The sequence below is a fragment of the Lampetra fluviatilis genome, chromosome 3 (assembly GCF_964198595.1).
Source record: "Lampetra fluviatilis chromosome 3, kcLamFluv1.1, whole genome shotgun sequence".
In the NCBI taxonomy this organism is placed as follows: domain Eukaryota; kingdom Metazoa; phylum Chordata; class Hyperoartia; order Petromyzontiformes; family Petromyzontidae; genus Lampetra; species Lampetra fluviatilis.
The window spans coordinates 29,433,012-29,577,190 of NC_136277.1; the positions used below are offsets into that span (position 1 = coordinate 29,433,012).

Genomic DNA, 144,179 nt, shown 5'->3' on the forward strand with positions numbered 1-144,179 from the left:
AAGCACTGGACCACTATCACACACGTAATTAAAAACACAAGATAATAACAATGTGACAAACTGTAAAATTCAGTACAAATATTTTTTTCTCATATTGGTCACTGGTGCTGCCTAATGTATGTTGAATTTCTTTCGCACCGTATGTAGCCAACAGTGTTAATCGGAGGTGTGGGGGAAGGACAACAAACTAAACACAAAAATCACTTATTAATAAATGAGTTTTCAATCGAGCTTTAAGAGGAGTAGCCATAGAAAATATGCAGGGCCGTCGATGGTGGTGTGCGGGGCCTGGGGCAAATCACACTGTGGGCCCCCCGACGCCTTCAAACTAAACCGGAAATATAACACCCGACCACCGTGATGTCGAAGCGTGCCCCCCCCCCCCAAAGCGCAGGGCCTGGGGCGATCGCCCCGATTCGCCGTACCCTGGCACGACTCTAATAACATGCTACCATGAGAGATGGTGATGGCCTGGGAAGATCATCATCCAGAAGTGGAATAATTATGGCCAATGATATATTCTGCTTGTGTGTAGGAGTAGCGGCCCATATCGTTTGGATGTTACTTTATTAGGCAATTTGTGAACGAATTTTGTAAATAGTTTGTGCTGACAGGCCGTAATAAATTCAAACTCTCATTCGCTTTTAACATCTAATAATTGATCGGATGCTTTAAACGTGAAGATAACGCACATTACATTTGATGTCACCATAATGCGACCGGAAAATGGAAATTTGCAATATGTATTTTATAAATACAGTAAGCCTTTAAATAATATGATGGGGCGGTAGTTGTAATCTGTGAAAGGTAAACAAACCTGTGGCCATGACAGAACAAACAGCAACCGCCTCGGGTGCCTCTATGTATGACTCTTTATTGCGTGCGCGTGTGTGTTTGTCCCCTAATATTTGCCTCCAATTTCGAGTTGTCTGGGAGGTGACACTTTGCAAAGTTTACAGAGAAATGTATCTAGGCGCCACTGTGGGTGCATGTATGCCTGTTAGTGTGTGTGTGTGTTTGCAGTGGGGAGCGGTAGTGTAGTGGTTAGCGCTACGAACCTGGCGTCCCGAGTTCGATTCCTGCTCACGGCCATCAACACCAGTAACGATTATCTGAACCTGTCCAGGGCCTCCCCTAGGTCGACTCGGCCTCAAATGAGTACCTGGTGTGGTGTGTAAACATTGCCACTTGGCAAACAAAGGCGTTGCGGCCTTCATACGTGCTTGTCGCTCACAGCACTTGCCCCAAAAGTATGTTGAGGCTATAAGGGGGAAGTTGGGGAGCGAAAGTGTAGTGGTTGGTTGGCACGTTGTCCTACGATCCCAGGCAGATCGTGTCCGATTGCCGGTCCTGACAATGCGACTGGTTGACAAAGTTCGGCCGGGCCTGTTTCTGGCCACACTACCGTTGTGTGTCTTTGCGGTCTTTACCAAATGTGCTCGCTCACACACGGCACTTGCCCCCAACGGTCTATGAAGGCCACACGGGGGATCTTTGTCTTTGTGTGCGCACGTACACTCTGAGTCAATGCGTGTTCGTGCGCATCGATTGCGTGAGTGCGTGTGTGTGAACACGAGCGTCACTCTCAATTTGGGGTAAACAAGGAACAACGCTCCAAACTTTACCCCGTGGTGTCGAGCAAAGTGAGAGACCAGCGTCGCACGTGATTCGAATTACACAGTGGCCTGAACTATTTAGGCTTCGAGTGGGAAGCTGTTCGGTTGGTGGGAACACTGTTTGGCTTTTGATTATGAAAGAGACGTGGTGCCTGCTGCAATAAAAGGGGAGGGGAGGGCGTGTGTTTGTGCTCGCGCAAAAAAGAAGCACTCAAAATGTGCACGACATTTTTGCCCCTAGCGCCACTTAAATATAGCGCCGATGGCAGAGTATAGTAATTGTCAGTCACACACTTATAATTTGAAGAATACGTCATGGCTATACGACGGCGAATTAACATTGTACAATAACAATTAACGCAAAAAAACACGTTTTGCTGCGCCGACTTTTTTTGGTGGGGGGGGGGGATAAAACATTCACAACAAGATCTGATGTAGCATCTGGAGCAACCCTTATTTTATTATTCATTTTCGTTATCATTACTATGGACAAAAACACCACAATTGGAACACGTCTCACTGTCACGGCGAACAAAGTCAAATATCAAAGCATGCGTGCATCGCCTTTCATGTGAAAGAAAGATCCAAGCTCCACCCGCGCCGTCCCGGTGAATTAATGTTTACCAATCGGGTGTAGCCGACACGCAAAATCAAACAAATACATATTTGCGACTGCTTGTCAACAGGCACGCAAACTGTCGCGAAACCTTGTCCGTGGGACTACGAACGCGTTTCCTTGTTTGAACTGGAGCCGCCTAGAATGTTCCTGCCTGGCTGCTGTGACTCCCTTTTCCCATGATCGCACCGTGTGGATTTATCACCTCCACGTTAACTAACAAACACCTCCCCTCCCCACCCCACTCCACTCGCTCTCTCTCTCTCTCTCCATTGGGCATGTTCTCAACAGATACCTCCTCCCCCACCCCTTATATTGCATTCATAGATCGTTGAAGGCAAATGGTGTTGGGCAAATGGTGTTGGCGATCACCTATTAAGAATGTGCACTGTGCGCGACTGGAGTTGTTTGGCCGGAAACACGCCCGGCAGATGTTGTTCAACAGTGCCGATGTTTACACACAGTCATTTAAAACGATTTCTTTTTTTTTTACCAGGTAAGGCCCACTGACCTATATAGGTATTTTTCAGAAGCGACCTGGCCGCAAACGATAGCTCATCGAAGTGGCTTATCACGTGGAAATGTATAGCAGCCAAATACTCGAAGCGCATGTTGATTCTAAATGTGGCGTGATAAAACCTGGAGGACCCGGAGAAAAAACCACGCTACCACGGGGAGAACAAGCGAACTCCACATATACAGGTGTCAGGGTCTGGATCGAACTCACGACCTCCTGTGTACCAGGCGAGGTAGTGAACATCTCCTAGCCACCGTGGCGCCCCTATGGTTGAGTTGACCTCGGGGAGCCACATGACACGTTCTGACATCATCCGCCCACTTATGTTGGACATGGCAGGGAATCAAGCTCAGGTAACCCAGTTTGTAGAGCAGTGCTCTAACTACTGTTCCACCGCTCTCCCTATATACACACACACGACTACCCGAGCTTCCAAACCACCATTAATAATGCTTGTCTTTAAACAAAGCGAGCAGCTAGGATATCTGAAGGTGTCACATTACTAAATAAGCCCTGCAAAATAACACCACGAACTGTCTATAGCTCTTATTACTCGGCATCATAAAGATTATGAGCTTGTGAACATTAACTACAGCGCAATAAGTGTTGCAACAACCCCCCACCAAATCCCCCCCCCCTCCCATCACACCTGCCCCTTCTCGGCTCATGACAGCAACTTACTGCACTCCATCCACGATCTCCCCCCCCCTCCCGCCGCTGCCAGCCATCCCCACTTTCAATTCCTGGAAAACTGGACAGCAGCGCGCAACACGCTGCCCACCGACTTTGCACCCCGCGGACTCCACAGAAAGACACCGATTGCTGTTCCTTTGTCTGGCGAAATGTAAACAGCCAGCCGCGTCGGACCCAACAACGAGGGCGTTTGAAAGCTGAGCCCACAAATTGGAGGGGGGCGGGGGGCTCTGGAGTGCGACACGTGCGGTGGTGAGCAGTCACCTGCTCGGGGTTTTCAACACTCGTGCTTCCTCTCCTGGGCCACGTTCACAACTGCTCAGGCCGATTTCGTTAAAGTCTGCGAAGCTGTTAAAAGTTCTCGTTGCGGAGTCTCTGCCGCTGCTGTTGCTGCATGGTCGGGGCTGGGTGTCAGTGTTACTCACGGCTCAGCTGCTGGTGATCCGAGGCGTTTATGAGTGCAGTGTTCCGGCCTTCTCTCCCAGCACAATTGGTTCTTGCAGCGGAGGTTTTCGTGGTTGTGCTGAACAGACAAATCTCGGCGCGTGCTTTCAGCGTGTGCCGCTCGTTGTTCGGCACGATAGCCAAAACGTTTCTCCGGGCACGTGGAGCGAAACGTCGGACAACACGCGGCACGACCCGAAAACACATCAGAGAGATGCAATTAATGCGGCGTACACCTCCCACGCAGCAGCCCAACGTGTCTGGTTTCAAGCAGCTGGCATGAACAGGCAGGGCCAGAACGCACGTCCAGACAGACGAGCGAATGGAGTGGACGAACAGGTTTTCCCGTGGAATTCTACCGGGTATCAAAAACGGAATTACGTACGGAGTATACATTAAGTATTGGTTTCCTTTAAGCCATTCGTCCACACCTGGTAAGCGAGTGCGGGTAATGTGGACACATTTGAACCAAACCGATCACACAAAGCTTAAGCATAAGCCTGTAAGAGTAAGGTTTATGGATGACAAATATAGCTATTTTCTAGGCAGATTGACCAAACAAGCAGGCAATGTTGGCACCTGGTAATTAAGTATGTGCTGTTATTGGCTACGGAGCTGTGGCACGGTGGTTATCACGCTGCGCTATTAACGGGGTTACTCGAGTTATATTCCTGGCCACAGCTGATTGATATCTGAACCAGTCTTCGGCCTACAATCAATCCCCTTCAACAACAACACACGCTAACCAGCCTGGCGAGAAATGGTTAAATAACCCGCACGGCCAAAACAGTGTGAGGAGGCTTTCATCCAACAGTGCGTTGACAAAGGCACGTAAAACAATGTGCTATATGGCTAAACACTTTACATACTTGAATTTGCTCCCATGGCCCTCCTATGAGACCGGATAAAAGAATCCGTTAAAAAGCCCTTCGTCTTCTTCACAGCGGTCGATGCACAGTTTGTTTGCGTATTCTTTAATCTCAGTTGCTTTTTTTTCATATCGATGTGTTGTGTTGATTTATTTTTCAACGTGCACGAACTTTGATGAACTGCTTATAAACATCAAAAGGAAAACTAGTAACAAAGGATACATGGGAAATCATTTACATTCACTAGAACGTCAGCGGCTTTGTGGCAGCATTATTCTAGCTCCTGCGGAGGGATGCTCAGCACTTCGCTCTTCTCTACCCCAGCCCAATGTGTGTAAATGCTACTGACCCTATTGCATGTAGGGTGTGTAGACATATTTGGAAACCTGTTAGATCAACATTTTACCCCCACATCTGGGGGGGCGGGGGGGGTGTCCCACTTTCTATAACTTTTTGATTCAGGCCTTCTGATGGGCAAACGGACAAACGGAACACCGGGATTGTATAATAGAAGCTGGCACTTGGGCAACAGTGCTCGCATATTGGATGAGCAATATCCGAGGTGGTGGCTATGCACGAGGCCTGTAATCCAGCACTGTGGCGGCGAGGGTTGGCGGATCACACAAATGTCGTGAAACTCCCTTCCCAGGGGCGTCGAGGTGCCTTATTCTGGCTCGCCAGGAGAAGGCATCCATACGGGGGTAGCTTGTTGCCCTCGCGCGCGCGGGTTTACTTTGGGTGTTCCGATTTCCACCCTTCTTGTAGAATCAGTCGTTGATTGGCTGAAAAAAATCTTAAAATAAAAATAGAAACTCAATGCAGTATCCCACTGAAAAAGTCCTACGACTCAGTGTGGCCCTCCTGTGTAAAGAAGTAGATTATTTCGATGTAAAGGTTTCGTGACTGCAGGGATTCATCTTCTTGGTTCTTTCGGTAAAGTCACGTAGAAGGGAAATAATAAAATAATACAAATAAAACATAATAAAATACAATTGTCACGACGTTTCGGCCACAACGCAAGCAGCCGTCCTCAGGTGAAGAACAGGTCTGTCGGGAAAGACAGCGTCTTTTTTTATCAGCCCCCAGACGTTCACTTATATGACAAATACACCGTAGGTGCATAGTTCTCTGTACGACAGACTGTGTGTATGTAACCTTGTCATAACACCATCTGAGGGTGACAATAAACAAACTCTCACACTTTTGTTGTTGTAAATTATGAGAAACCCATCACACTGAGAAGTGCATGCAGGCTAAAATACTACACAAAGTTAATTTCTTGACAGCAAGCGGCCCCATTGTGACCTTAAAAGTCACATGACATCACCATACGGCATCATGTAGAGAGCTGCCCCGAAATAACGTTTTGTTGTATTACCATTAAAACTATGTCCTGTAAATGATTATTATTATTAAGTTGTTGATGATGAAATATAGGCTTTGAAGAAATTTCGTTGCGAAATTTAAACGAAAAATTGATATAATTGCAGTTAACGCGGCCTTTATCAGAAGGCAGGCGATTTATTTACATCATTGCGAATGATTTACACATTCTACTGCCCAATTTCATTCACGTTCAATACGAAATGGCAAGAGTGTGACCGCATAAAGGCGGCGGAAAACAGGGGGGGTTAAAATACATAGTTGCAAGAGCCCGCGCTGTGCAGAAATGTCCTTTGGCTTGGCAGTGACAGTGACGTGGTGCTGTTGAGTGGCACGGCCGTTTGGCCCCAGTGACACATGGTATCGGTAAACGATCATTAAGCAGCGAGAGTTAAAAGAGCCCACAATCATCCAAGATATGCAGCAGGCAAAACAAGCAGGCGCCCCCACAGATAGATAACAGCCGTTTTTCACATGGTATGTGGTCACCTTTGATTCTTTATTACCAAGGCACAAAGTGTACTCTGAGTACACAAGCACGCACGCACATCTACAAAAATCCCCCGTGTAGCCTTAACAGACTGTTGGGGCAAGAGCTCTTAGCGAGCACCTATAATGGCCGACACAACACACGAAGGGGTGGGTGGCAAACACCACGCCCGGCCGCCTTCGTCTCCCTAGTGGAGATGTTTGCACATCGCACCAGGTACTCATTTGAGGCTGAGTCGACCTAGGTAAGGTCCAGGACCGGTTCAGATAATCGCCACTGGAGTTGGCCGTGAGTGGGATTCGAACTCGGGTCGCTGGGTTCGTAGCGCAGCACGCTCGCCATGACACTACTGCTCCTCACACACACGAAGACGTACACATGAACATTTCTTGTATTTAACCATGTATTATAACGAATATATAATATTAACAAGGCAGAGGCTGTCTGGAGAACCTTCTCCCAAATGTTCTTAATGACTTCCAGAGGTGGCTGTTTGGGTGCTGGACATTTGACAGCATTCGAGGAATCTTAAATATTCCTTGGTTAAGCTGAAGCATCTCATGGTGAACCACAGCTTTTAAGTAAACCAGTATTTTGCATTCCTTATTTGCCAGATGTATCCCAATTGTGGTATCAGCGTTGTAATGAAAAAAATATTAATTCGGAACACTCTCAGGTCAGTGAGTTTGGGAATGAGATATTGCAGAACGATAGTTCCGATATCTGTTCTGATGACTTCTTATCGATATTAAGGGATAATACTTGTCCACGTGCACCGCTACAAAAAGTAATGTTTGCCACGTGACAACCACATCTGATGCAGTATTTTAAATTCTCAGGGCTGTATTTAAAAGTTCAGGGTGCCAGGTGGCGAGATGTTACCTACCTCGCCTGGGATATAGGTTCAAACCCAACCCTGACGCCTGTATATTTGAAGTTTGCGGTGTCTCTCTCCCCATGGTCGTGTGGATTTTCTCCGGGTCCTCCGGGTTTTCCCTCCACATTTCGAGAAATGCGTTCTTGAGCATTTGCCTGCCATACATTTCCACATGATAAGCCACTTTATTGGTCTATCATTTGTGACCAGATCGCTTTTGAAAAAGAGTTATATATCTCAGAGGTAGAATTAAAAAAATAATCCTGTAGTTTATAGTTTTAACATGATGGGACATCGGTCATCGATGTTAGACCATCAATTCACGACACTTTTGAACCGATGTAATCATGGGTGGCTGCCCGGAATCAATTCTAGGATCTTAGCGCGATGACATTTGAGCTTCCTGGCCACTTCCTGTAAAGGTTTTTTTATATTAAAAAAATATAAATAATTATTTACGTAGGCCCTATTAATTATCTCGTGTTTAACACACACTGCCATCGTGGGAACTTTTGTTTACTTTCTAGTTATCCCTTCCCTCTTTGTAAAACAGTTCATAGGCATATCTTTGAAATTAATATTTTAAAAAGCTAGTCGTGCGAGAATGTTTTGTTTTTCATGAAGGGCAACTTAAAATTATTTGTCGCAGTTCAGTGCCACAATCACATCAGTAAGCCGTAGCAAGATGCAAATACACGCGTGCAGAATCACGGCTAAACATTGCCAAGCAAGGTTCGTGTGCAACACAGAGTCGTTTATAACCTGTTCGGGGCTGTTCACACGAATGCAAAAGTCCACTTTACAAAGCGAGTTCATTCAACAAGCAGCTGTTATCAAGTTTGTTATTTTAATGCATGTTTTTAAACTGTCGTGACGTTAGCAGCACCGACATTTGATTGCCACCCTCGACAATAAAGCTGAACGCAGGCGACGGCAGTGGGCAATTACAGCACGGAGTAAAACAGCGGTCAACGATGCACTTTATCTCCGCTGTCCACCTTGACCCGGGCAGATAGTAATAAAGCGAACTGCTGCCACCTTGTAAAAAGTGGCGGCCATTCTGAAGGGGCAGCAATCAGTGCTGATGGCGGGCTAAACCAGCAACACCTTGGAATAACCGGCCGTAAAGATTATTGTTAACCCCTGTGGGCATTTGAAGCCGCCCATTTAAAAGGGCGCATGAATAACTCAACTATCGAGAGGGGGGAGGGGGGAGGTTGCAAACAACAGCAGCTTCATCGCTTGAGTAAACAGCGGCTCGGGGACAGGCGTCGTCGTCAATGGCGAGAGGAAGGGATGGGAAAGGAGAAACACGCGATCTCCCCGCACCATTAACCGTGTTATTATTTTACAAGGGGGCCGGGCATTGCATTCGTGGCTCAGCCAAATAGCCACGTGACCTGTACCGCATGTACCTTGTGGTACGTGACGAACTTTAACATCATGGGACTTCAACGAGACAAATTCATCATAAAATAATGATAACCACGCATCTCTTTCGTTAGTCCACTCGTGGACGATGCACGCCTCGTGGGTGTTGTTTGACCGGACTTCAACACGCTGGTCACCATCGTGCGTTTGGTTGGTGAAGGGGAAATGGACAGGGCTGCCCGGAACTGGTCCAGATTATTATCGTTCGTCACCGCTGTTCGCAGCCGCGGCCTGGAATCCAACTCGGGTTGTTGTGTGGCCACGTTTCTCACCGCACCGACCGCTCGGCCACCCCAGAGGCAATTTAACATCGTGCGCGTGTTCGACATTGGTGGCCTACGTAGAACGCACGATGGCATCCACGCGCTCGGTGGCTCGCACGCGCCGTTTCGGCACGAATCAGAGGTCGCAATCGGGTACCCGATACCCGTACCCTACCCGATACCCGGCTACCCGTACCCGGCCGGGTACGGGTACCGGTTTGCGACCCTGGTGCGGCCGGGTACGGGTACGGGTAGGCCGTGAGTCACTGGTGAGTAACCGTTTGTCACTCATTTCGGGTAGGGTGCGGGTACGGGTAGGGAACGAGTACCCGGGTAGTACCCATTTGTGACCCTGGTGCGGCCGGGTACGGGTACGGGTAAGGAATCAAAACCCGTTTGCGACCTCTGGCACGAATGCTCTCCTGTGCCGCGGAGGAAAACGCGACGCGCCGTGTCAAAGAAAAACAACGTTCGCTGAACGGGGCCTTTTGTTGTTGTTGTTGTTCTTGTTTTGAAAACGTGTCAAGTATTCGGTGTGAGCTAACGGCTTGGCCTGCTGGCCGGCTGTGATGCGCGGAGACGCGTGGGGATAACAATTATCGAAGGGTGTGAATGTAATCAATCTCTAGGTTCCGTGTATTGCCTCAGCGTCTGCGCCTCAAGCTGCAGCTCCAATTTGAATTTATATAGCGTCTAAATGAAACCGCATCTCAAGACGTTTTACAAAATTGGTGGGGTGTACGGGGGGGGGGGTCATTATGGGTAAGAAGGTGGTGGCGGTGGGGGGGATGGTGGCGGTGGCTGTGCAGGGAAATGGGGAGAGAGAAACTCCGCGGGGCAGCTCAATGGGCCTTCGAAGCAGTCGTTTGTCGTGAACCGGGAAGCAGCGATTGTCGTGGGGAGGCCCCATCCAGTGGCGTCCTGGTGTTTTACAGCCGTCACGGGGCACGCCTGGTGAGCCGTCAATGGTCTAAATCTGCGGCACGCCGATGGGACCCGAGCAGTATTGAGACGAGAGCGCAAACCGCAGATTGCATCTCTCATAGCACACGGATCGTTGTGGGTAGGAGAGGGCAACGCATAGAAAAACACGAATTATTGTACCGTACCTCTATGCTCCCCACGTCTGTGCTCCCTGCCTTCATCAACCAGCACTGAACAGCGTGTTCAAGTATGGCCAAATAACTCCAAATAACTCCCTGTGAATCCGTACGCTGTGCGAGGAAGCCCTTTAATCAGCTGTCAAATTCATCCACGCCAATGGACAATTACGAATGTGTGACGCTGCGACTCCAGTCACCGATCTCAAACTAGGCACCACAGAGTAACACCACTGCCCGCTTCGGTAATTCACTGCCAGGTGTTTTTCACATCGGCACCAGGCTCAATGGCCAACCTCGGCACGAACATATAAGCTCCGCTTGATCTATTGCCCACCCAACGTATGTACGTTGAACTTCTTTCGCATCGTACGCAGCCAACAAATTAAATACAAACAGCAGTTTCTAAAAGATATGACTTTTCAATCTAGATTTAAAAGTGCATAGCTCCCAGTGGCTTCCTCGGACACAAGAAGATTCCCTGATATCCAACAACACTGTCACCACCCCGCACTCTCTCCCCCACAATCCCACACCTCTGACCTTCCCGCCCCGTGCTCCCTTTTCACACACACCGCAAAGTTTCCACAACTCGCCCTCCCCTCTGCATTAAGGAGATGCTCTTGAAACACGTTTGACTTCATAATGAACGTCAACTGTTAAATATTTAAGAGTCACGGTTTTATAATTGTATGCTAAAAAGGGGTGATTATGATCGTACAATGGGATGTGTGTGTGTGTGTGTTGCTGTAAAAGCGTTAGGAGTGCACTCTGGTGGCTGTGTCTCAATTCCCCCCCCCCCCCCGGGTTCTGTCTTCATGCAGCAGCTTTCAGGAGGCTGTTTTTGAGCGATTGAACCTCAAACGTGGTGCTAATTATGACTAATTCCTGTTTTCCCTGCATCCATTTGAATTCTTAAAATATTCAGATCCCTGGAGTGTTTGGTAAAAGCTGCATGCTCGAGGCTAATTATGTTGTCATAGTGTCAGGAATAATACAAAACCCACCTGTTCTTTGATCACGGGGTTGACATTTCGTACACCGTATTCTGTTTCCTACTGCTTTCTTGTCGTCCCTTTTGTCAAAGTGCAAGTGATATACAGTAATAATAAACCCCTTACACGACATCACCCACGCTCATTGAGCACGGGAAAGCACGTGACAAGCGAAAGGCACTGACAGAGATAACTTCATCATCGTCAGTCACGATGAAGGCCTCCACAAGCCATCACCATCTCTCACGATCCTGTGATGCAATGTTCCACCTAGCACAGTCGCAACAGCTGATTTCATCGTTCCATCTTCTCGGTTAATGCCCTCTTGGATACGGTCCATTCCTTGCCGTGCCGGATTAAGCTAGTGCGGGGCCTGTAGCATATGTTATAAAGGGGCCCTAAATTAAAAAAAACTGAAGTTTTTAAAACATAATTTTTTTATTTACATAGTAAAGTCATTTTAGTTTTTCATTTGCTATACAGTCAGATAATACGACAAATCGCTAACCTTAAACACACAGTCGTTTATAAAAGTTGAAGGCACTATTGTACTATAGTAATAGAGCAAGTGCAGAATCACTGAACCGGAATTGATAGCTTGAAAGAATTGAGCGCGGGGCACTTGAAAGTGCAGGGCCCGTAGCATATGTAGCTACTTGTGCTACTAGGATTCCTCGGCTGCCAATCCATCGTTATTCTTGACCATCAACGACCATCAACGACCATCAACGACCATCAACGGCCATCGCTTCCAGCGACGTGTCTCACAAAGAAATATAACCTATACTCATTGCAATTCAACTGTCGGGCCTTCACCAAGACTGAAGGAACAGGGAAAATAATACTTGCTATGCAATTTCAAATCGGACATTGTTTTCACATTCATAAAGTTTCTGCATTCCAAGTGGCAATATTGCTCTTGAGTCTGATGTGTTGTTGCCAGCACTGCCCCTACAACTGTTGATTGGATGCAGGCTAAAGTTTGTCAGCTTACTGTGCCGAGATGCTTCCTCAATGTACCACTGATGGGCCATGTCATCATCACCATTGTCACCGCACCATTGCCACTGCTGCATTTTAGCCAGAACTGTCCGGGTCAATGACCTAAAACATACTTCCACGTTATGTACAGCACATCCAGTGTACCTCTCACTGTCATGTGCCATCTACTCCAGTCTACCAGCGACCTGGAAAATATTGTGTGAGAAACTAAGCCCTGATCACATCTCATTCCCCGAAGACCAGCCACAAGCTTGTTCAATCTGTTCTCATGCTGTCATTTCAGTTACGTACCATACATACTGTGATTGATCTGCTGCATGTAGCCTAGATTCACTTGTCATGTAAATTATTTTACCTATGGGTTTTTTTTTGCCAGTATCCGAAATAATGAAAAAAATTCTAGGGTTTGCCCTTTCTGGCAATAAAACAGGTGTTAAGGTGGTCAAACATCAAACAGATATCTTTTACAAGGTGAACAGATACTGGCAAAAATATCCTATAGATACGACTGCTCGACCCCTGCTATCTGTTCTGATACTTGCATCGTCTTTGTACCGTTCGCCTCTTCGTGTTCTTTGGTCTGACACTGGTGGTGAGACACGGCCATAAAGAAGGCTGTCTCTGGTGTTGGCCAATCAGTTTCAAAAACATTGCTTTTATTATAATCAGAGCATGTTTGCTTGCATGTTTTGGCACAATTATGTGTGGTTAATGCAGACTTAATTACCAAGAAGGGGAAAACCCTATGCAAATAATTTTATTTGCATTGCACGTGAAAAGTATGGAATTTTACCCTTGCGGTTTTGTTGAAATTTGCAATCTCTAGCTATTTTAGAGAGAGGAAAATAAGTTATATTTAGCACTTGGGTAGAGCTCTGATACAGAGTGATTACCACATTAAACTATGAACCCGAACATCTCAGTTAAATTCCTGGTCACAGTTGACATCCATGGTGATCAGTATCTGTAGTGGTCCTGGCCACAACTCCCTTTCCTTCGCAAACCCACACTGACCTGCGCAGTGAAGAATGGTTAAACAACCCCTATGAGCTACACAGCGTGGGCAGACTTTCATCCAGCAGTGGATGTACATTTTTAATATACAAAGGGTTTGTACATTATACACGTACACATTTATAAAGTGGAATGTGCTTGATTGCATTTTCTCTTTTGGTATCTAAATATGAGTATGCAGGCGTTCTTTGAGTTGGATAAAAAAAAACGATCTGTGCTCAGATATACAGGGTAATACATTTAAAGATACTCCCACTGCTCTAAAACGACCCTATTAACTTTCTTCTCAAAAGGTGCTTGGCAATTGTAAAAGGCTCAATATCTTGCAGGACAAAGTGTTTTCAAAAACATGTAATAAGTGCATTGAGACTGGTGGTGGGAGACACGGAGAGACGCTGAAATCTCGAATTACTCCCTGCTATGAGCGTTTCCCTTCTTTACTCCTATTTACGTATTTTTACTTCTCCACTTTTAGTGGTGTATATATATATAAAATCGCAAATCTGTCTGTCTGTCCGTCTGTCTGTCTGTGTGTGTGTCTGTCTGTGTGTGTGTCTGTCTGTGTGTCGCCGGACCATACGCAGTTTCATTGGACGGCGGTTGCCCCTGGCAACGGGTAGCGACGCATTCGCTGCGGGGTGGACGCCATTTTTAATTTCCGTTAAAAATATGTGCACGCATTAACACGCGACTCTGAGGTAAATTCATCAAAGTTTCACGTCCTCTTCACTCCCCCCCCCCACCACAATGTGTGCAATTACTATTATAGGGTCGGTAGATAATAAAATTATAGCGATTAGACAGTATTATTGTAGCGCGGGGGGGGGGGGTAACGGCCCCTGTACCCAGCCTCAGCCGGGTGGGCAATTTAGGCGAGGCCGGAGGCTCTGCACGGTACTAGGCCTCGACACCCCACCACACTATAGGCCGTACATATTACTGCACAGCGGCCCAGGAGATCGTGGCTGGGGGGGGGGGGGGCAGGGGTAGCAGCCCATCTGTGTATATATGTAAGGTTATTAAGAAATATATTTTTCACCCGGGCAACGCCGGGTACTTATGCTAGTGTATCTATAAACGGATCAACACCGCGTAACCGTGTGGTCTCTCCAGTAATTTCCAGGGAGGGAAACTGAGATGAGCACTCGGACTGAAGTGAGAGCTAATTCTACTTACCCTGTTATCGTGTAGCACACATCATGCCGACAAACAAAAAACAAAGACAAAGATCCCCCGTATAGCTTTGCCATAATGTTGGGGCAAGTGCTGTTTACGAGCACCCATGAAGTCCGGCCAGCACGGCACACGAGGGCTTGGGTGATCAGCACCACGCCTGGCCGCCTTTGTCTCCCTCGTGGCGATGTTTACACATCGCACCGGGTTCTCATTTGATGATGAGTCGACCTAGGGGAGTCCCAGGACCGGTTCAGATAATCGTCACTGGTGTTGGCCGTGAGCGGGGGAATCGAACTCGGGTCGTGGGGTTCGTAGCGCAGCGCGCTCGCCGCTACACTACTGCTCCCCACATAGGGAAATTTAATAAAATGTTTACTTGCAACAAGGCTGTGTGTGTATAGGTACTCTGTATACCAAGAGTTTATTCACTAAGTACTCCCTGCCACCCCCATCTCTCGAGATTAGATGACATGTCACGATTCAAGGCCACAATCCAATGAAAGATTTACCATTATACATTTTCATATTGTGGTGAATGGTAACGTCTGAATGGCTGCAGTGGTGACATGAAGTGCTTATAACACACCCATATAACGTTGATTCTGATACGAAGCAACGTACTTATGACGATCTGAAGAATAATTAGCGTTCGATAAAGCAGTGCATCGTACCACCCGCACTCTATAATATGCTGTACAATCGTCAGACGTTTGCGATTCCCACTGAGAGCTGGCAGCCAAGGAAAGGAGCGCATTCGAGAGGAAGCCACTCCGCCAAGGAGATGGAGCGACGAAAGCAACTCGTGTGCTGGTGTTCGGTGGATTATTCCATTCCAGGATAGTGGGAGATAGTGGCAGCTTTGGGAGGACATCATCCAGCAGTCGATCAACCATGATGGCGATGATGAATGTGTGTAATAAGTTACAATCTTAGTGGGCTACAAGCAGTTCGTGACGTCGCGGCACAAGATCCGGCTGTAAATAGAGCAATAGGGCACAAGGTCTTCGTGACCAGAGATGCCCCTTGGATGGTGAGGTCCATTATCATTGGTTATGCAACCGTTTGTCAATCCACTGCTGGATGAAAACCTCTCAGGGCGGTCTCAGCCATGGGGGTTATTTTTTTTTATCAGACCTCACAACCCTTGGTTTTTTCGAGTTGGTAAAGGGAGCAGGGGCTCAGGACCGATTCAGATATCACTCACCATTGATCTCAACCGTGACCGGGAATTGAACTTATCAGGTAAAGTGCATAGTGCAGTGTGCTAACCACTACGCCGCTGCTTCCTCCACTCAATACCATTATTACCATAATGAATGTCTTTATCTAACCAATTCCAACTTGGGAGTAGATTTCGCGAGTTGGGTTTTTGTTGTTTTTGCTGTTGCCGATTTGGGTAACTTGTGTAAACGCACCCATTACTTTCGTGGATCTATAGGGTGATAGAGAAAGGGTCATTGTGGTGGTTAAGATCACAGTGTTAATCAGGGTCGATGCGATATCTTGTTTTATGGAAGCGGGTGTGAACAATTTAACTTGTGTTTCACGTGTGCCTGTTCTTCGGGGGGGAAAAAAGGCCCCATTTAACAAAGAGCATGACAACACATGAACAAATGGCTGAGCAATTCATCGTGATCATAACAAGAAGAAAAAGAAGAAGAAAAAAAAGTCTCGCAGTAAACATCACGAAAATTAAACGCTCAATAAAGTGAAGCGGAATGTGCACATTGTTTTTTTGGAAATCATTCACCTGAACGACCGAAAAGCGCAAATGCTGTAAAATTAAGCACAGAGTCAAGGTGCGCATGAAAGCAAACAAAACGACAGTAAAAAAAGAAAAAGCCAGGCAGATCACTGGACTTTGGCAATCTTTGTGGTTCGTTTGCGCTGTGCAAACACAGTAAAAACGCAAACTAAATAAAACAAAAGAACACGGCATAAAACCCAACGGCTCCTTCCATCTTCCACGTCGCCGTTACCCCTTATCCCCCAGAACGCCCAATTCTCTGTACGCGACGGGTAAAGGTGCAGCCCTGCAATTGCGCACTCACGACCACTGCCAGCGTGTCATTGCTCGCTCACGCCACCAGTCACCGCAGCGGGAATTCGGGCCTTTCTCTCCCACGTCGACCTGTCCATCGACTAACTGCAGTGGGTGAACAGAGGTGGCGGCGGGAGGGAAGGAGTTGAGGGGGGAGGGGAATTGAATAAACTTGCTTTATTGTTTCCACCTGCTGTATTGTTTCTCGCACATCCGATTAGCACGATTGACTACGCACGGTGCGAAAGAAGCTCAATATACATACGAACAACTGCCGCGCCGGAAGATCAAATTTAAGTGATTGACCTCTGGATGGAAAGTCCAGTGTGCTAACCATTACACCACGGCAGGATCCCCCCCCCCATGATGCCATCCGCTCACTGTAAAACGGGCTGTATAGTTGTGAGGTTTTTTGGTTTTATATGTTACGAGCCGTATAGGTGAGTCATCCACGTCCCTGTTTACAAGAAAGTGGATACAGCTCTCTGAACACCGATGAGAAGCTTCTTCAAACCGGCGGGTGTCAGCATTTCAGGCGGCGTTTGGCTTCGGTTCAGGCAATAAAAAAAACGACTCGAAAGTGCCAAGCATCGGCCAACGTAAACAGATGAATCGCTTACGTTAATCACGGGCGACACACGCATGGAAATCACGAGTATGCGCATAAACTGCGGATGAGAAATCGTGTGAATGCATTTACACTGCAATCTCACTCCACCGTCTCAATGCTGGCTTCAAAACAGAGCTCAGACACGGGTGGTGGCGCCAAGCACAAGCAAAAGGTAGGGCCCCGTGTCGCTCAAGGGGGGCGATAGTCATGAAAAAATATGGATGCTGCAAAAATCGACCCAAATTCAGATCATAAAAAAAATGTCATCCGTAATTCTAATAACATCGGCAGCCGAAGCTGTCCAGGACTGAGCCGTGGAAAACATTGAATTCTGAATAACACTTAAAAAATTAATGTGCTTGTTATTAATCCCTTGGCTTAATGATTTCACACACCTGTGACGTTACGTAGCCGGTAAATAATATACCGCATCTGAAAATGTATTCTGCTTCGGGCACACAATCTCCTGAAACCACCATTGTGCAGAGATTCACACGGTTCTGTAACAACGCACGTGAAATCCGGTAGGGCCGGATTGATCTGCGGACCTGGTTGAGTGACGTTTCCACGAAAAGTCAACACACGGCGTTAAATAAACAGCTGATTAAATAGACCCCGAGCGAGCGATGATGAGGCTTCAGAAAGGGGCAACATGTGGCTGGCTTACAGCAGAACCACATCTGCCATCTAGTGTGCGCGGAGGGGAAGGCTGTTCGGGTTTGGAAAGGGGAACTTGATCGAGACAAGTGACAAATCGACTGCGCCCCGAGAAGAAGAGAGTGTACTCATTGTCTACCACCCGCTCTGATATATGGTTTATAAACATGGTCGTGAACATCAAAAGGCAAACACAAAGTGAATTGCACAGCGACGCACGGAGGAGAGATGTAAGTTGGAATTACATATTGATACATACAGAAAGAGGAATGTGAATTAAATAGCATACGCAGGTTGAGGACGTAACTTAACACATTTAAGAAAAAGCAAGTGATCAGGACACGTCGCTGAAAGTGATGAAGGCCGTTGTAGTGGCAGCCAAAAAGGTAGAAAATGCGCCAGAGTAAATGCCCACCAGAGTTGGAGTGATGGAATGATCAGCTCATGTGCACGTAGGTTATTGGTGGACTGTTGAATTTCGGGACCATGAGAGATGGCATAAAGAGCTTTGGTTGGCCTTCATCCAGCAGTGGATTGATCATGGCTGCTAACGCTGAAGGAGGCAGCAAGCAATTCCATTGTCAATCTTGATTTGAAGCTTTCGTGACTGCAGGAATCCATAAATTCCATTGTCAGTTGTGCAAAGGTTGTGCAAAGTCGGGTAAGGCTGTGTTCGGCAAGCCATCTCCCACTGCACGCACGGTGACACTGGAGGTGTCCATGTGTCAGTTTGACAGTGCTGGGATGCAGCCGGTTGGTGTCGCTATCGAGTGTACAGGTGATGCAATTGTGCCGTGGCAACATGGGCTAGGAGGGAGTCCAGACACTGGACTACAAATATTTATAAGAATTCAAATTTATAATGCGCATTCCATCCTATTATCCCAATGCGCAATGCATGAAAAGCAGTAAACAAAAACAGAACCAGGGCAACCGACCAAACTAAAGAGGGAAGGCCACTTTAAAGAGATGGGGTTTCAAAGCACTCAATATATATCTACAGACTCTGATTGCCTGATTTCAAGTGACAATGTGTTCCATAGCTTGGGTGCCATGCTAACAAAAGCCCGATCACCAAAAGAGCGCAACTTAGACCTGGGAGTGCTGAGCAGTTGGATACCAGAATATCTTAAGGACCTTGATTGAATATATACATGTATTAGTTCCTGCAAGTAATGTGGGGTGAGCCCTTTTAAAGTCGTATCGGTTAATTGCAGTATCTTAAAATCCACTCGGAATTTGACCGGAAGCCAATGAAGAGATAAGAGTCACGTAGGTAAAAAATGAAAATTAATAAAAGTAAAATGAAAATAAAATAAAAATCACGTTTCGGAGGCAACACAAGATTCCGTCTTCAGGTGGAACCGTCACAGCACGATAGCAGTATCAAGTGAGAGAAATTCCAAGGAAACAGTATTTGTATATATACTGGTTGAGGGTGGGAGGAGCCAAGGTAGGCCCTGAATATTATTTTGTGAGGTTCGGTGCGGCTGAAGCACGCTGTTAGGAATGAGCCTTTGTTGTGTAGACTGGAAAATAATATTCAGGGCCTACCTTGGTTCCTCCCACCCTCAACCAGTATACAGTATATACAAATACTGTTTCCTTGGAATTTCTCTCACTTGATACAGCTATCGTGCTGTGACGGTTCCACCTGAAGACGGAAGCTTGTGTTGCCTCCGAAACGTCGTGATTTTTATTTTATTTTTTATTTTACTTTTCTTAATTTTAATTTTTTACCTACGTCACTTTACCGAAAAAACCTAAGAATATGAATCATTGCAATCACGAAAGCTTCAAATCTAGAAGAGATAAGAGGATTGGTATAATGTGCTCACGTAATTGTGTGCATGGTGTAAGCACTCGAGCAACTGCATTCTGAACAAGCTGGAGTCTTCCAGTACTTTGCTCGGTATCCCAACCATTAAGGCGTTGCAGTAGTTGAGTCGGGATAACACAAACGCATGGACCAGCCTCTCCAAGTCAGCGGGTTACAGGAAGCAATACATTCTGGCAAGATTTCTGGGGTGTAAAAAGGACATTTTAACCACATTAGATATGTGTGCCTTAAAGGATGACTGGTCAAACTGAACACCAAGGTTTCTGACCTTCCATGTGGGACTGACATCCTGACTATCAATCAACAAACGAGGCGAACCAATGTTAGAAAGATGCAGAGGAGAGCCGATGAATATGGCTTCGGTAGTCGGCATTTAGTCGAAAAAAGTTTTGGAACAACCATGAATTCATTACTGTTAATGATGCAGACAGCGCAGAAGAATGCTGTTGTATAGTCTGGTCATAACCGGATATACATTTGAGCATCATCTGCATCGCAATGGTATGAATAAGCCAATATGTTGGGGCAGAATGCCCAATGGTGCCATATAGATGCTAAAAAATGATGGGTCAAGCCAGTGGCGGCTCCTGCAAAATCTCTCAGGGGGGGCAAATGTCTGGATGATTTATAAGGATAAGGTCCACCCATGCAAAGGATAAATTAACAGCTTAAGCATGTAAAGGCAACTTCACTTCTTTAATATTAATGAAAAATTAAGTGACTCTTACAATACATCTTGTTTGTTTCTATACTCACTATTAATACAATCCACTCAAGTTTATTTTATTAAAGATTCCACTAGGTGGCGACAAATAATATTGTTGGATGCAATGTGCTTACGTATGATGACGTAAGCACGTTAGTGCGAGCCCTCCCGGAAGCCATAGAGAATGCATTGCAGCGCCCCCGTTCGAAAAAAAACATCTTTGAATGTAAGTCTATGGGGCCACTCGGGGCAATTCTCAGTCGGAGTGAAATCGCCCAAAAAGAGGCGGTACTCCACAGAACGTGACATGACGCTGATTGGACTATATCCAGAGGCACAGTGACGGCTAGCGTGACTCTGTGGTTGAATGACATTGGTGGTGCGTCGCCCAATCGCCCTAATGAAGAAACCGCCCCTGGGTCAAGCACAGATCCATGCGGAACACCACAGAGAACCTAATTGGTGATTTGAAGCCAGCCTTTGTGAAATTTGGGGGGGGGGGGGCGGGGGGGATGATGAGGCCTCCATTTCATTATTTGCACCAGGGCCCATGCCGATCACGTTGGGGGGAGGGGGTGGGGAGGCCGGTGAAAGGTGAGTTGCTGGGAGGGCTCTGGGGATGGGGAAATGTTGGCAGGGGGATATCAATTGGTGGAATTTGAGTGTTGTGACAGAGCAATTGTCTATTTGCCTCCAGATGCAAAACAAGATACACACCTTAGGCAACACTGAGAACAGCCCTAGAAGAGAATTGCACTGTGGAGTGAGCAATGTCAAGAACCCTGTTATGGAATGTGACCCACAGGACATCCGTGTACACGTAACAAATAATTTGTGAGTTACAATACTTTGATCATTTTTGTCAGTCTAGTAAGGGCTAGCTCGTTCACCTGTGACAATGATGAACTAAGTACGGCCTTTGACCTTCAATTTATACTGGAACACCAGCCCACAGGGGATTATTGTGTCCGTCGTGCAGGGAGGGGAGGGTGAGGAGGAGCTGGGTGGGAAGGGGCTGGTCACCCCGTGGTGCCCTTATAAAACTCAACGTTTAACCTACTCACGCCGGCTTGTGCCCGCCCTCACAGTCGGGCATATTTGCGGAATACACCATGCCGCCGTTGACCCTGGCCATTGACCGAGCAACCCAACGTTCCTACCAGCTCCCTCCGCAGGAATGTGTTTATGTGCAGCTGTTTGTCACGCCACCGCCAGGATTCCCCATGTGGTCAACATCACCTCGTGGTCTTATTGGTGATCTAACCAGCGACCGACTTGGGTTAGGATTGGAGTCAGCGTTTTGTAATGAACAAAGTTAGGACAATATGCATTTATAATCTAAAGGTCGTAGATTACCACATATAAGCCACCTTTCTATATCTGTCCGGATATTACTTAATAAAATGTGTACTTGAATTTAGTTCGTATTTATCTTGAGCTCAACTTGCAGGCTTCTACGATAACCTAGGTAAATTGGCTGTAACCTTTAACCTAAGTAGTCTATGGGTGACAGCATAAATTGGTACCGCTTAAGAAAGTAACACGCTAGCCGTACCTCTGTATTTATATGGCAAAGTAATATATTTTATAACCCTCTCATTTCAAATGGTTATCTCGTAATCCATTGTTTTCGGCCACGTAAGGAAATTGGAACCGCTAAAGTTAGGCCGCCTCAAGTGAAATACTGACATTGTATGTAGTACTAATCACATTCCTGCATTTCCCATAAATATGCTAAATTCCTCTTGATATGCAAATTATTTTGTCGAAGCGCCCTTTCCCCCCCTCCCAACCCAGCTTATATAGATGCTCCAAGCTCGTGTGCTGTTTCATTCAGACGCCGTCTCCCTGACAGACCTGGTTTTCACCTGAGGACGGCTGCTTGCGTTGTGGCCGAAACGTCGTGAGAATTTTTTATTATGTTTTATTTTTATTATTTTATTACTTCCCTTCTACGTGACTTTACCAAAAGAACCAAGAAGAGAAATACTGACAATTTAAAAATTGCCTCCCTTTCTCCCACGACGCCACACCCATGTTGCCGGTGCTGGGTGGCGCGTGGCTAGCCAGCCAAACGTTTTGCAATATAGCACAGTATTCATAATCAACGTTTTTGGGTTTAGATCGCGTTATTTATAAATGTGTCGTAACCCTCCACCACCCGACACGGCCAATCAGTAAAAAAGTGTCACGTTGACAAAAGACAAATAGTTCACTGCTTTAGCCCACCGGTGTGTTGAAGCGTAAAACCACAACAATTTACAATTTGAGTACGACGTTTCGCTGGTAATTGCATCCAGCATCATCGGGCAATTCGCCAGAATGGTGAGGCTCTGCTGTGTCTCCCGTTCTTATATAGAGCAGCAGCAGGGTGACGTCATCATTAACTCATTAACTCATCATAGCACAGTATAATGTGACAATGTCGAATAAAAAAAAAATAACACGGCACAGAAGTAACCCGTTATGACACCAACCATATGCAACATATCATTTTATTTTAACATTTCTAATTTTACAAATACGCACCCCAAAAAAACATCATCAAGCAAGTATAAATAGTGTCAGCCTGTAGCAAATGGCATGTTTTTTTAAGCTTGAAATGGCCTGCACAAAAAGCCAAGCTGACAGAATGGTACATCAAAAAATATCACTATACTCTCTAAAGAAACAATACCGCACCACAGCAAAATATCCATTTCCGCAATCACTAACAGGAGGCAAAAGAGAAAAAAAATACTATGAAATAAAGTTTCTAGCCAACATAACTAGTACCTTGAATAAGAAGCAGTTTCATTGTCCAAGTTCGTTTTTACGAAAATTCACATTAGCTCATGAAAAGTTCGAGCATGATAAGTATGCCAAGTACTTGGCCAGCCAAGTAGCACTTATACATCAGTATCAAAAAATCTGAAAAATAGAGTTGCACACGTACGCACGTACACACACACACACACGAACACACGCGCATGCGTCGGAGAGTCTCGTGTCCCCGTTACGAAACACGCAAGGCAATTTATGATGCTGAATCTACAGCAATGTCCTCTTACTATTTGGCAAGGTGTTGGGTTGTTGGCTGCACTTTGTAGCAAGGAAGCATTTTTAAAATATGATTTTAAAATTTAGGCCTGGACAGAAATATCTCCCGTCTCGTAGTATAAACAAACAGCAATTACGTGTTGTTTTGTTGGTGCTGTCTCTAAAGTGGTTGGACGATTAATGTTCCCCAGTGCAAGGCCACAACTCAGTTTATTTTAATAATTGTAAGGGGACTGCATCAGCTGAATACGTTCAAATGTCGTGCTAATCGCGCCGAATGCCGCTGCGGACTTCACTTACTGAAGCCAACAGAAGGGGAGAGCATCAACAAAAGTGGGGGGTGAAATATCACCAAATCTTAGTCCACGTACACAAACACATGAATCAAAAATACAGACATTTGATGTTAGCTTACGCTGTACATAATGGAATCTTTTTAGACCAATGCATATCACAAACACTCGTAAGTATGTATGCAGTAGACTCTTGATTAACCACGCTTCTTGGTAGGGCTGGGGGGGAGGGGAGTTAAGGCCCTCACAGAAACGTGAAAGATTCAAGAAGGGCCAGAGTTGAAGGGGGAGCACGAGGGAGGGTGGCTGGGAAGATACGTTAACGAGTAGGGATAGTGCAGCAAGGGGACGATCCGACAGTTTCACAAAATCGAGTTCGCCCTGCAGCCACGGTTAAAAAATAAATTAACGGGCACGCGTGTGTGCGCGTGCGAGCGCGGTTTACCGAGAGCCCAGTGAACATACATACTACGTATCCCGTCAATGTGTTTAAGCAGGAACGAAAGAGTAGTGTGCACGTCCATCCTGTGATGGCGTTGTCCTGCGCGGTGGCAGCGCGGGACGTGAACTAACGCGGAATCAACGGAGTGGTTCCTTCGCCTTGTGCATCTTGAGGATGTGCAGGAGGGTCGACTGGATGTCCTCGTCCATTTGGCCCTGCGGTCGCAGAGATCAGTTTAAATGACTACCATTAATTACAATATAATCATTGCTTTGGGGGATTATCATCATCGGCATCATCGTTCGTGATCATCTATCCACTTCTCGATGGAGCGCCCCCCAATACCGTCGGCATCTGACGCGCTCTAGGGATGCCATGTTCCACTTCGCTCATGCGCATGAGCTAATCCCATCAATCCATCTACAATATTATCCAATCGTCCAATTACGAAATATATGCAATATTGCGGTGTGCATTATCCATGGCTTTATGGGCATGCGTAATGCACGTTTGTGATCTAACATTGTGGTGGCAAGGGTTGAGGGATCACACAAATATTGTCAAATTACCAAAAGCCTCTGCGCTGCGAATTGGCCAGGAGATGGCACAAATTTGCGGACCCTTCAGCGTTACCGTTCCCCCTGTATAAGAGCTTGTGTGTATAGCCTTCCACGCTAGATATAATTTTACTCACAGGCTCAAGAACCCTTATGAAAATGTTGAGAGCTTGCTCCGAGTCCCATCGCGCATTGAAACCAAAATCGGCTTAACACGCAAACAGAAACATTTTAACAAGTCTGCGATCAAAATCTTGCTTGAGCAATAATTGGGCGGGGGAGGGGGGGTGGAAAAAGTTTTTTTTAATTGTTTTTATTCCAACTCAATTGGAGCCGAGTACAAATCACCGACTGCGACGCAAGGAGGGGGGGGGGGGGTCGAACAGAAACTCTGTGGACAAAATCCCAGTCTCGGTACTCCAGGAGGGGGGGGGGGGAGAATTGGGCTCAACGCCCCACCCACGTGGGGACCGTGAGCAAGCGCGTGGAAGTTCGTACAGGGAGGGAAGGATGAGGGGAAAGTTAACTAACATACAGGGCCAAAGGGTACGGGAGCGGGGGAGAAATGTCTAGGGATGGGGATGAAAGAGGGGGGGAATGGGGGGGACAAGGTACAGACCTGTACGGCGCAGAGCAGGTGGGTACGGTACACGGACACCACGTCCTTGTGCTGCTTGTCAGCCTCCTGGGGGGGGTGGGGGGCGGGGGGCGGGGGAACCCCAAGAAAAAACATATAAAGTACTATCAGAGTTGCTATAACAACACGAACCGTGATTTTAAAAAATCCTTCAAACAGTGACACCGATAACAAATATCTATCATAAACAGGTCCAACAACAAATCACTGAAAGAAGCGTGCGTTGTTTTGTGAAGTCAGTCGTGTGGATTTTTTTGTTGTTTACAGTCAAGGTGAAACGTAGCGTAAATAATAAATACGTGCGATTCGGCGCAGATCCCATATAAATCTAAGCACCGGCTATGGTTTAATACGGAACAGTGAATTTCACATATGCTGTCAAAAATGACAAAAACACGTTTGAATATTCTCCTCCTATTTCTCTCAAAGCAACACTTTCAAGTCGATTCAACATAACATCAAGGGACGTCCCAAACGCTCCCCTAAAAAAAAAAATCAGAGTCGGATCTCTTTTTAGCGTTCATTATGATGGCGGGAGGCGGGTGGGTGGGTGGGGGGGCGTGTTGGCCAAGGAGGGGGGCGGGTGAAGAGAAAGAAGCGAAGAAACTCACGGTGAGCTGCTGCTGCAGGCGCTTGACCTGGCTCTGCAGGACGTCAAGCTGCTGGCTCGCTCGCTTGTTGCCGCCGACGCCGCCGCCGCCGCCGCCACCACTCGTGGCGTACGGCAGTTGCGACAGGCTGTTGAGAGCCTGCCGCAGGGTCCCCACCTCCTCCTGCAGCTCCGTGAGCTGTGCGCACAAAACAACGGTCGCCAGGATTCATTTATAGAGGTTGGTGGGGACCGGGGGGGGGGGGCTCATTATGTGTCTGTCAAGAGCACTTGAGCCAGTGCTGGGGATGGTGTTTAGTTTGGAATTCGGGCAGTCATTCAAGATTAGTTTCCAAAAAGCACAGCAAGTCGACGCGCCTAAGCCTGGACATCAATGGCAACAAGAAAAACATCATTACGGGGGGGGGGGGGGGGTTCCACCCCTTAATATTACCTTCAAATCCTTTTGTTTCATCAGCGCAGCTGATTTATCCAAACGTTGTTGCAGCTCTTTGATTACCCTGCTGGCCTCGTCCAGCTTCTGCTTAAGGTTCGAGAGGTGTTTTTGCAGGTCCCCTGCCTTGGAGTCTGCCACTTCCCTCTCGTCTTGTGCTCCGTCAGCCTCCGATCGATATCTTGAAAACTCGAGTTGTGATTCCTCATACTTATTTCGCAGTTCCTCCAGCTGCTGCGTCAGCGAAAGAACCTCGGCTTCCAGTTCCAAATGCCTCTCGTCGGACGCCATCCGTTGCTCCATTTTCTCCAGAGACTGAATCTCTTTGTGCTTCTTGTTTAAGGCCTCCAATTGCTCACACAACGCCATGACCTCAGCCTCTTTTTGAAATCTCAATTCTTTAAACGCCTCAACGGACACAGTTTCTTTCTCCATCGTGGCTTTCAACTTTTCAACTTCACCCCTCAACCTCTGAATTTCATTATCCTTCTCCACAATGCCTTTCTCCACATTCGTCGATCCCCGCTCCAACTTTCGCGTCACCTTCTCCAGCTGCTCCTTGGTCCCAACATGCTGCTCCGTCAGCGCCGCGTGCTTCTGCACCCAACCCGCCACCTCCTTCTGCAGCCTCTGCGCGGTCTCCATCACCTCGCCGTGCTTCCCCATCATCTCCGACACCCTCTCGTTGAACGCGCTTTCCAGCTCCACGTACTTTTCAACAGGCACATACTCTGACCCGCATTTCTCAATCAACATATCCATCTCCTTCTTCTGGTTGGCCACAGTCGCCTCCAGGATTTTGGATTTTTCTTCCGCCGCTTTGCACTGTGCATTGAGTTTAACTGCATCATTCCCGAGACCTTTGATCACTTCTTGCAGCGATAGCACCATCTTTTCTTGCTCCGCCATCGGAGCCATCTGCTGCATGAGCTCAGATTGCAGCTTGGCCTCGGCCTCCTGGTGCACGTGCGTCGCTTGGATGCTGTGCTGCAGCGAATCCTCCATGATTTCCATACTCCGCTCCCTCTCCCTCAGCTTTTCATTCACTTCTCCGACAGACACCTCCAGGGCAGAATTTTCGTTCTGCAGCTCGGCAACCTGCCTCTGCATCTCTTTCAGTCGACTTTCCGAAACCTTCACCTCCTCCGTGAGTTTGGCGAGCTGGTTCTGCAGCTCTTTGCCGGCCCTCTCCAACTGGCCGTGCTCGTTCAGCGCTCGGTTCTTCTCCCCGAGCGCCTCCGCCAGCGCCTTGTCGGAATGCTCCTGCGCCTGCATCATCTCTGCGACGCGACCCTGCAGCTGAGCCACGCTCAACTTGGACAGGGCCTGCAGCTCCAAGTGCCGCTGGGGAGAGGTGCTCTGCTGCAGGATCGCGTCCCTGTTGGCCAGTTCCTGCTTCAGCTGTTCCACGTGGCTCTGCGCCGACGACAGATTTCTCTTCGCCTCTGCCAGTTGCGCGTCGGCGCCTTCCAACGAGCCCTGCAGGGACGTCCTGGCCCGCTCCGTCTCGGCGAGGTTCCGCAGGGCGTTTTCCAAGCGACGCTCAAGGTCTTTGGTGGCGGCCACCGCACCGGTGGACTCCTGCTGCAGTCGCGCCAGCTCGTTTTGGGTCACCTCGTTTTTATTCTTCCATGCCAAACGTTCAGATTCTTTCTGGGCTAAAATAGCCTTGAGCTCATCCATTTCCTTGTTATATTCTTCAAATTGTTCTTGTTTACTCCTGAGGTCGCCAATAGTGGTCTGCAGTGAAGTGTGCTCTGTTCGTAACCTACTGAGTTCATTCTGAAATTGATTGTTCTTAGACCTCAGCTCTTCCACGGTATTGCTCATCTCCTTGACGTGTTTCTGCAATGCTGCCCTCACCTTGTCGGCCTCCATGTACTTGTGCTCCGTTTCGCCAAGCTGCTGGTTAATATCATGAATCTCCCTCTGCAGTGACGCCGTTAATTCTTCATGCTTCTGCAAGGGGACCGAGCCCGTGAGCTCAGCCTGAGCACTTCGCAGCATTCCATTTACCCTGCTGACCTCCGCTTGCGATTCTGAATATTTCGCCTCCAGCTCCGGCAGCGCGTACAGTTTTTGCGACCATCTGGCATCCACCTCCTTCTTTTCATCCTCCAGTTCCACGACCCTCCTGGACATTTCCGAAATCTGCCTGCTCAGCATCATGGTTTCCTCCTGAAGCAGAGCCATCTCTTGCTCGTACACGCTCTTCGGCACCATTTCAGACTTGTTGCTCTCCAAATTCTGCGCCTTCAGGCTTATCTCGGTGAGTTTTGTTTCCGACACGGAGCGCTTTTCTGTCACTTCGGCCAATTTCTTCTGCAGATTTTCAATCTGAGATCTATGAGCAACCAGTGCCGTCTCCATGTCTGAATGTTTGGCTACCATCGAAGCCACCGCCTTATTCTTTGCCTCGAGCTCAGAGGCCAGGCTCGACTTGCTGTTCTTGGCCTCGGAAAGCTTATTCGACAAGTCGGCCGCCTCCTTCCTCTTCGCGTCGAGTTCCACTTTGAGTACTGTCTTTACCTTCTCGGACTCGGTAAACTTGTCCGTCATCGTGGACAGCTCCATTCTCTGCTGCTCCACGGTCGCGCTTAGAGCTTTCCTTGCCTTCTCCGCCACGGAATGCCTGGAAGAAATTTCGGCGAGCTGACGATCGAGGTCATCGAGCGTCGCCCGCGTCGCGGCTTTTGCGGCCTCGTGCTCTTGCCGATTCACGCTGCAGCTCCGCAGGCCGGCGAGCTCATGGCGGAGGCCGCCAATCTCGTCCTGAGCCGCGTTGTACTGCTCCGTGAGCCCCGCGAGCCTCTCGCTCGTCTCCTCCAGCGACAGGTTGAACGACGTCTCCAGCTCCTCGTACTGCCGAAGAGGCACCGACTCGGGAAGGGCTCTCTGCGAGTCCTCAAGCAGATTTTGGAGCTCTGTGGCACGTTCCTCGGTCGTCCTGCAAGACGCCCGTGCCGCCAGCAGCTGGCTCTCCAAGTCCCTTATCTGCTGCTCATAAGACACTTTAATCTTGTCAACGAGCCCTTCCGCACCCTTCTGGGAAGAGCGGGAGGAGGCGATCTGATTTTCCATTTCCCGCACCCGTTGCTCGAGGGACCTCTTCATATCGTCAACCTTCTTGTCCGCCTCCTGCCGCAGCGCCTGAGCGAGCGCAAGGCGCTTCTCCAGCTCGGCCACCTTGGCGCCGTACGTGCGCTTCAGCTCCTCCACCAGCTCCTGGTTGACGGCGCGGTTCATCGCCTTCACCTCGGACTGCAGGCGGCTCACGCTGGCCGCCGACGCCTCATACTTGGACGCGACCTCCTTGAGCTGCCGCTCGAGCTCGCCGGTGCGCTTCTGCGCGTGCTGCAGCTGCGCGTCCTTCTCGGCGTCGGCCGCAAACAGCGCCCCGATGCTCCCGGGTCCAGGCCCTGCCGCGCCGCCGCCCAGCGGCAGCGACAGCAGCTGCTGCTGCAGGCGGCGCATCTTGTTGTCGGAGTCCCGCGTCCTCTGCAGCACCTTTTCCAGGTCCTCCTGCAGCTGGCGGATCTGGCGCTCGGAGTCGCGCTTCAGGCCCTCGTACGCGGCTAGCGGCACCGCGCCAGCACCGGGCGACGCGGGGCCCGCGGGGTCGGCGATCTGGCCGCGCAGGTCCGAGAGCTCGAGGCGCGAGTGCTCCAGCTCCGACGCCAAGCTCAGGTGCTGCTGCAGGGGCACGCAGTCCTTGCTCAGGTGAACCAGGTCCGCCTCAGTCCTCTGCACAGACGACAAAGGGAATGGCGGCGGGAGGGAGAAGACCATCAGACCATCGTCAACATTCCGGCAGCAGGTTCTTAAAATATATACATATACTGTGTGACACCTGTGTACATCAATTAAAATATGCGAGGAGGCCGGGTGGCTAAGAGGTCAGGGAGCAGAGCCTGCAATGCTGAGATCCTGGTTCAAATCGAAGCAGCTGCCTGTGATTGAAGCTCGTTTTCAAGTTTAGTGAGTTGCTCGTCTCAGCCCGGGCGCCAATAACTGTACAGAAATAAAGTCGCATGAAACTTAGTTCTGCATTCAAATTGGCTCAATTCCATCTCTGAAAGTTGAAGATATTGGGTTTTACCATCATGCGATGGTCATTATTATTTTTGGAAGAGGACATACCCAATGGGTTAGGTGACTGAGATGGATCTCAGAAGTAGCTCTAGGCTGTTCTCTAGCATAGGGGGGTTGCACTGCTCTGTGAAAGTTGGAATAGACAAACTCAACTATAACTACAATCGTTTTATTTGACCAGGTAAGGTCTACTGAGATATATAGCTCTTTTTCAGTATTGACCTCGCCACAAATGATAGCAAACCAAACGCATGTTTCTAAATGTGGAGGTTAAAACTGGAGGACCCAGAGAAAAATCCACGCGACTCTAGGGAGAACATGCAAACTCCAAATGTACAGCAGCAGGTGTCATGGGTCGGGATCGAACCCACGACCTCTTGTATACCAGGCGAGGTAGTTAACATCTCGCCACCGTGGCGCCCCTCTCGCCACCGTAGAGCCCTGTGAAGAGCTCATCCCTCTCGCGTGAGGAGGATGAGGGGGCTTTCCTCGCGCCCTCCATCTATGGCCGGTGCCCCTGGAGCTCCGTGTGGCTCACCTGTAGGCGTACGTTGAGGTCGCGGTTTCGCAGGCTCAGCATGGTGACCTCGGCGTGCAGCGCCGAGATCAGATTCCGCGCCTTCTCCTCCAGCCCCGCCATCTCCCTTCCCGAATCTTTTACCAAAAATACAAATTCATAAACACGGAAGTTAGTTTCATCCGAAGGTTTTGCGTAATCATCGTCTTCATCATCAGCCATTAAACTAAAGCAAACTATATTTATTTTACTAGGTAAGGCCCAGCGCCACATAGCTATTTTTCAGTGGCAACCTGGCCACAAATGATAGCTCAACGAAGTGGCTTATCACGTGGAAATTTAAAGCAGCCAAATATGGAAGGAAAAACCTGAGGACATGGAGAAAAATCCACGCAACCACTATCTGTCCACTGCTAGATGAAGACCTCTGGCAAGCCATCGACCATGTTTCATTGCCCTGAAATACGACAATCCATCATAAGAGCTGAATTCATCGCTCCATTTCCATGGTGGGTACCATCTCAGGAGTTTTGCCTCCTTTGGCTGCAACTCTGTTATTAGTCTCTACCAACAACTTGTCCTGCCCCCGCCCACTTACTGTTCAAATTGGTCATCGTGATCCCTCCTACTTTCTTGTTTCTGTTCATATACATGTGCGACTGATTAAAAACAATGATAGCCCACTGAGGATTGTACACCCGCACCACGATGGCAAAAACCCATCGATTTTGAAATCTAATATTTACCACCAATAATGCACGCAGTAAACTTTTTTGCCTTAAAAGGCAAAAAAGTATATAATAGGTAAAGGGCCATTGCTTGAAATGTCACCCTTATATATATGTTTTTTCTTTTAAGGCGGTAGTATTATTGACGAATGTGCCGAGTTGTATTTTTAACCATGCTTGTGCACCATTGCTGACGTAGCATCTCTGTATAATTGGTTGACATGGGTAAATGTTGTAGCCATGAGCTCACCGCTGATCATGATGTCCTCTTCATCCTCCCAATCTCTCTTCACTCCGCTGGCGTCGACCTGATCACACGGTGCCAGCACCCAAATCACAACGCAGCTCATAAGTGTTTTTTTTCTGTTACATTTTTATTTACTTAAAATAATATTAATCCTCTCGAGCATCAATTATTACTGAAAGAACCAAAATAAGTCTACATTGTAGACTGCCAGTGCGCTCACTCGGGTTAAGAACCAGGCTACAGTCTGCATTATAGACTGCCAATACAATCACCAAGGTTAAGAACCAGGCAACAGTCTGCATTATGGACTGCCAGTACGCTCACTCGGGTTAAGAACCAGGCTACAGTCTGCATTATAGACTGCCAATACGCTCACCAGCTTAAAACCAGGCTACAGTCTACATTATAGACTGCCAGTACATTCACCAAGGTTAATAACCAGGCTACAGTCTGCATTTTAGATTGCCAGTACACTCACCCAGCTTAATAACCAGGCTACAGTCTACATTATAGACTGCCAGTACACTCACCCAGTTTAATAACCAGGCTACAGTCTACATTATAGACTGCCAGTACACTCACCCAGTTTAATAACCAGGCTACAGTCTACATTATAGACTGCCAGTACATTCACCCAGCTTAATAACCATGCTACAGTCTGCATTATAGACTACCAGTACACTCACCAAGATTAATAACCAGGCTACAGTCTACATTATAGACTGCCAGTATGCTCACCGAGGTTAATAACCAGGCTACAGTCCACATTATAGATTGCCAGTACACTCACTCCGATTAAGAACCAGGCTACAGTCTACATTAGTGTTTTTTTTGTTTTATTATTTTAAGTTTATTATTTTTATTCACTTTATTTATTATAATTTTTCTAACTACGTGACTTTATCTCATAATCTAACTGGATTGTTACTATTCTTAGGTTTTTTCGGTAAAGTCACGTAGGTAAAACATTAAAATTAATAAAAGTAAAATAAAATAAAAATCACGACGTTTCGGAGGCAACACAAGCTTCCGTCTTCAGGTGGAACCGTCACAGCCACGACAGCTGTATCAAGCTGTATCAAGCAGTCACGAAAGCTTCAAATCTAGAATGGATTGTTACTCTGAATGACCGTATACGTAAAGACCTAAGTGGTGGAGCTAAATGGCTGTGTATTATTGCGGAATTAATTTAAATGTCATGACGATTTTTGTAGATTGATCACAGATAATAATAATAATTATAATGATTTCACATTGTAACGTGCTGCCGCACAGTACTCGCTCACTCTCCAAGACAGAGAATGACTCAGGACCACGAGGATGAACCACAGACAAGTGGAAAACACAGCCAGGAGGTGAGCCGGTGCTAACTTCCACCCCCAAGCTCTGTGGTCCTCTATATATTAAGGTGTTATCGATGATGATGATGATGATGACGTTGCTCCAAAGGTTAGTATTGGATACCAGTCGTCAAAGTCTCACCGCTGACGTGTCAACAGCCTTCTTGAGCTTTTTGATTTCTTCAACAATCACCCACATGGCCTCTTCTTTTTCCCCCAGCTTGCTCTTCAACTGAGCGACCTGAAACAGAGAAAAACCCACGTGCTCTTTTCTTCCCGCAAACGTCTGCTGGAAATGCCACGTTTAATCTTACCTTATCTAGATTTATATATGTAGCACCTTATTCCAAGGCGCTATACAGCAACTATAACATTGTACATAAGATGATGGTGGTTGAAATAAAGAGTGGGGTTGTAATTAAAAGTGGCGGTGTAGTTATGGTGCCAGTTTTGAAAACAGGTGGGAGTAGTTAAGAAGAGGTTAAGAGGTTAGGGTAGTGATAGGGGTTGGGGTAGTGATAGGGGTTGGGGTAGTGATAGGGGTTGGGGTAGTGATAGGGGGTTGGGGTAGTGATAGGGGGTTGGGGTAGTGATAGGGGTTGGGGCAGTGATAGGGGTTGCGGTAGTGATAGGGGATGGGGTAGTGATAGGGGTTCGTGGATAGTGATAGGGGTTGGGGTAGTGATAGGGGTTGGGGTAGTGATAGGGGGTTGGGGTAAGCTTGGTCGTAGCTGGGGGGCTGGGGCAGAGAGTAGCAGTAGGAATGGGCTAGGGGAGAAGAGATGCATTATAAGGGAGGAGCGGAAGCAGGTTCGTGAAGATGATTGTTTGTTAATTGGTTTTTTAACCTTCTATCTGGCAACAAAACTGACACCTTTTTACAAGGAGCCATGTTTGCATAGACCGCAATACCTGCAGTCATAATACAAACAAAAGACATAACTCTGATAATGTGCACTGTCCTTGAAGTTGATTGGTCCACACCCGAGACAGCTTTCCTTAGAGCCTAGTCTCACATGGGTTGGACCAGATGACGCCAAAAGGCGCACAACTCAAAGACAATGCACCATCAGAGTATGAGAGCTCGGGGCAAGCATCTACACTATGGGAACCTCATTTGCCAGTAAAAATATGATAATTGGTTTTTTACCCTTCTATCTGGCAACAAAACTGACACCTTTTTACAAGGAGTCATGTTTGCATAGACCGCAATACCTGCAGTCATAATACAAACAAAAGACATAACTCTGATAATGTGCACTGTCCTTGAAGTTGATTGAGAAGGGTAAAAACCAATTATCATATTTTTACTGGCAAATGAGGTTCCCATAGTGTAGATGCTTGCCCCGAGCTCTCATACTCTGATGGTGCATTGTCTTTGAGTTGTGCGCCTTTTGGCGTCATCTGGTCCAACCCATGTGAGACTAGGCTCTAAGGAAAGCTGTCTCGGGTGTGGACCAATCAACTTCAAGGACAGTGCACATTATCAGAGTTATGTCTTTTGTTTGTATTATGACTGCAGGTATTGCGGTCTATGCAAACATGACTCCTTGTAAAAAGGTGTCAGTTTTGTTGCCAGATAGAAGGGTAAAAAACCAATTATCATATTTTTACTGGCAAATGAGGTTCCCATAGTGTAGATGCTTGCCCCGAGCTCTCATACTCTGATGGTGCATTGTCTTTGAGTTGTGCGCCTTTTGGCGTCATCTGGTCCAACCCATGTGAGACTAGGCTCTAAGGAAAGCTGTCTCGGGTGTGGACCAATCAACTTCAAGGACAGTGCACATTATCAGAGTTATGTCTTTTGTTTGTATTATGACTGCAGGTATTGCGGTCTATGCAAACATGACTCCTTGTAAAAAGGTGTCAGTTTTGTTGCCAGATAGAAGGGTAAAAAACCAATTATCATATTTTTACTGGCAAATGAGGTTCCCATAGTGTATGATTGTTTGTATCGCACCATTCAATTAAGGGGTGGGTCTATATTATTTTAAATCATCGTGTGTTAGTGGATCCACGCGTTTCCTTACTTCGTTGTTGAGCTCAGCCTTCCTCTGTTTATCCGCTGCTTGCCTCTGTGTAAATGTGAACAGGAAAACAAGCGCGCCTTAAGCCGTTTGCGCCACTCTACAGATGATTTTCATGGCAACTTCGTCACTAGGCGCACACGTATTGTATCGAGTCATTGATTAACGTCAACTGTTTCGTTCACAACACATGCAACGCATTGGATCGTGTGCGTGAGAATTCATTAATTATAATTCGTTCACATTTTACGTAATGAGTCCACGAAAGTAAACGTTTTATTTTACCAGGTAAGGCCCACTTAGCTATATAGATTTTTTTCACAAGTGACCTGGCCACAAATGATAGCTCAAGTGGCTTATCAACTGGGATTTATAGCAGCCAAATGTGGAAGGAAAAACCGCAGGACCCGGATAAAAATCCACACAACCATCCCCGCCAGAACATGCAAACTCCAAATACACAGGCGCCAGGGTCGGGATCGAACCCACGACCTCGTGTATGCCAGGCGAGATAGTTAACATCTCGCCACCATGGCGTCCAAATGGGCCTGAGGCAGAGGTCGCAAACGGGTTTTAATTCCTTACCCGTACCCGGCCGCACCAGGGTCGCAAACGGCTACCCGTACCCGGCCGGGTACGGGTAGCCGGGTATCGGGTAGGGTACGGGTATCGGGTACCCGGTTGCGACCTCTGGCCCGAGGTTGCATGCACGCGGAGCGCCCACCTCGCGGATCTCCAAGCTGCGGTTGGTGAGCTGCGTCTCGAGCCCGTGCGTCTTGTCCAGCAGTGTGCGGTGCTCCTTGCGGAGCTGAGCCAGTTCCGCCTGCAGAAGGCTGTTGTCGTCGTGCAGGGCCTGATGCACGCCAGCCAAAGCCACGACAGAGACAGACCGCATCGTAGCAGCCGATCGTCAGACCGTTTTCCCAAGCACTTTGAACTATGTATGTTGAACTTCTTTCGCACCGTACGTAGCAAACCATGCTAATCGGAGGTGCAATTTGCAAGGTTATCACGTAACGTTACATATGACGACATGGTTTATGGACATGCTGTATAGCACATGTAGAGAGAGGCCAGAGAGACAGAGTTGGGGGAGGGGGGCCTGATGATAATTACATTTTTATATTTTGTGATGACCCCTTTGTATGTCTTTTACGGTTTTTACAGGATTGCTATTGACCTTTTATCACAATTTCTGTGTGTTTTACCACAGTCACCTTTTGACAAGGGATGGTGAGGGCTCAATGGGCTCTCACCTGGCTTTATATCAATTACACGAATGAACACATTAATTAATAACCTCCTCTCTCACACAGCGCATAATCCAATTGTCCACCACTTCCCTCTCTCCCATGATGATCCACAACATCTTTCCGACACGCTTCCAGGCTGTGTCCAAAACTGAATATTCAGTACACACAGTGTGTGTGTGTGAATAATACTAGTCTAAGTACACAAACGAATGAAAATTGGTGAACCGAAGTTCCCAGCATGTGCAGCGAAACGTCAGACATTGTGCCAAACTTCGATTCAAAGCTTTCGTGACTGCAGGGATTCATCTTCTTGGTTCTTTCGGTAAAGTCACGTAGAAGGGAAATAATAAAATAATACAATTTTAACATAATAAAATAATTCTCACGACGTTTCGGAGGCAACACAAGCTTCCGTCTTCAGGTGGAACCGTCACAGCACGATAGCTGCATCAAGTAAGAGAAATTCCAAGAAAACAGTCCTTCTATATATACTGGTTGACTTTACCGAAAGAACCAAGAAGATCGTGCCAAACAACGTGCAGTACAACCCAACAACACATTGGAGAGCTTTACAGAACTGTGAAAAACCTACGCAGCCATACATGATGAATCTGTTACCTGAAGGGACTGTCGTTCGGCAGCCAGCGGGGTGTAGAAAGCCCCGGACGTGTTCCCCGACATCGGGGAGCTAAAGCTGACGTTTTCGCTGCCGGGTGACGACAAACTGCTGCCGATACTCTGAAAACAACACAAACACACGCAAACCAATTCAGCCCACAAGCTCTTAACATAGAGTGCCCACATCCGGCTTTAAGAGGTTTTTCAAACACTTCTTCCGCTTCACTATTTACATTGTGTTGGGGGTGCAGAGGTGGTCAACACCCTGCGCCACGAACCCTACGGTCTGAGTTTGATTTCCGGCGACAGGCAAACGTCAATGAGCAGTGACATCTGAACCCGTCCCCACCCCCAGGCCTCGTCACCAATCCGCACTGACCAGCATGGTGAAGTATGATTAATGACGGGTGTGATGTGGGGTGGCCTTCATTCATCAGTGGATTGACCAACAGCTGTAAACTATTATTCTCCGTCGTTCTCTCTCTTCTCGTCAGTTGTTAGACTTTGGCTGACGAGGAGGCTGGTCAAATTTCTCCCACCTCTTCCTTTCTCTAGTCATTGTGATTGCTTCCTGTAGGCCTCTGTTTTTCTCTTTTAAGTCCTCCTTCATGCCTTCAATTCACGGTCTGTGTGGATGTCCAATATTATCATTACTAATATAAGATTATTACAGTGTGTGCACTTATTTCTGTCACATGTGTGTATAGATGTAAGTTTAACTTCTTTCGCTCCGTACAAAGCCAACCGCGCTAATCGGAGGTGCGGGGGAAGGACACAATTCTAAACTTAAAAAAGCATTTCTAAAGCAATTCGTTTTCAATCTAGATTTAAAAGCGCATAGCTCCAGCGGCTTCCTGATTTTGGAAGAGTGTTCCAGACGGCCGCAGAAGCGCCTCTGAAAGCGTGTGATGCAATGACCGATTTTGTTCAATGCCCAGCCAAAAGCCACTGCTGCGAGAATGACCGGAATTCGTGTGATGATGGTGTATGCTCCTTGACGAAATCAGCAAGCTATTGTGGTTCATTTGTGGGAAGCATTTTGTGTGTGATGATTGCAACCTTATAATGCATTCATTCGGCGAATGTAAAACTCGAGTGCGGTCCACCCTCTCATGCATTAACCTGGGCTGAACTGAGGGACGGTGGAGGAGCAGGGGCTTTCCGCTTCTTGCCAGGGTCATTCCGGTCCTTCCCTGTGGCCTGCACGGCAGCGGAGGGTTAAACACCACAGCCCGGCACAGACCGCTCGGCTCTACTGGTGATGATGTCGCGCTGCTGTTGTTCGCGATGAGGCGGGGGTGGGCGACGGTCATGGGACTTGAGAATTTGAGATGAAGCCGGATGAGAGGGGAACGACTCACTATTGCCCTCCGACCGTGATTTCAGGTTGCACCGCGCGCTGTATGAACTAGAGTGCGTGGAGTGGAACGTCAGACATCGTGCCCAACAACATGTGGTTCGACCGGAAAACGCATCGGGAGAGCTATACAGAACAGCCTCTAAAAGCTAGCAGAAGCAGGCGTTCTATTATATATGATGCTATTATAACCATTACAATTTTTTTTTTTATCTGTGCTAGAATATGTTTCAATATTACATTGCCTTTACATCAATAATTAAGGTTTATGAGCAGGAATGGTGAAGTCACAAGCGTTTTCTCACCTGCACAGCTTTAACGTTGTACTTCTCCCCTGTTAAAAAAGAAATCAGTATTAAATGACCACCAACTCTACAAGGCAGCTGCATGGGCACTCTGAATACCGATCCCAATGGTGTTGACGTCTTGGCAGTGCAGTACATTGCCAGAACTTCAGCATAATTCAGCTGCAGTCGAGTTTGATTTTCATCATTCACCACCAGAGGGCCCTCTTGGCTCAACATTAGGTTCTTATTTTATTCCAGTGGTTGTTATTCTCCCCAAAACTGGCACCATCTTGAGGGGTAGCTATGCATTATTCAAAATAATAATCTCACAATTTATCAGGAGAGCCTCACTGTTTGTAAGAACTCATTCTGAGGAGCCCTGTTTGGGATAGTTGGCCAATTCTTTCCTTGAGTATTTTTGCATTTAGCAAAAAAACGAATGCTACATGTGAAGAAAAGAACACTAAAACTCAAGCAGACTTCCTGGATTGTTATTCTGACTTTCTCTCCTGATGATACTTGACGACATAGTTTCTAACGAAACGTAACATGTACCTGCTACATTTATTTAGTTTGTGAAAAAAATGTTTTTACTTATCAGTGAACCGAAACAACAACAATAATTGGCACGCTTGCGTGCGCACGACACTTTTAATTTGTCGTGCGGTGTCGGTCGGTCGTTGGAAGGGGTCTGAACGAGAAACATTTTTGCCGGCCGAATCGGGAACCCTGCTTTTGTGAGGACGCACCGGGGTGGTCGTGTGCGGCGGCGGGGACAGCGGGGAAGCCGGCGGCGCCCTGCAGCAGCGCCAGCATGTCCGGGTGCCCCGACAGCTTGGCATGGTGGAGCGCGTCGTGGCCCCGCGAGTCGGTGGCGCGCGTGTCCGCGCCCTTCCGCAGCAGCACCTCGGCGGCGTCGCAGCTCGCGTGCTCGCACGCCACCATCAGCGGGGTCCTGGGCGCACGTGGCAGAAGCCATGTAAATGAAGATTTCCCCCCCCCCCACCTCGTCCCTCTCAGTGTAATGATAATGATAATGACTGATTAACTAACTTACAATTTTTTTTACCAGGTAAGGCCCACTGAGCTATATAGCTCTTTTCAAAAACAATTTAACCACAAATGATAGCTCAACGAAGTAGCTTATCATGTGAACATTTATAGCAGTCAAATACTCTAAACGCATGTTTCTACAGGTGGAGGGAAACACCAGAGAAAAATTACACGCAAACAAGGGGAAAATATTAAAACTCCAAATATACAGGTTTTAGGTTCAGGATTGAACCAACAAACTCTTGTATACCAGGCGAGGTAGTTAACATCTTGCCACCACGGCTTAAGTTTATAGACACAGGGGCAGGGAACATTTTATCCCTACCGAGCGGCGACTATGAATTTAGAATAATATTGATGCACACAACTCAGCATTACCCATTAACGCGAAATATAATGTGCGTGCCAATTGAGTAAATCGCAGAAGTGACCAAGCGCACTAACATTATAAACACAGTATGTTGCCTGGTCGAAAATATTCCTTCCGAGCACACAATAAGTGCAGCTAAGATTCTAACAGTACTGGTTCAGATTCCAGTTGCCGTTGATGCGATCCAGGACTCAGAAATTAACTCAGATTGCTGGGATCATAGCATCGTGCGTTCACCCCTACAACATTGCTCCCCACATATGCAAACGTACGCACACACACACACACGTGTTCGTAAATACAAGATCATCGCACAAGCACACAAACAGGCATAGGTTATTCAATAGTGCAAATTCAGCATTACATTGACTTCAATAAGCTGCCAATTCTGCCTGTCAGACCGATGTGTCAAAGTTCGTCCCACATTACGAAATACCACCATTGTCACTCTCCAGAAAAAATGTGCTAATTAGTCACGCACAAAGACACAGGCAATCCGTTACAGCACAGGAAATTCGTTTTGAATTTTGGACAGCAAAATTGAAGCCAAATGTCCAATTATGACAGCGAGGATAAAGCTCATTTGGTAGAGCAGCAGGGATCTCAATAATAATAACATTGTGAGATCACACTGAAAATATAAAACCTAATCACCGTGATAATTATCCCTGCCTTCCAACATAACAATTACACAGGCCAACATTTCAAGCGCCGACTTATTCTAAGCATTCTCTCTGCTGCTCCGATGAAGAGCCGTTAAAAGTCAAAACGTTAGCTTGCTAAATGTCGTTCCGTCACCATATAGACCGTTCGCAAGAAGGTGAATGGCGGCTTGGTAGTCGGTGGACGAGACTCGAGACAGATTGGCTGGCAAATCAGGCAGCATGCCCCTAGCAGTATGACCACCGCAGAGATGGCACAATGAGAAATCAATCATGCGCGGGAGCAAGATGTATTGCAACATCGTCGCGGGAACACGAAAGATGGTGGCGTCGTGAAGAGGCGGCCTTCATCCAGCAGTGCAAAGGACATGGCTGCTGATTATGTACATTGAACTTTTTTCGCACCGTACATAGCCAACCGTGCTAATCGGAGATGCGGGGGAAGGACAAACCAAACACCAAAAGAAAATACAAAAAGCATGATGATGACGACAGGACAGCATTAATTACGATGATAGAGGGGGACTTTTTTTAATCAATCTGTTCATATGTCACTCTCACAAAGATCCCTTAAGCTTCGGGCAAAGAAGGTCAGGCAGGCCCGCCCGCCCACGCACTTGTTGTGGTTGTCGCGTCCGTTGACCTCGGCGCCGCACTCTATGAGGTGGCTGCACACTTCGGGATGGCACATGCGGGCGGCCAGCGCCAGCGGAGTACAGCCATCCTTTGCAGGGGGGTCGAGAGGGTAGGGTAGAGTTGGGGGGGGGCGCAGAGAGGGTAAACCACCAGTGAGGCCTTTCAACGGAATGTATATATTGTATGTTGAACTTCTTTCTCACCGTACATAGGCAACCGTGCTAAATCGGAGGTGCGGTTAAAAAAATATGCAGTCAATTTTCTCACAACAAATTAAATGTCACGAATGTACTGTGGAAGCAATAAGGTGTATCTATTAATTAGATCTTTTACTGGATAACTGCCTGAATTAAAAAATATATAAACGCCCGAGGTTTCCTTAAGGTGCCCCGCCAAGCAGTGTGACAATGCGTAGATTTGTCGATCGAAATCGGTTGTTAAGTTCAAAAGTTAGTCGGGCACGCGCAAGAACCAGCTACTTTATACGATGCTCTTCATCCACAGATTATACACGTGTGAGATTGAACAAATGGGACAGAAACAAGCGAGAAAGACAGAACAAAGGAGAAAGAAAGAAAACGAGTAAGACAGAACAAAGGAGGGGGGGGGTACAAACGAGGCAGATGACACCACCCATTGTGTCATCTATACTGTACAATCTGGAATGAAAATTCATTTCTTTTCAACTGATATTTGTGTATAGTTTGTTGTCCTTCCCCCGCACCTCCGATTAACACAGTTGGCTGCGTACGGTGAAAAATAAGTTGAACATACATACTTACACAGTGTTCAGATGGTAACAAATTAGACGTACAGAATAGATGATACCATAGAGGCCGACTGTACAGACTACAAATGAGAAGCACAAATGAGATCGTACGAACGAGATATATATATATCAATAACAGCATCAAATGGTGACACTGAATTGTGTCAATTCATCAAAGGGATGAGGAATAAATTGTGAGATTGCCTCGTCCATTCACCAGTGTCGCTAAAGTGCAAGTTACGCACCGAGTTTGTGCCTCATGGAGAGGAAATGGATGCAGTTTAATGAGGCTGATATTGAATACCTACGAGTCGTTCTACGAGCTTTGCATTATTAAAGCGTACAACCTGTTTCAATGTTGCTCAACAGCCACGAGCCATTAAAATGGAATACATCCTTACAATCAATGATGCATGTCAATGTGTGCCTGTCAGGCCGCAAGGGTTATAATTACAATTGTGATAACCTGATAGCCTGACACATCAGGACGCGTCAACGTTGCGTTGCCCGAGTTTATAAAATTCCCAGCCGACAATCGGGAAACGGTGAAGCGATCGTGAAGCAAAAGCTAACACACTTTCGCATTAATATTTCACGTCTTTGACGTCGACCGTAAAACCTCCGTAGGTGCGAAAGCTCGCGTGCAAACGTGTTGAAGTGGATAGCGTGCGCCGCATGGTGAACGTACTGCATCCTGGGAATTAACGGGAGCCTTGTAGTCGCACAGGAGCTGCACAGAGGCAACGTCGCCATGTATGGCTAACGGGGGAAGGCAGAAGCACAACACAAGAGGCGTTATTGGTAACGGCACGTTTCATCCAATCCATCATCTTACGAGCGCATTGCAAAAATCGCACAATATCCTTGCTCGGCGCGCCATGGGTGAACGAAACTGATCGCAGAGTTTTAACCAAGTTCAGCTTCGAGTATGTTGTCCACTCACACATGAGAGTATGGCAATATCGCATGAGAAAAAAACATGCTGCTGCTCAGGAAGTCAAAGGGAATGGTGGCGTAAAGAAATTGGAAAAAAAATACGTGAAGTCCGGCTCTTTGCGCTGCTAATTAAAGTGGTGCAGCTGGAAGCCTTATGAACAGTCAAATTCCCACGCAGCTACTCCTGCCAAACTAGGGCCTGGGGCTGCCATCTGCAGCTTCTGAATGGATTTGAGGCCTCCTGAATAGGTGCACACACACACACTCCCTATTTTCATCCGCTCCACACACCCCTCGCTCGGGCTCTGTTCAAGCTCCCAAACAATTGGGCCGTTCATCGGCATCGCTGAGCAACAGAGGGGCGACGGGCGGGAGGGTGCGCATGGGGCGGGGGGGGGATGGAAGGATTATTGTGCTGTTAATTTGCACAATGGCCACTACGGCTTGTACCCCACCATGGCCACCTCCCCATTAACTCAACCGCAAATCAATTGCGCACAAAGCGGCCAGTCGCCTGTGAACGTGTCCTCGCTACACGCGACACGTAAAACACGTAAGCCGAACGCGGTCAACTAAAAAAAAAATGCTCGCAATCCGGACGACTCAATGTTTGTTTTTTTTGACACCGACATCTCACCCACCGCCTTCCATCTCCATTCAAATTGGTTCCTTTTGCTAATTTGCTAATCTGTGCATCTTTAATTGAATTGTTTTTCCTCTGTGCCCATAAACATCAGTGCTTTTTCAGAGAAAAGGGATTAGTGTTGCTTCTCCGCGGCCAGGAAATGGTGTGGCCACGAACCAAAATGTAAATCCTTTGGATTAGGGCTGGGAGGAGGCTTGCTTCCATAACCCCAGCTGGAGTCAGATAACACGGCATCAACAAGCAGGGTTTATTCTGAGTGAGTGAGTAAAGAGAAATGTTTCGCTCGCCCATAGCGCCACGTGAATGGCCGTGCACAGCCAAAGCTGTGGGGGGGGGGGTGGGGGGGCTTTGGGAAACTGCTCACGGAGCATTCGACACAAATATTCGTAGGTTTTTTCGGTAAAGTCACGTAGGTAAAAAATAGAAATTAATAAAAGTAAAATAAAATAAAAATAAAATACAAAAATTAAAATCACGACGTTTCGGAGGCAACACAAGCTTCCATCTTCAGGTGGAACCGACACAAAGCCCATTCACGCTGCTCACCTGCATAGTGCAGAGCTGTGCGCCCGGCTTGGTCCAAAATGCTTACGGGGCTTTTGTACTGTGGAAACAAGTTAGAAAACTTAAAATTTCGATTTAAAGCTTTCGTGACTGCAGGGATTCATCTTCTTGGTTCTTTCGGTAAAGTCACGTAGAAGAGAAATAATAAAATAAAAAAAATAAAACATAATAATTATTTTATTATGTTTTAAAAATAAAACATAATAAAATAATTATCATGTTTTAAAAATAAAACATAATAAAATAATTATCATGTTTTACTTGTATTATTTTATTATTTCTCTTCTACGTGACTTTACCGAAAGAACCAAGAATAAGTCAGAAAACATCAAGAACGTGTCAGCCAGATCATCCCTTCAGCGGGTATGTGGCGTTCCACACTGGGGGTGGTTTCAAAGGCAGGGGTGGATGGATGGGTGGATGGATGGGTGGGTGGCTGAGTAAGTGAGATGGCGAGCGGGTGAGTTGGGCGACTGGGTGGCAGAGTCAGTGACTAGATGGGCGAGTCAGTGAGATAGTGAGTGGAAGGGTGAGCGAGCGTTGAGAATGTTTTAATTTTATGAGATTTACATTTAAGGGGGAAATATACAAAAAACCAGATAAATATTTGAATACTATTTGTATTTTACCAGTTAAGGCCCACGGAGCGATACGGTTCTTTTTCAGGAGTAATCTGGCCACAAATGATAGCTCAACGAAGTGGCTTATCACGTGGAAATGTATAGCATACATATGTAGAAAACACAGCCGTGTATTCTTACAAGCACCGCACATATGGCACGCTGCCATCTCAAGGGGCAACCGTAACTAAACTCAATAATGCGCTGTGCTCTTTTGTTCATAGTCTAATATATTTTGTACCTATTTTAGTACACACTGGTCCAACCAAAGGAAGATTGCTTATGTATTCTGCACATGGTATCAACTTTGCACTTGACACAGTGCCCTTGCAGTGCACTCGGATACAAAACATATCCGCGCAGAGGCACGAAACAATCCCACAATATTGTCTACCAAAGCAGGAGCGGTCATTATTTGTGTTTTTGTGTTATGGTATAAAACGTATTCTGTGCACGTGTCCGCGTGACTTGGGCGCCCATCGGCGGTTTACAACTGCAACACGTGGTGCTTGCCTGCAGGAGATGCCTCATGCATTGGCTTTGACCATTTTTCGCCGCCAGATGCAATGCGGTGCGACCTGGAAATAAACGCATCATATTACAGGCGGAGGGTTGGAGTTGATTGTTTTCAGTCTTTATTTTATTTTTTAAAACAGAAGCCTTTGTTATATTTTTTTAATTCTATATTTAACATCACAGGGGGATACAAACATGGTGTTAATGGCCAGCACATCGGGCTTGCGATCTTGGAGGAGGTCGTCAGTTCAATTTGATCTCCTGGAGCAGTGTGGGTAAGCCCAGCTCTTCCAAGACATCTCGCCAATGTAGAAGAGTTAGCCAAGATACCCTAGAGAGGGCCTCTCTATGGAGCTCTTTCTTAGTGGAGGCCCTTTCCGCCAGCAGCGGCGTGAGCAAGACATAAGCAGGGCTGCACCTTTACCTTTTAACATTGCTCCCAAAATATATATTAACTTAAACATTGTTCAATGTCGTGACATGTCACAGTTAATGGAAGCGGAGTTAATGTATCAAAGGAATGAAAGAAAACAAAATTTCCTCTCCCATGAGCAACCCCATGCACATTTTCTTTAGTGGGTTGTTTTGAAAACTTGTAACAGATAACAAGTGAACTCAGGATATCGATGGGCAGCAGATTACATAAACAGTGAATTAAGGACGGGAAATCGTTAAAGATTCCATTTGCTGGTATAATACATCTTTACAAGCTTGCCAAACTACACAAAGTGAACTACTTTAATTTTCATCTCCGTCAGAGGGACTGCACACAAGCTCACCAGACCCATCAGTGGCCCCAGCGTCCGCCCCGTTTGACAGAAAGATATCCAGCAATTCATCATAGCCCTTCGCGGCAGCCAAGTGGAAACTACACGCACGCACGCACACATAAAAAAACATTATTATCCATCACCATCAAAACGCTGTCATATACTTCAACTCGGGACACTGAATTTGCAGTTCTCGAGGAGAGGAGCACCAGGAAAGCACACAAATTTCAGACTTGTAGACGTTATACCGCCAACTTACACGTGTTGCGTCGTTCTGGCCAACAGCTAAAAGCGTTACTTTTACATGACCGAGGCCTTCCGAAACACGTTCGTTTGCATCTAGAGTAAAAGTGCCATTAATAACAGTTCATACGTGTTTATTTGCCCACAGGTACATTCATGAAATATTCATGATGATAATTATAGGGGGGCTTCTGATAAACGCTCTACCTCCTCCCTCTTCTGCTCTATTTAAAAAAAACAAAAAATGTCAGGCTTTTAAAGATAGACAACGTCTGCCTTCTCAACCCTGTATTTAGCTCCGGGCTGGTCCTAAGTCTGGCCCCTTCTATTAGGGGGGCCCAAAACGAAGTGACATCGTAAACAGCAGAATGCTCGGTCACAGAGGACGTCGCTTGGATGATAACAAACAACTGTTTGTCGATCTATCGGCTGAAAATCGATTCTTACGCTCGCAGTGTATGGCTTGGTTATCGTGCGACGTGAGAGCGGTTTATTTACGACTCATATGCAAACGCCATCCAATTAGGATAATGGCGCCGACAAGACTGTACAAAGGAGACATAGAAAAATGTGAAACACTACAAAGTAGGCAGTAAATATTCGACAAAAAGGAACCGTTTATTGAATTTAATTGCAACCCCCGCATCGTGACAATGAATAGAATCACTATGAGTAATCTGGCAGGGGGGATATTTACATGCTTCGAAAACTGCAGCATGCAAAGCACAATCGTTCGGATGATTTATGTAGAGAAAACAGGTCAGAGGATAGCAGCAGCATTTGCCTTTGTACTATGATCTGGAAACAGTTAATAAAATGCCCACTGATTATTATAAAAAAAATGTTTAAAAGCCTCGATACAAAACACAGAGAGGTTGTGCAACCATTATGCGAAAGAAAAAAAATACGCTAAGCGGCGAGAAAGAAACCTATTACGTTTATATTGCCAAGTTTGAGTCCACTCAAACGGCCTTTCTCACGAACGGTTATATTTTTCAGGCCCCCCCCCCCCCCCCATTTTTTTCAAGCAACCCAAAATTCCAGAAAGACCACAAATATCAACACCATCAACAGTCAGCACCTGACCCCATCTGTCTGGTGCACACGTACAGTGCGTCAGCGTTCTTTCTCGGAAATGCGCAGACAGTGGGCTCCAACGCCCTAGAAACTTATTCAGCTGAAAGGCTTTCAACGCAAATGTTTTCCCCCAGCCAGTTATACAGTATTTTATTAGCTTTCCTAACCCATCGTACGATTTAAAGTGTAAAACTTCCTTCTGATAAACGTGGATTCCTTCCTGGATTTGAAAGTTCCACGTTGTATAGCACCACGTGTACGTTTTCGCGGTCGTGCTGCACAGCTAGTTCTATGTCATGTTCTTGGTTCTTTCGGTAAAGTCACGTAGTAGGAAAATAATAAAAATAAAACAATAAAATTCTCACGACGTTTCGATTGCAACACAAGCAATCGTCATCAGGTGTGAAAACCACAGCAAGACAATTTTAAAAACTGTATAACTGGCCGGGGGAAAAATTTATAAACATTTCTTGCTGTGGTTTTCACACCTGATGATGATTGCTTGTGTTGCAATCGAAACGTCGTGATAATTGTATTGTTTTACTTGTATTATTTTAGTATTTCCCTTCTACGTGACTTTACCGAAAGAACCAAGAATATGAATCCCTGCAGTCACGAAAGCTTTAAATCGAAATTTAGTTCTACGTCGTGTTTTTTGAGATGTGTACTGCGTATTGTTCAGTATCAAGTGCGACAATTCAGTGTCATGTCCAAACATGCTGGAAACTTTTTTTTTAGGAACTCATATCTGGAGAAAAACGTCAGACATAATTCCAAATAACACAACAAGTTAATTATTATTATGGTTCTTTACCCAGTAAAAGCCACAATGAGTCTCAATGCTATTTTTCAGGAGGGTCCTGCCAAGTTGTTCGCAGGAGGCCAAAAGCAATGGGAAGGAAAATGTTCTGCATTGGTATGTTTCGCCAGTACCACTGATATTGTGCGTTTGTCTCTTTATATATGGCAGGAAACTGGAGAACCCGGAGAAAACCCATGCATAAGAGGGGAAAGAACATACAAACTCAAAACATAGAAAGGCACCCAAGTCAGGAATTGAACCGAGGCTCTTCTTGTGCTACTACTGCGCCATCATGCCGCGGTACAACCTGAAAACACTTTGGCGACCTCATTCGCCGTTGTACCCTCCAAAGGGTAACGTTAGTGGCTCCAGAAAAGTTAGCGCCCTGCCATATTAAGGGCGCCATGGGAGATTGCCCTGCCATTGGGAGGGGACCACCACCAGGAGATGGAACAGAGCTCACTCACGCCGACTGTCCCTCCGCGTCGAGCTTCGTGGAAGAGACACCCTTCTTCTGCAGAGTGGAGGACACGCGCTCGGCGTCCCGGCTGTCCACGGCATGCAAAAGGCGATCGTCGTACTTGTTCCATTCCTAGCGAGGACATGAGGCATGACGAGTGAGCACGGGGCATAGGAACACAACTGTGACGATTCGTTACACGCGTGTCACCGCCCTCCACGGCCTGGGGAAAAAGCCACGTACGGTCATGCAGCGTTCGGAATCCAGGCTAATGTGAGCATTGTATAAAACCGTCAGACGGGAGGCTGGTAGGGCCTGGTTGTCAGCAGACTTGTCACAAATAATATTTTGAAAATATAAAGTGACGAAATACAGGCGCATCTCAAGAAGTTGGGATTCTGCCATATTATAATTATTAGCAGACTGTACTTATAAATTATATATTTTTGTAATATTACTCTTGATTACCCAGGAAAGACTCACAGAGCTTCAACTAATTTTGGAAGGGTCCTGCCAAGTTTTGGCAGTAGGGGGAGAAATGTTGCTTTGTGTGATCCTAATTGAGTAATTTGCAGGTCTTTTTTTTTTAGCAGTGGGATGTTTGGCCAGCACCAGTTACATTAGATGATTTGTTTTTAGCTTTGGGAGGAAAATGCTAAACCTGAAGGAAACCCATGCAGAACACGGGGAGAACATTCAAACTCGACACAAAAAGGCACCAGAGTGAAGAGTCGAACCCAGGACAATCTTGATGTGAGGAACAAGTATTTCCACTGCATCACTCTGACTGACACCCACTTTCAATCCAGAGGTCACCGTTGTTAAATACCCAGTGCGGCAGATAATATCACGGCCAGGTTCCCCCCAAGTATAAATGGGCACACCAGTTTCTTAATCAGCAGGAAACTTGGCCGTGATACTCCAAGACGTCCAGCCAACGTGGATTAGGCTAAAAATATAATCTAAAGCTTTTTCTAGTGAAGGGCCTTCCGCCAGAAAGTGAGCAAAAAAATCGCAGAGCTGCGCCTTTATCTTTAACTCAAGACGCTGCACAAGGCAGCTATATATAAAAATACTCTTTGGTTCTTTCGGTAAAGTCACGTAGGTAGAATAAATAATAGATCACGACGTTTCGGTTGCAACGCAAGCAATCGTCATCATCCTGCAGTCACGAAAGCTTCAAATCAAGATATATATAGTTGACACAAACTACAAGGAAATAAAGATAGCCCGTTTGCATGGAGATTATACAGACATATTTAATATGCACATATTTACCTGGATTAATTTTTACGTAATTAACAAAGAAATTAGTAATTACTCTCTTCTGAAAATTGGACTATCAAAAACACATGTGCTATCCGTTGTAAGATTTAGCAACTGTTTTGCCAATTTCAAAATCCAAATCCCCAGACGATGCCCCAAGTATTCCTTTGCAGTAGAGAGCATGTCATTGGCATTTGAGGTTTCTACTGCAGAGAAGCACTCACAATTTATCAACTGCAGCGCCACACAGCTCCTGATAAGTCATCAACGCACATCCAGCTGTGATTGCAGCGTGAACACATAACCTGAGTTTGCAAAAGATTAATGTTTATGACACTCCACGACAAAACATCAAGATGCATGCTAGGTCATTTTATATATCCGTTGTTTGACGTTTATAAATGTTATGTTGCACTTCTGCCAAATGTAGAACACACACACACAGACACAACAGGAAGCCACTCGGTTGGTTAATTTAGTGGCACCGAGCTTAGGGGTGCCAGATTCCGAAACCGTGGTGCTCAAATAGGACGGGATGCTGATGGATGGACGTGACCGAAGTGTTATGCAGGTTCAGCCCATGCTCAGTCTTGGGCTGTGAGCAACCGTTATTTATGAACATGGCGTTCTCTTCAAAAAAAAATCAGAGGCGGCGAGCCCGAGAGAAAAAAAACACACAATCTAAAACTTGGCGCACATTTTTCAGCCTGCGCCAGAGTCAATTTAACGAATGCCACCGCTGTAGTTTCATGCCACCAGTATTACAACCATAAGCACAAATCGTGAAGCATTGCATTGCTTTCCATGGCAGTGACATTTGCTTCCAATGTTTAGTTTTCCTGATAATACATTTTATTGTAAACTCGAGGCAGAAATCCAAAGAAAACCGACAGGGCGCAATCATCAAAGAGCTTAGTCTTATGAAGGGTACTTCAGCTCAGCTTCTGTTATGATGTTAAGCTTCTTAAAAGTGTATAAGGTTATTAGAGAAATGAAACTTTGGCTCAACATAGACAGATTTCCAGTCTGTAATAATCGGTCTGAAAACAGACCCCTTCCACGTCGTACTAGGGCTTCCAAAAGCAATGCTGTAGCAAACACACACACACAAAAGAAGGCTGGGCCACACTCAATGAATACTAGAGTACGTGCACGAGGTCTTCATGAGGAACGATGCAGTACAAATAAAGAATTCACGAGGCATACCGCGATCCGCGCATTCACGGGGGTGCACGCTGGCGGTATCGGGCTAAAACACAACGGCAGGATAAACTACCTCTGTGGGAATTGCTGTGTGCCAGGATGAATGCCCTAATGCTGTGTTGCTACAAATGGGGTGTGTTTCATAATGACGCTCAATGGGATGTTCCGTGCTATTTTCTATATAAGGAACGAAACAGTAAGACTTCTCCACAAATCTGGCTGTCGCCTGATGAAGCTAGTTGTAATTACTGGCGAAACGTTGTACTCAGATTGTAAATGATGTGGCTTGGCTCTCCAACACACCGGTGTGCTGTACTAGTAACGAATTGGCCACGTTCTGTTTACGTGACAACCCTTACTAGTTGGCTGTGTCGGGTGGTGGCGGGTTTTAACGACACATTTAGCTATTTACGCGATCTAACCCAAAAAACCCTATTATGGATGATATTGGTCGCGAAAGCCGACGTGTTAAACTATTTTCTGATTGTATGGAGTGGAGATGTAGGAACAATAATGTCGTCATCTCCTTTCAATCTGGGGGGTTGGCGATTCAACAACCTCCTTAATCCATCACAACTTTCGAATTCGATCAGTCAAAGACAAAACAAGTCGAATGTTACATGGCACCGGGTGCTGTTCATCTCTGTTCTCAAACGAAAACGAGTGGTGGAGACTGCGTATTACGACTGGTCTCTGAAGAGAAAACCCTTTGGTGAATTCCCACCAATTGCCACAACCCTGTTAGGCTGATCGGCTCAGCTGACCCCTGAATGGGGTTTCAACTTATGTATTCCTGCCGGAAGGCAGCCACACTATGACAGTCTCATTAGCACGAGTGACCGGGGAAGAACAATTCTTGCGGGGTTAAGACCTTCCCATGTTGTGTCTTGGTGGGTGTTTGTGACTATTCTACGCCAACACTGGTCAGTGGGGGCTTGTGGGTTGACCGCTTCAGATAATCACTCGCAACCAATGTGACCAAAGACTGGGACTCGAACTCAGGCCCCTGGGTTCAGAGCGCAGTCACGCCGACCACTGCGTCATCGCCCCTCCACCCTCCACTGAAGCACAGAATAATTATGGGGTCAGTTGTCTGTTTACTTCCGCGAGATTATTTATATTCCGGCTTATATTCATTCACCATCTGGACCCAGCCAAGACACCCTTTGAACTTCACAGCCGACCAACCCACACCCTCGCCTGCACAGCGCCCTCAGCTGGATGGACAGCTAACCACAGCCCTTTTTCTGGATTTAATTTTGCCTTTTCACATTGGCTCATTCTGGCAGCATTGGTTAACTGTCTTCTGCTGCTGCTGCTGCATGCTCGGGTGTATGCAGGCATGTAGCTGTGACTATGGAACAAACAGATGAGGGGAAAATATATATTCCGTGGCGGACTTAGGGTAATCTGATAGGGGCACGACCTCGCAATCTGCTATACTCGTTACGCCCCAGGGGACAGGCAAGACCCTGTTGATTTGGTGGTGTCAGCGTTTGAAATAAGTCTCAGTCACTTCACACGGGACCTTGAACTGCCTTAATTGAACAAGTGGCTGCAATTAGGTTCTCAAGCGCAATTAGATTCCGATTCACCGTTGCAAAAGTGTGTGAAAACAGCAGGATTCTCTGCACCACACCGCACTGATGGACAACATTAGGATATAAATGAAAAATTGTTGTCAAATTCATTTTGCACAATGCTTACTCTCCATAAAATACTTGTAGCGTAATTGCTCACCAGACTTAGCACTTATGCATGACAGAGTTGTTTTAAAATAAATAAATAACACTGCCAATACGGGGACTACTCCAGGTTATCCACTTACAGTCTCACATATTTTTATTGCAAAAAAACAGAAATTTACTGCTCGAAAATTCACACGCAAAACCACATGAATTGCATGGAGCAGCGATCCAGTATGGCACCGTAATCTCTTAATACAGTAGGCTAAACTGTATAATCCCTATCGCATGGAAAACGTAGACGTCAGATTGGGATGCCAGCTGCATGCTATAGGAAAACTGACAATATCTAATTTTAACGCAATAAAATTTAAACTTGTCTTTGTGCAAACGCCAACATTTTCGGAGCAGAAGGTTAACCTCCTGTTGAAAGCGATACCGTTCACATTCAACACGTTCCAAAGCCATGCATTTTTGTTTTAAGTGTATGCGAAGCAGATAAAATAACAGAGACGAGGAATGTGAGCCATGTTTGGGTAAACTGAAAAGAGATGGGCGATGAAGGGTCACGCGAGGTCGGTGGTGCGAGGCTTGCAAAAAGACATTACGTACGGTCCTGGAGGAGTTGCAGAGGAGAAACCGCTTCATTTTTCGGCACCGGTTCAAGCCGTCCGCGAAAAGCCCTTCCTGCCAGCTCCCGGCAATGAGAGGCAGGCGAGCGAGCCCGCGAGCATTCCCCCACCACGACCTGCCGCCCCACGGACCCCAACGGAGCTTTGCAGCCACCGCCGGAGCAGAGCCACCCTTCTCCCCCCCCGAGCGACCTCACCCCACTGCTCGCTTCTCCCCGCCGGCGAAGCCGCAAAGCTCCGGTCCTGACTCTCACTTTCCCTTGGGCGAAGCGGGCATACCCTGGGCATGCATTGGGCGCTGCGTAAAACGCACCGGCTGTTACGAATCTGCGAATGCGCCGCCAACGGAATGCACGTCGCCGCTGTCGGCGCAATCGAAGCGCTCACGGGTTTTCCCCTGAAATACGCCGCTCGGATTCGCTTGCTGATGGCATGACAGCGTTCTCTGCTGTCTACTCTTTGAGTCCCTAAAAACCTTGCTCTTCTCCAGCCCCGGATCTAATGCGGTACCCCCCACCCGCCCGCCCCCCGCTGCGATCGCTTGCCTGCTTATCAATCCGGCACGCTGCACAGCGCAGCGCTCTCAGGCAGACGATACAATGGTTAAAACATTTAATAGTCAACTCACGGCTACAGTGAATTCCTGCCACAGCCACAGGCTATGACGTACAGCGCGACAAAGGTAAACCCCCAAAACTGTTTGCTCCGTGCTCGTTTCACTGAAGCTTAACCTTTTAACTACACCCGGCTCCCTTTGCAACCATTTCTCTTATGCATTGGGCTGCTTTCAAGTGCCGCAGTAGACACAGCGGAAAGAAGTGAGCCTCGGACACATGCGCACACGCACGCGTGCACGGAGGCTTATCTGTTAATCAATTTCCCTGGGCTCTCAACTGATGCAGCAGCCCAAGCCCTCACACGTTTCACCCACCCGTTTCACGCACACCCGGCCCCCACGAAATCCGCCCTCAGCCAAAGACACCCGGTATGAAATTCTATCACGCGAGTTGTCTTGCTGACATCCGCACGGTCAATGCAGAGAGAGAGAGTCGGGGCGCCCAGCGCCCAAGCTGCCCGCAGCTTCTCTCTCCCTGTCCGTGCCCGTGTTGTATGGTCGCTGCTGCCCCCCCGCCCCCGCAAAATGCAGACCCTTATTTAACGCCGACCATAATCCCCGTCTCCCCACGGACAGCCAGTGGCCAATCCAAGCCCCACCACGACAATGCTGTCAGTGGGGGCTGGCCAATCAGCCTCCAGACTTGTTGTTACGTTTTTTTGGTTGCTCACCCACCCACCCATTTCCCTCGCTCCTGCTTTCTTTCTGAACAAGATATCACACCATCCTTTCCGAGTTCCAGTGTCACGCAATCTTTCCGAGACCCTGACCGCCACTCCCCCGCCCCTCGACCCCACCCCAACACCTGCCCCCCCCCCTCAGTCCCTATCCTTTACACTCCCATAAAACCTCCCAATCCATCCCCTCTCAGTGACCATTACAAGTTTAGGTCCTGACCAAAAATTTGCACGCAAAAAAAAACTGCGGGCACTCGCTCGCTCGCTCACACCCTGCCCGAGTCAACCCGTACACCCATGGACATTGAATCGTTAGCGTTGATGCGTGCACGAGTGGTGATTTCAGAACCTCCGGGTTCGATTGTAACGGTCCAGCCGCAGTGCAAGCTGACACGGAAGCTGCCGGCACGCCGGGGCGAGCTAAATCTGTTGCCGCCGTCCACGGGCGTTCCCCTCTGGGACATTATCACGATTAGAGAGATCAGCACTGATGGCCTCTCGCGGAGGATAAGGGCTAATGAAATCCGTTACGCTGCCAGGTGGAGCTTTGCCCAATTTGGGGTCCTCAACTCGTCTCCGACATTCGCTATCGGCTGCCATCGCACGGCAACGCCGTGTGGCGGAGCGACGTGTAAACGAGCGCGCGTGAAGACCGTAGATTGTCTGCGCCGAGTCAAACGATGGTCGCCAGAGGTATATAAATACGTCCCTGAGATATGCAATTTGGACAAGGGTACAGTGCTTTGTGAACAATAACACCGCACACTGAATGCAAATTTAATGAACATCTACGCAGTGGTTCATTTCAGATTCATTGTTGTGCCAAGTCCCTTCCTGCATGGCTCCTTTGGACTTGTAATGCATGAATGCAGGGGACAGCGAATTGATCGCAACAGCCAGAAAAGCTAAGCATTGTTCATTTGCAATGTTTTTGACCTTTTTAATTTCCCCCTGCCATTGTACCGTGACTCTGAGCATCGCAGCAATGAATGGTGAATTATAACCTCCACACTGTGCATGTGGTCTTCCGCATCCATGCTGCTGTGGTGAAAACAAAAATCGGCAATGCCTTTGAAAGGTTCCACCTCGATTTACACACAATTATGGATAAAACAGAGCTGACCATATTGGACAGAGAATGGGAATTCAATAGCAATTTCCACAGCCTGTGCCGACTGAAGAGCCCAGCATAGAACACTCGTGCAGCTCCTGCACCACGCTCGCCACTGTGAGCCGGCTTGCATGAGGTCATCGGTTCGATTCTTTGCCACCGGCTGGGGAAGTTCTGTGGGGAATTTCCCAAGTACATCTTCTGCTATAAAGAGGACATTAAAGACCCCCATGTGGAATCACCATTTACAAGCAGAGACCATCGCACGCCAATGTCATAACCATCAATCTAAAAATGAAAATCATTGGCAGAGTAGGGAAAGCGACGAAATAACTGCTAAATATAAGTACTTTACGATAATAACCATCACCCCCCTCCCCCCTTTGGTGAGGTAGCGGTTAGCGCACTGCGCTATGAACACAGTGACCGATTCAATGCCACGGCTAGCATTAATGGCAAGTGATATCCGAACTCACCTTGCCCACCCCTCTATTTTACTCATCTGCACTAGCCAGCTTGGTGAAGTATGGTCGAACAACCCCCCCATGAATGACATAGCATGGGGGAGCCCTTCATCTAGCCCTTGTATTTCAGGCTGTAAATTATTGTTTCATTATTGCAATAAATCGTTAAATAAGAGGCCACAAATTAAAATGCAAGTGTCACGTCTTCCCAATATCTGAACGTAAACAACCTCGATTCTCAAATGATGAATTCGATAGCATGGTCATGCAACTGGCAGTGATCCCTAAAAGATGGCAGGCCTACGACTACTTTGTGCAATAGTTCAGGAGAGGAGGGCAGTTGCTGTGGCATTATGGTGCGTGCCATCTCCTGAATGCCGAATAGGATGACGAAGGTCATGTTAGTCAGCTGCACAGAAAAACAAAACTTTTCTAAAAGGGCCCTTCTAAGGTCTGACCCTTGTTGGAAGTGCATAACGGAGCGCGAATTCTAAAATACAATGATTACATCACACTGCTGGGCACTCAGTAGTCTAATCCTGTAATTATTTGTTTACAAGTTATTTGATTTCAAAGAAACTCTCAACATGTTTCTTTTTTTAGGAGAGTGAATTGGAAGTTCAGCCTATTTTCTAAAAATGTTGCATTAGGGAAGAAACTGCAGTGTCTAAGAAGAAAGGAATATGCATGCTAAAGAATAACACATGCAAACTATCACAGATGTATCAGACATCTACTGTATGGACTGAAATTTACTGTCATTCATTTAATCATCATTAGCCATGTTCAATCCCCTGCTGTGTGAAGGCCTCTTCAATCAACTGTCATCTCTCACATCTCTGCGGCTTAAATAATCCACATAGCACCTGCACACAAGCTGATATCATCTCCATCTCCCCGCTCAGGTGCTCGCCCTGATGTTTATTCCTGACCATCATCCATCATTCCTTCTCGTCACATGTCCTGCCCAAGCAAACAGACTTTTTTTAAGAGCCTAAATATTGTCAGTCTGCATATGTTCTCTATTTCACGTGGTCCTTTTTATGCCTTTCAACGCAATTCAAAGCGTGGATCTCTCTGCGCTTCTTTGCGCGCTTTCATTTATTTACACAAGACATGTTTACCGTCGCCTCTATTCATGTGGGCGTTGTATAACCTGTACATTTATCATTTTTCATAGCTCCATCTCCACCACACCGCATTCCGTTCGGCAGTTTAAACCAAAACTTTGCCCACAGCCGAGTGCCCTGGTGTTTCTACCATACACAGGAGAGGAAGGCGCTTGGCTGAAATAGGGAACCGATGCCCTTGACACTGCACCAAGCTGGAAGAGATCAGCAAAAAAATGTGCGGCCCGCTCCGTATATTTAAAAAAAGGTGCTGCACGTGGAATGCGTTTAATGGTGTCAGTCCGGTTTCTGATGACGACGTGAAAAATACCCATCCTGAAATGGCACTGGCACCTGATTTGGAGTACTCGGCCCTGAGAGGGCAGAGTCATGACAGAGATGGAACGAAGCGGTAACTCGCTTCTTCGGCACGGCGGGCAGAGTTGGGGAGGGGGTGGGGGAGCGAGCAACAGAAATTGAACGAGACGGCGGGAGATGTCTCGAGGTGTCTCGGCGTGGAAATGTTCCCGGACTGGAGGGAGTTTTCTGAGCACGAGTGAGTGGTGGGATTAGAGCGAACCTCCTTGCCCACTGAACATACTTTTGCAGGTTTTTTTGGCACACGCACACACAGGGATAGGTCAGTCGATGCTAAAAAAAAAATCAAGTCTTACATGCTTGTAGCGGCTTGTTTTCAACCCGGATTGTACAAATGCGATTGTATTTCTTCTCTCATGCCACTCCGCATGTAGGTAGATGCTTTCAGGCAATACACTAAGGGTATTATGAATCTGTGTTTTAAGCCAACCTGCCCCACCATTTTTACTTGCTCTGTAATAAATGTCAATCTTCCCGCACCATGGCTCAGATTCCAAATGAAAACCTGTCAAATCTGGTGTGACGCACCCCAAGGCGAGCACAGCTGTTAAATATCCTTAACCCTTCTGTATCCCTCCATAACTTACATTACCGTACTGCTGTGTGTTGAACCACTGTTGTGTCTGTCCAGTTTCTACGCATGCAGACTTTACGTTTATGTACTGTATAAAAGCGTGCAGCCTGTCAACTTTTGGCACACGATGCTAATTGTTCGTATTTAGTATTCACAGCATATTACTTGCTACAAGTTTAACAAATTAATAAATGCGTACATCGATGTGCACAATTATGCTGCTTGTTACAATGCTTGTGGCACACGTGCGTTTCGAATGCAAGCACGTGAAATCACGTATATTCAAATGACTTTCGAGTGATAGCATTTCATCCCAGAAATGGCAGCCGATGTTTGAAAGTCACAGTTAAATGTTCTGCCAGTCACTGAGCAGAGTTCTTTTAAGTTTTCGATGAAAGAAGCGGTGTTCGCACAAGGTTCCCACGGACCATCAGGACCATGACTTTAATTAATATAGCGAAATGAAGTTAATTAATGAGTTCATTACTATTCCATTTTTCTACGCCTTCCACCGTGCCAAGAATTTTGTATAAAAGCTGGTGACGTCAGTGCAAATCAGTCGGCTTTGCTCTTTCTGCACGCCTTTGTTTTGGAAACACTTTTCATTAAGATAACCTTTCACGTGATGTGTAATCGCACGGTGGGTAAAAAAAGTACTTATTTTATCATTTAATTGAAACGTAACCATTGTGCCCTTTCTAGCATGGCATTTCTTAAATTCGCAGGCATTTGTGGTATCAATTACCATTTACAGTTTGCCTTTCCTCCCAAACAAACACAAACAAACGTCTTTACCACTTTTCGAATAAAATATTACGCATCGAATAAACTGCTGGAATTACTCCCACAAAACCGTTATTCAGGGTGATGCCGAAAATTGACTTGGCATATTTTTCGAATAACAAATATGAGTATACAGCCCCACATGAATTATATAATGACATCCAGCCACACTGCAGGTTATATATCTATGTTGAACCGTGCTAATCGGATGGTAATTGTTTATCAGCAAAAATGTTGGGGAAAAAAAAAATCCATGACAAGTCGCATGGCCCCCCAACTTTTCACGATTTCATTTTTAGTTACACTTCACACGAAGGTACCGAAAATAAATGCAGAACAGTATATTCACAGCAGTTGTTTAATGTTCTGTTAGGGAGTATATTTTTTATTTGAACAGATTACAAAATTCAATATTTAATCAAGTTCCTAGTAATGTAAGAGATAATCCAACCATACTATGAGTAAATATCAATTATAATACAGCTCACGACAAGACTAAACAATCAGTGACAAATGTTTAATACTGCCTAGTGTCGTGGCATGGTTTCTTCCAGTATTACCAATTCACATTTCTGTAATTAAACTAAAAATCACATGCAGTAATTTTCAAGTGGATGTCCCACCGAGCCATAAGACCTTCCAAAGTTACTAAAACATGATTAGCCTAAGTTTTGCTAATTTAAGTTATTGCACCTTTGTATAAATATATACACGACTGCCATTATACTTTAAATAAATTGAAAACTATTTTGGTATGTGAATTATGTTGAAGTTTATTTTATCTGTTACAAGGATGATCCCATTTACCCAGTTTTCTGGATACTTTACATGGGAGATCCGTGGTGCATGAGCACAGCAACAACGAAACAAAGACAACAACGTTAAATATTTCAGAGAACGCATACCGGGTCCTGGAGGAATAGTGCATAACTAGGTACAGGTACAAGTATGCTCTGTTTTTTGGTTTAATAGAGTAAAAGAGAGCGGGAGAGAACGGAGGGAGAACCAGGCTGTAGATTGGCAGCATAGGTATTGCAGAATAGGGTATGTATTGTGAATTGACTTCATGGCATGGTTTATCGTCAGGCCAGTCCTTGGCCACTTATTACGGAACCCTGCAAAAGCTGCAGCGGTTTTCCCTACCACCGCCATCAGTATGCAAGGGATGCTCCGTGTTGATGCAATGTGCATCACAAATGACCCAGAGACAATCCACACATCTCGCAATGGCTTCAGTAAACACGCGCGCGCACACACGCACGCGCGGGTAAACATGCCCGCACACGTACACGTGCGTGGGTGGGGGATAGCCCCTTACGAGGCATAGGAGGAGTCAGAATTAAGCATGGCTGCTGTTGCATATTAAATAAATAAGACAGGCACCCCTGTGCCAAGAAATGGGTTTAAAAAACACTTAGAAAATAAGGGCGGCTCCGCAGAGATATGTTTAGAAATCATGTTGAAAATATTACGGCAATGCCCCCGCGTCGTAAATCCATCGTCCAGCATGCGACCGCCGCTCGGCTCTTTTTTTAGGCTGCATCGTATTTAGGAGTGAGGCTGCCGACACTGATGATGCAATTTGGCAAGGATAACCGGGAATATACATCTGAGCCGGTGCCATCACGGCACGATAACCCAACGCGGGCCGAGCCCCGCTCATCCATCAACAAGCACCCGGCCTCCCCGAGCCTGGCAGGGGGTGGGCGCGTGAGCGAGGTTCTGGTGAGGACCAACAGGGGAGGGCACACAGGGCGAGATGAGTGTTGGGTGGCCTTGCTGCTGCCGTACACGAGGCATATTTGTCACCATAGGTCATGGAAAATGAGCGGTCAGTGAACCCGTTATAGTTCATCCGAGGTTTTAATGTCACCTTCTTAAAAACATATCTATTACATGACATAATGCAAAAGCCAGTCTGGTTGATATGTATGTACAAGGTCATACATTCTGAACATTAGTTTACCCTATTGGTTAGTTGGCTTTGAAATTGACCATTGCTTGGTTATCTTTGATCTTGGTGAATGGGGTTATGTAACTGTGATACGAGGGAAATGGGTCTGTAATTCTTAAAATTAATTTTTTCTCAGTTTGTTTTCATAGCAGAATGACCGAATCATCATTCTATGAGTGAGGAGTTTCATTACTGTGCAAACATTTAGTAAATAAGTCCAATAATTCGAATTCAACAGCTGGTCCCAACTTCTTTGATGCTCAAGATCAAGATGTCATCATGGCCAAAGCCGTTGATGCCACTACAACTCACCAACGCTTTCTACCCTTTGCCAGATCCCACAGCTGTTGCGCAGCTGACACGTAACTTCCAAGAGCTGCACTAACAGTATCCCACAATCTGGTCTTTGGTCCTTCCCCTTTGGTAGCTAGACACCGTGGAAACTATTCCAGAATCTGTCTCATCAATCAGCCCAGCCCCATCTTTCACATCGGCTCACCCAGCGCATCGTTCATATCCGTATTATACATCTCTAGGCATTTGCATGTGTTGCTCAGAGCAAGTCAAAATTATTCACCTGTAAGAACGACATATTTTATGGTCACCGTCTTTTTAAACCCTGTCATTATCTTCGTCCTGTCTTTGGCCATGTTGAAGAGTAATAAGCATTGCAACATTCTCTGATACCGTCCTTTGTTGAAGGGACGATGACAGCAGATGGACGAGAGCGGAGATTAAATTGCAGCCAAAGGAGGGAACACGTCCAAGAGACGGGCTACCACACAGATGGAGCGATAAGATAATCTCATGCGCAGCAGCGAGATTGATTGTGGCATCACAAGAACAGGAGAAATTGTGAAGATGTGGGAAGGCCTATCATCCAGCGGTCGATAGAACATGGCCGACGGAGATGATGGTGCTGAACAATGAATGCAAAAGCTACAAAATATAAACGGGAATACTTTGAAAAACTTTAACACGTGCACATTTCGCGTGATATATTAAGCGACTGAGGGCCGCAGCGTAATCTATACATGGCCGCAGCTGACGTTTTCCTGGCTCAACGCGAGCCATGCAAAAGCACTCATGTCAGCACCTAGCTATTAGTCAGGACTGACGATTCACTAATTTAACATTTTACAAAGCCTTGACAAAAGGTTAGGACATGTTCAACCAGAGTGTGTGCTGTGCAAAGTTCCAAACAAACAGCTATCTCCGTCATAAAACATTTTTGGGAGTTTTATTTTGCGTCTACTAAAGTTACGGCATTACTCTCAAACAGGGATTGGCCACAAATAGTCAGCGGTAATGTCACATGGTATTGTGGCTACAACTGATGTTTACTTAGGCAAGACTGTATTTCTGTGCGAATCACATGATGTTCTTGGCATACAAGTTTAGGAAGTATCAGCTGTTACGGTTAATATTTGTTTGTTTTAGAATGTTTAATTGTTTCGATGCTGCCCACAAAATGTATTGTGTCATAATCTAAATATGTCTGATCACAAGGCCTGTGGAAAAAGTGGCAAGCCTTATATTTTAATAAGCACATGAAAACATACTAATCTCCACATTAAGATATCCGTGTCAGCATTTCAGAGACAACGCTGGTGTTGGTGTAAATCCAAGATCCGAGGACTAATTATGTGGTAAATTTCTTGTTTGCAATTCAGCTCCAACTTACCGAAATCTGAAGAAACATTACGGGATCTCTAACAGGGCCATAACAGTGTATGCAGCGGTATTTTACACAAGCAGGCCGAATAATTAGCCACCCGTTCATTAGCACCCAGCGGCTAAATGTGGAAAATCACGACAGCAGCCGAATAATGCATATTGTGCAACACGTGTCAAGATAATATTGTAACGTGACACACTTAAAAAACAAATCAGATATATATTTTTGGATTAGGTTCAGAGTAAATCACATCTCTATGGCAACGCAAGGCGATTAGCAGAACATGTTACGTCAACAAAACGACCGTATACACTGTGCATGAAAAACTGTCACGTTGCATAATACATTTTCTATGTTTATAGCATCACAAATGGTAGCTGTTTGCTGTATATCGAATCAAATGATTATTATATTTATGCTTCTAAAAAACCCTCAAAGGTCAGTGGAAGCGTTCAAAATACGTAAAAATGTAAAGGTTCAGCCTTGTAATTATTTTCTCATGCCACTGCTGCCAGACGGGCCTTGATGAGAGGGAGCTCCAGAGAGCCCCACTTAAATGGTATCTGGTCTACTCTTCCAAACTGGCCAGATGACTCGGAAGAGGTGGGAATACCTACAATTTAAACAAAAACTATTTAAACTGTAAACTATTTGTATTTCAACAGGTAAGGCCCACTGAGCTACATAGCTCTTTTTCAGAAGTGACCTGTGGAGGGAAAAACCGGAGGACCCAGAGAAAAATTCACTCGACCACAGGGAGAACATGCAAACTCCAAATATTAATGCGTCAAGGTCAGGACCAAACTCACGACCTCCTGTATACCAGGCGAGGTAGTAAACATCTCGCCAGCGTGGCGACAACACGTGACCTGCCGATCGACCAACTGTGGTTGTACCATTTACTCTGCTCGAATGATAGAGGCGGTGGTTGGTGGGTTTCAGAAACACGCCCCTTGTTTTAGCTTCCACACCAGGAGATCAAACCGGCAACCTCTGGTTTGCTGTTTGAGTGTGCTAAACCAATCACACCAGGGCAGCATCCAAAATAAATTACAGGTTTCTAATACATGTGTGTTCTTCAAATAAGTGCCACTTGTGCAAAATAAATAAATTGTAAAATCAGTAGTTGGATAAAATGTATAACCATCATTTACAGCCCTTTGTCAATACACTGTAGGATTAAGGCCACCTTCCCATGCTTGCTGTCACGGGGGAATACAGTATTTGATTAAGTCACTGGACCTATATGAATACATTTTAATTTGAATAAACCGAGTTAACCCTCCATCTTCTTATTGGGAATCCGGTGTATCGGTAACAAATGAACTGTAATTGCTTTCCCAGACACTTACAAATTTCCACACAAGGAGGCAGAAGCCACAATATCACTGCCATTTTCTTCAGGAACTGACAAGGGTATCCAGATATTGCCAGAAATGGTATATAAAGCTTAACTGAAGGTGCAAGACAACATCGCTTTGTGGTTCACGACAACAGAAGAGAAAGGAGGAATATTTGGCTTAAACATATCCGGATGATCTGCCACAGATAGCACCAAGAGCCTTCACTGCCGCTATGGCTAAAATCCACGTGGGCAAAACAGTGTTGTGAAAACCTAAATGTAGATTCAACAAAACCCAACATTGTGATACTGCGTTGGCAGTGATGCACAAACACACGTAACAAAAACTCACATTCACCAATGCCACACTAAAGCAGGGAAAAAAATACTATTATCGATTTGTATTTCACTACCTATTTATGTGAAGTTGAATTGCCCGAAAAGTCGCCTATTATGCGTTTTCCTATGTAAGCCAATGTTAATAATGAATGTGTTGAGCTTTTTGTTATAAAAAGAGGCAGATTGGTGACACAAAAGCTCAACGGTTTTCCCCTTGCGATGAAAAATAAGACCACCAGGTGGCATTATACGCATTCATGAAAACAGCATTGTCTGAGGCCATTATGAATAAGCAGTTGCTTGGACGCAGAAGTTTTTAGGGGCCAGGTGGCGTGACATGTTTGATTGGTCCCAAAAAGGCAGCTTTGGTGGCCTGGAAAAGGCAAACACACAAAGGCCCTGCAGACACTGTATGAACCTTTGTACCTGGGTAACGCACCGCAGGTGTAAAAGAAGAGTGCAATCCGCTGCGCAGAAAAGAGTACAATACACCACCACGTTTAGGAACACAGTAACAAGCACTGCAGGCTTCACCGGCTCATTGGGTTCACCAAACGGGTGGGGAAGGGAGCAGCCATGAAAAAAAACGACTTCTTTTTTGGATTGGCTCTGCATGCCTGCACAAACCCTCGGACTTACAGCACATTAGCTGATTTGAAGACAAAGGTGGTGTTTAAAACCCGCCTCGTACGTATGGTGTGAAAGAAGTTCAACATTCTATATAGCTCTTATCATAAGTGGCCTGGCCACAAATGATAACTCAACGAAGTGGCTTATCATGTGGAAATTTATAGCAGCCAAATACTCTCAACACATGTTTATAAATGTGGAGGGAAAAATCGGAGTACGCGGAGAAAAATCCACGCGACCACGGGGAGAACAAGCAAACTCCAAATATACAGCAGGCGTCACAGAGTGGGGATCAAACCCACGACCTCCTGCAAACCAGGCGAGGTAGTTAACATCTTGCCCAATGGCGCTCATACAAGACGGCATTTCTTTTCCATTACTTTTGGTTCTCTCAACTTGACAGTTGTTTGAATTGCACAGTTGAATGTTGGAGACATGGGAAAGATAACGTTTTTGCTACACTTCCCCCCAAGACGCTTGAGTGATCATGAACAGCACATGACAGAAAGCAACAGTCAAAAGTCACAGCCAAGATGCTGGTAAACACCAAGATTTTGGAGGGGATTAGCCTGAAATGGCGAAATATTCACACCACGAAGTGTGTGTGTGTATAGCTATATTGACCCAGCTCAAATAACTGTCTACAGTGATTACAATTATTCCATCGTGGTTACATTTTTGGCTGCCTGTTTATGCAAATGTTTTTTTTTGTAAGATCTTTCTCATTGCAATTTATGCCAGGCACAGATCTAGTGGAAATAAGCAAGAGCTAGATAAGCCGGTTGCTCTTTCAAGCTCTTTGACAGTATTCCAAATCCTAAAGTATGAATTTCAGTTGCGTATATAACTCACGAAGGCCATACACCACGTGATTAATTTTGCTTACTTTGAACCTTAACCCTCTCGTGCATTAATGATTTAAAAGTAATACCAAAAAACGTTTTGTTGTTTAATGTGATTGAACGCCCCCAGAATGTATTAAAATTTTGTCGTATAGTTTCATAGCAATCATGTAAGCAATAGAGGTCAACCCCAGTGGACACTGAAAGCAGCAGACAAGTAAAGCTTTCACCTGGCCTCGTCTGTCAACATTTCTTGGCCTGTGCAGATTCTGAAAGCTAGTGAGAAAAGTGAATGGCACTACAGTAACTCAAATATCGGATTGAGAGCCAAAGGTGTTGAGTTATACTGTCATGGGCTGATTTATAATATTTTTTATTTTATTGTCATTTTTAATAAATCAAATTTCATTAATATTAAGTGATCAGTTTGGCGCTCATTATATTGTGCCGTATACTGTATGGTATGAAATTAATATAAACATTTCCCTTAAACAAGTGTTGACATGAATTTAGCGATGTGCAAATACAGCATAGCGTCATGCAATTAGCACTAATTGTGAGGTTTTTTATAATTACTGAATAGAGTAGTCAATTGATTTTGTTTTGTTCTGCATGAATATTGCACCCTTAAAACAATTTTCCTCGTGGTTTTCCCACGGCTCTAAATGAGTTGTAAAATAACGTCATGGATTTCGACCAAACTTACCATTAAGCCTTGTTTATGTCATCCTGCATACCGACCGGTTTCCCACCTCCAGTCCCTTATGACTCTGACTGCACAGCTTTCCGTGATCACGGCCACCCAATAAAGATTTTTCGAGGCCTGGAGTGAAATGTCAGATGATGCCCCTGAGGTCCCCCCTTGGCTTTTCTAAAGCCCACTCAGGTCTGAGGGTCTCTGCCTGAGATCCCTTGCCCGAGGTCCTTGTCTTCAGGTGGATGCCGTGTCTTAATTTGCATATGAATTGCAAAGATTGGTCATTTAAAAAAAAAGGTGCACCACGAGGGGTCGTGTGGACTGGAGTTGAGGAACACTGATATGAGGACTCGTGAAAATTACATAGAAAATTACAATGGACGCTATCTCTCCGACAGACCTGTTCTTCACCTGAGGACGGCTGCTTGCGTTGTAGCCGAAACGTCGTGAGAATTATTTTATTGGTTTATTTTTATTATTTTATTATTTCCCTTCTACGTGACTTTACCGAAAGAACCAAGAAGATGAATTACAATGGTGTTCTAAAAGGGGCACCAGATGTGAAATGTTGCACAACTATATTCAAGCCTTCCACTTGTACTTTCATATATGTATCTGGAAACCAAAATGTTTAAATATTATAAGCCCACAAAATTAATTTATGGAGATTGATAGGTTTCAATCATAGAGTGGAGCCAACCTAAAGTCCTACATTGCATCAAGACTGATGCCAAAAGGCAATATAAAGCAGGCAAAGCTCGCTACTTCTGCAGTTACAAGTAACGAACAGCACGAATATGTTTTGGATTAAGTGCACACTGTTTGGCAGGTTGCGTGTGGTCGGATATCAAGTGCGGGTACCTAAACCCTCTTCCAAAGTGCCTGGCCAGTGTGAAAGAGTAGGCCAAAATACCCTCGAGTTCCCCCTAGTGGAGGCCCTTCCACAAGTAGACCAGTAGTTGTGCGAGTAAGAATGCGTAGCGTTGAACCTTTTACCCCTTTTTTTTAATCCTTTATATTAAGTTCACTTGCTTGCTTGCGCGCTTACGACCGTGCAAATATTTCAGTCGTTTTTTAACCCACTTCCCGTGATCCAATCGAGCTGGCATTTTGCACACAGACTCGTTGTGCGTGACAATTTCTTTTCTTGAAAACTTTTTTCCAAAATGTTACACTTTTTAGGTAAGATTTTTTGATATTTAATTACCAATTGCTTAATGGTGGCAGGCAATCATCTGACCCATAGGTGGCAGCCATCTCAAGCCAGAGGACGAGAGGACTCTAGCCGCCCGTTTCAAAGACCAATGTGGGCTGGGTTGTGGCCCATTGAACACACATATAAAGGATTTATAGTGAAAAACTTAGTTTTTACGGGTTAATTTTTTTACACTGCATTCAGGAAACGGTAATGGCAGTGGTGCCGTGATTAACACACTGTGAAGTGCACCCTGCGACCCGAGTTCTATTTCTGGCCACATTTAACATCAGTGGCGAGTGACATTTGAACCAGTCCTGGGCCCTTAGACCTTCACCAACCCGCACTGTGGCCAGCATGGAGAAGCATGGTCAAACAAAGCACCATGAACGACACGGCATGTTAATCCCGCTTGGATTGACAAAAGGCTGTACAAAAATACAGTCCCTGTATTCACTAGGTGACGTAATTGATGTGCAGGTTCAGACAATGGGCAGAAACTGAGGCCTTTTAGAGTAGTCTCGCCTCAGCCAATGGAATTACTTTTAGCATCTTTGGACAAGTTGAGATTGAATGTTTTTTACCAACTTGTGGTGTACATAAACACATGATTGTAAGTGACACTGAGAGCCACATTGAACCTTTTTTTCATAGTATTACATTTTTAGACATATTCCCACAATATTTCACATCGGAGTCATTATTAGACATAATGAACAATGTCTCATACTCAATAACTGCATTACCAAATGAGTCATTCGGTCACAGGAGCGTATCGCATTGTCTTCCCAAATAGCATGCGGCCTGGCGATAAAAACAGAGGCCATTTGCATGCCTATAACCATAAAACAGCTCAAGTGGAATTCCATTCCATTTTTGTCTCTTTCCTCCCTTCTTTTGCTTTTCTTTTAAATATAACTTATTTCATACTTCTCCAAGAATGCAAACCCGAGTCCTTTTTCACATTTGTCGACACAAGCCAAGTGCCGTTTGAGCGTTCGTAAAATGAACGCGCGCATCAGCGACCGCCAGAGGAGATGAAGTAATAAGAAACACGCTCAGACATGAAACACGTCACCAGTTGCAACTATTTAATCGAATTTCTTAATAATTTACTTAATGGCGAGATATCAAACGAGATAATCTCTGAAAGTTGTTTTTATCCGTATCCGGTGTTATTTTCCGTCTAGGTTACCACTCTCTTTTCTGTCACGTTGTGGGCTTTTTTTTGCAGCCATTGTTCACACAACCTATGGCACGGCATGTTTATTTTGTCGTTTGAAGGCAAAGCAGTCTCTCATCCATTTCAGTTTATGAAAAATAAACTCTCTCAAAGCTGAGGTTCACTTGAAAAACAGCCATCATTGAAATGTTCACATTTATTGGTTTACAAACACACAATTAAAGTTTAATTTCAGATACTCCACGAATATTCGTTAAAAATTCAGCAAAAATACAAGAGGTTTATTTTAAAACTTCAAAACCCCAAAATGCACAAGATAGCCAACACCCCTTAGATGCTTTACATTCGTAAGGAATTCGTCACTGTACCCACGCCTGTAAGCGAAAACAGAAATTCATCTTGTCATTCTTTTCTATTTTAAGGATAATTACCTTTGTCAAAAACATATTGTATCACTCCTAAAATATTTGACTGAGCTTGTAACAGAAATACCAAGGTTTGTCCCAAAAATCGAACTTTTAAATTGCACCGTGAACTATATAGGTTAGTCATTAAATAATTGTAATACCTTACTTTCATACAAGTTCTGCTTTGCCAACATAACATATGGCCATAGAGCTCACTGATGTGTGTCCATGTTGCCCTGCCCATTGCTCTGTATGCTTCTGGGGTGCTTCTTCAATAATTGAATTCAGTTCCTGAAGAAAGCTCTCAGGACATGGTTCGAAACGTCAGACATCCTCTTCATGTAGAAGTTAACTAATGCCAAACGGCGGTCATCAAAGTTGTCGCGTTGCGAAATCGGTCATTCCGTCCTCGTGTCTGCCTGGCGTTTCCCATGAGCTGTGGGCCATGGTGGGTCTGCGTTGCTGCCAAGGGTGTGGGGAGGAGACGCGTGATCGGAATGCAAAACCCCTATGTTATGATATCCAAGTGTTGTCGAATTGATTTGCTGACACTTTCTCATAAAACGAAGAGAAGCAGAAATTAAAAACAGAAGAAAGTTTCTTTTTTTCTTTTTTTTACCAAAGCAAAACATATTTGTGTCCACAAAGGCCTCGTAGATCTCGTGCCAATTTAAAACTGAAACTTAACACAAACTTGGACATTTCAGTAGTATGTTTTCCCTTATGCCACAATGCAGCTGCCCTCCCATCCTGTTTAGGAGCCAATCAGCTGCAAGCTACCCAGGTATGTTGATTGCATCTGACTAAGAGGGATTGCAGTAATAAAATCTAAGTTGTAAATGCTCTGTTTTGCCCGTAACTGTTACCTACAACTTTGCTCCCTACAACAAGCGATAAGTTAAATATATGTTTGCAAGACATGGTTTTTAAAACACATTAAAAATGTACGTTTAATTCTACGATGCAGACAGATGGAATGTGCTCGATTCATGGTCATTGTGCGACTGGTTTCGCGGGTCTGCCAGCAGAGCTACATGCTTTAAAAAAAAAAACACAAAAAAATACTGGAATTTTAATGGTTGTTAATCATGACTTAGCCAGAAGGAAATACGCCAACCTTTTATAGAAACCCTACTTATGACCGTGCAGTGGAAATGCTGGTTGCTCGACTTTTAACAGATTAGCACAACTTATTTAACTATTTTTTTTAATGTTTTGACGCTACAGTATTTACTAACCACAACTGAAGATATGTGCAAAAACATCACATTTTAACTGGAAATGCGTGTTCTCAAAATCGACATTTCAAACTAGAATTGTTGTCTCAGGTACAATAAACTAGGATATATTTTGGAAAGAACAATATCTCTCAACACCGGAGGAGGGAACTACATGTAAATTGTCAATGAATTTGTCACAAGCGGCGTATTGCTATACAACTGACAAAAACCTCGATTTTAAATGTCCCAGGAGACCTTACTGATTTTTACGGGATGATTCTGGAAAAATTAGGACCGGTGGCAAACCTCTCTCCAATAAAGTACTGGAATTTCCGAAGTGAAATTGATATAAAACATTCTGCGGCAAGGCTGTACATTGTACAACATGCATTGACCGAACACCTGCATCGTTCCACTTTACAACTCATTCCTAAAATAAATTTCATCAAATCCCTTTGTGAGCTGGAAGTGTTTCAGAATCACCAACTCAATTCTACCCTGGGGGTCTTGCCCAGGCCTCCCAGAGGCCACAGAATAATCTAGTTCCCAGCCCGGCACGGCGGCTTTCATTTCTTAGCGAGGAAGTGGGAATCGATGGCGTCTCATGGCGAGGGAGCCCTGCCTGGCATCACAGCTGCATCAGGCAAGCCGAGAGACAACGCATCGATTTTTCGCGATGGATCAAGCCTTCCAATGGCCACTGAGAAACATGCGTTCATTAAAATAAATGGTCGGTAAATTGCGGCGCTATAAACCGTTTCGCGACGATAATGCTTCTATTTGGATCGCCTGCCACCGCAAGTATTGTCCTGGGAAAATACTGAAAATGCTTCGGCCGTGACGAAAATTAATTACAGTGATTCGCTGACCTACCTCTAAAAAATGTACATTAGTAGATGCGTTACTTCCAAAATGTTGTTCACAATGCTGCGTTATACAGCATTCTCATTTTTACAGTAGTTTATTAGATGGATCCTTTTGTCAATCCACTACTGGATGAGGGCCTCCCCCCACCCCCACACCCCCCACACCGTGTGGATTATAAGCGATTATTTTACTATACTTTCCCACGCTGTTCAGTGCGCATTGGTGAAGGAGGGAAACATCGACATGGGAGCACACAAGGCCACTACAGAAATTGATTTTGCTGCATTGCCCTCTGCTGCTCGCCACATGGCTGCAAAGCCTATAACACCTGCAGTTAAGCATGGTGGTTGCCCATCCAAGCACTTTCTTCGGCTCAATCCTCCCTGACCAGACTGGGCACATTCCGGGTGATTTGGTGATAGGCTTGCAGTTTTATTAGCAGCTTCAAATCTGCCCACTGTGTTCTCGACACAGTGATAATATGTGGCACACTGAGAGTGGTAGAACCACTGCTGTTCTGTTCTTGGATGTTTATAGTGTATTTGATAAGGCTGAACAAAAAATGTCATTGCAGCATCTGGAACATCTCATTGGAATAACAGACAGTCCTTGCATAGTTCCAGTCAAAAGATGCATGGTCTAGACATTGGGCAAACATTGCAAGGTCTACCACGTGGTTCTGTATCAGACCCGATGTTATTTTCAATTCATCGCAGCTTGCACCACATCTATGAGGGATGTCCTGCAGGATCTGATAATCCACAAAATCCATTGGCCATAAAAGTAGGCTTTTGTTGAGAGCAGGTGGATAAAGTGATTTTGTTTTAAGTTCATTGTATGACCATCTGCGGGGACATAATATAATAAAAATTATCAATAGTGGATTCCAATGAAGCTATCATGGGTTATATTTGAAAAATATACACATGTGGTTTGTCAACATTTTCCGGGGTAAAATATCATTTGCTGACCATGTGCATATCTATGTAACCGTCTCACGACTTGATGAGTATCTTAAAACACACACTACATACATGTGTTTAATGAAATAAAAGGCTTAAGTTTGAATATAGTCAATCCCTCCATTTTATTTTTTGGCCCAAAATTAAAAGTTTAAGTCAAATTTGGAAACGTAGACCTTGGCAGAATCCCAGAAGCCTGTCAATGTTTGGGTGTTCATTTTGATTCTGGTCTCACTGTGTCTTATCAAATAAAAAGTACAGTAAAAAGACCTTCATATTTTGAACTGTGTGAAATGTCAAAACTGTCACTTGCTGTTTTCTACGTGATTTGTTGCACACGTTGGGGTACACTTATCTTCCCTTTCCAGACCGAACCAACAAAATGCTCTTTTGTGTCATCTTACCAGCTTAGCAAATCAAAACAGGAATGACTCGTCCAAAGTGTGGTTTGCTAGAATGATTTACCAATGAATTAACCGTTTGCCAGTGCATTTTTAGAACACATTTTTTTAATGCATTGGGTTACATACATATCACTTAATTGTTTAGCGGTTCCATATATTTGCGATCTGATAAAGCCATATAAAAGTTGACAAAAACACTCTGCTCAAAACGATGTGTGAATTTGGTGGCTCCACAGGCATGGACATGGTTGTGCGGTGGTTGCATTTGCCTACACTGCACGGAGGTTTTGGAACAGTGCTTTCCAAAATCCCGGTGCACGTCATAGTCTGGTGTTGCGATTTTCAATTCAGGTCTTATCAAAGACATCATTTTTCGCACCGGATTTTCCACAATGATTTGTATGTTTATTGCAAAGGGATTTTGCTTAATTTGCAAAGTTGTATATGTTTTTCTACCCTGATTTTTTTAGTTTTTGCACCTCTGATAGCATGTTTGGCTACGTACAGTAAGAAAGAAGTTCAACATACATACATACCCATCGTTACAATGCAATGTTCTCAATAATGCTTAACAAGATTGGATTAAAATGGACGGCAGAATACGACAATAAATTGTTGTATCGCAGGATCATCCTTCATCCAGCAGTGGACTGACCATGGCTGATGAGGAGTATAATAACAACAAAATAAATATTCTTGTGAAAATAGGTCAAGTAGTCACATCCTCCTTCAAAACTATGTTGCCCCAACGGAACAGTTAAACTTTCAAATGTTATTACAACTTGCCTTTGTGTATGGGTGTGTGGGTTTGGTTATGCGGGCGTGTGAGTTTGAGGATGTGGGCGTATCAATCCTATGACTCATACCAGCGACAGATACAAGGCATGGTTGTGGTTTATGGATTTCCTGCCTGCCTTAAATGGTCATTTAAAATCACAGATCTTTAGTCGGCATTGTAGAAAATTGGCTTATGAAGAACTGAACAGTTGACCAATTGCTCTCCCTTTTATCCCCAACGCATGTTCCCCAGTCCATTGGTTGTATCATTACGCGGTGGACATCCATGAAAGACCTGCACAAACTACCCATACAGGTTGGATAGTTTTACAGATGCAGAACTCTTGTCCAGTTGCAAAATGATTTAGGTAACAATATATTTCGATATTCTTCTAGTTATAAAATTAAAAAAACTAAAACACACAAATCAAACTTCTTCCCAGTCCCAATAAGGTTATAACAACAATCTGGTCAAGCTATAAGAAGTACAGCTCTAACTCGTGCTTTAAATTGCAGGGACAACGGTCCATCTTGTAATCCAGAGAATACGGTACATCATGAAAGCATGATTCTTTAATGCATTTTTAACCTGCAACAAATTACAATTACAGCAACTGCTCTCTTGAAAAAGCTTTACGATAATGTAGAAGTAACTGGGACAATTTTAAATGGTATATCAAAAGAGCAATGTTGTCATTAGAAATTACACAAGGCTCTTTCCAATTAGAAATTAACGTTATTTCAAGTAAAAATGTTTTTTTTTTCTATCAACAAAGCACCCAGTTAAAATGCAAATGGTTTTGCATGAATAAACATGTGTATTATCATACGTACACATGCTTTTGTTACTCATTATTTTGCCACGAATGTAATACAAATTCACATTTAAATGTGAAGCAATTGCAAATCCAAGCGAGCAATATGATAAAGATGAGGCATACACCTAACAAGCAATCAACTGAACTGCAGAAGAATCATGCAAATCCAATTCATCCGTTCGAGAGCTGCATGGGCCGGGGAGACTCATGATTTCGCAATGAGAGCCCTGTGCAGAGGTCGCAAACGGGTTTTGATTCCTTACCCGGCCGGGTATGGGTAGGGTACGGGTATCGGGTACCTGATTGCGACCTCTGGGATGAAGCCATGTTGCAGGCGCGGGTGGGTTGATTCTAGGAACTTGAATTGTGAGAAGAGACAAGACGTTGGGAAATGAGTGACAAACAGTTACTCACCAGTGACTCACGGCCTACCCGTACCCGTACCCGGCCGCACCAGGGTCGCAAACGGGTACCCGTACCCGGCTGGGTACGGGTAGCCGGATTTCGGGTAGGGTACGGGTATCGGGTACCCGATTGCGACCTCTGGCCCTGTGCCACCTCAAACCGGGAGCCTGAATTGCAGTCTGGGCTCTGGTGAACCGACACCAAACCAGGCCCTCGAGCTGAGTAACCACGATATGTACATGATGGCTGATAATATTTAAACTTTTAACGGGCACAATCCTTGCTCAATTTCAAAGAGAGAGAGAACGACTCAAGAGACGCGAGGAAGAACGACAGACTGGTGGCGAGCCGGCGGCAAAATCCCCACCCAAGTTCTGCAGTCCTCTATATATATTAAAGTGTTATCAGTCAATTAAAAGGTACAGTTGATCATGAATTATCCGGCGCGCGATGATCATGCTTCCAACATTATCTGGCGGTCCCGGGCTGATCCGGGGAAACCGGCAAAACCGCTCCAGTGATCGGCACCATGCGGGTAACAAAAAAAAATAGCTACGCTTCATTTCAGTGTTAGATATATAGTACATTATACACGACATACAACTTAAACAACGAAAATACCGCACGTATATGCATCACCCCACGGAGAGTCTTCGAGATTGGAGTGGTAAGTACGGTAGTAAATAAAGTAACTTTTTAAAGTAGGAATGTTATTTTTGTTTGTTTGTACTGTATGTTTATGCCAATTCCATATAGTAAAGAACTAAAAAACACGTAACACCTAAAAACATGTCATACAAAACTGTGCAAAAATAATCTATTTTAAATAATCACGTATTGATTATCCGGCGTTTTTGTAAATCCGGCACCCCTTTTCCCCTGAAGCCGCCGGATGAATCGATGACCTACTGTATTTACATCACGTGGGAGAGACCCCACGCATGCGAGGGAGCAACACTCTATCCTACACAGGATGGACGGATAACATTAGTCTGCACTATGCCACCTTCTCCTAGCAAGTCAGCGAATACACCTCGAGGCCCACGGGAAGGGAGCTCCACAACATTTCTGTGATTCACCAACCCTCTTCCTCAACAGTGCTGGATTACAGGCGTTCTGGCAAGAACGCTTCTACGTCTCGTGACATTACTCTGATAGCACACAATTATTGATGATTTTAAGAAAAAAGTTACATAAAAAAAACAAATCGGCTCAGTCTGGGCTGATTCCGGCCACCTGTCTCCTTCACAGAGCAGCAGCCTGCTACGACCCCCCCCCACTACAGGCGAGACGCAGAGCTTTCTGCAGCATTCCAAGTGCGTCTGCGGTTACTGGCTCAGATTTCTCTAAACGTGCCCAACCCCGCCGCATACTACCGCACACCAGCGAGTCAACACCATCCTTTTTTTTCTATCAAGGAGACCGATTTAAACAGCCCAAGTGAACATTTCCCCCAAACAATCCAAGGGAACACTTCGGCAAATTTTTTTTGTGCTCACAACTTCATGAAAATCTCGTACACAAGGGGGGGGGGGGGAGGGGGGGGGGCATGCCCCAGCTCTTGGCTGAGTGAACGCTGCACTTCAGCTCACGGATGCGTTTTTCTGGTTGTATCGCGTACTGTTCAGCATTATGTTCTAGATTTCGCTCCACGTGCTGGGAACTTCCGTCGATTTAGTCCCTGAACAGCCCTGGTCTCAGAATGTGGACCGAGAGCTCTCAGGACACGGAGAGACAACGTGGAGACATCAGGCCGAGCAACACGATGCAACTCGAACACACTCCAGAGATCAACACAGAACCACCGCGAAAACCTACACGGTGGGAGCTGCATACTCCTCTTGTGAGATGGGAGGATGGCAATATAACACTGCCATGGACAGCTTTCAGTTTCAAGGCTTTACAAATACATTTCACAAATCGCTTTCGACTCATGGCCCTGCTTTGAAAACTCATCGGATACATAGTTAGATTGATAAGAGTTATCTGAAACTTTTGAAATATCAGTGGATAATTACCGTATATTGCCTTCCGATTGTTCGACCAGATTTATTTTTGTTAATATTTGCGATATATCTAATTTCTATGTTCGTAAGTGGTATTTTGTTGGCAGAAAGTGAATGGCAGATGGGGCGTTGTGACGTGACAGCTCACGTAGCCTCACCAAACCTGTCAGATATTAAAGCGTCACCGTATAAATTGTGGTTTTATATTTAAATTCTGTCCCAGAAATTAGTCTGAAGACATGACCAGTCACCGCACGTATCCTGTACATATATACACCGAGTAACTTCTATGCAATAATACACGTAGGCAACTTGAAGATTTTAAGATTCGATGTTATTGCACAAGCATGAAGAGCAACACAGCCACAGGAAACCACCTCTCATGTGCAGCAGCAGCAGCAGCTATGTTTTACCCAGAGCTGATTAACGCCTCCCCAAACTATCGCCATCTCCCACGTTCTCGCTAAGCGACAATCCACGCAGCACCTTAACACAAGCTGATTTCATTGCTCAATCTTCACGCTGGATTTAAACTCAGGCGTGTTCTCTCCTTTGGCTGCCACACATTGCTCAACCACGGGCAAGCATCCCTCCCTCCTGCTGACATGTCCTATCCAAGCCCAGAAACAATTCCTAACGGTCGATATAATGTCTTTAAATGTGCACATTTACCGATCGATGTGTTCCTCCTTCCTCTCTCTTCGTGCAAATCAAACCATGCACCTCTCTTTGTACAATCTTAGGAAGCCACTGGAGCTATGCACTTTGAAATCTTGATGGAATACTAATTTCTTAAGAACTGCTTTTTGTCTTCTTGGTTCTTTCGGTCGTAGAAGGGAAATAATAATTTTATTATGTTTTATTTTTATTACTTTATTATTTCCCTTCTACGTGACTTTACCGAAAGAACCAAGAAGATGAATCCCTGCAGTCACGAAAGCTTTAAATCGAAATTTAACTGCTTTTTGTGTTGAGTTCGTTGTCCTTCCCCCGCACCTCTTGTTAGCGCAGTTGGCTGTGTACGGTGCGAAAGAAGTTCAACGTACATGTTTGCGCACTTTTCTGACTTTGTTCCTTTTTCTGTATCAACGTCCACGTCTCTGAATCGCACATCACAGCAGGTGATATAAACAACCTAGCAGATCGTAACACCTATTATGGACTTATGATGCATCATACCTCGAGCTCTATTTAAACCAAATGGTGGGAAAGAGGTACCCCCACACCAATTTCAAAACTAGCATTAAAATCTAGATGTGAAGCTTTCGCAACTGCAGGAATCCATACTCTTTGGTTCTTTCGGTAAAGTCACGTAGGTAGAAAAAAAGAATAGATCACGACGTTTCGATCGTAGCAACAAGCGACCGTCTTCAGGTGAGAGAATCAGACTGAATAATGCCTCGTCCACATCAGTCTGATTCTCTCACCTGAAGACGGTCGCTTGTTGTTGCGATCGAAACGTCGTGATTTTCTTTTTCTACCTACGTGACTTTACCAAAAGAACGAAAGAGTAAGCATTAAAATGTTTTAAAAGAGAAATTGATATTTAGGGACCATTACATAATCAGCATAAAATCAGACTGACCCAAGAGCTGCGATGGTAATTCGAGATGTCACAGGTGCAGCTGACAGATTAAGTGGCTAATTACCATAAAATTAGTGTTCACATGAAGCAATTGTGTGATTATTACATTAAACATATTAGTTGCAGCATACGATAGTACGGGGGGGGGGGGGGGGAAAGGCCAGCGCAATTATGTACTTTGCCGAGGCTGCCATTTAGTTTTTACTTGGCACTGAGCGCACAGAACTATAATGCGGAAATAAGTTCATATTGCACGAGAGAGAGGCGTGAAATGGCATTTAAAATTGTACAGTACAACACTGCAGCGCATTGCTGCTGTTGTTGCAGGCGACTGAGTGAATTACACGGTCGTTGAGCGTTGTTGCAGTCATGCAACATCATGTATTTACTACTTACACCATTCTCTGTTTGGGATGCTGCCAAAGGGTTATGGTTTAAGCACAGACTGGCAGCGTGGGCAAGAGGGTGGAAGGCTGCAACTTTACTCTTACATAATTTTTATTCTCGATTTAATTTTGAATCTGAGAGGTTGTGGCCGAGGGCATAATTAATCTTCTCAAACTATCAATTAATTACCAAGAACACTTTACTACAGCACAATATTATTTTTGTACGGTATTTTTTCGTGTGCTGACAAGGAGTTCTTAATTTAGAATCAGTGCTCTCATTGATAGTATCGAAGCAGTGGAAATTGCGTGACGACATCGCGGTCCAAATTTGGCAAAATTAGATGAAAATTACACCGCCAATGACGTAATTGCGAAATACTGCACATAGCAGCATCGCCCGGCGACTGCGGAATCTTAGCAGACCCTCCTGAAAAAGAGTTGAGACTCAGTGACGTTTTTCTAGCCAAACAAATGAATGCATCTGAAAAACATGTATTCATTTAGCAAGCCTAACTGCTGGTGGCCAAATACAAGGAGCATAAACCATCACGCGAACTTCAGTCATCCTCGCAGCGACTTTTTGCTGGCCATCGAACAAAGACGGTCACCCATCAAACAAAGACGCTTCTGCGGCCGTCTGGAACGCTCTTCCTTCTGATATTAGGAATCCATTGGAGCTTTGCACTTTTACATTTAGATTGAAAACTAATTTCTAGAAAGGCTTTTTGTGTTTAGCTTATTGTCGTTCCCCCATATCTCCAATTAGCACGGTTTGCTACATACGGTGCGAAAGAAGTTCAACATGCATACATAGATGATACCATGGTGAGATCCACAACTGCTGCTGATGAGAGCTGCGAGGTCAAAAACTGGTACATTGACAAATGCTGCTGCCAATGTATTTATGGAAGGCCAATGCAGTAGTTTGAAGTATTGCATTCATGTAGAGATATAGAATAGACAACCATCTATTTATTTAATGTAATGCTCACAGACAATGATCAACATACAGACAATTCAAAGAGTGAAAGTCTGTTTGACATTCAAAGCTTTAGGGAGTATATAAAGAAAGCGCAAATTACATTCTTGTACTCGGCATACATGCATGGAGTAACTCGTATATGAACAGATTACAGGATTCACAACTCGTGAAAATTATTTGCAAATTTTGTTTAGTATTTAAGACTAATGCCATGAACTAGACAGAACAAATGAAACAAAATTTAACGGACAACAATGCATTTTAAAATCGAATTGTGACCTTCAATTGTAATCATTCATTGAATCGGCACATTGGCACTTTCCTACACTGGAAATAAAGTGACCTCTCTGCCTATGGACAAGCATCCGGTCCACTCTGACCTTGATGGGTAGCCCCTGTAGGTTTAGTTTGTTTAACCAGGGTGAGAACTCAAGAATACCGGGGCAGCGGTGTCATTTGCACGAGTGACGTGGATAACCCAAACGACAAAAGCAAAAATAAATAAAATTAAAGAAGATTATCCTTGGAGTATGCACTGTAGCGATAATAAGCACGTGTTTTTTTTGTATCCGAGACAAGTAGGAACTGTAATATAAAAGAGCCACCCAATACATGATTTATGACGAAGGTATTCAGAAATAAACCAAAAGCGTCAATGAGATGAATGTTGGAGTCATTAAAGCAAGGATGATTCTGACAGGCAATCTCATACATGAGGGTTTTTTCCCTCTGGGTACTCCAGTTTCCTCCTACACACGAACAAAAAAAACCCAAAAGAAATTCATCAAACATCCGAAGGCGGGACCCTCTGGAAAAAAAAAACATCATGAGTGTCAGTGAGGAATTATTGGGTAAAGGTTACTTTGTATAGACACTACACAAAAGCCGATTACTGTAGTACTACTTATTGTGTGTAATATATTGTGATGTAGATTCAATATTGCTGCATCATGCCTCACTTTTACTGGGAGTTATTTAAAAAAAACAAGTCACACACACAAAGACAAAGCATTGTGGGTTTGTAAATCACTTAATGAAATGCAACAAGCTCTGTCTTGACAATCTCTGTTTGCTAAAAAGATGCCTGTGATCCAACCAAGTTAGCCCCCCCCCCCCCCCCCGTGACGTAATGGTAAGGCTCCAGCACCGCCGCCACCACCACTCCTGTGGTGGGGTCAAATTAAAGGGTGCGGTGGTGGCGACGGCGGCGGCAGCAAGCCCCCAAGTGTTTCATCACACGAGCTCGTGAAGACCTGTCCGGGCACGGCAGCGGTCTCTCTCTCTCTCTTCCTCTCCAAAATCCCATCCCCACGCCGCACCCTGGCCCATTCCCAACCCTACCCTGACAAACGGCACAAGCTCCGCAGGATTATCAACTTACGACGGAGACAATGCGGCGCTCGTAAACGCATGTAACGGCGCCCGTCGTCACAGCGCCATCTCGCTCGCAGTCGGGCGGAGGTGGCTATGCACACCCGTGATCCAGCACTGTGGAGGAAGTGAAGGTTGGTGGATCACCAGACAAATGACAAGATGTTGCAAGACTACCTTCCCGTGGGCACCGTGGTGCAATACCCTGGCTCGTCAACAGAATGCAGAACGGCAAAGTGTGGACTGACATCATCTGTCCGTTCTGCATGGGATGGAGTGCTGCCCCCTTGCATGTGTGGGTTTTCTCCGGATGATCCGGTTTACACCCACATGCATAAACACTCACTAATTGGCTGAAAACATCTTAATATGTAGAGAACCGCCGAGCAATTGTTGGACATGGTTCACCGCCTGGCAGCCTTCCAGCTTCGTCTATGTTTTCTACTCAGTGATTGTCAGATGCAATTTGCAAGTACAACACTGTATACAAACGAAACATTGGATTGTTGTCTTAGCAGCTCCCCCACCTGTCCTTAACTGAACCACAGCAAGGAGCAAACTCTCAAGGTGGACACATCACCCGCGAGCCACAACCATGAACACCCACACCGTGCAATGGAAGCCACGCACAGCTGTTCAAGGACTAACAATGTGCCATGCTGCTGAAGACGTCACAGCAGGGCTGTAAAAACTACGGCCCATGGGCCATATTGGGCACCAGCTGAATTAAGCCAGCTCACGATGACATTGAAATCAACTTTTTGTGTACGACTCTCACTGCAACTTTTTATGAAGGTGATGATGATATGAAGATGATGTGCCGTCACATTTAGCCTAGTGGCCGCAAACAAAACTGTATAAATCATAAACGATATTAGAAGCAAAACAAATGAGATGTTATCAATGAACTACAATAAAAAAAAACACTAAGAAGGTAGCACGAAAGAATTATGAATCGAATCATGGCCCCAAATCTTGAAAATTAAATAAATCACTCTTTGGGAAGGGTGGAGGGGGAGGAAGTTAATTGTTAAATGCCTCCTATGCAACACTTAAAATACTGAGCACAGAGCAATAATTAAAATATATATTTTATGAATATTGCAATAAAAAATTCCTTAGTTGGAACTGCCATAGCTCCCTCCCCCCACGAAGCCGTGCTCGGGGTGATTTAATAAAGGTTTTTTTTTCTGAACTTGGCACTGCAACACTTAGAATTTGCCAACAATTTCACGCGATCGCACAAATCCGGTCTTGCTAATTATATGCCACAAGAACCTCTCGAGTCGCATCAGTGGCACACAACTTAATTCTGACACATGATGCCAGCCCTTACCAAAATGCTCTGAAAGATCTTCATGGAAAAGTTAGGGCAAGACTGTCAAAAGTTTGCAAAAAAGTAAAAATAAAAGATTACCATTGCCACCTTCAAGAGCCATGGGATGCACCTGCTAGGGAAGCTTCAGAATACAGATTATAGATTCGACAATGCATTTTGCGTGCCTGTGCATGTAAAAAGAAGCTGGTGAACGTTGTGGAAATTAAACTTTCATAAGGCCTCACAGTAACCTGGCTTCAATTTCTGATCATGCAAAACAATGCCAATGTAAGTTATGATCTATCAACCTAGTTATGGGCCTCTGCTGATAGGTTAACTCAGGCAAAAATAAGTACCTAGTACATTAGATCAACACGAGCATGGAAAAAGACCAAACCAGCCACTTAACACATCCACGCTAACAACATTTGTCCAAACTTTCAACTCATGCTGAGAGCAGGATTCTTTGTATTATTTGTTTATGTACAGTGATCATTTCATTCACAAAGTTTATTCATATTTCAGGAGTAAGACCGATGCTCACTTGGGAAATTATTCAGTAGAAAATGGTCAATATATAGCAGGTCATGTGTGTGAAATATCATTTATATGTATATGTGGGCATTCAAAATATGTAGAATTTTCTTTCCAATGATGGCCTTTTTTCATTGCGCAGTATCACATCTTTCAGTGTTATCACCCCCAGGGTGAGTTTCTATCACTCAAAAATCCATTTTCACATTAGAGCACTGCAAAAATTGTGATTTTGCCAAAGGTTTTGTATAACAAATTGCAGGTCCTGTACAGATTATATGCAGAGTGCAGAAATAAATGTTTTCACCATTTATTCAGAACATAAAATAACATGTAAAAAAAATAACTGTACGATGAAATTTCCACTCAGATGAAATATTACAAAAAATATTAAAATCAGGAAATATAGCACTACACTCTAATACTGAAATTTGGTGTTAGGGTATGAACACAAATATCCTTGATAAAATGTAGGAAATTTTACAAGTGTAAAATGATACTGGATTTTAAGTTTTAGAGATATTGTTACTACCATTATCCAGAACCAATATCTTTCCACTGCTGGATGAAGGCCTCAGCAGGTCATCACTATTCCTCATGGTCTTGAGATGCCACTCTCCATCCATCTTCACGACTTGTTGCAATTGTGACTGTATACTTATGTTATACTCATAGAAAATACATAGATTTCCTTATATTATTAGGAATTATCTTTTTTGATCCAATTATAAAACAAGTGTTCCACTGGCACCTTTTGCAAGTCAAAGATGAATTACATCTGCAACTCAACTTGATGGGAGAATTGTGCATCCTGTAACGGAGAAATCATAAATAGAATACCGCAAGAATGCGCAAAGCTATTATATCTTTAAACATACAAAGCCCTCGGTAGAGATGAGTGCTTGTTTTGATTTATCTCCGATTCGTGTCATATCAAAAGCTCAGGATGATCAAATTAAGCACACAGTAATTGCAGTTTTTTATGTTCTGGTAAAACCATCAGTAACCCAAAAGAGAATATCAAATTACGAGAGTACATGAGAATTCTATTACACTAAGTGGCATTTGCAGATATCTCAGATCAGTATCTGCATGTGGCCCTTAGTCCCCTGAGTCACCCAGCATCCTCGATCCTCTTACACACAACCATAAATTTTACACTGCACACAATAATGGAAGTTTCAATCGAGCGAAGATGCACGTGCTAGCTTTCTCCACAGGCGTGCAAAATGCATTTAAAAAACGTCAGAAGCGGTCGGACGCATGGCTTGGTAAACATAGAGGGCTTTTAATATAAATAACCCTCAAACACTTCATACCTACTCAGGCGAAATATTTTTTTTTTCAAAGAAACTACCAGAGCTAATGAAGTAAAGATTTAAAAAAAATATAACCTAATACCTTGAACATGTATGTTACTAAGCAGCGTCCTTTCGTATCCCCAGTAATGTTTAAAAAAAAATCGAACAACTCATTCACACGAGTGCAACAAAGCAGATTCAATGCCTCAAGATGTAAAAACACTAAATAAGTTTATTTTCGGCCACATGCTGCAGGCATTCCCCAGAAGGAAGACACATTTACGATCCCAAATATGTGCCAATGCTCTTTCACAAGAACACTGCACTTTTGAGAATAAAATGTACATTGTGTACAAGGACAAGAGACCGTACTGTCCTAATGTTCTGTAATTGGAAATTTTCAACGGCACGGTCCATCTGCTTCCGAGGCCATCAACAGATTTAGGACATCAACAACATGCAAGGTGCTTGGTGCACATGGCAGGTATTATGGCTTTAAAGTCGGTGTTTTATTACACTGAAAGATGTATAATGAGCTGTTTATAAATTTCGAAAACCGCATGCTTGCCCGTAATACATGTGAGTAATGAAATTATTGGCTGTACATGGTAAGCAGCAAAAACATTACATCGGTTGGGTTACACCGTTACAGGAACTACAGAACGGTATTATTTATAGACCAAATCATTTACTCCCAACAAAATGACCTTGGAACACGTGTATTTGAGAACATACGGAGGTAAAATACGTTACAGCTGTTATTAAAAGTAACTGAGCATGGACAAAATACGTCATCGCTAGGAGAGACAATGATCAATGGTCAAGACTAATGATGGCGTGGCAGCCAAGAAATGGAACGCATCCACTGTGGAGATAAAAGCGATTACCAGTAAATCAGTTTCTTGTGCGGGTACTAGGTGGATTATTACATCATAACAGATGGTGGTAATTCTAGATTTGAAGTTTTCGTGACTGCAAGGGTCCATACTCTTTGGTTTTTTCGGTAAAGTCACGTGGGTGTTCATACAGCAAAATTACTGTGACGGTGCCACCTGAAGACAGAAGCTTGTGTTGCCTCCGAAACGTCGTGATTTAATTTATTTTAATTTATTTTTTTACCTACGTGATTTTACCGAAAAAACCAAAGAGATGGTGGTAAATTGGGCAGGGCTTCATCCAGCAGTGACTTGAGCATGTCTTATGATGATGATAATAAAATCATCCTGATTACAAGGTCAATCTCCAAAGAAAGACAGCATGTCCTCAAACATTCAGAGTGTGTGTAGACAAATAATGCCGAGTGGATGAAAACCGGGTCAAAGTGAAGCATCAAATCAACGATTTTTTAAAAATCGTACTCGTTCATAAATATATATAAACTGCACGTAAGAATGAATGAATGGGGAAACAGAAAGAGTTATATACCTTCTTGTTGGATACTAGTAGGAAAAAAATATTATCACAGAACGAACAAGCTGTGTTGATTTTAAATTGTATTCAAGATAAAACTTTTAACAATGAGCGGAGCTCGCTGCTTGCCAAGTGCATGTGCGCGGCACAGTTAAATATTTTTCCCCATGTCACAATGCCATTCAGTGGATATTATCACATCTGCCACGAACAATGGGGGGACGTTTCAAACGTCCAAGTGCAAACACAAAAGCAAAGTGCAGAAGATGCTTTTGTGCACAGCATAACCCACTGTACCCACACAAAGGCCCATTGTGTAGGCGTCAAATGCAACAATAAGCAGGGCCAGGGGGGGGGGGATTAACTATCCCATCCGAAAACAACATTTGAATAATGACAAAACCTCATAAAACGTGTGTTTTTTTTTTAAGAACATAAAGCACAAAGATTGTATTTATGCGAGTGGCGTTGTAAAAAGTATTAAATAACCTTCGAGCTTTGTTGGAATAGGTGTAAACTGCGGGCAAACCATTGTGCAAAGAGTTATTATCACCTTTGGGAAGTTTGCCAGTACCAGCTGTTTCCTGACAAACTGATAAATGCACCAAAAATACTTTAATTTATGCCCGAATAGATTTGGAACAGGGCGACCTACTTTGTGTGCTGGAATATTAATGTTTTACAGAGACCACTTGTTCAGCACAGCTCACCCCCGAGCTGTTTCAGGTATCCTTCATTCATCGCGGTCGAAATGTGTGGACCCTCAGTTCCTACAAAAGTATAAAGAGACCTTGTGCACGTTTTGAAGTTGGGCCAAGTGAACGCGTCCTCTGCAAAATCAATTGCAGATTTGTCGGGTTTTTTTCCCTTTCAGTCAGCATAAACTAGCGAGCCTTCATGTTAAGACTTTGAAGTTGCGTGCATTTTTTTGTGAATCTGACCATGCTTTTCTTGTAGAAGGATGCTAGTAATTATGTGGTCAACCACTGTCCACCCCCCCCCCGTCCCGACTGCAGGCTCAAGAAAGGGGATATATGTTTATAGACGGTGGAATTATGCAAAGAAAACAGGTCACGGTACCCCCAGTGTGCCATGACGGCACAAATCCAGGCCAGAAATTGAACCCCTGTGCTCACAGCTGCTTCGAAAAAAGCATAAGTGCTGTTACTTTTGTGTTCTTTTTTCTTCACCAGTGCCAATTTGGACAGCGAACTAAATTGCCTCAAATCTATCCTTGTCAACAGCACCTTGCCAACAGCCTTCTCTCGTCTCCAAAGTTCAAAGCAGCCAAAGTACATACAGCTTTTATGGTTTTTTTCTGCTTTCTCACATGCATGCTACACAACTAACTAAAAGCAGTTCCAACTTAATAATAAACAACAAAATCCATATAAACAATGCTGGTCTAAAAGTTCTAGCAACACCAGACATCAACACGTTGTTAATAATGATTAATACAGTACATCCGCTATTTTCAGACTGGATTAACGGAAAAATAATTGTCTTTCCAACCCCAAGCCCTGCACATTACAGTGCCATAGCGACATGACATGGAGAAGACCCCTTCCTGACAAAATGCACACAATTGCTGCCAACTCTGGCCAGGAGACTTTGTGGTCTTTTTTTATTTTGTCAGGATGCCTCTGAACCGTCGATGATGAACTAACAAAACAAAAAACCCTGGGTGCTCGAGTCACTCGAGCGAAAAGGACATGTCCGGTCTGAGCTGCAACTGTGCTCACGCGGGAATTATCGAGCGCGGCACCGAAATGGCGCCGCAGTTGCGGGTGGAACGGCGGCGGCGGCGCGTCGGGGATCAATGAGCGGAGTGGGGGGCCTCTCAACGCCGCATCTCATGGCCGAGCAGAGCGTGGGCTTTGGCGCACGGATTCACTCGTGCACAAAGCTCGCGGTGGTCGACACGCCGGCCTTGGAGCGCGTTTTCAAGCCGTCATGCAGCCACTGGGAGGGAGGGGTGTTCTAAATTGTGCTCTGCGTCTGTCCTTGGATTAATGTACAGGGTCGCACGCAGAGGGCTTTTGTAGTGCATCAACACGTAAAGTATTGTTATTTTGTGAACACCAAAAAAGACAATTTTAAGTTAAATACTGGAGGAGTGATGCAGTGATTTGTTAGTTAGATATCGCTTCTTATGCTTGCTATACGTGCAACCCATTGCAGGTTCCAAAATCTTTTTGTATTTCATTCGTATATGCAATATTCAATAATTACATTGCAGGATTGCGAGGGATGGTGGCAGATTGGGGAGGCCTTCCTCCAACAGTGTATTGGCACTGATGTTGATGATGTATCCAATGTGTACACGTGTCTTCTACGACTACGGTACATTCACTACAATGTTAAAAGAAAATAATTGATTCTGGAATCAAATCAAGGCCACAAATCCTGACAATGCAGTGAACGATATCAGGGAGACATGAAATCATTACAGACCTAGAATGCAGGAATTTGCAGTGTATAAGCATGGAATGTATTTATTAAATACCAAAAAGAACGATCTTAAATGTCACAGGAAAGTAATGACAGTAAAATGACAATACTTTATTGAAGTCCTGTTCACTTAGGTTGCTTTGAAATCCAAGATTCTGTTTATTTTTGGACATAATACATTCCAGGCAATTCTAAAAAAAATAATCTTGGATGTCTGATGAAACATCGCTTAAGGTGGAATCTGCAGTTTTATCACAAAGATGTTTTATATTTGTTTGGGCGCCCAGTTCACTCGACTGGCACGGAATTTGGCACAGAGAAATATAACAAAACCAACACATACATGTTCAGTACTGCACAAATATTCTAATGCACGACTACATTTGGGATTAAAGTACATGTTAAAACAGATGATTGCTCATAGAACGTACCACTAAAATGATCGTAAAGTTGTCAAGCATTTTGTTTCCTGTTACGAGTGTAAATACACTGTACGCACGTGCCACTTTTGCTAACTACATGTACAGGACATGCCCATAGAAACTTCGATTCTAACAATAATTTACAACCATTAGTCAATACACTTTTTAAATGGTTCTCCCCATGCTCTTATTGGTCATGGGGCTTTTTGCCCACACAAAACCCATGTTGGTCAGTATGAGTTGAAGGGAGATGGCACGGCGCTGTGGTTTAGATAGACGTCGTCGCTGAAGTTAGCCATGGCCAGGATTTGAACTCAAATTTGCCAGGTTTCATGGTGCAGCAAGGTGAGCCACTCTGCCCCACAATGTCACTCTTCTTGATAGGGTTAATCGCTTCAGGCAATATTTTGAAATCACACATTGTTATGAACGTATTCCATTTCAATTACAATATAATTAAGTTTTACAATATACTTCCAACCCCACTAAATTTGCAAAATAGCATGAAAATATTTTTCTCAAAACTGCAAGGTCATCCTGTTCCTCATGTACCGCAAGGATTGACAGCAGGTGCAGTAATAAAGGTATTAAGAATATACTGGCATGCAACCATTTTCAATTACAGTACCTCTATTGGACACACCTGGAGTAAGAACGCAATTTTTAAAAAATAGTTTTGTATGAAAGCTCCGTATGTGCCACTGTGGAACACTATGGGTAATAACAGGAATACATACACTTCCATTTTTCCCTCGGCAGCATGTGTCTGCTGATGAGACCCGGAAGAGATCGAAACTCGTCCAAAATTTTCTTATTTAAACAAATGCTGCTCAAAATCATAGGGCTGCAAAAGTTAATCCTTTTTTATGCGAGGAGATGGAACTGGGGTTTGGAAAGTATTTTAAAGCTTGAGTAAATCCAGTATATAGAGTCGTAATGTATTGTAATGAGAAAGACTTTGCCTAGAATTTAAAACCTTATAGAAAATTGGCTCAACAGACTAGATAAGTCTAAGAATGTGATATCAGTTTCAGACAGTTTAAGTGCAGGCATTTTTAGTGCTTCACTTGTTTACTTTTTTACTTTCAACATTTGTAGATGTTGCCTCTTAGGTGCTTTACCAAGCCCCGTTGTGTAACTTAAAGAATTCCTGTGCATACATTCCTGAGAAAACATTTAATACACCAACAAGATATAATCGATCTACAATATTAGGACAGAGCTAGCCAAAGATTGTTTAATACATTTCTCACTTGCAGCGCAACAAGAAACCGTTTTTTCTACGCCCTACAATAATAAAACTTGTCCAACAACGTGCATTAACAAAAGCGCATGTGACACATTCCTCCACAGCTCTACCCTTTCACATTGACCACGTGCCATGGCACTGTCGGACTCTGCGCTGTGTGGTTGCCAAGCTTCGTACAGGGGCCTAAGACACAAAGTAGCAACAACTAGAACTACAGTACAACACCTTTCAACAGGGACACTTGAGCTGCCGTGCTTAGGTTATCTGAAGAGTTGTTTTCATGCACAGCAGAACAGATCGCATAGGCCTCACCTGTTATTCTTAAGCATGCCCACTCTAAGGAATGTCCTTGCCGCAAGCGCGCTTGGGAACACTCATTGCTGCTGGCAGACGTCTACAAGCAGCCGCATTTCCACCCACTGAGGTATAACTGCCCAGAGGCAAGAGGCCAAATGCGATGTTTTCGTTTTTTAACCTTGCTTTTTACAAACACAGGCAGTATAACACGAATATAATTGTGCCAGCTTTTATGAGACGTCCAACAAAAGCCAGTACGTACATTTTCTTAAGTAGAATTCCATAAATACCGAACTCTGTGGCGCCTTGCTTAAGAATGCAACAAAATATTTGTTGCAAAAGCCGCCAAAAGGTTGGATTATTATTAGCAGCAATTATTTGTTGAAAGAACGCCTGCCCTTTCACGGACAGTGGGCGGCAAGTTCTGGGGCAGTGCTTACATCCAAGCACAAAATCCTACACTTTCAATGCAAATTATTCACAAGGAGTGCAGATGAAGATGGGAAAGATTTTGCAATGGCATGGCCTAACTGTGCAGGCACAGAGAGCAAGTCAATCCTATCGTAAAACACCTGACTTGACCCCATGCAATCAGCAGGCAAGTCTGCTCATTGAAGAATGGAATGGGACAAGCAGGCTTCCTCCTGATGGCTCAGACCTTTGTACTTATTCGAGAAAATGTTCTTAGCAAGTCGCTGGACTTGCATGCGACCATATGGTCCATCACGTGGGGGCCATCGAGTGCAATATCGATTGCACTAAAATCCTTGCACCAGGCAAGAGCTCAAGGTTCGCCAGACTAAAACCCAGTCATTGCACTTGTGTTGCAGACAGGGCAGTGCAAAAGGACACCGTCTTCCAGAGAATGTATAATGCTTTCCAACCCATCTGCTCGCACACACTCATAATTCTAGAACAAGAGGTAGCCAGTGTGGCCTGAGGGAGGGGGGGGGGTGATGTTATGACTGTGGTGGAGTACTGAGCTAGCTCTGCTGATATTCTATAGATGAATCCAGGCAGCCACCAGAGAATAGTATCCATGAAATAATGAGATGAAATACCTTGGCGATTGCAGAAATGCTGGAAGAATGTTTCCATGGGCTGATTAGTAAAATTGGGCTTATGGATAGTGAAGTAAAAAATACCCAAGGCGAAAAATCAAACCCAAGCAAGCATTGTGTGCCAGTGTCACAGCCAAATTAACCCCCCCCCCCCCAGAATGTCAAACACTCACGATTAACTACGTTGTCCTTTAAATGAGCATACCACTACCATCTGATAGTGTTTTGTCTGTGTAGTTACCACTACAAATATGTGAATACATCTATTTAAATAATTTGTTATGCATTTGTTTTTATTCAGCATATCTGGCACTGTGTTCTAATTCTCATGTTCTAATTCATATTGAGTGACGCACTTGCCCAGTGGACTGCCTTGCCTCTGAGTGAACAGCAGCCTAAAGTGGCTTTATGATGACTCTGGGCATATGTTGAAATAGCTGGCTATAAAATGTAATGCTTTGATTCATAGCTCTTAAAATTAATCCCTAGGCTTTACACAGAGACTTCATGATCTGTTGATGTCTTTGCAATTCATTAAAAGTCTATTCAATCTGTGCTCAACAATGGCCATAAACAAGGTTTAACCATACAATTTTTTTTAACAAGTTCCACAACTATTGGTAATGTCAAAGGTCACATTTCGGATAATGGCCAGGACACTTGTTTACCTTCAGTAATAAAATTAAATAATTTGATATGGGGGTCAAAATCAAACCAAAAAAATGCCACCAATACTTAAATGAGCACAGGGCAGATGAGGGCACAATTTCCTACCCCATGCACCCAAATCAGAGCTCCTTGACACTTACTCTGCATATATCACTGCTGCTCTGATAACGCCATTGGCTCATTCAGGTGAGCCTTTTACAGAAGCGGGTGAAAGCAGCGATTTTACCTGTCTAAGGCGACGAATGCACCAGTTCAGTGAACAGGAAGGTCAATGGAAAGCCACTGGAGTGGAAAATTGTGAAAGGCACGTAAATAAAGCAACACAGGCATATGAATTTGCAATTTCTGCTGCTCCAATAGCCAACACCACTTCTGAGATTTTCACACGTTTTTTCACACAAATGGCTGTTTTACGAACTGGATCTGTCACAGTGTATGTGGTGTTTTGGAAATGGGAAATTGCTCAAGGGGAAAAATAAACAATTGCACGACAAAAATACGACTACTTTTTTTCCTGTGGATGATTATATAGCCTTCTCTCCACAACGAGCATGAACAGTACTTTTTCTGAACTCTGTTGGCAACAAATACGAGTTATATTTTTTAATCTAATAAATAATTCCAGTGGATAAAATAAAAACATGAACCGCAGAAGCAATCAAATTTAAATTAAATCGATACATTTGATTTACTCAACTTTATTTGAATCAAACATTATTTTGCTACAAACATAAAAATGCAAAACATTTTTGCATTCAAGTTGGAACATAAATTTTCCAGTATCTGGACATTTACTGTAGCAAAAGCAATTACGGCATCATTTACAACCAAGCTGGAGGCAATGTTGACATCAGCATTGTCACAACGCTGGGATGTTTAAGCGGTTCGTAATCGCCAAAAGTCTCTCTATGAATCACCTCACTAAAATTGAATTTATAAATCGGTCAAACCGCGTCGGCTCTGCTTACATAACTGAAACTAATTCACCACTCAAGCCATAAACACTGTCTCATAACTGAAAACTATGCAGCAGGCTAAACATTTGAGGCAATTAACTATTCTTCACAGCAAAGGGTCACTGTCAGAAACATTTGGTCTTCTACTGCACTGTGTACGTTATTCTCGCCAAAGGAGCGAACGGGGGCACGTTCACCGCGGAGATGGAGCGGTAAAAGTGGCTCACGTACACGTGCTAAATAGATTTGTCGCGGCGCAAGACTATGAGAGATCATGGGCGCCTCAGGAGGGTTTCATCGAACAATTCGCAGATCACGGCTGATGAAGCATTGCTGTTTTAATGACGCTCGTGAGTTTCTTTTGTTGGCGTGCGCTTGTGAACCACAGCCAGAGTACATGAACAAATGCATTGATTTCTCTTTACCCTTTAAAGAAATTGTCAATTTAGAGTGCTTTTGTCACATTGTTAAACTGCAATGTGCTCACACGCCTGCGTGCGCACCTGTTCTCGTGAAAGGTAGTGCTTGTCATTTCACGCTTGGGGGCTTCCGTCTCTGGCGGTGTGTGGCTTGTGCTGGACTCAATTTTACCGCCCCGATTTGCAGGTGCGCCACTAGTAGCCACGCTTCAAGTTTCACATTTTGTGGCAGGCACATTAGGCTGCCAGTGGCATTTGAAAACTGCGGCCACCTACCATGTACACCTGTGACTGTTACAGTGTCCAACAGAAACTCACCTGGTCGTTCTCACTCAAGTCTGGGAGCAAAAAAAGCAAACAACCTTCTGGCTATCTGTAACAAAATATATTTGAACCAACATTGCACTGCCCAGGCATCTCGCGCAAATGGTTAGTTGCACTGTGCCCACCACTGCGTGCCTGTGATCAAATCACCCTGAAGAGAGTTTGGATGGGTAACCAGTACGGTGAACTATGGTCAAACACAACCCCCGCAAGCCACATGGCAAGAGGAGGTGCTAATCCAGCAGTAGTTTGACAAAACAGCACATTACCCACTGGGAAGTCTACTGGTCTCAAAATGTACAGTTTGGTCTAATACATGACTAATACTTTGTTTTCCACAAAATATAATGCAGCAAGATTTAAAGTTCGACGTTAATTTCCACAAAAACACTCACCTCACTCTTCTTAAACCTGGCTCTTAAACTCTTCATTTCTGGAATGCAGCTTTACAACCACCTGGAAGAGAGGCAGATACGACCTTGAAGTCACCTGTGGGAAGTTGATTTAAAATTTAAATCACCGCAATAACACTTACCAAGCCCGCAGAGTTGCGTCTCGAGACTGCATGGCATGGGACTCGAGAGATTACGGAGAATTATGTCCTTTTTTTTATCGCACGTGCTAACCTCCTCAATATCCTTCCAACACCGCCACAACAATTCAATCGCACGTTCCAGAATATGCATCCTTTCTCATACTGTACTTAATAAGTGGCCTTGAAAAGTAAAACACCTTATTAGCACATGCTGTGCAATTTAGCACAAGCTACACCATGGCATATTCCACACACAATTTTCATACATTTTGAAATAGTAACCGTAGCTCAGGCTAATTGTAAGAATACAAAATAACGGGTACAAACGAGCGTCTGGAGAGCAACACCACAGCTAATTTAGAGCATTTGAATGCGTGCGCTGTAGTGGTTTCTGCACTGCACTTCGAGCCCAGCCACCCGAGTTAAATTCCCCACCAAGGATAGTTAAGTAAATCAGTGGTGACTTATATCTAAATTGGTCCTAGGCTCCCCATTTCACCAACCCACACGGACAGCTGATTTGGTTATTAACACTGTGCATTTTAAATATATATAGCATTTGCAGATACAGGCAGGACCAAAATGATGTCCGTGTTTTTCACTCTTGAGCAAGGGAGCAGCTTGGTACCCAAAGACGTGGGATTTGGCTCGTAAGTTAAGGCAGTGCCAACTACCTTAATCTGTTTTTGAAAAAGAACCCCTACCAACAAAAACACCTATGTTTCTATTTTAAGTGTTTTAAAATACTCCAGTTGCAGTTCATGCATTCCTTGACATTTAAGGCACTGGGCACTGCAGAATGATTTTTTTCCTTAAGCGTTAAAAACGTTTACACCCATACCGCTTGTTATGTTTTCGTTACTTAATTCATATTAAACTGCGCATTTGTGGTGAAAAATGAGCCGTCTGATTTTCCTTTCCTGTTTGGCGCAGTTCTTGATATATAAAAAACTGCCCATTATTTAAGCAAGTACAAACAGCGTGTGTATCGTTACCTCGTTTTAAAACCTAAATATCTCAAATTATATTTCGAGAAGCAGTTTACCTCTGAACAAGGCAGCGATTGCAATGTTGTGCATAGAGATATATAAACATACACACAGCCACGCTCAAGATTTTTTCAAGTATGTGCGATTCACAGAGGAATACTTTTCAAAGTTTAAGATTCAAAATGCCCCAACACCGACTGGATTGGAATGAGCCAAAAAATGCGAAGCAAAAAAGAATCAGAGTAAACTTACACATTTGTTATAAACTACAGATTGTGAAGGGCATGTTTTAATATCGGTGCATATTAGTCTGCTTTAAGAAGCTGAAGCTGACCCTACCATTCTACAAACGTGTGACATACATAAATGTGATTGTGAACACACACACACACGTTAACAACACGTATTGCACATCACTGATGGAAAGAATTATGTTCGAGAAAGGCTGACTGCAAAGATGGAATTTGGCATGAGTGTAGTCGCAGCATAATTGCATTGATAACAACAAGCACATTAAGAACTTAATCACATATCAGATGGGGATAGCCTTTGCTAACAGGACTGTAACGTAGATATGTGGGCTAACACGTGGGCTGTCACTACGACGCCACTCTTCAGCCTAACAACGCAACGCTGTAGCACACACACACACAGGCAGTCTCACACACACTTAGACAAACACTGTACACAAACAATCTCATGTACATGCACGCAGATACACACACACATAAAGACATAACGTATAAATATAAAGATCCCTAGCATTAACAGGCTGCTGCAGCAAGTGTTGTTTCAAATACCTGTCAACCCCTTATCAGTGCCTCCCTTATTACAGCCCAATTCAGAGCTTATTGGTCACCCCGTGCCCTTATAAATCTCATCTTACAAAGTCCCATCACAAGGGAGAAACACAAACAAATAGACAATTTTTATTGTTGTTGCCCCTATTCAAACGGCTGTACACGCCGTGTAGACCTTCAAACTCAATTTCCCTGTACAAGAATACGGGGTACACCGTATGGGTTGACAGGTACAGTATTTAATTTATTTTATTTTATACCTACGTGACTTTACCGAAAGAACCAAAGAGTATGGATCCCTGCAGTCACGAAAACTTCAAATCTAGATAGGTTCAGTATGTTGTGAACGAGCGTCTATTAAGGCGGGCACGGCACAAGATGGAATGTGTGGGCCAACACCACGCCCGGCCGCCTTTGTCTCCCCAGTGGCGATGTCAACTACACATCGCCGCACCGGGTACTCATTTGAGGCCGAGTCGACCTAGGGGGAGGCACAGAACCGGTTCAGATAATCGTCGCTTGGTGTTGGCCACGTGCGCGCACACTCACACACAGACACTCGCATGCCACGTGCTGGGTCTTGTCACATTAAAAGTGAAAAACAGCAATTATAGAGTACTCTTAAATTAAAAGTGCCACATGCAATGTTTTATTCCCAGAAAGTGTCTCAGTCGCGTGGCCTGTTAATTATTGTTCCGACAAAATGAGTGGAACAACACCTATGCGAGCCACGAGACATGAAACACACACACACACAACACGTGTGATGATATGTCACTCGCCACTTAACGTGTTATCCCCGGCCGGGTGTCGAACTTAACTTTCATGGCACAACACCAGAACGAACCAGTTCTGACGCCCCTTGCCCTGCCCCCCACACACATTGCCCTCATCAATCCGCAATGACCAGCGTGGTGAAGTATGTCTAACAACACCAGAGCCGTGTCGATCAAATGGGGGGCTTGTATGTAACATAAATCACCCTGTTGGTAAAACAACCCCCACGTTGTGTATCTGTCACGGGATTATTATTTTGCCAGCGTGGTGAGGTTTGTAGAAACAAACCTCGCGACTAAACAATACATCGCCTGCTGCCTTTATTTAGTCCAGCAGTGGATTGACATTTCAAGGGATACTTTATAATGCATACAAAGACAAATCTCCCCCGTGTAGCCTCAACAAACTGTTGGGGCAAGTGCTGTTAGCGAGCACCTACGAAGGCCGGCACGGCACACTAAAGGGGGTGTGTGGGTGGCCAACACCACGCCCGGCCGCCTTTGTCTCCCCGGTGGCGGTGTTTTTACGCACCGCACCGGGTACTCATTTGAGGCCGAGTCGACCTAGGAGAGGCCCAGGAACGGTTCAGACAATCGTCACCCGGTGGTGTCGGCCGTCAGCTGGAATCGAACTCGGGTGGCCGGGTTCGTAGCCCACAGACCGTCTAATGCAGAAGAAGAAAAGACTCATTGAGTGTGGACATCTCGCACACGTGCACGTGAAATCTCATTAAACGGCGGAGTTTCACAGGCAGCCAAACCACCCCCACACACACGGGCTCGGGCGGGCAGGCAGGCAGGCAAACATTCACACGTACGTGTACAAGACAGTGTCTTTCTCTCACACTTCACAGTCTATCTCGATCTCTCTCTCGCACAGGCACACACACACACACGCGTGATCTCATTCAAGTTTTTCAGGCAGCCAGTCACACAGCCTCAGGCAACACGCACATTCGCTCACATACTAGACAATCTCTCCATTGCGCGCACACTGTAATTGTTTCACACTTTGTAATTGTTTCACACCTACAGTGTCTCTCCCCACACAAGAAAAAAACATGTTTAAGACATTGTATCGCACTACAATCTCTCCGTCTCACAGACACACACGTATAATACATTGTCTCACTCACCGTCCATCTCGTACACACACACACGTGTTTCACACTTACATGGGTATCCACGTCTCACACGTTAGCACACGATAGTCTGTGTGTGTGTGCGTGTCTTACAGGCGCACAAGATAGTTTAAGACGACAGCGTCTCACACTCACAATCTGTCTGCCTCTCACACAGTCACATACCTCCCAGCCATTCAGCCGCACACGCGCACACTCGATTGTTCAAAGTGCGCTCGCAAATACCGCATGCCCCGGCTCCCCTTCCTCCTCCTCCTCTCGCAGCTCTCGGACTCCGCTCGCTCGTCCCCACGTAACCCGAGCAAGGGCAGAGAGCCGCCTTTCTTCCAGGGAACACAGCAGCGGTAGCTTCACCGGTCTCACCAGCCCTGCATCTCAACCTAAGAGGCAGCAGCAGCAGCATCATCATCACCACCATCCCGCCCACCGCAGCCCCTCCCTGCCTGCCCTGCCTGCCCTACCCCGAACTCGAGCCCTCCCCCCTCGCCTTCCATATACTTTGCCTTGCTCTCTGCCGTACCCCGAAGCCTGCCAAACCCACAGCGCTACGCTCGTCCGTCCACAACTCCCCTCGCTAGACGCAACTCTCCGTCTTGCCAACAACCCTCGCTGTACCCACTGGGTTAGCCTCCGAGCCTTGCCCCTCCATCGCCAGACCTTGTCCTGTTCCTCCCATACCACCAGCTTCTCCGTGCCATTGGTGACTGCCTGTCCAGTTCAGTTTCATTTATTTGGTGTAGCCCTGTGAGCCATTCGGCTCTTGAATCGGGTGCAACCACAACAAACAAAAGACAAAAACATGAACAAAAAAACGTCTTAAAGTGACTATGTGACTATGTGCAATCAGAAAATCTAGGGAAAAACAGCAAAATATTCCAGAAAAAAGCACCGTACACCAACGCTGTGTGCAAAAATCCCGGTGGGATGCAAGTCAAACAACAACCACAAGACAACTTAGATTAAGGCCATCAGTCTAACTCCGTACTACAACAAACACACATGGTCAAACCAAAAAACTTTTCGAAATCACCAAAATAAAGCCATAAAAGCAATGTAACAGTGATCATAGGAACTGTGACCGAATTTTCACAATAAACGACATAAACAACATACACCACCAAACCCTGCAGCCACATGCTGCCCTACTGATAGAGCCTCATCTTTCCAACCCAAGCTGAACATTTTCCTATCCCTTCACCTGCCAATCACTAGCTTAGCCATTCCTATAGTTTTGCCAAACCATAATCCTACCTATCCACACTGCACTGAGTACAGACCTGTCGTGCCAACTATTCTAAACAACCTCACTTAGTCTTGCACTGCCATAACTTAGTCATTACCTCCCTTAAGAAACATGCTCAGTGTGTGATATCACAACCCCTTTCACTCTCATTCCTTACCCTACCCTCTCCATTACATTCCTGCTCAATCAGCCCACCTTGCCCCGAACCTACAACTGTAAATTACATTAACATATTCATCATAACACTGCTGTGTTATGATGAATATAAAAGCATTTCTAGCAGGCTAAAGTTTCAGACACTGGTCCGTCTTCGGAGTATATATGGAGAGATGGCAGCGATAGTAACAGTAATGGGTTAGAGTCCTAGTACTCTACACTGTGGGACCCTGATAAAACGTTATGCTAACATAGCAGTACAATGCATCAATATTCCACCATATCCCTGGCTAACATATGCACTGTAGTGCCCACCACCACCTACATCTGGGCAATGTCCACCTCACTAACGAAAAAGATCCCCCGTATAGCCTTAGGGCCCGTCCATAAATGACGTCACGCGAGTTTGGACGATATTTGACCCCCCCCCCTCGTCACACGGCGTCACAAAAAGTCAGACCCCCCCCCGTCAAATATGACGTCACAAAGCTCTGCCCTCGCCCCAAAACCATATTTCCATTTTTAAAATAAAACATGTTTCAAATCGCTTTAAACTATTGTCATTGTAGTGCGTATTTAATGTGGCGCTGCACTCTGATGTTGTAGGAGAAAACATGTATTAAAAAGTCTATTTAATTAAGTAGAACGTGTTGTTTATATTTATTAAAAGTTGGGACAAGTGCCGTTAACGAGCCCCTCTGAAGGCGGGCACGGCGCCATGAGTGGGGTGGGTGGCCACCACCACCACCACCCACGCCCGACTGGCCTTTGCCTCCAGAGTGGCGATGCTGACACACACCGCACAGCACCAGCGCCTCATTCCAAAGGCTGAGTCGACCGAAGAGAGGAGGAGGAGGAAGCCCCTTCCCACCCCCCCGGGGGACCGGTGGCGAATAATAATTCGCGAATAATAATTCGCCACCGGTGTTGGCCCGTGAGCGGAGAATGGAACTCGGGTGGCCGGGTTTGTAGCGCAGCGTGGCTGGCCGCTACACCGCCGCTCCCCCTGCCAACCCACGCAACACCCCACGGAACCATCTCCTATTCACCCCTCCCCAAGCTCCTGTCGTCCAGTTCATTGTCTCCTCTCTGCACCCCGCGGGGCTGGGGAGTGAACGCGACTTCTCTCCCACCCACCCACCCCCCAGTCTCATTACAATGCACGGTGTGACGAGCTGCAAACAAAGCGTAAAAGCTGCGGTTTGCACGGCGGGATTTTCAAAATTCCCGCCGTTTTCCACGCCAGATTTGCAAAGGGGCGAAGATGAACATTTGTGATGCTTATCGCGATGTTCTTCGATTATTGCGAACGGCGTTACCACGTATTACGGAGATGAAAGCCAATGTCGAAGTGTGCCAGTGACGACGACGGGGCTTTAGGACAGAGTTCGTGTAGGTTTGCTTTCACTGGACATCTGTGAAAATAGCATCGTAGCTCATCGGATATCTGCGGAATAAATAAAGATTCTGATTATGACATTCCTACGTTGAAGGAGTGCAGACGACAGTCGTTTACTTTATGCTCCATAGTTTGAGTTGCATGGCCACAATCGCACTATTGTACTGTACTATGGTTTGTCTTTAATGCATCTCTATGTTTCTATATGAGTACGGTACGTGTATATGTATCTTCGTGTTTCTATGGGTTTATTCTATGGTCCATAGTTTGGGATGCATGGCCACATTTATGAAGATGTGCGCATAGGCATGTCGATGTTTTGATGCGGTTGATGGTTACACCGGTGTCACTATGTAACAAACAATAACTTTACCAAATAAGATACTTATCGCTGCATGACTGTCAGATAATTTGCAAGTCTGGTTTATCTGTAATAACAAATTATCATACAAGATTCGAAGCCTTCGTGACTGCAGGTTCTTTCGGTAAAGTCGTGTAGAAAATAATAATAGAATACGACGTTTCGGTTGCAACACAAGCAGCCATCATCAGGTAACAATGAATGATAAAACACAGACACGGAAACAACATGGGCAGACACGCATGCAGAGACACACCGACAGTGTGTGTGTCGGTGTGTCTCTGCATGTGTGTCTGCCCATGTTGTTTCCGTGTCTGTGTTTTATCATTCATTCTTACCTGATGATGGCTGCTTGTGTTGCAACCGAAACGTCGTATTCTATTATAATTTTATTTTCTACGTGACTTTACCGAAAGAACCAAAGAACAATTTCGATTTAAAGCTTTCGTGACTGCAGGGATTCATCTTCTTGGTTCTTTCGGTAAAGTCACGTGACTTTACCGAAAGAACCAAGCAAACCAAACAACAATTATCATGTCTTTGTTTAGACATAAAAGATCACTTGACGACGTTTCAGGAGGTTCCAATTTTGGGGTGGTGGAGGGTATTTATTCTATTTGCATCAGTGACAAAACGATCCACGATTAAAGTTTCACTTCACTGTTGTAAAACGATTTCCTGGGTGCGCCTGTTTTCGGATGTTTAAATGTCAGGTTTGTTTCGTTTGTTGGAATTTGGTTACAGCTTTTTTTTTAAGGGCAACACCCTACATTTTCCCGGTATAGTATTTGTTTTATAAACATTTTATCAGCCCATGTTTGTATACGCATCACATTTGCACCGGTTGGTTTGTTTTTGTTCACCCAGTGCATTACTATACAGCATAAAGTAATATCCAGTATATTTTAACTACAGTCCTCTATACACAATATTGCAGAATTCTTTGTAAAGATCTGCGGGGCCAGCAGCCAGTCGCTCTATAAAGTATTGAAACTCATAATGGTTGACTTTCGGAATTATTTTAAAAGCATAATTTCTGATGTTATGGTCATTTACATTACACATACATTTCTAATGCATTCGCGTTAACGATAGTGACACAAACTGACAGCACGTGTTGACGAGGGTGGTGTTGAGTTTTTTTTGTTAATTCCTCATCATTTTTTTGGATAAATTCGAAACAAACATTTCGGATAGTCCAAAATTTGGCATCTGGCCTCGAGATGCGAATTAATCTTAAGCTCTGGAAAATATCCCTAATCACTAAATGCCGTACAGAATCCCCATGTCCTGTTTCACGCATGCAATCTATTTGTACCGCGGTGAGAAGGGCTCCAATTCAATTTTATGCAAAACACAATAAAAGCAATGTACGAGATGGGAGTGGTGTGGTCGGCCCTCTGCATGGATGACACAATACAATACCCTATTGGCATTGGCTTCTACAATACTACGACACTCCAATACAAATTTTTTTTTATATAATTCATGTTAAAATGTTGTGGCTTGGTTCTCCAACACACTGTTGTGCTGTACTCATGACGAATTGGCATGTTCTGTTTACGTGACAACCCTTACTAGTTGGCTGTGTCGGGTGGTGGCGGGTTTAAACGACACATTTATATATTTACGCGATCGAACCCAAAAAAACCTCTATTATGGATGATATTGGTAGCGAAAGCCTACGTGTTAAAAAGCCTACGTGTTGAACTAAAATCTTACTGTGAATGCTCAGTCGTTACAAGCATAGCTACAGCACACCGATGGGTAAGCGTTGCAGCTCTACGTACAGGTTGGTCTAGATGCCTAGTGACCCACATTTAAATCTCTAAAACTTAATATATATATTTAAGTAAGGTTCTTTAAAACAGAAATTAATATCCAAAGGTACAAAAATACTCCGGCTCAATTAATTCGGCGTCACAAAACATCTGGGCCATCCTGTACTCAGACCTGATACATTTCAACTCATATGAACACAATCACAGCACTGCTTATTGTATTTCTTTAAATGTGTGGTGTGCGTTTGTAACCGAGGACTCGCTTTTACCAGAATGACTGTTTCGTCTCATCTGTACTGTGTTCTTGCAACCTTGCTAAATTCAGGAAACGTATTACCCCTCACATAATTACAACTTTATACGTGCTGCTTATTGCTGGCAGCTTGGCCTTTTGGACTTTTTGATCAGCAACCGTGATATTAAAATAGTTATTTAACGCGTGTGTATTTTCTTTCTCTCTCTCTTGCCAAGTCGTTATTTGAAACGTCTCGCATAGACTGACGCATCAGCAACACATAACAACTATGTAAGTGGTATGATCCAGAGCAGGTGAATTGTTTGCTTAGTAAATACTGTAACGCTTTAATAATATGTTATGTAGTTCAGGCGGAGAGTGAAGATATGTCGGAATTTAACGATAATACTTCAATGATAGGGCAGTTCTTCGAATGCAATAGCACTAGTAAGAGGACACTGACCGACATATTCCAATCCCTTTATTTTCTAAAGTATGTACAGTATTTCTTTTTTTCCTTAGCCTTATTTATTTCACAGTGGACCACGGCTCGATGCGCTTCTTCAAGGTTCTAAAACGTAATCGTTTTTTTTTCATCTTCCCCCTAATTATTGCCGGCAATGTCATGGAACAACCCACATTCAATTCAATTCAGTGAGCAGTGCACCTTCTTGCGTCTCCGGACCATCTTTTCAAGTCCCTGTCAATAATGCCGACCTAATTGTCGCACGGCAAACGCTAAAATGCGTAATCCTCAACAGCTGGGAAGAGCGAAAGCGAATCAAGTGGAGAGCAAACTTAATCAAATATGATGGATTTTATTTCGGTGCAGTCATTGGTGACCCGCCTAAGGCCGCCGACATCTCGCTATGGTTTTATCACGGGTGGTTTCCCAGCGTAAAAAAGCCAGAACGTATGCAGTGTCGGCTCAGTGTTCCGACACGGTATTAGCCCTCGTGAGCCACCTTCATGCCAAGTGATTCTAAAAGGGCTTACTTACACGAAGGAGGCTACTGCATTGGAATGTTTGTCTCGCTCCGATTTCTAAAATCATTTTTTTTTCATGGTGGGAGTACCCGACCGTGTCCGGGGAAACCCCCACGTTTACAAAATGATGACTTCTCACACTCTCCTGCAACCGAGAAGGGTATGGCAGAAACCTACTTGCTATACGGTCAACTGCTTGTCCACATCGGTGAACATCTTCCATCCACGTGTGCTCCATCAACTTCGCCCCCTTCTACGCCCCAATCTAATTTTATGGATGTCAGGCATGCACCGCCAATTTTGGCATATTTTTGCATCTCTACTTGTTCCTCAAGTCTCCTTTGGTGTTCTGGGTTGATGTTTTTTCCTGAATTTTTCTGTTGCGTGTAGTCACTTTATGATGTTTCTTGTTTTTGTTTGTTGCGGTTGCACCCGAGTCAAGAGCCGCATGGCTCACAGGGTTACACCTAATAAATGAAACTGAAAACTGAAAACATACTACTCTAATACTGTAGAATTGTACTTTAATTAGGTAATGTGATATTTAATGTTCATCAACTACCTGTTTATGTTAAGTTGTATAGCAATGATAACATACCGATCAATGGATAAGATTGCCCTCTGTGGTGTCATCCGAAGCGTTTGCTTATTTTATATTCAACGTTTAGTAAACAAAGTACAGTGCTAATTTTTGCGGTACAATGTGTGGTTGCTGTGTGTGTGTGTGTGCGCGCAGGAGTACACGGATCACCTGTATATACACACACACACGTGGTAAAGATTGTACTAATACACGCGCGTCATTATCTACACAGAGTATGTTCTCATCGGATGTCCGATACATTTCCAGACTTGGTGAGCAAACGCGTTGTCAGCCTCGGCCGTCAATATTTTCAGTGAGATGGATGACACGCACATCTGGCCCCACGTATACAGGAGTGATTACACTAAAAGTGTGCAATGAATTATTCACAACCACAAGCAGTGCTAATACGGCAGCGTACACATGCCACGTTGGCGTACTTTGAAAACTGTAGATAATTGCATGATTTGCATCCCAAAAAATGCATCTCAAAAAAGCGTAAAATTGTACATGCTCGTTGTGAGAACAATTGGCCTGGATAACAAGATTATAACTGCTTCATGCTTCTCTGGTGAGATCATTCAAACTCCCCTAGTTTTACAATGGACTGCAGTCGCCGTAGAGATTCAAGTTGTTCATTGTTGATTCTAATGAGACAGCTTGTTCCACATGATTATAGCCATAATACGACTAGTTAACAGTACTGTACAAGGCATATCCCATGTACAGTGCAGCTTGTTACCAATATTTCAGAATGTCAGCCTGCACTTAGACGCATCACGATTGCGGTTCTTACTCATCACGCTGTGGTCGTGAATGAGGTGCCGTGTAAATGAGTGACCTAATTGCTGAGCCATTGTTTGTGCTAAGTCATTTAAAAGGGAATTTCCATCACATCCAAAACAATTACATACCAGGACACGTGGAAAATAATAAATTTTAATCCACAGATGTCCCTTAAAACAAATAATCTCAATGGAGTATCACTTATATTCTTGGTTCTTTCCGTAAAGTCACTTAGAAGGGAAATAATAAAATAATAAAAATATAAAACAATAAAAATTCTCACGACGTTTCGACAGCAATAATTTTTTTCTTGCTGTGGATTTCACACCTGATGATGATTGCTTGTGTTGCAGTCGAAACGTCGTGAGAATTGTTATTGTTTTAGATTTTTATTATTGTATTATTTCCCTTCTACGTGACTTTACCGAAAGAACCAAGAATATGAATCCCTGTAGTCACGAAAGCTTTAAATCGGAGTATCACTTGCAAATATTTCCCAACGATAACGAACTTACTGCCTTGTTTTTGTACTATTTGACAACCTTTCAACATTTATCAGACGCTTTACAAGCGAATCTTATAGGAAAGTACAGCCATATGTACTATAAATTATGTTAACTGTACATAATAATAGTCAATGTTATTTCTTGCTGATTTGAGCGTGGAGGCGGTGCTCATCTCATATTCACAGCCCCTGACCCTGTGGTGGAAATTCCACATTCATATGGCGGAGGAAAGTCTTTATATTAGGAGAACAATTGTGGACTTCCACACAAATCGGTAACCCACCACCAGGATTTGAACTCGCAAACCTTCTAGACTGCGAGCCGATGGCTCTGCCACTGAGCCGCAGTGGTTGGCGTGTTGTTGCGATGATCCCGGTAATCTGAATTTTATTCGCCGACGTGGCTAATGTGAGTGGCGTGTGATGTCTGAACCGTCCCCGAGATTGCACTGCCTTCTCTCGCTATCTCAAAAACATCCGACTGATCAGCGTGAGGAATGTTTAAAATATTCCCCATAATCGATAGCGTGGGGGAAGGCTTCACTCAGAAGTCGATTGACAAAGGGCTGTAAAGCTCTCAAGAGCAATGCAGTATATTATTGGCGAGTAAGGGGGAAAGATTTTGAATTACAGGGTAAGAAGGCATACCAAAATTTCCCAGAACATTAACACACCAGGGCCTACTTTGTGAAGTGTCGTGTGACGTTTACTGCCATTAGAAATATAGGTGGCAGAGTTCACTGAAAGAGACCTGCTTACTTGATTGTGTTTTCTTGTATTGACACAAATCAAGCCTCTACATGTTTGGCCTGACTGCAATCCCCTAGACTCCTCGTTTGAATTTGAACCTTAAATCACGTTTGTCAAAGGAGCAGCTGTAGGCACAGTGTTCTGGTAAATGGTCATAAGTGTAATACATTTCAAAAACGTAGCTATAGAGCTACTTGCCAATCGAAAGCTAATTTGTATTCGTTAATCATTCACTGGTCCGAAGATGACCTCAGATCTACACACAATGGAATTGTTCTGTACTATTGAACAAAAAACGGAGCACTTGCGTCAATAGCACTATCCGGAAAAAAATGAGGCGACGTTTCAGGCAATACCCCTGCTTAAAAAGTACAGTGAATGACCGAAACGTCACCTAGGAATGTGTTCAACGTTTGTTCGTTGTGCTGATGTACTACTGCCGACGCAGTATAGTATCACAAAGGGTTGTGTTGTTTTAATAATTGCCTTAAAGGGATATTGAGCAATGTAAAAATAAATATGATGCAAACAAAAAACCGAATGCCAAAATTAGTGTGATGCATCAGGTTTGTGATTCATCATAACAACTTTAACAATCTTGTTAAACAATTTTTGCCATAACTTCTCCATGACTCTTCACGCACATGATGTGTAATGTAAAAAAATGAAAGATCACCTCTTGACATGCCCCGTATATTCCCGAGGGCACTAGCGTTGACCCGTTTTACCACTTTCAAGAACCTGGCGGCTTCAATTTAACTGCTCTATAAATAGTCTCTACTGTACAGCGTGGGGGCAGGAATTTCATGCCATGTGGTTAGTCAACATTTGCGTCATCATTACGATGGTGACAGTTTTGTGAAGCAAAATCCATCAAATGAGAACGAACTGTAAAACAGCAATACATAAAATAGGCACACGTTTATTGTTGTTTGCTTTCGATTGGTTTACATTACATTCCATGACAGGAGGACCGTGCTGTGTTTTCGGTTTCTTACAAAGAGCAAGACATTAAATTACAGTACGTGTTCAATGGGCCAGAACCCAACCCACATTGGTCTTTGAAACGGGCGGCCTGAGTCCTCTCGTCCTCTGGCTTGAGATGGCTGCCACCTATGGGTCAGATGCAACCATTAAGCAATTGGTAAAAAAAAACAAAAACCCATCAATTACGATGTAAAGTTGAGCAACTCAAAAGTGTCAACGGGCCATAGATTTGGTAAACAAGCGTGGCGTGGTTGTGTTGGTTGGTTTCCATCGGAAAAAAGGAGAAGTAGCCCTTGTCGAGTGTGCATTACCAAACAGAGCACACTGCCATTTCGAAAACTCAACACATTCATCAATAACACAGCTCCAAAGTAAGGTAAACTGCATTGGAGCTTTCATATATTGGCCCTTCTTTAGAGCACAGATAACACGTTCCTTCGGAGTGAGCAGGTAGGAACTTGGTTAGACAGCGCATTCGTGCACGACAGACAAATATGCACGACAGACAGACAAATAATCCCTGGTGGGCAGTGTGGAACCTGCTGTTCCTACCTGTATTATATCTCTGCTATAAACTAGGACTATTTGCCAAAACGTCGCCCATGACAGTATCTACTTTGTTTTCCTTTTAGAGTTGTGTTATTGACGAGTCTGTTGAGTCGTGTTTTCTGTTATTTGTGCTTGTTGCACCACTGCCAACACGAAATCACACAAAAATGTGCCATTTCAGCACGGATATATGAGCCTCCTCCCAGCGGATGAGTAAGGTTTAGTGTGCATGACTGCCGCTCGCTCGCCTATAGTTAGATCTCCTGTGTCCTCATGTAGCTTTGCTATCTGCACAGCACAACATTCGCTTTAGGCAACAGTCCGGCTCAAATTACGCATTGCACGACGCTGTAAATTGTTGCAGAATATTCCATACGTCCATGTACCGTGGTTGGGGCAAAAAGGGAAACCTTTCTTCTGGAAAAGTACAAACACAGAATTTCCAATGACACACACACTTTTTGTCTCTGCATGTAAAAAAAAAATCAACAACCACCCACATTTGTGTTTAATTTTCAAGTAAATAGTGGGGAACTGATTTATCATGCCACGTTCCAAAATGAGAAAACAACAATAAGCGACTTCGCATGTTCATTGGGTCCGTGTGACACAAAAAACACAACCCAGAAACCCACTGTGGTGACTTGCGACCACAGCAGACTGTATGCATGCCGCATCGGTTCTCAAACAATTACACACCACGTCTTCTTCTCTGCATGCACACGCGATTTAAACATTCAATAAAACAGCTGTTTGCCAGATATACTACACACCGACCCGTGTTATGTCAATAGCTTGAAACAATAACACGTTGTTCTGTATTTATTTGCGTATACAGTATTTAGCCACTTACCTGATGGGTGATACCTGCGTTGTCAGTGTAGAGTGGTGGATTTATTTATTACCAACAAACATCCCTCTCAAAAGTGAAACGCAAGTCCAAAATATGTATTGCGAGTGATCATGTCCACGAGACCTTAAACAACTTGTTTTAGAGACGTTCTTGAAAATCTTATGATGTCTTATAACGATATGTGTGTTGTAACAGCAGACCTTGAAGACCCGTGATCCAACGAGCGTGTGGGTCACCTGTTACCACAAATTGAAGGAACCCTGGAGCAGAGATGCTGCTATTAATAGAGGCACCCAACACACACACACCGGAGTGTCGACTGTCACCTTCCAGTATAGATAGGGGGCGCTCACGTGACATACATCCATGTGTGAATCAGTGAATGAATGAGCGCACTCACCACACACAGTATCACATCCAAAAATACATGCAATGCACGTGTTCAACCTTGATTGCATTCACATGTGCACGTTGTATGTACTCGCATACGATCCGTACACGTAGTTTTCATAGATTTGACAATTTGAATTAACTTGTATTGCTACCATGTGGCTAGCAGATTACTGCGCTTACGATGCTTTGAATATATTTTTTCTCCACAGGGGGTCAGTGCTTACCTGTATCGGATTTTTACCAAAAGTTCTGGCATCACATTTTTTTTTAAACCAATAAAAAAAGAGCGGAGCGCTTCGGGATAACACATGTTTTTTTTTTCCACACAAACTATAAATAAGCGATCGCATTGAGTGAGATATCATGTGCGGAACAGAGGACTAACATGTTTTTTTTTATGAGGTATTGGAATTGTTACCCAGAGGTTGGCGACTCATTGGCGGATGTGAGATGAGGTTATAAAAGCAACGCTTCAGGGTCACTTGTTGACTGCGTAACATGGGGGGGGGGGGGAGCTGAAATCGTGTGCGTACCATCAGATCATATAGTGGGATGAGACTGTAATAGCAGATCTTAAAAGGTCGGCTGTGCAACGGTGATGGAATGTCAGAAAATAGAAAGCGATGGGTAATGGGGTGGTGGCAGCAAAGACGTTAGACAGGATGACTTATTGATGGTCAATCAAATACATTTATACTGCTGCCAGCTTTGGACAAAACAAAGATGGTGTCAATCATTTCCATATGAAAGTTGAAGGCTTCCGACTATTGCTTAAAACCTACCACGTCCATTCATTTAAACAAAGTCAGCCATAAAATACCAACCTGATTTATGTGTAACCTCTCTGACAAAAGCGTCTCGAGAACATGTGATGCTGTAACTCAATATTCAACCTCACCCTTGGTGTTACAACTTTCACACAAATCCAATCAGAAGGTGCTAGAGCAAGCACAGTGGCAGATATGAGACATAATTTTTAACCTTTTATATTTGGAGCAGCATTTGTACATTTGAGCAAAATGTTCAACTGCCCATGGCAACGTAATTCATTGCTAACATGTGGCACCAATAATATCATTCTATACTATTCCTTTGCCTGCATTCTTTGTAACGTCATGTTATATGTGGTACATCATATAATGTGTGATAATTGAACATTAGCTGGGGAGAATTAAATTGTGACGTGAAATAGCACTGCGAAAGGAAACATTTTCACCAGGCAGTATTTCAACCAATTTCTAATTTAATATTTATCTCTGAGGGATAAGTGAATTGTTTAAATACATAACTGATCTTTCTTTTCAGTGTCATACAATCTTGATTTGAAGCTTTCGTGACGGCAGGAATCTATACGCTTTGGTTCTTTCGGTAAAGTCACGTAGGTAGAAAAATAAAATAAAATAAAAAATAATATATCACGACGTTTCGATCGCAACACAAGCGGTCGTCCTCAGGCGCAAAAAAATAATCCAGCAGTGGAACTGCTGAACCAGGAAGAACACAGCGAGAGAGATGTTACAACAAGAGGTTATATATGTGGCGAAGGGCAACACCATAACCTTGCCATACATAGCAGGTGTTACCAAAAATATTTCCAAAATCTTAAACAAACACAAGATCCAGGTCCAATTCAATACAGTACACAAAATCCGTGATTTGATCCCATCTGTGAAGGATGTCATTCCTGACATGCAATACCCTGGTGTCTACAAACTAAGTTGTGTCTGCGGCAGCAGTTACATTGGGGAAATGAAACGACATGTCTCGGACCGTGTTCGCGAACACAAGGCAGATTTGAAACACGGCAGAACCAATACCTCTGTAATGAGAGAGCACACTCATGGGCGACGGAGGGCTGCATAGGCACTGCTGCATCGGTCATAGCCAATCAGGGCAACGGGTTCCATTTGGGCCAAAGTTCATGGGCGCAGCTCATGGGTACATGCGGGAACCATCAGGAAGGTTCTGAGGGGGGGCACGGTTAGAGGCGGGGCTTCGCTGGGCCGAGAGGGATATAAGGAGAGGCAAGGGGAGGTCTCGGGGTCGGTGTGGAAGCCTGGGTCCGGACTGCATCTCCTCCATCTTGTCATGTGGCAGCCTCGAGGGCCGAAGCTCTCCTGACTCCCGGCGCGCCGTCGACCAGCGGTGCCCGGGGAAGCGAGAGCGAGGGAAGCCACGCGGGAACGGAGGAGCAGTGAGTGCGTGCATGTGGCGAGAGGGAGAGAGGGTGACCATACAGAAGGGAGTGCGGAGCCGAGCAGTCATCACTAAATATAGACAGGACGCAAGTCTCAACCTGTCGTGGAAGTCGTTTATTACACCTCTGCCGTGGCCGATAATTGTTATAACACAGTGGGCTCGCACGATATTGTTTTTTCCGAGACCAAGATACTCTGCAAACCTTCGGGCTACCATTAAAGATTTGTCCATGAAGCCATCCAGATATATAAACACGAAACAGTTTCAACCGAGAAGATGGGTATAAGCTGAGCAATCATTGGAAGGACGGTATTTACCAGGCAAAGTCGTAACTTGCTGTGGTGCTTCCATTCTTCCGTGCCGTTTGGCTATTATCTCCGACTTTCTGAGTTGCATTGCCCTGGGGTCTCACTAACATGGCCACCTCTGCTCCTTTAGCCTCGATGTATCGATGGTTCTGGCTGTGTGATGGGCTGTGTCTCACTTACGCGACCACCATTGCGGTGGTTCTCTTGCGTGGACGCGCTTGCCTCTCAGCGCAGTTGGCAGCGCCGCAGCTTGTGTTACACATAGACATGACATTAACTTGGTAATCCCCCTAATCTCTCTGCCTAATCTCTCCCATCAACTTAGTGCTAATCTCCCATTAACACTGCTGTTGTGCGCATATGCGGGGACGATACTCTTATGCGGCGACGGAAGCTCATTTCATGCTAATCTCTCTCCATAATCTCCCCCATTAACACAACTGACGTGCTTGCGTGCGGGGATGGAATTCCTTTCCAGCTCAGACCCCACCTGCTTGCTCGTCGCCACGTATATAACCTCTTGTTGTAACAGCTCTTTCGCTGTGTTCTTCCTGGTTCAGCAGTTCCACTGCTGGATATTTTTTCCACCTGAGGACGACCGCTTGTGTTGCGATCGAAATGTCGTGATATATTATTATTATTTTTTACCTACGTGACTTTACCGGAAAGAACCAAAGAGTATAGTGTCATATAATTTTCTTTAATTATTGCTCACAATTAAAAAATGTTGATGCTCCAGTTAGCAACACAATTCTGGGACAGAACTTTGCTCTACATACTTCTTGGTTAAACCACTGCTGGACGAAGGCCTCCCCAAGGCCCTGCCACCTCTCACGATACTGCACTAAGCACCGTGATCCACAAGAAAGCTACGACCAACAATTTACGAGGATTTAACTCTGTAATGTACCACAGTATAGCAATAATGTACTCTTACCATCTAAGTTAAGATATGTATGAATTATATTTATTTGCTGTCAGACCAAACGACGTTTGTTCATGCTTTTGTTAGTGATTACTCCTAGGTTTTTTCGGTAAAGTCACGTAGGTAAAATAAAAAAATTACTAAAAGTAATAATAGAAATAGAATAAAATAATAAATCACGACGTTTCGGAGGCATACTGTATTAATACAGTAAATTCAGCTGTGACGGTCCCACCTGATAACGGAGACTTGTGTTGCCTCCGAAACGTCGTGATTTATTATTTTATTTTATTTATATTATTACTTTTAGTAATTTTTTATTTCTTTTTTACCTACGTGACTTTACCGAAAAAGCCTAAGAGTATGAATCCTTGCAGTCACGAAAGCTTCAAATCTAGAATTTGTTAGTGATTGTCCTGATTTTGCTTTGATTTGCCCTGAGATCCACAAAAAATATCCTATCGTCTTGGCCACTGCTGTTCTACAGGATCAGCTTTCACAACAATATGCTGTTTCTGCAGTACTGCAGTTCTTCTCTTCACATTTCAAATCTAGCATTGTGCCCAGGTGTAAGCCATGATTCTCATTTTGTTGAACACTGAACAATTTATTAAATTCCCTCCATCTATGTCCATCCAAGAGTACAAATGTGAGTCGGTCGGTAGGTCACGTGTGGTGGGATAAACGTGTGGGTACTCCCACCTCCTCCCAGATGTCTGGTGTGACACATACTCTTGGTTCTTTCGGTAAAGTCATGTAGGTAAAGAAAATAATAATACAATAAGCATATGAATAAAAGATAATAAAAATTGTTTTTAAATCATGTGATTTAAAAATGTGATTTCATTTAATTTCATAATTTCTTTTCTAATTTTTGACTTTACCGAAAGAACCAAGAGTATGGATCCTTGCAGTCATGAAAACTTCAAATCTATAATGGTGTGACAGAGTAGGCCAAATACACTTTAAAGGAGCTCCTTAGAGCTCCCTGTGAGTTGAGGTGCTTCTGCCAGCAGTGGCTTGAGCAGCAATTGCAGGGATGTACCTACATTTCATTCACAGACGTATTCCTTTTAAGTGGCACAGATATGAGAGTGTGCAGCCGCATTTATCAGCATATAGTCACCAATATTCAGTACACTTGTCACACTAGCTCGAAATGAATACGGTATTAATGATGTTTGATACATAGACAGTATCTCCTTGCAACGGTGTTATTGTTTGGAATGATGTAGAGACAATTACTGTACTTCAATAATGTAAAATGTCACGTTATATTTGGGTTTGAATTTGTTTTATCCTTTAAACATGCAGATTGACAGCCTGGCTTTTATTTTTAGCTCCAAAATAGCTTCTCATTTTAGCGCATTGGATACACTTTAAGGGGAATTTAAAAAAATAACCTTCCGGGATTAAAAAAGTTCCAAAATCCTTGCTTTTTTATTAAAACAATTATAGTAATAAACTGTCACATTCAGGCGTAAGAGCTTTTATTGCCAGCACATGTAATTACTGTTAAATCTCAACGACGCTTTCAATACCACCCTGCTTTCAGAACATATGATTTGCCATAAGTGTGTCCCATTAAGTACCTTTTACATAACTTATTTGACAGTTTTTTTTACGTGATGTCCCATAACCAGGACATTACATTGTCCTCCTCAAAATCTCCATGACAACAATGATTAGGCTTCCACTGTGCTTTGCCGTGATTATCCTCATCAGTCGCTTGCTCCTGCCTGGAGCGGAGCGGTCCCTACAGGACACCTGAGCGCGCCGCCACGCGGAGTTACGGTCCAAGTCGTTCATGATGTTTGACGTTAGCCTCAAACGTGCGCGTCCACATCAACCGTTGCCTACCCCGAGATCGGCTCTAGTTCCTTGGCAGGTCGCTGATCATGGTTCCGCAGGGCTCCGGTGCGATCGGGGCAACGTGTGTCCGAAGAGGTGATGTCTCCTGACCCTGCCGATGGACCTCGGCGTTGGTGATGTGCTCGTTGAAGTGAGGGCGGAGTGACCGTGGCAGACAACCCCTGGTCGAATGCGTCCAGTTTCCTACGCAGATAATCTGTCATTGGCCACGTCTCTGAGCCAGAAGTCGCAACCGGGTACCCGATACCCGTACCCTACCCGATACCCGGCTACCCGTACCCGGCCGGGTACGGGAACAGGTACCCGTTTGCGACCCTGGTGCGGCCGGGTACGGGTACGGGTAGACCGTGAGTCACTGGTGAGTAACTGTTTGTCACTCATTTCCCAACGTCTTGTCTCTTCTCACAATTCAAGTTCCTAGAATCAACCCACCTGCGCCTGCAACATGGCTTCATCCCAGAGGTCGCAATCAGGTACCCGATACCCATACCCTACCCGTACCCGGCCGGGTACGGGTAAGGAATCAAAACCCGTTTGCGACCTCTGCTCTGAGCCGAACAGCAGTGCGGCGAGGATGTACGCGTTGCATAGACGGATCTTTGTTGTCGTTGTAATGCTGGAGTGCTGGGTGTATCCGTCGAGCCGTTTCATATGCACCGTGATGAATTCGGTTGGCAATATGTGAAGAAAAATACATGATGGTAAGGCAATATGTTTGTATTGCTTTAGAGTATTTATTCACTTAAAATAAACCTGCTGTCATGAAGCCTTTTCGAAAATTTGACAAAGGTGGTGGAACAAAAGTTTGAATTTTTTATTGAGAAACAAAAAGGGGAACACATGGATTCGAAAAGTGAATGGGCTTTGGCAGAACACGTCATGTGAAGAGATGATGGTCATCAGTCACCACAAACAAAGGAGGTGTTTTTCCACCAGAGCTGAATATTTTAGCTTTGCTGGAAAAAGGTTTATTGGAGGTATTTTACAGGGTATAATGCTAACAACTGCATTTTTAATATCTCTCAAACATCAGCTTGAAAAATATGCATACTGTACAGTATTTAATTGCTTATTTTTGATGGCGAGAAACGAAATGTTTTAATAAAATAAGAATTTAAGTGAGGAATCCTTAATTATATTTATTATGCCAATTTCAAAACAAACCAGCTGCCATAATATTCATAATTATTGTTACACCGCACTACAATTTGCATGCTCATGCTTTTACCGGCTCGGCTTTGCCAGGCACCACACTCTTCTTAGCTTCAATGATTCTCTGTCATGATGATATTAGCATACTGTCAAGATAAATTGCCAGTTAATATAACCAATTTTACCCTCCTAAAAGCCATACAACAAACTGTAGAATATACACAATGCCATGTACAGTACTGTAACTTGGCTTAATAAAATATCGGAATGTGATATTATATTAGAATCATGCCAATGTTGACCAAAGTATTATCATCAAAGCATAATAACTACGTTGTATTAGTTGTATCTTGAGGCTATCATCGCATCAAAATGTTTACTTTAACAAAAAAACTAATCGAAAACCGAAATTTCGATTTAAAGCTTTCGTGACTGCAGGGATTAATCTTCTTGGTTCTTTCGGTAAAGTCACGTAGAAGGGAAGTAATAAAATTATAAAAATAAAACACAATAAAATAATTCTCACGACGTTTCGGCCACAACGCAAGCAGCCGTCCCCTTCTACGTGACTTTACCGAAAGAACCAAGAAGACGAAAACCGAAAGTTGAATTTAAAATATTCCAAGAACAAAAAGGACAGTGTTACATTGCTTCGTGAAATTTGGCACGGTCATGGTTAAATTGAGCAATATGCTCTGCAGCATGATCGCTGGAGATTCATCATGCGGATGTGTGACCCAAAAGGTTCGCCTTTCCATCGCCCACGCTTACAAAAGCACTAATTATCCCAGCAATCTCCTGCTACCTTATTAATCTCGTTGAAAATTAATATTATGGTAAAAATAAACAATGTATTTATGCAAACGTGATTCGCAACAAATATTGAACTAAAAGTGATGCTTCATGGTACCGTTTGTCAAAACTTGCTGTGATCACAAATCAAGATTGTCAATTTGTAATATTTACCGTGTCAATAAAATTACCTTTATTTGCCATTGGACAAATTAACTCATGTTGTATGCTGGCTAAAAGGCGGTAGTTTATTTCACATAAAGCAAGCCAAATGAAGCATTGCTCTGCTGCAGTGCAATGGTTTTTTTCGAACAAGATAGAACGTCACATTCTACATTCAACATTTATTTTTTTGTTCTTCATCAAAAATATAAAAAGATTCGTTCATTATGTTTCTTTCAGCCGCTGCCTCATGGTAGCTTGAAATTATTGGCAATTTAAGCTGCTTGGAACTTGCCAAGGCAATTGTATCAAAAAGATAATTATCTTGTAATGAGGTAAAATTATTCTCTGGGCGCAACATTAATCATTAATACAAGAAATGTCACTATGGAAGAATATGCATCTTCTCTCTATTTACTATGTTTGGTGCAAATGTTTTTTTAAGCAGCAGCAGCAATACAAAAAGTTATATACTGCCTTATAGGTATAACGATGTGTTTACATTTCGTGTGAATCGTTTAATTTTCCATTCAAACGATTATGTGCTCTCTCAAGATGGTATAGTTAGATCAGCAAAATTATTTAACACTGCAAAACAAATCTTGACTTAAAGCTTTCGTGACTGCAGGAATTCCAATTATTTTGGTCTTTCGGTAAAGTCACATAGATAAGTTCAAAATTAATAAATAAAAAATAACAAAAAGACCACGATGCTTCATGTGAAGTTGGGCGTACAACAAGTACAAAAAGTTGTTAATTTCCCACATTAACATAACCATCTCCACTTATGCTGGCCCCAGGGCAGAGGTCGCAAACGGGTTTTGATTCTTTACCCGTACCCGTACCCGGCAGCACCAGGGTCGCAAATGGGTACCCATTCCCTACCCGTACCCTACCCGAAATGAGTGACAAACGGTTACTCACCAGTGACTTACGGCCTACCCGTACCCGTACCCGGCCGCACCAGGGTCACAAACGGCTACCCGTACCCGTACCCAGCCGGGTACGGGTAGCCGGGTATCGGGTACGGGTATCGGGTACCCGGTTGCGACCTCTGCCCCAGGGTCCTTGTGCCCCGCCCACTTAGTAGGGCGCATTACAAGTTGATGCTTGGGCTACGCCCATCTTAAACCTTTAAAGACAGCTTGCCTTTGGGAGCTTTCCCCCCCTTTTCCACCTGAAGACGATTGCTTGTGTTGCGATAGAAACGTCGTGGTTTTTTTGTTTATTTTGATTAATTTTAAACCTATCTACGCGACTTTACCGAAAGGCCCAAAGAATACTGCAGAAAAAATTAACCCGTAAAAACAAAGTTTTTCACTATAAATCCTTTATATGCGTGGCGGCTAGAGTCCTCTCGTCCTCTGGCTTGAGATGGCTGCCACCTATGGGTCATATGATTGTCTGCCACCATTAAGCAATTGGTAATTAAATATTTAATTTGTTTTCCCTAAACAGTGTAAAATTTTGGAATTTTTTTTTCACGAAAATTAATTGTCCCACACAACGAGTCTGTGTGGAAAATGTCAGCTCGATTGGATCACGGGAAGTGGGTTAAAAAACGAGCGAAAGATTTGCACGGTCCTAAGCAAGCAAGCGAACTTAATATAAAGGATTTAAAAATATATTCGCCTGTGGAGGACGCGGGGATCGATCCCGCGACCTTTGGCATAGGAAGCGAGGGCGCTACCAACTGCGCTACTCCGCCACGGCCTGTGAAGGGGTTACGTTCTGGGCTCTTACACTGTGACGTTCAGCCAAAGCCACGAATGAGTTCTATTTGAATATATGTAAAATCATTTTTTTTTGCCTAAAAAGTGTAAAATTTTGGGAATTTTTTTTCACGAACATTAATTGTCACGCACAACGAGTCTGTGTGGAAAATGTCAACTCGATTGGATCACGGGAAGTGGGTTAAAAAACGACCAAAAGATTTACACGGTCGTAAGCAAGCAAGCAAGCACGCAAGCACGCAAGCAAGCAAGCGAACTTAATATAACCCGTAAAAACAAAGTTTTTCACTATAAATCCTTTATATGCGTGGCAGCGAACTTAATATAAAGGATTTAAAAATATATTCGCCTGTGGAGGACGCGGGGATCGATCCCGCGACCTTTGGCATGGGAAGCGAGGGCGCTACCAACTGCGCTACTCCGCCACGGCCTGTGGAGGGGTTACGCTCTGGGCTCTTATACTGTGACGTTCAGCCAAAGCGATGAATGAGTTATATTTGAATATATGTAAAATATATATTTTTTGCCTAAAAAGTGTAAAATTTTGGGAATTTATTTTCACGAACATTAATTGTCTGGCACAACGAGTCTGTGTGGAAAATGTCAGCTCGATTGGATCACGGGAAGTGGGTTGAAAAACGAGCGAAAGATTTGCACGGTTAAATTTCGATTTAAAGCTTTCGTGACTGCAGGGATTCATCTTCTTGGTTCTTTCGGTAAAGTCACGTAGAAGGGAAGTAATAAAATAATAAAAATAAAACATAATAAAACAATTCTCACGACGTTTCGGCCACAACGCAAGCAGCCATCCTCAGGCGAAGAATGAAACACCCCAAGCTTGGAGCGTATATTTAAGCTGGGTTAGAGGGGGGGGAGGTGGGAAGAAGAGCGCCTAAACAAAATAATTTGCATATCAAGAGGAATTCAGCATATGGAAAATGCGTAGGAGGTGGGCGGGGGGGGTTCCAAATCAATACTATGCCCGTGCATTATGCAGGATTAGCAGCATCAAAGGGGGGGGGGAAGGGGGGGAGCATTAACAAAGGAAAGGAATGTTAATAGTATGTAGCTGTAGTTACTAAACAACCACGTAAAAAACTACAGTATAAACTGCATGACAAACTAAAGTATAAACTACATAGCATCATCAGTAAACTTACTATACTCTACAATAAGCTGAGTTACTAACAGTAAGTAATACATGAAAAATTCTACGTTGTAAAAAATTATATAATATGCTTCCATCTAAACTTTATTCTCTTACATCACACGCGTCTATACCGTACTATATACTTCCATAGGCAAAACCAACATTAAATTACATACTGTATTGCTATAAACCACCCTATACCTTATACATTTTTAATATAACACTATGTATTATTCTACCCACCCTAATGTGTATCAAAATGGTTTATTACGTCCTTCCAGTGATTGCTAAGCCAGAATCCATCTTCTCGGTTAAAATTGTCTCTGTGTTTGTGTAGGGCTGTTACGGGAGGGCTGTAAGTGCATACGATCCAATGGGTAACAAACACAGTGGGCGGAGTTACGGGAGTACACGGGGGGGGTGCCCGCAGCGACGTCCGCATCAGGCAGCCTGGGGGGTTGTGATCCTGATGGGGGGTATAAAGGGGGAGGACAAAGAGAGCTCGGGGCTCAGTCTGGGAACGAAGGAGGAAGAGTGAAGATCCTCTAGCTAGAGCCCTGGACTCCCCTCGACGCCGCCCTTGTCAGGGCTGCAGAGGAGCGAGCCAGAGGCGTGGTTCCGTGAACCAGGGTTAGACCCTGGGACTCCGGAGACCGTAGCCCGACTCACCAGTGTCGGGCCAGTTAGCCTCCCCTAGCTCGTTAGAGGAGGACTTGGGGATAGGTGAGATTAGCTAGGGGGTATCCCCAGTTATCCGGGTGAGGGGGCCGCTACCCCCTCTAGTGTTGTCCTGTACCGATAAGCTGAAATAAATATACGTGTGCCTCAACCTGGGTGTCCAGCGTCTTCACCGGTACTTCATCTGGTGTCAGAAGTACTACGGACATGGAAACACGTCAGACAGCTCGAGCCAGAGTACCGGAGGAGGACACTGCTGAAGTCGTTGAGCCCGAGGCGGCTCACCAAGACATGGCGCAGCCGGGGGCCGACGCGTTCCTACCGGGGCATCGGCATGAAGAGGGGCCGCAGCCAGACGCGCTACGGCTGGCTCACGAGAGACTGGCGGAGCTACTGTACGCCGCTGCCGCCACGCTGGAAAACATCACGCGGCTGGGGGCTGGTGGTCCACCACGGGGCGAGGGGAGTCGTCAACCTGAGCGCCTTCCCGCCATTTCTGAAAACTCAAACTTTGAATTTCCCGCCATCGTCACGGCAGCTGCGGAGGGCGTGGCCGGGCTCAACCTTGGGTCCGACACCGCTCTCGCTGGGACAGCTGCGTCATCTCCAGCGGGGGGAGCGTCATCACATCCGCGACAGGCGATTCCATCTGCCATTCGCGCCGACGCACAGCCGAGTCCCGGGGATAGCAGCCTACAGACGTCCAAGGCGAACGCTGCGCTACAACAACGGCTGCCTCCGCTGAAAGAATTTGTTGGTGCAGAGGGCGACTGGGGCGGCTTCCAGCGACGCTTCATCGCCCACCAAGAAATGGCAAGGTGGTCCGACGATGAAGCCCTCTGCGCGCTGCCGGCGCTCCTCGACGCAGACGCGCTCGCCGCCCTCACATCGGCGCCGAAAGAGAAGCGGTCTACTCTGCCGAAGGCACTACAGCTGCTGGCCGGGGTCTATGGACCTTCAGCGGAATGCAGAGAGCGGTTCTACGAGCGCAAGCGGGGTGAGAAGGAGTCGCCCCTGGCATACAGGACGAGCCTCCTAGCGCTGGCTAAGACGGCTTTTCCCCGTATGGACGACGATGGCGTGGACGCGATGGTCACGGAGAAAATACTCCTCCTGGCAGACGACCTGGACATCGCTGTCGTCGCACAGGAGGACGCCGAGATGACCTCTCTTCAGGCGGCGCGCCTCCTTCACGCCAACCTTCTGTCCCTGCGGCGGAAAGCCAGCAGGGCATCGGCAGGGCGTGCGGTGGCTGCAGCCACCCTTCCGACGGAGGAGCTCTTCGCCGTCGACCATCGACGGCAACAGGCGCAAGAAGTACGGTCGGCCCGGGACGGGTCAAGCCGTTTCAACCGCCCGTCGTCTCCACCGGGGCTCCCGCGGTGTTTCAACTGCGGCGTCCGGGGCCACGTCGCCTCGGGGTGCCGCTCTCCTCGACAGCGCGGGACGACGGCTCGACGGGACGCCGGGCCTCCTCCTCCCAAGCTCCAGCAACATGACCCGGCGAGTCGCGGCACCACACATGTTTGGCCAAAGCACCTACCCGTTGCACGCTCTCGCACCACAACAAACGGGGGGCCGATGTCGCGTTGCGAGGGGCCAACGCGGATCACTGCGGGGACTCAAATCGAGCCCAAACAGTGGTCCGTGTTGGCCCATCGCGTGGTAGCCGCGTCGTCAGGGTCGTCGGCCGTAGTCGGACACATTGACGGGGTAGAAGTACGCATCTTGGTCGATACGGGGGCATCGGCGACAATCATTTCGGAATTAATTTACAATATTCTGCCCGTACAAAGCCGGCCTTTACTGCCGGTTAACGTCCCATTCTATGCCGCTAACGGGGGCTCTCTCGGCATCATGGGACAGATTCGAGCGCAAATTTCTATTGGGGACATCAAATTGTCGGGGCCGATTTTCGTTTCCTCCTCGCTGGCGGTTCCGTGCCTGCTGGGGACGGATTTCTTAGGTAAAATGCCCATTCGTATTTTGATCGACCAAGGATGCATTGAGCTTCCATCGGGGCGGCGCATGGCGTTCCTGCCATCCCCTGCGGCGGCTCGGTCGGCGTTCGCGACGGTACCGGCGTTCGTCGTTGAAACTGTTCGTGTGCCGCCGGGAGCTCAAATGCTAGTGCCTCTGAAACTTCGTAAGCCCTTCGCTAAGGGCATAGGGGATCAGGGTGTTTTGCTGGGACCGTCTAGGGCCGGGGTTAATGGGCCTCATTTGATTCCGGCCCAGACCGTCGTAAGAGGGGACGGGGACCCTTTCATCGCGGTCCTAAATGTGGGATCGCAGACGGTGGTGGTTCCTCAAGGGACGGTGCTCGCTCACGCGACGCCAATGCCCTGCGAGGAACCTGTCGCGAACCACGTTGGCACTGCTTCCCGGATGCTCCCACATTCGGACAGCGATGAAGGGTGGATCGACGCGCTTTGTGCGGGATCGACGGACCTGACAAATTCAGAGCGCCAACAGCTTAGAACGCTACTGAGGGAATTTTCCGACGTTTTCAGTCGTGATAAATATGATTTGGGTTGCACTCACCTGCTGCGTCACCATATTGACACGGGTGACAGCGCGCCAATTCGCCAAAATCCGTTTCGGTTAAGTCCCGCCGAAAAGGACCATGTCAAATCGGCTGTTGATGACATGTTAGCCGCCGACATCATTTCTCCCTCCACCAGCCCGTGGGGAGCGCCGATCGTCCTGGTTAAAAAGCAGGACGGCTCGTTGCGGTTTTGCGTGGATTTTCGGCGCCTTAATAAAATTTCGGTTGCCGACGCATACCCGCTCCCACGGATGGACGAATCGCTGGACGCTTTGGCGGGAGCGCGATTCTTCTCCACACTAGATTTACTTTCGGGATTCTGGCAGCTTCCTCTGGACGATGATTCTAAGCCTAAAACTGCTTTCCGTACACCGCACGGCCTGTTCCAATTCAACCGGTTGCCGATGGGCTTACACTCAGCGCCGGCAACTTTCCAGCGATTGATGGAATTGGTTTTGGCTGGATTGCAATGGGAATCGTGCCTGATTTATTTGGATGACGTTATTGTCTTTGGTAAAACTTTTGATGAACATCTCCAGAGGTTGCGGGCGGTTTTCCTAAAGATGCGGGCTGCTAATTTGAAATTTAAGCCCCAAAAATGCCATTTGTTACGCGAGTCGGTGCGTTATTTGGGGCACATCGTAGGGCGCTCGGGTATTGCTACCGATCCCGCCAAAACGCAGTGTGTCAGCTCCTGGCCGACTCCCACCTCGGTGGGAGAGGTCAGGAGTTTTATTGGCTTCGCATCATATTACCGACGCTTCGTCGCTAATTTTGCAACAATTGCCAAACCCCTACACGCGTTAACATCTAAAGGGGTTCGGTTCCACTGGGGTCAGGATGAGGAAGCTGCTTTCTGCTCCCTTCGGGACGCGCTGGTGAAGGCTCCTCCCTTGATTTACCCAGATTTTTCGAGGCCGTTTTTGCTCGACACCGACGCGAGCAACACGGGTATTGGAGGCGTGCTTTCCCAGGTGGTTGACGGCGTGGAACGGGTGGTCGCGTACGGCAGTCGGGTGTTGTCTCCAACGGAGCAAAGATATTGTGTCACCCGTAGGGAACTGTTGGCAATTGTCTATTTCATCCAACAGTATCGCCCATATCTGTACGGTCGGCATTTCACCGTCCGCACAGATCATGCGGCACTGCAGTACGCCCTGAAGGTTCAACAGCCATCGGGACAATTGTCCCGATGGCTGGAGGTCCTCCAGGATTTCAGTTTTGAAACCACTTATCGTAAGGGCGTTCGCCACACCAACGCTGACGCTCTGTCACGGATGCCAACCGCCTCCGAATGCGCATGTCTCCTGGGGTCGGGGCGTTGCAAGCCAGTGGGGGACGTGATGGTTCCGGTCCTGGCGGCGGCCGCCGACGATGAAACGGTAGTCCCCATTGATATCGCCGAACAGGGGAGAGATTCCCTGCTTGGATTGCCCGTTGATGAATGGGGGCGCCTCCAGTTGGAGGATGCCTCCCTCCTCGCGTTGCGTCGTCGCGCCGGGGAGAGGGGGCGTGTGACGGGTCATGCCGACGCATGGGAAACCCATGCGGGCTTGCTTATGCATTGGGACGGGAAATCCCAGCGTCACCGGCTGGTGGTCCCTTCTGGCCTACGAGGTAAGGTGGTGTGGGCTGCTCATGAGCGCCTCCTCCACCTAGGTACCCAGAAAACACTCGCCTTGCTTCAGCTGAATTTTTTTTGGCCGGGTATGACAAGGGATGTTGCTGATCTGTTGGCGGCATGCCCTCAGTGTGCGCAGCGCAAACCACCGGCACGGGAGTCGAACCCGCCCTTACAATCCATCCAGGTCTCCAGAATAAATGAACTGGTCGCACTGGATATTCTGGGGCCATTCCCCGCCACCTCCAGGGGAAATAAATATTTGCTTACTGGGGTCGAATATTTTACGCGCTGGCCTATGGCCTGGCCCCTGGCGAATCAGTCGGCAGCAGCCATCGTCGACGCCTTTGTCCAAGGTTATGTCATGGACAAAGGTGCCCCGGAGCGGTTGTTGACCGACCAGGGTAGAAATTTTTCGGGGAAACTCCTAAAACAAGTCTGTGATCTCCTGGGAACGAAAAAAATTCGAACCTCCCCCTATCACCCGCAAACGGACGGGATGGTCGAGCGTCTGCATCGCACCATCACGTCTATGTTGTCGCAGCAAGTTTCGGACTCACAGGCTGATTGGGACTTACAAATTCAAGGGGTTCTAGCGGCATACAGATTGGCTCCCCATGCTGCGACGGGGTTTTCACCTTTCTTTCTTATGTATGGCCGCGAACCCGACCCACCTGTTCGGGCACAGTTGCAGATCCACGTGCCGCTGGGCAAATCTAAATTGGACGATCACGTTAAATTTAACCTTGACAAACTGACTGAGGCGCGGGATGCGGCGAGGCTAAATTCTGACAGGCGTCAGAAGGCGAACGAGCGCCTCAGACTGGCTCGCGCGCACGTGCTGCAGTGGAAGCCGGGGGACAGGGCATGGCTGCACTGTCCCCAGGTACCACTCGCGACCTCCTCTAAACTCGTACGCCCGTGGCGGGGCCCCGTCGAGGTTATTGAGGTTTTGAGGCCTCAGTGCGTTCGAATCCAATGGGGGAGGCGCCGGTGGTTTGTACACCCCTCTAGGCTGAAGCCGTTTGTTGCGGTGCGGGGGCCCACGCCACGCACGCGAGGCCAAGCATGTGGGGGGTCGACCGACTCGGAGGGTCCGTCGCTGCTCTCGCCTGATGTGTTGCCGGCTGTCCCACCCACAGGTGTACCGGGAATGACGGGCTCACGCCCTGGAACCCCCACAGGTGATGCCGACAGTCGCGCGACTTCAATCGCGACCTCACCTCGAATGGGACAGCCGCCACCGGATGGTCCGCCGTCCGGGGTTGCCCCGTGTGACGGGCCTGCGGCAAGGACGCGCGCTAAAATGCGCAGACTCTTATAATATACAGCAGGAAGAAAAAGAAAAAAAAACTTTTCTTATTTATTTTCCTTCACGTGTCATGGTTACTGTATGCTGCGTCGGTGGTGTGCTCCTTGCACACTGAGTGTGTTGTGTTGTGTGGGCGCGGTGTGTGTGTTGTGGGTGCGTTGTGTGTCGTGGGTGTGCTGTGTGTGATGGGGGAGTTCCTGGCTAGTTGTACATACGTGCTTACGGATTTCGTATTTATGCGGGGGGGGGGGGTGCGTCGGACATTCCCTTCGGGGGTATGGTTGTTGTTCTTGTTGTTGTTCTGCTATTTGCATTTTGTTGAAAAAATGAGGCACACACGGGGTCGAGGGGTAATTGTTCCTTTATTTGGAATTGTTGCAGCCGGGACGGCTGCGAGCTGTAATGGGGGGGGTGATGTAGGGCTGTTACGGGAGGGCTGTAAGTGCATACGATCCAATGGGTAACAAACACAGTGGGCGGAGTTACGGGAGTACACGGGGGGGGTGCCCGCAGCGACGTCCGCATCAGGCAGCCTGGGGGGTTGTGATCCTGATGGGGGGTATAAAGGGGGAGGACAAAGAGAGCTCGGGGCTCAGTCTGGGAACGAAGGAGGAAGAGTGAAGATCCTCTAGCTAGAGCCCTGGACTCCCCTCGACGCCGCCCTTGTCAGGGCTGCAGAGGAGCGAGCCAGAGGCGTGGTTCCGTGAACCAGGGTTAGACCCTGGGACTCCGGAGACCGTAGCCCGACTCACCAGTGTCGGGCCAGTTAGCCTCCCCTAGCTCGTTAGAGGAGGACTTGGGGATAGGTGAGATTAGCTAGGGGGTATCCCCAGTTATCCGGGTGAGGGGGCCGCTACCCCCTCTAGTGTTGTCCTGTACCGATAAGCTGAAATAAATATACGTGTGCCTCAACCTGGGTGTCCAGCGTCTTCACCGGTACTTCATTTGTAAATGTGGATCGCCTCATGTACGAATCTCTCATGATAGCCAGATGGCTTGCAGAGAACCTCTGTCTTGGAGAAGTCAATGTCATGTGAGCCCACTGAGTTGTAACAGTGATCTGCCACGGCTGAGGTGTTTGTCCTACAGTGTTTCAGGTCAGCTTTATGTTCACGGATGCGGTCCGAGACTGTCATCATGGACAAAATAGAATACAACAACAAAATTCAAGAACTACTCACCGATGGCAGCTATACAAAAATAAAAAGAGACCCCACCAACAGCCTCGTCTCCAAAACCAACAACATCATTTCTGCTTCAACCGCATTAATTGATCAGACCAAACAGTTCTCGTTGAAACCTTCTGCAGCCAGGCCACCAAGATTGTACGGCTTGCCAAAGATACATAAAGAAGATACACCTCTTCGTCCCATTGTCTCTACTATCAACTCCCCGACTTACAAACTGGCTCGTTTTTTGTCCGAAATCCTACGGCCTTTCACTGGAAAAACCACCTCTGCAGTACTAAACTCTACTGACCTGGTATCAACAATCAAGGGGATTGCCCTGTCCCCAGACGACCTGCTTGTCAGTTTTGATGTGGTTTCCTTGTTCACCAAGGTGCCTGTGCCTGACACCATCGCAATCATTGAAGACTTGGTTCATCAAGGACTGAATGCTGGGGTACCCCCCCTGGTGAGACACTGCTTAACCAATACATACTTCACCTGGAATGGAACCTTCTACAAGCAAATTGAGGGCACCCCAATGGGCTCCCCCTTATCTCCGGTTGTAGCCAACATCTTCATGGAGAAATTTGAGACGGACGCCATCCAGACTGCCACTCTACGCCCGACCTTATGGAAGAGGTACGTAGACGACACTTTTGTCATCTGGCCACATGGCCGGCCTGCTCTAGACCAATTTCTCGACCATATCAATTCCATACACCCAGCCATCAGATTCACCATGGAAGTCGAAAATGATGGCAAGCTACCCTTTTTGGATGTCCTAATCAAAAGGAGACCTGATGGTTCAATGAGCCACTCTGTCTACAGGAAAGCCACCCACACGGATGCTTATCTAAAACCGGATTCCCACCACCATCCATCCCAGAAGAATTCCCTCATCAAGACTCTATATCATAGAGCCCAATGCATCTCCGACCATGAACACATTTCCAGTGAACTCAAACACGTACGCCAAGCTCTTAAGGCTAATGGTTACTCCGACTACACAATCCGCAAAGCCATCACTCCAACCACCAAGAAGGATCCTGTTGAGGAGCCTTTCAAGACCATCACCTTACCCTACATTGCTGGGGTCACAAAAAAGATCTCCAAAATCCTGATTAAACACAAGATCCAGGTCCGATTCAACACAGTACATAAAATCCGTGATCTGGTACCGTCTGTAAAAGATGTGGTTCCAGACATACAGTACCCTGGTGTCTACAAACTAAGTTGCCTCTGTGGTAGCAGTTACATTGGGGAAACCAAACGACATGTCTCGGACCGCATCCGTGAACATAAAGCTGACCTGAAACACTGTAGGACAAACACCTCAGCCGTGGCAGATCACTGTTACAACTCAGTGGGCTCACATGACATTGACTTCTCCAAGACAGAGGTTCTCTGCAAGCCATCTGGCTATCATGAGAGATTCGTACATGAGGCGATCCACATTTACAAACACAGAGACAATTTTAACCGAGAAGATGGATTCTGGCTTAGCAATCACTGGAAGGACGTAATAAACCATTTTGATACACATTAGGGTGGGTAGAATAATACATAGTGTTATATTAAAAATGTATAAGGTATAGGGTGGTTTATAGCAATACAGTATGTAATTTAATGTTGGTTTTGCCTATGGAAGTATATAGTACGGTATAGACGCGTGTGATGTAAGAGAATAAAGTTTAGATGGAAGCATATTATATAATTTTTTACAACGTAGAATTTTTCATGTATTACTTACTGTTAGTAACTCAGCTTATTGTAGAGTATAGTAAGTTTACTGATGATGCTATGTAGTTTATACTTTAGTTTGTCATGCAGTTTATACTGTAGTTTTTTACGTGGTTGTTTAGTAACTACAGCTACATACTATTAACATTCCTTTCCTTTGTTAATGCTCCCCCCCTTCCCCCCCCCCCTTTGATGCTGCTAATCCTGCATAATGCACGGGCATAGTATTGATTTGGAACCCCCCCCGCCCACCTCCTACGCATTTTCCATATGCTGAATTCCTCTTGATATGCAAATTATTTTGTTTAGGCGCTCTTCTTCCCACCTCCCCCCCCTCTAACCCAGCTTAAATATACGCTCCAAGCTTGGGGTGTTTCATTCTTCGCCTGAGGATGGCTGCTTGCGTTGTGGCCGAAACGTCGTGAGAATTGTTTTATTATGTTTTATTTTTATTATTTTATTACTTCCCTTCTACGTGACTTTACCGAAAGAACCAAGAAGATGATTTGCACGGTCCTAAGCAAACAAGCAAGCAAGCACGCAAGCAAGCAAGCAAGAACGCAAGCACGCAAGCAAGCAAGCAAGCGAACTTAATATAAAGGATTTAAAAATATATTTGTATTTCATTCTTTTATTTCTAAAGGGAGATGAGAACCATTTTAACAATTACTTAACCGTTCGCCTGCTATCACATCTTCACACATATGTAGTGGTGATACGCGCTGGGTGTATACGTCGTGTGCCAGCGCGTATGTACGGGTGTGTGTGTGGTGACGCGCGCTGACGGGGAGGAGCAGGCGTCAGTGCGCGGGTGGGGGTAGTGCTGCTGATTGGCTGTGTGCCGGTGACGTGCCCAGAGGGAGTGATCGGGTAGCAGCGCGGTGTGATTGGTCGGGGAGTGGAAACACGCGCTGAGCGGAACCGGATCGTAGAGATAGCGCGTGGGGATTGGGTAACTGAGGAGCGGTGCCGACGTTGAGGTCCGCATCCGCTCCGTCTCCCGGGAAGAAGAGGTATATAAGGTGATGCACAGAGGAACACGGGGCAGAAGTGGAACCATCTAAGAATGAAGACGAAGGTGCAGAGATAGAGCCCGGAGAGGAGAGTAATAGAGAGTAGAGGAGAGTAAGGTATAAGTGTGTAGCCAGAGAGAGAGAACGGTCTACACGAGCTGAGTACTGTATAGTGTGTAGCCAGAGAGAGAGAACGGTCTACACGAGCTGAGTACTGTATAGTGTGTAGCCAGAGAGAGAGAACGGTCTACACGAGCTGAGTAATATATAGTGTGTAGCCAGAGAGAGAGAACGGTCTACACGAGCTGAGTGATGTATAGTGTGTAGCCAGAGAGAGAGAAAGGTCTACACGAGCCGAGTATGCATACGGTGTAGCCAGAGAGAGAGGAAGGTCTACACGAGCCGAGTATGCATACGGTGTAGCCAGAGAGAGAGATGCAAAGTCTACACGAGGCGAGTGGAGAGTGTAGCAGAGGCGCAGAGTCTACACGAGGCGAGAGAAGAGTGTAGCCGAGGCGCGGAGTCTACACGAGGCACAGAGAGCCAGCAGCACAGAATCTAAGAGAGTCAAGAGAAGCGTAGGGTGAAGAAGAAGAGGTCACGAGTTGTACCGTTGTATGGTGACCGCATTGTGAAGAAGAGAGGCCACGCGTTGTATGGTTACAAGTCAAGATTTAATAAAAGAAGTGTGTTCCCGTCAAGGAGTTTCCTGCCGTCATTTTCCAATACTTCATCTGGCGTCAGAAGTGAAACGGGCTTCCAAGCATGGAGACAAGGAAGACCCGTAGGACCCACGGGATTGACCGCGAGGAAAACCTGGACGACTCGGGGCCGCTGGTGGCGGGGGGTGAGGAGGAGGACTTGCCCACGCTGCAGGATCCGTCGACGGCGCCGGCCGAGCGACCGGGGACCGACGCCGGGCTTCGTGAGGCGCACTCCCGACTGGCGGAGCTGCTGCTCGCCGCCGCATCCATCTTGGCGGAGATCAGCTCGTCGGGAGGAGCGGGGACGGTGGGGGACATTTTACAAGGTCGCCCCGCAGATTCCCGCCAAAGCGAATGGGGGATTCCCGCCATTGCGCCTGGGCCTACTTTTGGCGGGAACGGCGAGCGCCACGTGGTGGTGGGTTCCCAAGCGCGCGCATCGACGTCATCAGCGCGCGAGGGGGTCCGCCATTTTACGTCTGCTGCTGGAGCCGCCATCTTACACACCGACGGAGAGGCGGAGAGGAACCACGAGGCGGATGACTTCATTTTTCAGCAGCGCCTGCCCACGTTGTCAGCCTTCAAGGCGGAAGGCGGAGACTGGGGCCAATTTCAGCGAAGGTTTTTGGCGCATCAAGAGATGTCAGCGTGGTCCGATGCTACGGCGCTGCGGGCATTGCCCGCCATGCTGGACGACGATGCGCTCGCGGCCTTCAGGGCTGCACGGAAGTCGGACCGCTCCACGCTGAAGGATGCGCTGGGTTTGTTGGCCAGGGTCTACGGACCTCCCTCTACGTGCCGCCATCAGTTCTACGCAAGACGGAAAGCGGCCACGGAGACCGCGCTGGCCTATCGCACGGCGTTGCTGGCTCTTGCTGATGCTGCGTTCCCTCGGATGGACGAGGAGGGCCAAGACGCGATGGTTTTGGAGCAGCTGCTCAAGTTGGCGCAGGACCTGGGGGTCCCTATCAACACAGCTGACGAGATTGATATTTCTTCTTTGAGAGTCGCCACGAGTATTCAAGCGCACGAGGCCCTACAACGGAAGCAAGGCGTTGGTTGCAACGCTGCTGTCGTCGCAGCCCCGGGTTTGGTGGTCGCCGAACCCCAAGTCGTCAGCCCACGAGAGGAGGCGTTCGCCACGGGACGACCAGGGGACTGGAGGCCGGGGGCCCGGTCGCCTCTGCGATCGGGCCGAAAGTCGGAGCAACCAAGATCTACTCCGACCCTCGTCACGTGCTATAACTGCGGCCTCCGGGGCCACGTGGCGTCCGGGTGCCGCGCTCCGCGGCAGCGCGCCATGGGAGCTCGGCTGGACGACGACCGAGAGCCCAAGTCATCTCTACAATCCCCGGCAAGTCGCGGCACCTCACACGCTCGGCCTGTTTATTCGGCACACATGGGACGCCGCGTTGCGGCGGAGGAGGGCCGGTTAAGGTTCGGGGATTCGGTTCGGCGAGGGGGGTTCGGCCGGGACCAGGGAGACATTGAATGGGCGGAATTGGGGCATAGAATTGTGGCTGCTTCGGCGGGTTCGTCCGTTGTTACGGGATCTATTGATGGGGTTGAGATTAGGGTGTTAGTGGACACGGGGGCATCGGCAACTATTATATCGGACCTCATTTATAATATTCTTCCAGTCCAATGTCGTCCGCTGCTTCCAGTGGATGTGCCATTTTACGCCGCTAATGGGGGATCGTTGGGCTTTATCGGTCAGGTTAGGGCGTCCATTTGCATTGGAGATATCAAATTGTCGGGACCCGTTTTCGTTTCGTCTTCCTTGGCAGTTCCGTGTCTTTTGGGCACTGATTTTTTGGCTAAAATGCCTATTAAAATTCTTATCGATCAACGATGCATTGAACTGCCATCGGGTCGCCGGATTTCATTTTTGACGGGCCCTACTGACATTCGGACGGCGTGCGCTACGATACAAGCGGTGGCGACGCAGACAGTGCAAGTGCCCCCGGGTTCACAGATGTTGATTCCCCTCCGGTTGCGGAAACCATGGGTGAGGGAGGCTTCGGGACAAAGTATGCTTTTGGGTCCTTCTAACAAGGCTGTCGGGGGTCTTGATTTATCGGTGGCTCACACTTTGGTGCGGGCTGACAGGGATCCGTTTGTGATGGTTTTGAACGCGGGGTCGCGACCAGCTGTCATTCCGCAGGGCACCGTGCTGGCTCACGCGGCGCAGGTCCCTGTGGATGATGGGTTGGTTGCGCAGGTGGGCTCGAGCCCCGCGCGGAACGTTGAGCCAAGGGAAGACCTTGAGTGGGTCCATTCGCTATGTGCCGCCTCGGACGATTTGTCGGCGGCGCAGTTGGGTGCGCTGCGCGAGTTGCTCATTGAATTCTCTGATGTATTCAGTAAACATAAGTATGACATTGGGTGCACGGATTTGTTGCACCATCACATTGAAACGGGCGATGCGGCGCCGGTCAGGCTAAATCCCTTCCGACTGAGTCCCGTGGAGAAGGAACATGTTCAGTCGGCTGTTAACGATATGCTAGAAGCCGATATTATTTCGCCCTCCTCTAGCCCGTGGGGAGCGCCTATTGTGCTGGTTAAGAAGCAGGACGGGTCCCTGCGATTCTGCGTTGATTTCCGTCGCCTGAATAAGATCTCTGTGGCTGACGCGTATCCGCTCCCCAGGATGGATGAGTCCCTCGATGCATTGTCTGGTGCGCGATATTTTTCGACTCTTGATTTGTTATCGGGGTTTTGGCAGTTGCCGCTCGACGAAGAGTCGAAACCTAAGACAGCATTTCGGACTCCAGGGGGGCTGTTCCAGTTTAACCGGTTACCCATGGGACTTCACTCCTCTCCAGCGACGTTTCAGCGACTTATGGAGCTGGTTTTGTCGGGCTTGCAGTGGGATACATGCTTGATCTATATGGACGATGTCATTGTTTTCAGTAAAACGTTTGAAGAACACCTCCGGCGATTGAGAGGGGTGTTCTTGCGAATGCGATCGGCTAAGTTGAAATTTAAACCGGCCAAATGTCACCTCCTTCGTAGGTCGGTTAGATACTTGGGTCACATTGTCGATTCTTCGGGGATCTCCACCGATCCCGCGAAGACGGATTGTGTCGGTTCGTGGCCGACACCTACGTCCGTTTCCGACGTGCGTAGTTTCATCGGGTTTGCTTCTTATTATCGGCGGTTCGTTGAGCACTTCGCCACTATTGCAAAACCCTTGCACGCTCTAACGGCGAAGGGAGTGAAGTTCAAATGGGGACCGGAGGAGGAGGCCGCGTTTCGCTCCCTCCGGGACGCCTTGGTGGGTGCCCCACCCTTGTGTTATCCCGATTTTGCCAGTCCCTTTTTGCTGGACACGGATGCTGGCAACACGGGCATTGGGGGGGTGCTATCCCAAGTCGTTGGGGGTGTCGAAAGAGTTGTCGCCTACGGTAGTAGGGTGTTGTCTCCGGCGGAGCAGCGCTACTGTGTCACCCGTCGCGAGCTGCTTGCCATTGTTTTTTTTGTGCAGCAGTTTAGGCCATATCTCTATGGTCGTCACTTTACGGTCCGAACGGACCACGCGGCGCTACAGTATTCATTGAGGGTCGCCCAGCCCTCGGGCCAGTTGTCGCGTTGGTTGGAAGTCCTCCAGGACTATCAGTTTACGACTACGTACCGTAAGGGGTTGCGACACACAAATGCCGATTGCTTGTCGCGGTTGTTGCCTTGTGATGAATGCGCGTGTTTGTCGGGATCGGCGCGCTGTAAACCGACGCTTGCGGGGGAGATGGGGGCACTGGCTGCGACAGCGGGCGCACCGATCGTGGATGATTCCACTGCCTCTCAGGGTCGGGACTCGCTGCTCTCGCTGTCGCTCAGCGAATGGGGCCGCCTCCAGATGGCGGACAGCTCGCTGCTAGCATTGCGCCGCAAGGTTGGGGGTCCCGAGGGGGACCAGGAGCGTACCGGCTCCTATGTACTTGAGCAGGGCGTGTTATTGAGATGGGACAGTTTGTCCCGGCGGAACGCACTCGTGGTGCCTTCCGCTGTGAGGGGGAGGGTTGTCTTGGCGGCACACGAACGCCTCTTGCACTTGGGAGTTAACAAGACGCTTGCCCTGCTTCAGCGTGACTATTACTGGCCGGGAATGGGAAGTGATGTGGTACATATTCTGAAGGGGTGCGTTGAGTGCGCCAGGCGTAAACCACCGCCCGTGGCAGCTAATCCACCGCTGCAATCTATTCAGGTCTCGCGTACCAACGAGCTCGTTGCACTCGATATTTTGGGGCCCTTCCCAGTCACGCCGAGAGGGAATAAATATTTGTTAGTGGGGGTCGAATACTTTACCCGATGGCCTATGGCGTGGCCTCTCGCTAACCAGTCGGCAGCGGCTGTGACGGATGCCTTCGTCCAGGGCTATGTCCTGGACAAGGGGGCTCCCGAACGCCTGCTGACCGACCAAGGTAAAAAATTTTCGAGTAAATTGTTGCAAGAGGTGTGCGATCTGTTGGGTACCAAGAAGGTGCGTACCTCCCCGTACCACCCGCAGACAGACGGGATGGTGGAGAGACTCCACAAAACTTTGACTTCCATGCTGTGCCAGCAGGTGTGCGAGGCACATGTAGATTGGGACCTGCAGGTCCCGGGAGTCCTTGCCGCGTATAGAATGGCCCCCCATGCAGCTACGGGGTTTTCCCCATTCTATTTGATGTACGGTCGGGAAGCTGACCCGCCAATGGAAACGCAACTTGGCCTGTCCGCTCCACGAACTAATTCTAATTTGGCAGAACATATTAAGTTTAATATTCACAAGCTGACAGAGGCGAGGGAGGCCGCACGGCTTAATTCGCGGGCTCGCCAAATTGCTAATGAACGGTTGCGGGCACGGAAGGTGTCCATGCACGAATGGAAACCAGGTGACAGGGCCTGGCTGCATTGCCCTCAGGCACCCTTAGCTACGTCGCCTAAATTGTTGAGACCGTGGAGGGGACCCGTGGAGGTCGTGCGCGTTGCACGGCCCCAGTGCGTTCAGATAAAGTGGGGAAAGCGCCGTTGGTACGTTCACCCCTCCCGACTGAAACCGTTCTCGCCTCCATATGGCCTCCCCTTGTGTCGTGATGGCCGGGCGTGTGACGTGACCGGCGACCCAGAGGGGGAAATGTCTCTGCCTGATCCGCACGTATTTTCGCCTGATCTGCTCCCAGGTGTCTCGGAACTGACAGCTGCCGATCACCGGCGGCCGGATCTCCGCGGCGGGGCCGGCCCTTTCAGGCCCGTTCCGCGCCGTCTGGAGCAGCCGGAACCGCCGGACGCTCGTCAGTGTCCCGCCCCATACGACGGACCAGCCAGACGGACTCGCGCCAGGTCGTGCTACTTTGCATGACCTGCCTCGTGAGGAGTCGGGGCAGTTGGAGCGCCTCGTCACTGCGTGTAGTCGCAGGGACGTGGGGCGCGTTCGTTTTTTGGAATTTGCTCGTATCGTCTTATTGTTGACTTTTCGTGTTCATTGTCAATCTGTACATAGTTATTCTTGTTGTTGTTGTTGTTATGTTACGGGGCACACTCGGGGGGTTACGGGTTTTTTTTTGTTGGTTGTCGTTTTATCGTCGCGGTTGGTTGTTGTTAGCAGCCGGGCCGGCTGCGAGCTATGTGGGAGGGGGTGATGTAGTGGTGATACGCGCTGGGTGTATACGTCGTGTGCCAGCGCGTATGTACGGGTGTGTGTGTGGTGACGCGCGCTGACGGGGAGGAGCAGGCGTCAGTGCGCGGGTGGGGGTAGTGCTGCTGATTGGCTGTGTGCCGGTGACGTGCCCAGAGGGAGTGATCGGGTAGCAGCGCGGTGTGATTGGTCGGGGAGTGGAAACACGCGCTGAGCGGAACCGGATCGTAGAGATAGCGCGTGGGGATTGGGTAACTGAGGAGCGGTGCCGACGTTGAGGTCCGCATCCGCTCCGTCTCCCGGGAAGAAGAGGTATATAAGGTGATGCACAGAGGAACACGGGGCAGAAGTGGAACCATCTAAGAATGAAGACGAAGGTGCAGAGATAGAGCCCGGAGAGGAGAGTAATAGAGAGTAGAGGAGAGTAAGGTATAAGTGTGTAGCCAGAGAGAGAGAACGGTCTACACGAGCTGAGTACTGTATAGTGTGTAGCCAGAGAGAGAGAACGGTCTACACGAGCTGAGTACTGTATAGTGTGTAGCCAGAGAGAGAGAACGGTCTACACGAGCTGAGTAATATATAGTGTGTAGCCAGAGAGAGAGAACGGTCTACACGAGCTGAGTGATGTATAGTGTGTAGCCAGAGAGAGAGAAAGGTCTACACGAGCCGAGTATGCATACGGTGTAGCCAGAGAGAGAGGAAGGTCTACACGAGCCGAGTATGCATACGGTGTAGCCAGAGAGAGAGAGATGCAAAGTCTACACGAGGCGAGTGGAGAGTGTAGCAGAGGCGCAGAGTCTACACGAGGCGAGAGAAGAGTGTAGCCGAGGCGCGGAGTCTACACGAGGCACAGAGAGCCAGCAGCACAGAATCTAAGAGAGTCAAGAGAAGCGTAGGGTGAAGAAGAAGAGGTCACGAGTTGTACCGTTGTATGGTGACCGCATTGTGAAGAAGAGAGGCCACGCGTTGTATGGTTACAAGTCAAGATTTAATAAAAGAAGTGTGTTCCCGTCAAGGAGTTTCCTGCCGTCATTTTCCAATACTTCACATATATAAATGGATCACAAAGTCATAGAGAACTGAATAGATAATTTAGAGGCCAGCCAACTAACCTCGTAAGCAAACTGTATTTTGAAATGGGGTTTGTACCACCATAAACATACTATCAATGCCATTTTAGCAAAGACAACAAATAAATATAAAATTCCATTCTCACAATTTAATATTAAATGAGATTATAATTGGCTTTTGTGGACTAGGAAAATGCATTTAACTCAGTGGAAACTAACCTGGTTATCATTATTCTCACAAATCAAGGCCTTGAAAGCAACAGGCTGCTTTGTACATCTCCTTCATCAATGGAGCATTAAAAGCAAGCCACAGTGTGGCTGTTGCCATGCAATCTAAACTATGGACCACGTGGTAAACAACTGTAGTTTGTGCTCCTTCAACGGAGAAATAGCAAAATTATACGAAATCTCTGCTGAAGGCCCCTCGTGGCTAGCTGTCCTGGACATTGCCATTCAGCTCCTGAATATATTGCCAAATGCAGTAATGAAATAGAATTAAAAACAATTATACAGAAATGATGATGCTCCATATTAAATGTCGATAAGAGTCAACCAGGAAGACACATTCTCGCCGAAGTTATTCAGAGCAATATTAGAAGACATAAAAAATAATGGAGCTGATGAGATCGGGGACATTACAGAAGAATTTGGTCATTAGCTACAAATAATGATTTTAAATGTATACGCGGTGCCCTGTATGCTGCGGCGTCTCTAAGTGTGCTTCATACCACATCTCATTTCAAACATTTATAAGGGCATCCTCAGTGGCAACCGTCCCTGCGGGCACAAGGGATTCTGCACCTAGCCTGCAAATGGGCATTAGTCTGCAAATCAGGGGCAGCGATTTGTATGCACAGTACCAATTGAGGTATTTTGAAGTGTAATTTTTGCAAAATTTGGACTCTGACGCCGGGTACACAATGGCATGCCCTTGCGAATATTTAATGTGCACCGTGAAGCAGACGGCGTGTAGTTTTATGGTTGTTCTTTCCGCAGTAATCATCGGGGCGGCCGCTTGATTGGAACAGTGGACTTACCCAACCACAAGGCCATGTCACTTGCCCATGTTTAGAATTTATATTTTTTGTATTGTATAAATATACATCCTGGATACCTTTACCTTCTCATTCTTATTTCAGTATTCATCGTTCGTGAATAAGACTTCATCACTGTATCGAATACTGATGATATCTTCCAGAACTGAATTGCAAGGACTCACGAAGATTATTCTTCCATACTCCATAGGCATTGTGGACATGATCAAGCGACCTTTATTTTGCTCAACTTCTCTCACTTTTTATCCATATGTCCATCTACACATTTATTTCCTAATTTAGTTGTATATTTTATAATTATCTTACCTTGCCATTTTCTATTTCAATAAATATTTCCACACTTTTCTCATGTTAGTATTCTCTCCATCATCCTTGCCATGGTGATCATGTTGAAAGAAGGATGTCATTTGAATACTGATTGCAGACATATTCAACACTTGTAAATTTCAGACGAGCTGTTTATTAATGACCAATTACAACTGTTTTAATAGATTAAACATTAATGAACAAATTATACATGTGTTCATTTAGATTTTAGTGGATGTTGTGCATGAAGATGTTTTGCTGGGGTAGTTTGGCAGCTTTCATTTTAGGCACAATTTATTAGGAACTGAACTCTCTCTATACAGTATATAAAACACTCTACACTAACTGTGACTGCATGTGTATTCTAGGAATGGGTGTTTATACAATTTGGCTTGGAAACACAAAGCATGTGCCCTTCACTGTATATCAGAGGTGGGACAAAGTCATTGTTATGCAAGTCCAAGTCGAGTCGCAAGTCATCAAATTCATGACTCGAGTCTGACTCGAGTCCAAGTCACATGACTCGAGTCCACATCTCATAGGTGGGACAAAGTCATTGTTATGCAAGTCCAAGTCGAGTCGCAAGTCATCAAATTCATGACTCGAGTCTGACTCGAGTCCAAGTCACATCACTCGAGTCCACACCTCTGCTGTATATGTATCCATATATAATGATTACAGCAGTTTGTATCCGCAGGTTCACTTCCAAACTTTAAATTATACATAACACCGCTGCCAGACTTATCACCCATATCCGTAAGACAGCAAGACCCCAATTACACAGATCCCTCCCTTGGCTCCCAATACATTCCCGAATAAGCTTCAAAATTGCCTTGACCATCTTCAAAATCCTCAAAAGACTCGCCCCATCTACCTCTGTCCTCTCATTTCATTTCACACCTCTCCAAGTACCCCTCCTCTCCAGCAATTAAGGCCTTATATCAAAGCCTACAGTGAACCTTCACTCAATGAATGGGAGGATACTCCTTCTCTGCTGCTGCTCGCTCTGTCTGAATTCAATTCCTCTGTCCATACTGATGAGAGCAGTCATGTGTGGAAGTCCAGGCTTAAGACTTTCACAGTTAACATTTCGTGGTGGTGAGATGTTAACTACATCGCCTGGTATACATGAGGTCGTGGGTTCGATCCCGACCCTGAAGTCTGTATATTTGGAGTTTGCATGTTCTCCCTGTGGTCACGTTGATTTTTCTCCTTGTCCTCCGGTTGTTCCCTCCACATTTACAAACATGTGTATTTGGCTGTGATAAATGTCCACGCGATAAGCCACTTCATTGGGCTATCGTTTGCGGCCAGGTCGCTTCTGAAAAATAACTATATAGCTCAGTGGGCCTTACCTGGTAAAATAAATACGAATATTATTATATAATTGTATTATGTTTTATTTTATTTTATTATTTCCCTTCTACGTGACTTTACCGAAATAACCAAGAAGATGAATCCCTGCAGTCACGAAAGCTTTAAATCGAAATAAAATACGAATAGTTTAATAGTGTTTAGTAAAAGTTTATCTGAAGAGTGCTGCTGTTTTAGTTTCCCCCAAACTGCCCGAACGATCACTGCTGGTGTTTTTAAAATAGTTTACTTCGGTCTTCTGCCATGGACTGCCTCTCCATATCCCAATGAAGTGCTTTAATTTGCACATCGACCGACTGTCTCTCTGGCTTTAGCATTATACCCACTCTTTCCCGTCTAGAAATAAAAAAAATATTCAACCCCCCTCCCGCCCCTCCATTTTATATTCAAATTCTCGAGATGTGCGATGTTTTCTCCTGATCGTACAGATGTGGTCACTATCGTATGCTCTGTTAGTCCAAATTGTATTGTAAAACACAGGATGTACAAAATTAACAGGAGAATGTGTTAAATATATCACACATGGGCATGCTCACGCATTTGTTTAATATTGCTGTAAATTCAAATTGTTTAACATAATGTAATTAACCTGAATTTTGATGATCGTTAAACATGTGACTGCACGTGGATTAACAAAACATAGGGATTTTTTTGTACATCAAAATTAAAACGTGGAAATTGATGTGAATTAAACATGCAATCTATGCTCTATGTGTGCCATTACCATAATGTGTAAAACACGTTTTAACAGAAATAATTATTTGTCCAATTGTATCTCATTAATGCTGCAAATCCACTGAGATGTAACACAAGGTTCATAATAGCAGAACAATTTTTTGTTGTTAGAATAAATTGTAGTCATTTAATAATACATAATAGCTACATACTCTCAATGTTAACATTGCTAATTTATTCAGTGTTCATTGTATTGTCAAACATGTTTAATATGCCCTAAAAGAGTTTCAGCCTTCTCGAATTCACTGACCTCATACAACAGCAGAACTTTATAGTAAAACAGCAAGAGCCCAACACGCACATGGGTATAGTTTAGGGTTGCCCAATCGACTAAATGACTCAAACGGCTCCAGGAAGATTCGACAAAAATCGTAAATTGACATTGGTGCACGTTCCCAGTTGAACTGACCGTTCATTCATTCGTAACCCTTGCCGACAATTCATAACCATCAGAGTCACTGCTCGGCAATTTTCGCAGATTCCTTGACCGTCTGACCTCAGCGAGCCGCACATTTGCACGACTGGCAATGCAGAAGCTAACCGAAGTCATGCCACAGGGCAGCTGACAGGAGCACATCCCCGCACCTCTGATTAGCACGGTTGGCTACGTACGGTGCGAAGGAAGTTCAACATACTTACTTTACATACATGGGCCGTTATCTCGCGTGCAAGCCGAGCCTGATCTTATTGTGGGTCTATTTGCACAGCACATCCACCATGAGGTACCTCTGCAAAGCAACCTAAATAAAAAAAAACTACTATCAAAATCACGGTCACTTTGATGGGTGGTGTCTCTTTTAGACGACTCGTTTTCTTATCTTTGAAAGCCAAATACTGATAGTTCTTTCTGAAAGACACCTTATCCTGGGGAAACGAAGTGAAAATTTACCTTTCACAGTATCGCGTCCAATTTGCTGTTTGTCCCGTGGTTATAGCATCTGAATATTGAATAAATTAAATTATCATTTAATTACTGGGACACAGTGCTTTATTAACAATCATAAAATAAAATAAAAGATGAGTTGCGCAATAACTTTAAAATATTAGGTGGTCTCTGGCTCTTAAACCGATTGGCCCTTTTATAATAAAATATCTTGATATCAAAGGCGCATCTGCACCCATTTATGTGCATCGTGCTTTTTAAAACGTGAAATTAAAAAAGCCGTTGCAAATTAAAAAAACATGTTATTAATTAGGCAAAAAGGATTTTTAATTAAATTTGATCATTTACATTTTTCACAGTCCACCGTACAATACTTCATTTGTAAATACCTGGAAACAAATAATCATTTGTTTATTTCTTAATTAAAACCTTAATTATTTTTGAATGTTGTTTGTCCACATGCCTGCTTTACAGCGAGGCAGCTTTGTTGCTTAACTACTCGATGAGATTGAACATCTATTGCAAAAAGATCATGGAGTGGAGATGCGCATCTTCAGCCAATGTTTAATGAATCTTTATTTTCTTACAATCGCTTCTTAAATGTTACCCAAAACAAATGCAGCTTAGGTATACATGTGCATATACGAATGTATCATTGGATATTGCTTATCTTCAGAATATTAGATCTATTGTCTTGTCATTGAGATATAATTTTCTCCAGAGTGGGCTGAATATTTCAAAAACTTTCAATAGTGCTGCCAAAGTAAAGCTGAGACTCCTAAATTAAATCTCATAACTCGTGGTGAAATTATAATTCCGCTGGGATCTCAGAGGACGAGGAAAACTAAAAAAACGCATCCGAAATGTAATCAACATTCACACTTTATCTTTACTTAAAAAGTGAAGAGAAAAAATCATGTTGATAGGCTTTTTTTTCACTCGGATTGTTGTAAGGGGTGTAAGAGCAGAGGATGTATGCTCTTTAAGCAGTGCATATTCCTCTAACTACTGGATATCTATGACTACTGGATATCTGTGACTACTGGACATATGTGACTAGTGGATATATGTGAAAAAGAGCTTCATAGCTCATCGGATTCCTGCAGAATAAATACAAATTCTGATTTCCGATTCTTTACAGTATGCTCATGTGTATTCATTTGGCAAAAGAGCTTACAAGATGAAAGGCAGTTTCCCATTGAAAAAACATCTGATATTGTCATCCTCTCTGAATTTTACTGGAAATTGCAATACTGTATAGTGCATCACTTTCCGATTCATCTAAATGAATAAGACGATGTAAAATTACCTGCCGTTGTTCCACATTTCAAAAACGTGCAGCACTTGTAAATATATTTTTTCTTTTGATTTGAAATAGCAATAAAAATGCAAGCTGCAGCACCATTCAAAGGAGTACCGACATGACCCCTCTCCCCCTTCGATAGGCAAAAATTCACCATCTCATGAACAGAGCAATCCACCAATTGCGGTGATCTTTTGTTGATTCCATCGTCCGAGGATCCATATTGTCTGCATAATTTTGTTTTTAACTTATCTCCTTACCTAAACGTTTCCTCAATGTCACCTTTAGCTTGTGGTGCGTTTGAGAGGAAGAGGTGGCTGGACATGGTGCTGGCCAGAAAATCGGCTGTGAGCCCCAAGTCTTTCTTCCTGCATCCCAATGAGCGTTATAAATACTGGATAGCGTCTCTGATCCGTTATGCAACCAGAGGCCACGGCCTCTTAGGTACAAAACAAATATTATTGGTTCATATGTCATTTTTTTTTAATTTAAATCCGTTTACCTAAATGAACAAAAAATAATATATGTGATAATGTTTTTCCTACGAGTAAAAAAAACAAAAAATATATATAAAAAAACATCAATCCACTCTTTGGCTTAAAGCACAGCTTTCTGAGTAAATTTGAAATTGTAGGCACTTTCAAAGCGAAATTGTATTTTGATGCACTTATTGGAAATAGGTAAATAAATTAATAAGGGAAATGTTTAATTCAAATGCCTGAATGCTTTTGTGCCTATTTACTACACCTCGTAGCACATGGACATGTCATCCTGCAAATGCATTTTGTCCACTCTCAGTATTGTACTTTAAAAAAATAAACGAAGTCTACTAATCATATAATATCCTGAAGGGTTTTTTCCTCAACTAGAGCTGAATCGATTGTAGTTGCTGTCAGTGGCATTATTGGGAAGAACAGAGAGAGGGGGGAGGAAAGTTACATTCACGAACATTCACGAGCGTAGAACAGTGGTTAGGGGCCGTCCGTAAATGCGTCACGCGATTTTGGACGAAAATTAACGAAGTCTACTAATCATATATCCTGAA

At 45.5% G+C, this 144,179-nt stretch overlaps 1 protein-coding gene across 4 annotated transcripts; it reads right to left on the minus strand.

The window, feature by feature from the left end:
* Positions 1–22,819: 22,819 nt before the first annotated feature.
* On the minus strand, positions 22,820–98,526 carry UACA (uveal autoantigen with coiled-coil domains and ankyrin repeats). 4 transcript variants are annotated; one of them, XM_078854811.1, is made up of 21 exons: positions 98,371–98,526; positions 94,299–94,359; positions 48,949–49,073; positions 46,369–46,457; positions 45,587–45,651; positions 44,436–44,493; positions 42,996–43,066; positions 41,520–41,626; positions 39,567–39,772; positions 38,836–38,864; positions 38,296–38,373; positions 37,174–37,293; positions 36,027–36,155; positions 35,306–35,350; positions 33,418–33,516; positions 31,939–31,996; positions 30,982–31,097; positions 26,352–30,095; positions 25,920–26,096; positions 25,291–25,356; positions 22,820–24,329 (listed from the first exon to the last, which is right to left on the minus strand). In XM_078854811.1, the coding sequence occupies exons 2-21, from the start codon at positions 94,332–94,334 to the stop codon at positions 24,252–24,254; spliced, it is 5,496 nt and encodes a 1,831-aa protein (XP_078710937.1). In that variant the 5' UTR covers positions 94,335–94,359; positions 98,371–98,526; the 3' UTR covers positions 22,820–24,251. The 4 variants fall into 4 exon arrangements, with proteins under 4 accessions (XP_078710937.1, XP_078710938.1, XP_078710936.1 ...); XM_078854812.1 differs by lacking the exon at positions 98,371–98,526 and adding an exon at positions 98,311–98,369; XM_078854810.1 differs by lacking the exons at positions 94,299–94,359; positions 98,371–98,526 and adding an exon at positions 53,708–54,877.
* Between the last annotated feature and the right edge of the window lie 45,653 nt (positions 98,527–144,179).

Excerpts from the sequence above, each read along its gene's own strand:
- UACA (XM_078854811.1), bottom strand. The coding sequence starts at position 94,334 with ATGAAGAGTTTAAGAGCCAGGTTTAAGAAGAGTGAG. Across the intron at positions 38,865-39,566 it reads CGCCGCACACGACCACCCCG|GGGAGAAGTACAACGTTAAA; the intron begins GTGCGTCCTCAC and ends CTTTTTTAACAG. Across the intron at positions 30,096-30,981 it reads ACCTCAACGTACGCCTACAG|AGGACTGAGGCGGACCTGGT; the intron begins GTGAGCCACACG and ends TCGTCTGTGCAG.